We start from the raw sequence: 144,179 nt of genomic DNA, 5'->3' as shown, positions 1-144,179 counted from the left end.
TCTAGCTGCACTCAGCTATAAATTTCTATGATATATGCAACATATCCACTCCCTGCGTGGAAGTTTTGGTTAGAGACCACCTTTGAACAGTATTATTTTAAAAAAAGAAAAAAGAATGATTTGAAGAATTCATCACTGACACTTTTATTACATCCACATGTTCTAACAGATTCCAATAATACCGCATTGTCTAGCTGAAATCAATGAACATTCTTCCTCATGTGTTAGTCTATCCAGAGCTACATATAAGGTAGAATGGAAACCACTTCCGAGATAAAGAGAGTACTGTCAAGGCTATCTGAGCAGCCCCTGCTTGCTGTTCTTTCTCCCCATTTTCCACACATTCACCACTTTAAATATATTGGTTTTATAAGTGAAGGACATTCTTTAAAACACCTGGCTTGTACTCTTCAAAAATAACAAGGCTGATGAGTAAGAAAGGTTGATGAAACTGTTGCAAATTAAAGGAGAGTAAAGAGACAACAATGTAATGAAGTGTATGCCATGGGACTGGGATCCTAGAATAGGTAGAAAATAGCTGTAAAGGATACTATTGAATTAACTACTAAAATTTGAATATGGACTATAGATTAAATAATAGTATAAAATCCATAATAAATTCCCTGAGTTTATGACTGCACTTAAATTATGTAAGAATTCTTTGTGCTTAGCAAAATCACACTGAAGTATTTAATGGTTAAGGGGTGAGGTGCCTCTAACACACTCTCAAATGATTCAGAGAAAAAATATATGAATATATGAATATATATTTTTACACATATATACATATATATGTATGTATGTCTATGTATAAAGATTATATATGTGGGTATATATGTATAAATAAAAATACAGAATATTATAAAAATAAATGGGATATATACAAATATCAAATCATTATGAGAACTAATATAATGTTCTATGTCAATTATACCTCAATTAAAAAAGAAGAGAAAAAATTTAAGAGAAACGGGACAATATGTAAACTATTGGCAAATCGGGGCTATAGGTTTTTGATAGTTCCTCATACTATTCTTGCAATTTTTCTGTAAGTTTGAAATTATTTTAAAACAAAGTTACCCCCAAAAAATTGGTTCAGAACAAATGTTTTATAATACATGCTATTAACTACTTTACGGGTAAAGATATATTGTTTTATATACTAAGCCAAGGCATCATCCCAACAGGTATCCTGTCTTCTATGAGCAGTATCCTCTGCTATCTCAGACTGCTTCTTCTCTCCACTCCCTTCAGCCTTTAGTACTCTGACTACTTTACCCCCTAGTCTACCCACGTGATAGCTACCATGTCCCTGTCCCCATGGCTCCTACTGACCGTCCCATGGGTAAACACTTGACCCAGAATAGGCCAATCTAAGAATTAAATCTATAATTCTTGCACTGGGTTGCAAAGGAAACCTAAATCAGTTACTCTTGGGTGGTTGACTCAGTCTGCATTCCCCCTAAAAAAGATTCTGAAATAAGGATTTGGGTACAAGTAGTCTATTTGGAAAAGTGATCCCAGGAAGCATGGTAAGAGAGTGTGGAAGTGAGACAGGAAAAGGAAGAAAGCAAAATAAAAGGTGTTGAGTCCTACCCTCTAAGAGGCCTATAGAGCAAAACTCAGAATTGTCCCTCCTGAAGAAGGAGGAATGTAAGGTATTTATGCACCAATTCCCATCCCGCTTTGGCTGAAGGTTACTCCTGGGCATACTCACCACCGGGCCCTTTTGGCCTGCCCTACCTGCTGTCACAGCCCACTCCCCCAGCCACCGTCCTCAGGCAGAATGATGCAGATGTTCGAGCTAGGAAGGCTGGGACAGGTAGGGAGCACTTCCCCAACTGTAGATGACCTCACAGATGGGCCAGGGAGACATGGCCCAGACAGCAACAGAGTCTGCTACAGAGGTTAATGGTGGAAATTTTAGGGAGCTGTCAGTGCGCTGTGCTTCCTGCCACTTGGAGGAGTCTGTCTGCAGGGAAAGAGAGAGAAACGGACTTTCAGAGAAAGAGACAGAGTTACGGCAGCCGTGGAAGCCCTGATTCCAGCTGGTTTTTAAGGCCCAGGCTCCAGCTTTGTCTGTTCAACCCTGTCTAGGATTCGGTGAGCAATTAAAATGATGTTTATTTCTCAACAAATTTGAGCTGGGTTTCTCTCACTAGCCCAAAGAAGCCTGACTATTAACCTTATTACAATATTATCACCTACATCCCTATGATGAGATACCAATACTTTCACCCTAAAATCCTTTCATATAAATGTGATCGAAGTAGAGTAACAATCATGAAATCGTCAGCTCTAATCTCTGCATTTCTCTCTGTAGTAGGATATTGCTGTACTTGTTTTTAAATGGAGGCCATTTTTTAATTTTCTCAAATATTTACTTCTCTACTGTGGCGTATATCATTGTACAACCCAAACTCGTTGGACTTAGTAAAATATTCTCCATCTATCTTGAGGATAACTTTGTGAAAAACGTATTCAAGGATTCAAAGTATCTCTAGAAAGGACTTTGCATTTTTTTAAAGAAATGTTTGCTAGGTATAAATTTTACAGTAACTAAAAAAATGTCTGGTGGTAAAAAAAAAATCTAAAAGAAGTGAAATACAATTTAGTTTAGAAAAACAACTCAAATAATTTCTTTTGGAGGGCAGGAAATAAAACATATTTATTTCCTGATCCTGAGAATACAGCAGTGTTTTGATCCCTAAAGAAGATGGATAATTTTAATGTGCAGCTAAGTTGAAAAAAATGAAAAAGGAAAAATATCAATATATATGCAATACACCCCCACATACACTTTATAGACAACTCATTAAAAAAAATTCCCCAGAACATATGTGTACATTTCTCATGAGCTTTTGGAATTTATACTGCAAAAGTATATAGGGAATATATGTAAGTAAGTTAAGACATCATCAAACCAATGACACAGGAATGCAGACCATGGGATGACTCCATCACCAGTTTTTCCCTACCCCACACTGCCTGTTTAACTACGAAAAGTCTAGTGTTCAGGCTCATTTTTCCTTCCTAGAGTAATATTTCAAATTATTATACAGGATATTTTAGTATAAGATAAAACTTAAAAGTGATGCTTATTGATATTAACACTTTAAACGAGGAGCCGTTTTAAGAGATTTTCACAGATCAGTTGTCCCTTTTCCTTTTAAATTTTCATCATATCTATCTCATTATGGCTGTGTTTATACAGACAGGAAATTGAGAGCTTGTTTAATTTTGTAAAAAAGAAATAGCCTTACTAGATTATTCATATCAAAGCAATTATCTGACTAATTGGATGGACAACTCAAAAGCAGGATGTTTTCCTGAATTATCTGGATAGCTCTCAACTTTCTAAGATATTCTATTGGAATAGAAATAACCTGAATATTATTTTTACTGTATTGTTCTTGGAATATGATGAATAATAAAAATTAATGCCTGCTTCTTACTTTATAAATAGCCAATACAAATGTAGTATTTATTTCTATTTTCTATTTCTTGGTGCAAGGTACCTAGATGTCTCTTTTGAAAAACAGTATAGTGGGAAATTAAACATGAGAGTTCTAGAATTTCCACTACTTAGCTATTTACTCAGCCTCTATGTGCCTCAGTTTTCACATTAGTAAGACTGGGATATTAATAATACTTGATTGATAAAGTTGTAGTAAGGATTAAATAATATAAACCTAGTAAAACACTTGAAAGCAATTGAATATAGGATAAACAACAAGGTCCTACTGTATAGCACAGGGAACTATATTCAATATCCTGTGATAAACCATAATGGAAAAGGATATGAAAAGAATATATGTATGTATAACTGAATCACTTTGCTGTACAGCAGAAATTAACACAACATTGTAAATCAACTATACTTCAATAGCATTTTTTTAAAAAAGAAAGTAATTGAAAGCCTGTGTCTCACAGAGAAATGTGTACACCCATGTTCATAGCAGCATTGTTCACAATAGCCAAAAAGTAGAAGCAATCCAGATGTCATCAATGGAAGAATGGATAAACAAAATATGATATATACATGCAGTGGTACACTATTCTGTCGTAAAAAGGAAGGAGAGGACTACCCTGGGAGTCCAGTGGTTAAGACTCTGCGTTTTCACCGCTGCGGGGGACATGGGTTTGATCCCTGGTCAGGGAACTAAGATCCCGCGTGCCCCAGGGTGTGGCACAAAAAAAAAAGGGGCGGTGGGGGAGATTCTGACACATGCTACAACACAGATGAACCTTGAGGACATTCTGCTACATGAAATAAGCCAGTTCCAGGAAGACAAATACTGTCTGGTTTCATTTACATGAGCTATCAAGCGTAGTCAGATTCAGAGGAACAAAGTAGAATGGTGGTTGCCAGGGGCTGGGGGGAAGGGGAAAGTGGGTAGCTGTTGTCTAATGGGTATAGAGTTTCAGTTTTGCGAGATGAAAAGTTCTGGGGATCGGTTGCACAGCAACATGCATGTACGTAGCTCTATTGAACTGTACACTTTAAAATGTTTCAGATGGTAAATTTTGTTATGTGATTTTACCACAATTCTTTAATGGAAAAAATGGAAAATAAAATTTTTTACATAAAAGATTTGATGTTACCTTAAAAAAAAAAAAAAAACACTTGGAAAGTGCATGGTATAGAGAGCTTCAATAGAAAAGGGCTATTGTCTTTGTTTTTCTCTCTCTTTCTAAAATTTTCTGATTGAGGACCAGGCTCATTTGTATGTTCTGTGATCCCGAATAGTGATTTAATCGATATAGGAGCAATTCTATGGGGTCAAATGGAAACAAGCAATTGACTTTCTTCTAGGGTTGTTCAGGGGGCCCTGGGTGGGGATAAGCCCTGTGAGGAAGGAAGTGCCTGGAATCAGATATCCAAGCAGGGATCAGAAGCACAAGTGGTGAGCTCTCTGTGGGGTGGCACGAAAAAGCTGGCAGCCAACCAGTTAGCTGTTTATGTACATGAAGGAGCGCGACTGCACATCCTGGTTCTTGTTCCAGCAGAGGGTCGGTGTAAACTATCTACAGGCCATAAAAGGAGACTAAGAGGTGGTCAGTTCAAGCCCAAGGAGAATAAATAATATTCATCAGAACTATGGCATTTGAACTTCCCATCAACTACTCTAACGGCAGGGGAACTGAGAGATGCTGAGTGATATAGTATGACACAAAGTTGAAAGAGCATCATAAAGTAATCTAATCACTGGGAAAGGGGCTATAAATTCCAAATACCTTGGAGTAAACTTAACAAGAAATATGCAGTGCCAACCTAAAGAAAAATACAAAAATTTACTGGGGAATATAAAAGCAGCGGTAAAGGAATGGAGTAAAATACCTTGATCTTGGACGAGATGAATTAATGTTGTAAAATTTCAAATCTCCTAAATTTCATTTATAGATTTAAATGTGCAATTCCAGAATTATGCAGCAAAAGAGTAGAGGGTGGATTTACAACTCTTAAGCAAAAATCACTAGGCAATGTATTTCCGGCCTGATACTAGACAGGTTAATGAAACAGATTCTAAATTATGTGACATATCGGAGAATTTGGAATTAGTGAAGCACGTTTGTAATCAATACAGAAAGAGTAGAATTTTTACAAATGGCAGCTTAAAAAATTTGTTGACTATGGAAAAATACAGTTAGATTCTTTACTTAATACCATATACTAACATATATTTGTATATTTCCATATAGTTTGTGTCACATATTGTGAAAATGAAATCAATGAATAATTATGTAATTTAAAAAGCAAAAAAGATTAAAAAAAAGAATTCAAATGACCAATATAACTTTGAAAAAGTGTTCAAACTCATTGCAATTTAGAATATGAAAATTAAAATAATGAAATGAGTGTGGCCTATTAAATTGGAATTTAGAAAATGATTGCACAAGTGCCAATGAGAGTTCAAGAAAAGGGGCACATCCATTAACTGCAGGTGAGAATGTAAATTAGTGTGATCTTTCAAGGAGCAATTTGGCAATATTCTTCCAAAGTGTTCAAAAAGAAAGAAGTTCAGACTTTTTCACCCAGCTTCCACCTCTAGAAAAATGGTAAGAAATGAGGGCTTCGATATCTAGAAATATCATGAACTATGTAACCTGAAAATATGAAATAAGTTTCTGTTACAAAACACCTAGAAATGCTGGATTAAAAATAAACTTACTTTTCAAATGCTGGGGGGAAAACAAAATGAATTTGTTTATGAGTGAAAACTTTGGCAGCCCCAGAGGGGCTTATTAGTATCAACAATTAAGGGTTTTTTTTTTATGTAGGAAATATATTCAAATAATCCAAAATTCAAGTCTTATAACAGAGAAGTAGGGAAAAGACTTATTCCCAAACCTTTCTTCAAACCACTCCCTATACGCACTTGCACAGCCTTATGCATATTGTGGCAAATACGCATCTGTAGACTTATTTTTAATCCATACAGCAGTACACTGTACACACTGTTCTGCACCTTGTCTTTTCACTTCAGATAACATTTTCTCATTCAAACATATAAAGAGCTTTCTCATTCTTTTTTTGCCAGTACACATATTCCATTCATCAGATGAACTATAATTATTTAACCAATCTCCTATGCACAGGCATTTAAATTATTGTCAGTCTTTAACAGCAATAAATAAACTCTTTTTTTTTTTTCGGTCCAGGCCACCACGTGGCTTGTGGGATCTTAGTTCCCTGATGAGGGATCAAACCTGGGCCCTCTACAGTAAAAGCGCGCAGTCCTAACAACTGGACCACCAGGGAATTCCTGACAACAAATAAAATGAATGGATAACATTGAACATAGGTCATTTTGTACTTACACAAGCACATCTGTAGGAAAGATTCCAAGAAGTGGAATTACTACATGGAAGGATACAGCAGTTAAATACATATGATCAAAGTATCTTTCTTCGACCTCACAACAGTCCATATACTTACAGTCTATGTAGGAGACTACCTGTTTCCCCAAACTCATATCAATAGAGTGTTTTATGAAATTTGTGGCTATCTGCCCATTTAAGAATGGAAAAACAGTGTCAGTGGTGCTTTAATTTGATTTTTCATTTTTATGAGTGAGGTTGAGTATTGCCTAGGTTTAAGGACCAATTATATTTTCTTTTTCGTGATCTGCTCATATCATTTACTCACTTTTCAGTTGTGTTTTTTGGATTTTTTTTATTGATTTGGTGGAGATTTTATATTAAGGAAATTAGCCCTTTGCTTATGATTTTAAAGTATTTTTTCCATTTTCATTTGTTTTCTGATGCTTTTAACATCTTTCCTGAGATATGATTGACTTACAATAAATTGCTTATATTTAAAGTGTACAACTTGGGGACTCCCTAGGTGGTGCAGTGGTTAAGAATCCGCCTGCCAATGCAGGTAACACGGGTTCAATCCCTGCCCCAGGAAGATACCCCACACCGTGGAGCAACTAAGCCTGTGCGCCACAACTATTGAGCCTGTGCTCTAGAGCCCATGAGCCACAACTACTGAGCCCATGTGCCGCAACTACTGAAGCCCACACGCCCAGGGCCTGTGCCCTGCAACAAGAGAGGCCACCACAATGAAAAGCCTGCGCACCACAATGAAGAGTAGCCCCTGCTCGCCACAACTAGAGAAAGCCCGTGTGCAGAAGCGAAGACCCAACACAGCCAATTAAATAAATAAATAAATAAATTTATTTATTTATTTATTTATTTTAAAAAAAAGAAAAAAAAAGAATCCGCCTGTCAATGCAGGGGACATGGGTTTGATCCCTGCTCCGGGAGGATCCCACATGACGCAGAGCAGCTAATCCCATGCACCACAACTATTGAGCCTGTGCTCTAGAGCCTGTGAGCCACAACTATTGAGCCTGTGTACTGTAACTCCTGAAACCCTCGAGGTGCACAACAAGAGAAGCCACCACAATGAAAAGCACATGCACCACAATGAAGAGCAGCCCCCACTTGCCACAACTAGAGAAAGCCTGTGTGCAGCAACAAAGACCCAACGCAGCCAATAAATAAATAAATAAATTTATAAAAAAATAAAGTGTACAACTTGAAAAGTTTCGAACAGCTTTATTGAGGTACAGTTGACATGCAATAAACTGTACATATTTAAAGTGTACAGTGTGATAAATTTTTACCTATTTATACACTCTTGAAATTATCACCACAATCAAGATAACAATTTATAATCCCTCTCTCCTGTTCCTCTCAGCTTCCCATTCCATCCCTCAGACAACAACAGCTCTTTTCTCTGCCCCTGTTTGCCGGGGTCCAGCCCAGGCAGGATCCAGGGAGTCCCTTGGGAGGGGTAGAGTCGGCGAGAAAAAAAAGAGAGAGAGACAGGAGAGAGAGAGAGAGAGTGAGAGTGTGAGAGAGTGAGAGAGTAACTTTAATTTTTGCTCGGGTCTTATATATCTTACATCTTGCTTTGTGGATTTTTCCATTAGGGGCCCCATATCCCTCCCCCACATGTCCCATTGATTCCGCCGGGGGCCAGTCCTTAGTCAGGTGATGAGTCTTCTATGTAATCATTAGTTCTTATCAGTTCTTCGTGTTCTTGTTTTGTCCTTCCAGTGGTTACAAGGGGGAGGGGAACACAGGATAACAATCTCTAAGGGCAGGCCTCTCAGGCGCCCAGGCTTGACGTGACAGACACATTGTTAGCAGGTTAAGCTTAATTAGTGAGCTACATTCTCTATGCTACGTGACAGCAGACATACAGGACATGGACATAACATGGATACCCATAATATTCTGTTCTTATAAGGGAAGAGTGCATGGGATATTCTATAGGCAACTTTAGTTTGACGGACCCTCACTTCAGAGGTTTGGGATAATTGTGATTGGGTGAGGCAGCATTCCTGATCACAATGCATGGCCCATGACGGCCGAATTGCCAGCAGGGCCCAAGGGTGGGGACAATAAGTTTAAACATTCCTCCATTACCCGGGCCCCCTAAGGGTCTAAATGTGATTTGTTTGTGGCCCATAGAATTTCCACAACACCAAGAAAGCGGGGGGTAGCCACCATTCTTGAAGGCAGCGTTGGCGCCCCTCACCCAGAGAGCTCATCATTCCTAGAAAGAAAAAGTACACAAAGGAGACTCATAGTGAAACTAAATCTCGGAGAACTCCGGTACTTCCAAGATGCCTGCTTTGCAGCTCTCCCGAACCGAAGATGCCTTCATCGGAATTCCCGCCTTGCAGGCCATTCCCGAAGTGCTCGGCCTTGCCTGAGCCTTTAGGCAATCCCCGGACGGCTCCCGGCACCTGTTGATTTGCATTTTCCATAGTTTTATGTAAATGGAAACATCCAGTATATGCTCTTTTTTGTCCAGCTTCTTTCACTCTGCATAATTATTATGAGATTCATGTATGTTACTTTTTTTTTTTTAATTTATTTCTTGGCTGCATTGGGTCTTCTCTGCTGTGCGCAGGCTTTTCTCTAGTTGCGACAAACAGGGGCTACTCTTCATTGTGGTGCACGGGCTTCTCATTGTGGCAGCTTCTCTTGTTGCAGGGCACAGGCTCTAGGTACATGGGCTTCAATAGTTGCAGCACATGGGCTCAGTAGTTGTGGCACATGGGCTTAGTTGCTCTGAGGCATGTGGGATCTTCCTGGACCAGGGATTGAAACCATGTCCCCTGCACTGGTAGGCGGATTCTTAACCACTGCACCAGGAATGTCCTGTATGTTACTTTTATATTGCTGAGTAGTATTCTGCAATCATCCCAAATGGTTTTCAAATGGTTTCAGAAAAGGTATACATAGAGAGAAAGAATATGAAAAAGTAAATGGAGCAAAATGTAAACAATTGATAAAACTGGGTAAAGAATACATGGGAGCTCATTGAACTATTCTTTAAAAGAAAAATGCTTTATTGAGATCAAATTCATATACTGTATAATTTACACTTTTAGAGTGTACCAGTCAACATTGTTTAGTGTATTTACAGGTTCCGGGAATTAGGACATGAGCATGTTTGGGAAGGCCGTCGTTTTGCATAACACAATGTCTATTCATTGCACATTTTTAAATTGTTATTTGTCTTTTTATTATTGAGTTGTTCTTTATATATTCTGAATACAAATCTCTTATCAGATATATGTTTTGGATGTATTTGCTACCATTCCATAGGGTGTCTTTTCACTTTCTTGATGGTGTCCTTTGAAGCACAAAAGTTTTAAATTTTAGTAAAGTCCAATTTATCTACTTTTTCTTTTGTTATTTGTGTGCTGTTTAACCCAAGGCCATAAAAGTTTATTCTGTTTTCTTCTAAGAATTTTATCATTTAAGCTCTTACATCTCACTATTCCATTCTTAATTACTTTTTATTTATGATGACAGACAGAGGTCTAATTTTATTCTTCATGTGGATATCTAGTTGCCTTAACAGCATTTTTTGAAAATACTATTCTTTTCCCATTGAATGGTCTTGGTAACATAGGCAAAAATCAAATGACCATAAATGTCAGGGTTTATTTCCAGACCCTCAATTCTATTCCATTGACATTATGTCTACCCTTATGCCAGTACCATACCATCTTGATTACTGAGGTTTCATAGTTAAGTTTTGAAATCAGGAAATGTGAGTCCTCCAACATCATTCTTCTTTGCAGGGTTGTTTTGGCTATTCAGGATCCCTTGCATTTCCATAGGAATTTTAAGATTAGCATATCAATTTTTGTAAAAAAAAAGAAAAGAAAAGAAAACAGCTAGGATTCTCATTGGATTTAGGATTTTCTTAACTTTGTATGAATTTAAGAACAATTTGGGGAATAATAATATCATAAAAATACTGTCTTTCAACCCATGAACATGAACATGGAATGTGTTTCTATTTATTTTAAACCTTCTTTCTTGGACTTCCTTGATGGTCCAGTGGTTAAGAATCAGCCTTCCAACGCAGGGGACGCTAGTTCGATATCTGGTTGGGGAATTAAGATCCCACATGCCTCAGGGCAACTAAGCTTGTGTGCCGCAGCTACTGAGCCTTCACGCCACTGCTAGAGAGAAACCCTCAAACCGCAATGAGGAGCCTGAGCACCGCAGTGAAGGATCCCACAAGCCGCAACGAAGATCCCACGTGCTGCAACCAAGACCCAACACAGCCAAGACTTAAAAAAAATTAAAAATTAATTAAAGAAAAATAAATCTTCTTTTTTCAATAAAGTTTAGTGGTTTTCAGGGTACATGACTTGTACTTCTTTTCTTAAAAGTATACCTAAGTATTTTATTCTTTTGCATGCTATCATAAATGGAATTGTTTCCTTAGTATCACTTTCAGAATATTTATTTCTAGGATATAGAAATATAATTGATTTTTGTATATCGATATTATATCCTAAAAACTTCCTGAAATTAATTATTTAGCACTTTGATTATAATTAAACATATTTATATATTTATATATTTACACAGTTAGATTTCATTAAAGATGTTCCTTGCCTCCTCCAGCTTCTGGTGACTGTCGGCGTTCCTTGGCATTCCCCGACTGGTAGTCACATCACTCTAGTCTCTGACTCCATCTTCACGTTGCTTCTTCCTCTGTGTCTATCATCTCCTCTGTGTGTCTCTTATAAGGATACTTGCCATTGGATTTAGGTTCTATATGGCTAATCCAGGATGATCTCCTCATTGCAACATCTTTAATTAAATCCACAAAGACTCTTTTTCCAAATAAGATAGCAGTCATAGATTCTAAGGATCAAAAATAAACATAGGGCTTCCTAGGTGGCGCAGTGGTTAAGAATCTGCCTGCCAATGCAGAGGTCACGGGTTCAATCCCAGCTCCAGGAAGATCCCACATGCCGCGGAGCAACTAAGCCCGTGTGCCAAAAAAAAAATAAAATAAAATAAACATAGCTTTTGCGGGGCCACCATTCAGCCCACTACAGATATTAAGCGATAATGTAGATAGGCAGTGGTATATGAGATCTGGAGTTCTTATTTTATAGGTGTTTTTAAAGCCATGGAATTGAATGGCATAACTTAGGAAGAAGAAGAACAACAACAAAAATCTAAGGACAAAACCTTGGGGCTCTACATAATTTAGAGGTCAGAAAAAGGATAAGAGCCCAGCAAAGAAAAAAGGAAATACATGCTTTGTGAGGACAGAAAGTTGTCTGTTTTGTTCCTTAATTGTTTGCCATTATCTTAGTTCCTGGCATTTAGAAAACACTCCAAAACAAAACAAAACAAAAAACAAACAAACAAAAACACTCCAAACATTCCAAATGATTGTTTTTGATTGGGTGGTCAGTGAAGTAAAGAAAAAACAAAAACATGCCAATGTGGTATGGCAGAATTCCGGTGAAAAGGGTATTTTCAGGAAGAGATGCTTCATTTTCCAGCTGTGAAGCTGCAGGTGGAGGAGCTCTTATCTATGCCAGCAGCCACGCTGCCCAAGGGTCTGCTGCAGTCTGTGCAGGTCTTGGGAAGCAAGAAGGTGATCACGACCTTGTCACAGTGCAAAGAGCCAACTGTTTCAACAAGGTGAACAGTGGCTCCTGGAGATGATTGAGCTGCTTGCCCTACAATGTATGCTCCTGGAACCCATTCTGTTCCTGTGCAAAGAGCAGTTCCCCTTGGTGGACATCCATGCCCACGTGAAGGATGGCCCACATTTATGCAACCCACTAGCCCATCTCCAAAACCCTGGTGGCCAATTACCAGAAATACATGGATGGGGCTTCAAGAAGGAGATCAAGGACATCCTCATTCAGCAGGACCAGACACTCACTGCTAGTAGCTGACCCCATCACTGAAAATCCAAAAAGTCCAGAGGCCCTGGGGCATGAAGTGGCTACTAGAAGTCTTAGGGAGAAGCCAGTCACAAGGAACAAGGTTCACCTTTATATTGAACAATGGTTGGGGGATTTTAGGTTTTAAAAGAAAGGGGTGGGAGACTCTTCCAGGTTAGGATGATGTGAACCCAGACATCTATTTATTTTCCCTCCCCAAACCCTTGAAAGTATAATATATTAATGAGTTTTGTTCTAAACCTGCAAGTGTGGGGAAAGCAGTAGAAGAAACAACAGCAACAAAATTTTGAAAGTTGGAAATCAGATGGATGTGTGGTAACTGACTTAGCACCCCCAAGAAACTCACATCTCAAGCTGGCAGCAAGGAAAGTTCAAAATCCACAAAATTTGCACCACAGCCACAAAAGGATCAGAAATTGGCAATGTTAGAAAAATCTGGAGCAGAGTGTGAAGAAGTGTTCCTAAATAAGGAGGTGTAGGTAAAAGCTGTTTGAGAAACAGTAAAAATCCCAGGTCCCTTACTCCAACCTAGGAAAAACAGAGGAGAGATGCCATGAGACCATATGGCAAGTGAACTGCTGAATGCAGACACCTCTAGTCCTCTTCCCCAAAACAACTCCCAACATGCTGGCATCCAGACATTTACCCTCCGGAAAAGAAATTAAAACACTTTTCCACAGACTTTGACCTGCCTAAGAGCAAGACCCAAAGTCACTGACCCCAGAGCTTCCCCTATAAATGACCCACCCAGATTCTGATTCACTGAAGCTCAGAGCTGAAAATCCTTCCCACAGGCTCAGTGTGTGAATCAGTTTTTTAGTCTCACACTTTCTTGATCATGAGCAGAGAGCCAAGGGATTATAAACCCAGAGAAGAAAGACTCTGCCGCAGAAAATGGAAACCAAAATAAGTAAAGAGATAAAAAGAGAAAACAAGCCAACATGATCAGCTATGAATTGATAGTTGTGGATGAGGAATAATAGTTTGTAGGGATTCATTATATCATTTGTGGTAACTGTAAATACTAAAATTTTCTGTAATATGACATTTTTAAAAAAAGAAGGAATGGTAGGAAAGGTTTGGATTTCTCAGTAATACTGAAAGCAAAAAGACAATGAAGCAATGCCCTCAAAGTTTCTAATAATTGAAAATTATTTCCAAACTAGAATTCTAGAACTAGACACACTATAAATCAAAGGCAAAGGAAGTGCCCGCGTAGATGGACTGGCCGTAATGAATCAATGGTGGTCCACTCATTCTACTAGGAAGTAACACAGAGTATTTGGGTGCACATATAGGTTAGCTGGTATATTTGATAATGGAATTAAGAGCCATTTATCTTCTAATTGCTTTATTTTGAGGAACACACAGTCTAGTGGGGTGTATGAATAGATAAACAGATAATGTTTATGTATACGAAAACAAAATGGCTGAGTTCTGTTACAGAACTATGCATAGTCTTGGACTTCCCTGGTGGCACAGTGGTTAAGAATCTGCCAGCCAATGCAGAGGACATGGGTTCGATCCCTGGTATGGGAAGATCCCACATGCCACAGAGCAACTAAGTCCGTATGCCACAACTATTGAGCCCATGCACTGCAACTACGGAAGCCCATGTGCTCTAGGTCTCAAGTGCCACAACTACTGAGCCCATGTGCTGCGAGTACTGAAAATTGTGAGCCTAGAGCCCATGCTCCACAACAAGAGAAGCCACCGCACTTAGAAGCCCATGCACCACAGCAAGGAGTAGTCTTTGCTTGCCACAACTAGAGAAAGTCCACACGTAGCAACAAAGACCCAATGCAGCCAAAAAAACAAAAAGAACTGTGCATAGTCTTATGGGACCCCAGCCTTCAGCCTTTTGGCTCAGGAAAGACTTTACGGGGTAGGCAATGCCTGAGATGAATCTTAAGGAACGAACAGTGGTTACCAAGAGAAGAAGAAAGGGAAAAGCATTCAAAGTAGAAAGACTGCCAATAACAAAGGGATAAAGGAATAAAGCATCATGGTGTGTATAGAATATAGCACAGAACCAAGTGCAAGAAAGTGTCTAGTAAATACTTACTGGCATCAATTAAATCACTTGGTATTTTCATGGACTTGGCATGTCTAGTATTATTCGAGGCTAGAAATGAAACCAGAAAGTATTCTGCAGGTGTCTGTTATCCAAGTATTAGGTTAATCATTTTGAAACAGCAGAGTCAAGAAACAAGGTGCTGAAAACTATATTCTGGAAGAGGTATTAAGGAGCTGGAAAATAAGAAGCAACCAAGATGCTGAGGCTTCATCTGCTGATGGACTGCAGCACTTATTTTTAAGAGTATTCTGGTAGAGTCACAGTTCAAAAATTATTTTTGAACTAAGATTGAATTTAGCCTTGGCTGATATTGCATTTGTTTAATTCAACAATGTTTATCTTTACCTATTCTTTTGCTAGTTCATTCTACAGAAATTTTTAAGTACCCACTTGTATAGACACTTTATATAAAAGAGTTCTTGGGGCATCTGTAGTCTGGAGGGAAAGGCAGATGCTAGAGAAATTATGCACCATCAAATATACAAATGGTATTTTTATATGGCACAAGGTTCCTGCCGTATGATACAACCAGAATGTTCAAATATTTCAATAACAGGTTTCCCTGGCGGTCCAGTGGTTAAGACTCTGCGCTTCCAAGACTATGCAGAGGGCGAGGCTTTTATCCCTGGTCGGGGAACTAAGATCCCACGTGCCACATGGCACTGCCAAAAAGCTTTTAAAAGTGGGGAGGGTTGGAGTGGGATGAACTGGGAGATTGGGATTGCCATATATACATTACTAATAAGAAAAAAATTATCAAATTGTATACTATAAATATATGCAGTTTATTATACATAAATTATATCTCAACAAAAGTTCTTGAAAAAAAAGAGTGTATTTATCAGGACAACAATCAGCTCATTAAGACTTGCTTTAAGGCTCTTGCCTTGCTGTGTCCACCAATACAAAACTACCCTGTCACAAACTTTGCCCAGTTCTAACAAGCAACGTCTTGAAAGACTATCTTAAATCACTTGAGTCAAGATCCCCAAATCTTACGAAAACCCTCCAATTTCTTTCCTGTTTGGGGATTCTATTTGGACTCTACCAAAATAGTGATTCTCCATGCTACAATGTTTAATAAACTCATCTTTGCTTGAAAAAAAAAAAGAAAAAAGAAGAAAAAATATTTCAATACCAACAGGTCAGCTTCAATCTTAAAAATACTTCCTAAGTACAATAGTAATTTTTAGTGCACATTATAAACAAGGGCCAGGAAAAAGACAAAACAAATTTGGTCGTTTCTTTTTTTATGTGTTCATTTTTAATGAAAACACTAACCACTATTTACCTATTTATGTGAAACTCTATAAATTTTTATTCAAGATCAGTCCGAGCCTGTTGGATAGACTTTGAGTAACTGTAAAATGACAGAACACACTACAGGGAAAGAGTAAGAACATATAGACTCATTTTCTTTTAAGTTTGAAAAAAGGAGTCTTTGACTCCAATAGAGCTTCTGTTTGGTGAATTAATGGGTCACCATAACCAAATGATTGTAAGTTACAATTTAACTGAAAACCAGGAGGATAAAAATAGCAAAGACTAAACATATAATATCCTTCTTTCTTCATCTTTGCTTCTGGAAGGTGTGTCTTTCCTGAACTATGAATCACGGCCCCAGACCTTGCAAATTTGTTCCATGAGAGGCAAGTACCAGAGAGCAGTAATACCCTCACTGTGGGCGTCCCTGCTCAGGAGCAAAAAGGTGCACAGTCTGTAGCTGGGATAACTCTCCCTCCCCACAGGTTGCATAAAATGGAAACTAATGTTAAAAGAAAAATAGTTCAAGTAGTTTCCACCGTACCTTTCTACAACAACTGTAGTGACTATACCAACAGAAGGAAAACCTTAGTGCATCCTAACCTTTTTCAACTAGTCTGGGGTATTGTCATAAACAGCCACTCCATAGAACTTCCAACAGCTCAGTCCTAAAAGGTAAATGAAAGTGTAGTTCATTAAATGTACAATTTGTGCTTGATATTTTGGCAACTGTTGCTACTCTGTAAGTCTAGAAATAAAATGAATAGGGCTTGAATTTTGAACCAGAATCAAAATTGAGGTTTTCTTTCTTTCAAGACTTAGCTTGATTGCTGCAGAATTTTACCAAATTTCCAGATTAATAATTGTTATATTAATGAAAAAAATTTCAATACTGTTAAAAGTACATGGGGCTTTCTAGGTGGCCCAATGGTTGAGAGTCTGCCTGCCAACGCAAGGGACACGGGTTCGATCCCTGCTCCTGGAGGATCCCACATGCTGCGGAGCAACTGGGCCCGTGAGCCACAACTGCTGAGCCCATGTGCTGCAACTACTGAAGCCCATGCGCCTGAAGCCCGTGCTCCACAACGGGAGAGGCCACGGCAGTGAGGAGCCCGCACACCACCACAGAGAGTGGCCCCTGCTCACCACAACTAAAAAGCAAGCCCGCCCACAGCAGAGAAGACCCAACACAGCCAATAAAATGGGTAAATAAGTAAATAAATTTATTTTTAAAAAGTACAGTATCTAGAGTCTGTGTATTTAGTTTATTTCTCTCTCTCTCTTTTTTTTCGCATTCCCTATAAATTTATTTTTATATATTCCTTTTGCTTATTTTATTAAAAAAAAAAATTAGGATTGACTTTTTAGCTTTTCTCTGAAGACATTTTTCTTTCCGTATGTGAAACAAAATTGCAAATGACAACATCTTCAAAATGACATAGAAAAAAGTTAGGTACCATCTATTCTCTTATTTGTCTTCCCAGTACTAGTTGCTTAAACAATTAAGGTAACAAATTTGTGGGCGGAATTATTATTACTTTGTATGTCTTTAAGCGCTCCTGGCTAATTCAGTGTACAACAGCAACATCTACTGGACGTCCTTGTACTTCTCCGATAAGAATCATTTCACTACCTTTCAAAGTATGAAGTTGGCCAAGGAAGGCAATTTATATGGGCATTACTGATGATTCCATTTCTTAACACTGCTCTAATGAGCAAACGTGTGAATGTATAGAGTTCACCTAACATAAAGCATGATAATCAGCCTCACAATTATTGAGTATTTAAAGATAAGAGAGACGTATTTAAAATGTGTGAGGATACACACATAGTCTGTGCTTCAAGTTTAGTATGTCACATCAATTATTTTCTAAAACTACTTTATATGGGAAGCAGAGCCAACGCCTGAATTGTTGGTAATAAAAATTCTCAGAATTAAGCCATTCATTCTCACTCGCATTCCCGTGTATCTCTGGAAAGGTGCTTAATAGAGCTAATTGATGCTGTTGTAATAAAATCAAGGCACAATGGAGAAAATAATGTATGCTATCCCGGGAGTTGATATGTAAATGCAGTTAACATGGGGGGAAAGCTAGGCTAATACCAACATTCTCATTTTCTCTTGCCACAGTAAAGTTGGATTTGTCTGAATTCAATTAAAATCAGCGTGGGAGAGAGGATTTTACACATTCATGGAGAAACATAAATAACTGCCATCCAAATGCAGTATAACACAGTATTTAATATGGTTCTAATACTCTCACCACTTTCCTCCCTGGAATAATTGAACCTCGCTAACTCTGTACACAGATCCCCTGCTGGATTGGATCAGAGACTCAGAAATGCCTAGTTGTGCAGAAGTAACTCATCCCTGACTTCACGCTTTGGGGACTTCATTCAGCTTGTTCCTAGGATCAGACACACTGGAAAAATTTGGGACTTAGATTCTGGTGCAGGGTGGGAGGGAGCAAACTGGAGTCATTTGCAAAAGGTAAAAAAGAACAGAGGAGGGACTTCCCTGGTGGCACAGTAGATAAGACTCTGTTCTCCCAATGCAGGGACCCAGGTTCAATCCCTGGTCAGGGAGCTAGGTCCTACATGCATGCCGCAACTAAGAATTTGAATGCCACATCTAAGGAGCCTGTGTACCACAACTAAGATGCAGCACAGATAAATATATAAATATTTTTTAAAAAAGAAAGAAAGAAAGGAGGCACTCTTAGAGAGCTCAGTCATGTCATCACTCCTTTAACTAATCAGACATTCCTCAGTTAATTTCCATATCCACAGAGCACTGATCTGGGTACTGTGAAATGGGGTCAGCCAGCTCCTGCCAGCCTGGGACCTGATTTTGCACGGCCTGTGAACTAGGGATGAATTTTGCATTGCCAAAGGTTATTTGAAAAAGAAACGAAGGTGTATATTAGAAAGAACTCAGTTTTTTCCTGCTATGAGTCTCCTTTACTCTCATGCTACTACCACACTCACAGCACTTCTGACACCAGATGTGGGGGATTTTCCCCACCAAACACTTCTTTGACACCATCTGGGTGTCCTACGATTTAACTCCATCTTGACACTGCCTACCTGGAGACAGCATCCGATGCCGCAGGTAAGGGCTCAGTCCCCTGAGACTGTCTGTCCCTCACTTCAGATGCAAATCACACGTAAAGGGCCCCAAGTTACCCACAACTTCTGCCCAAGTTGGCTAAAATCAGAGGTTCTCACAACCCCCTCCTCGGGTTTAGTTATTTTGCTAGAGCGATCCCGGAACGCAGGGAAACACTTAAGCTGACAAGTTTATTAAAGGATATGATAATGGATACAGAGAAGCAGCCAGGTAAAGTGCTCTGGGTGGGTCTGGGAGGGTCCCGAGCTCAGGAGCTTCCGTCTCCTTGCAGTTGGGGTGTGTCACTGTCCCAGTATGTGGACGTGTTCACCAGCCTAAAAGCAATCTTGACCCCATACCGTTGGGATTGTATGGAGGTTTCCTCACCTAGGCGTGATCAATTATTAACTCTATTTCCAGCCCCTCTCCTCTCTCTGCAGAAGGGGGTGGGGGACTGAAAATTCTAAGCTTCTTATCATGGCTTGGCCTTTTGGGTGACCAGTCCCCATCCAAGAACCATCCAGGAGCTCACCTAGAATCACCTCGTTAGAACAAAAGACATTTCCATCACCAGGAAATTATAAGGGTTTCAGGAGCCCTATGTCAGCAACTGGGGTCAAAGACTAAATATCAGAACAAAAGATGCTTCTGGTGCTCTTGTCACATGGGAAACTACAGCATTATGCCAGGAACTAAGAGCAGACACCAATATATACATTTTTTCTATTATTTAACAATTTGTGACAGAGATATATGTTGCTTGCAAAGCCTAAAATACTGACTTTCTGACCTCTTACAGAAGAAGTTTGCTGATGCCTGCTGTATAGAGAGATTTAACTCTCATGAAGTTAGAGTCTAGAAAGGAAATTAAAACAACAATAATAACGGACTTGAGGACATGGGGAGGGTGGGAAGCTGGGACAAAGTGAGAGAGTAGCATTGACATTTATACGCTACCAAATGTAAGGTGGATGGCTAGTGGGAAGATGCTACATAACACAGGGAGATCAATTTGATGATTGTGATGACCTGAAGGGGTGGGATAGGGAGGGTGGGAGGGAGGCTCCAGAGGGAGGGGATATTGGGATATATGTATAAATATAGCTAATTCACTTTGTTGCACAGCAGAAAGTAACACAACACTGTAAAGCAATTATACTCCAATAAAGATGTGAAAAAAATAAAAAATAAAACAATAATAACAAACACAATAACATAACAATAACATAATTTTTTGATCTTTTACTATCTTTCAAGCACTGAGTTAAGTGTATTACATTTATTATCTCATTTAATCTTTATGAACAAACCTATGAAATAGTTATTATTATCAACTTACCAATGAAAAACCCACGACTAAAAAAAGTCAATAACAAAGATCACATAAATGACCAGACCTGGGAATTAAAATCTAGGCTGTCTGACCCAGAGCACGTAGCCACTCCGTTCAGGTACACAAATAAGAGTGACAAAAGGTAGAAAGTGAAACAGAAAAACACAACGCACTGTGGGAAAACAGAGGTGGCAGCTAACACTTCTGGAGGGGAGGTTCAGGGAAGATTTCAGGGACAAGGCAGCTTTTAAAGGTGTTGAAAGATGGGAAAGATTTGGGTACGGGACATTGTGGTGAAGGGCAAGGAGCCGTGGAGCAGCCTAGAGGTATTGGGGTGTGGGGGGAACAGGCAGTCCCATGTAGCGAGAAATCAGCCTGATGTGCTGGGGAGATTAACCTGAGAAAGGTGTATTGGACGGTCTAGAGGAAGGAGAACAGAGGCAGAAACATACCTTAGGGGACCGCTAGCAATAATCGAGATCTGAGATGGTAAGGATCCGAATTAGAGGGAACAGAGCAGCGTGGCAGACACAGATGTAAAGGGTATTGTTGTCTCCACCTACACGCCTTCCAGAATCACAAAGCCACCCTCGCAAGAGGGGAGGCAAATGGCCTGGCAACCACAAGCCCCCCCTGTTCCACAGGCCTCTCAGGATACATATTGCCTTTTCATGACATCCTCACTCTAATTTTTTCCCAGCCTCATGCCAGCACACAACACACACACACACACACACACGCGCATCGTTTTACTGTTTGACTGACTAAACTCCCAATTTCACACATAAAGAACAGACTTGTGGTTGTCAGGGAGGCCGGGCTGGGAGAGGGAAGGACTGGGAGTTTGAGATTAGCAGATGCCAACTATTACACAGAGGATGGATAAACAACAAGGTCCTACTGTATAGCACAGGGGACTATATTCAACATCCTGGGATAAACCATAATGGAAGAAAATATGAAAAAGCATATATATATATATATATATGCATAACTGAATCACTTTGCTCTGCATCGGAAATTAACACAATACTGTAAATCAAATATACTTCAATAAAATAAATTATTTTAAATATTTATTTATGTACAGCTGCGTCGGGTCTTAGCTGTGGCTCGCGGGCTCCATAGCTGCGGCGCACAGACTTAGTTGCCCCACGGCATATAGGATCTTAGTTCCCTGGCCAGGGATTGAACCCGTGTCCCCTGTATTGGAAGGCGGATTCTTAACCACTGGACCACCAGGGAAGTCCCAATAAAATAAATTTCCAAAAAATAAAAATAAAGGTCCCGGTTTTGGTCCTCTTGATAAAGTCATTATTTGATCTTTGTTTTAATGGAATTTCATCTGAATAAACATGTCAACGTTTGGGGGCTGAGTGGGGCGGTGGAGGGAACGATTCCCACGCAGTGTGATTTACCAGGTCCAAAATCCACGGGAACTGTCCTCTAAACGGGTAGCGACATCTGTACACAGATCCACAGCTCACACTTCCTGACACACAGGCCTTGGTTTGGTGGATCTGTCAGTTCATTCACTTAAAAAATTAAGTGGGGGACTTCCCTGGTGGTCCAGTGGTTAAGACTCCGTGCTTCCACTGCAGGGGACATGGGTTCGAACCCTGGTGGAGGAACTAAGGTCCCACATGCCTCAGAACGCAGGAAAAAAAAAAAATGAGTGGCGATTCAGGAAGGGAAAAAAGAGAGATGAAAATTCCGTCTCTGCTGTTAAGAAGTTGAGTTTAATAGGTAAACGAACTATACATACCCAATGAATACAGAATATTTTAATATAAATGCATATTAATATCATCAAATTAAATTCATTTGAAACACTTGAGGAATAGATTTTTTTTGAATAGCTAAATAATATAAACAGGCGAGGTTTAGTCACCTGCTCACTCTCCACTTCCACAGCCAAATTCTCTTTACTTCGACTATCTTGAATAGAAAACTTCTTTGAAAATACACTCATCACTACCACTACTTCTTAAACACCCAGACCTCAGTGGAATGAGTCTGACTCCCAGGGCAGGATATGGTTTGGTAAATTTTGAGGATGAAGCCAAGCAGGGAAGGACATTCTTACCCTGAGATGGCCTGTGAATGCTTCAAGACAAAGGAGAAAGAAGAAAATGTGGCTGGGAAGGAAAACAAACTCAAACCCCAAGAAAGGCTGTATTAAGCACTGAGCTGAAAGAGTAGGGTGAGGACTCAAACCCCAGGGAGGCATCAACATTGAAAGCCAAGAGGGGTTTTCCTGGTGGCACAGTGGTTAAGAATCTGCCTGCTGAGGCAGGGGACACGGGTTCGATCCCTGGCCCAGAAAGATCCCACATGCGGCAGAGCAACTAAGCCAGTGCGCCACAACTACGGAGCTTGCGGTCTAGAGCCCATGCGCCACAACAAGAGAAACCACCGCAATGAGAAGCCCTCGCACCACAACAAAGAGTAGCCCCCACTCGCCACCGCTAGAGGAAGCCCGTCGGTAGCAACCAAGACCCAACGCAGCCAATAAATAAATTAAAAAAAAAAAAGAGTAGACTAAAGATTAAAAAAAAAAAACCCTGTGGAGGGGGTGGAGCTTGTGAGTCAGACATGTGGAAAGGACGTCCTTGCACAGAAGAGGTCCTTGTACATAAGAGCACAGGACTCTGGCCTGGCCGCCGGGCGAGAGGAGCCCTTTAAAGGTGATGCCAGACTGGACAGCCATAGTCTACTGTAGACCCTAAATGTGTTCTGGATTGGTGCCCGATTGGTGGCCGTTACAGGACAATGGCATTAACACATCTAAATACACACATGCTGAAAGGATGGCAAACAGTAAAAGAGCTCACAGAACCCAGTAAGATTCATCAGGTCTGTTTTCTTCGGGGTGAGTTTTGACTTAGAGTTTGAAGCTCATATTCCAGGCCTTCTTTGCTATTGTTGACTCATCTGGTGCAGTTCCCAACAGCAAGTTATGGCCTCCTTTGTTTTGCACCTTTGAATCGCAAGTCCCACCGCCCTCGATCTATGAATCATTGTGCAGCGCACAAGGAAGGAGGCCAGTAAAGGAAGCAAGCAGTCTCGTAAGAGGAGCGATTCTGGGGCCTTGGTATTCACTGGACACTGCTTATTTCACTTTGTGGGTTTACAGTGCAGCAGCTGTGTTTCAATGTCTCCTGTAAAGCTAGCTGCAGAGAAATATCACAAATGAAAACAGACCAAAAAAGACCGCAAATTACTTTACCAGTTACCCCCAAGTTGACAGTCTATAGATTACAACCAAATCTTAAAGTGTTTTGCTGGTCAACTGTATTTTTCTGTAGCTCTTAAGTGTCTATTTGAAGACCTAAAGCAGGTGATGTTTTCGGCCCAGATCCAGAGTTTAAAACTTCTGTCATAGAATGTAAGCCTACCTACAGTTTTATGAGAATTTCTGTTAAGCTTTCGGGGGTTTGGACTGCATGCTATCATCCTTCATTTTCAAAGGAGACATTTTTCGATGATGGTGTTTCGCGTGTACACCTCCCATTGTCGACGACATCTACCCTGCATTATTTATAAACTGCTCTCAAACTCTCAAAACTTGTCTGCCTCACGGCATCCTGAACGTAATTCCCTCTCTCTCTCTCTCTCACGATGCCGGGAGAAACAGAGGATCGTAAAGCTTTCAGAGGCCCTTGGCGGGTTTGTGTGGTAGGGGAGAGCCTGTGAGGAGAAAGGGGGAATTGGAGAGCAGAGAAACAGGAACCATTCTTGGCAAAACAGCTTTGCACGGGAGTCGTTTCATCTGTGTGATACCTCGGTGCCAGCCTGTAAGAGCGGGCTGACGGTGGGGACACTCAGGGTGCTCACTGGGGAAGAGCGATGGTTCCTTGTAGACTGGCACCAAGCGTTTGACCTGTTTTTTCAAAATGCTGTCAAGAGACTTCTTTGCCAATGAATGCATCCTTGGGCTGCTGAGAGGGACAAGCAAATGTACACATATGTCTCCAGGTGAAAAGCATAGAAGAAACGTTTCTTCTCCTCTGTACCTAGGAGACCTGGGTTCTAGTTCTGATTTTACTAACAACCAGTTTTGTGGCCCAGGGTAAAATCATTTAGCATCTGTGAGTTCTAGCTATGTTTTGTGAATAAAGAGAAGATCAGAGTAAATAATCTCCCTGGCCCTAAAATTCCCTGGGCCTATAATCTATTATGTATCTGGTAGCCTCGATAGAAGTGAAGGTCTGGTGCAGCGGCTCCTCTAAAGCTTCTATTGTCTAGTCCTGCCTGTAATCGGGCCAAGTCCTGTAGTTTGTGAGATTAACACGAGGCACAAAATAACTGTGTGTCATCGGAAACAGTTTGGAAAAGACATTTCCCCTAACGAAATTAAATATCACTGCTCAAAAATTAAAAAAGGCTATAGAAAGAAAATATCAACACCACCACAAATCAACATCTGAGGAAAAGCTCTAGAAAACATCTGGAAAATAGCATTAAGTTACCAAACCACTAAATAAAATGTTTGATTTCCCAGTCCCTGATGTTACTAACAGCAAAAGCAGTTAAAAGCTCTTACGAGGAATAATATCTTGGCACTGGGTGAACAGCAAGAGACCCAGCTGTCCGCACTTGCTGTATAACAAGTGCCAATGTACACTCTGCAAGCCACACAGTCTGTGGTGGATGGAACGGCCAACCCCACCACGCGACGGAGAGTCCTGACTGGGCAGGGGTGATCAGGCCACGGGGACGAAGTGACAGGCATTGGCCTCTTTTCACTACAACAGCCCACTGCCAGGGCAACTTCCTTGTGAACTGTTGTTTCTTGCTATATAGTCATTCATTTGCTTTTACTAGAAATTTTTATCATGACCTGGAAAGAACTTCTATTTTCAGACGAGAGTCCCCTCTAAACCATCACAGGTGTTGGAAACACTACTGAGACTGGTCAGAAAGGAAAAGGAGGAGGGGATATCAGCAAGGAACATATCAGTGACAGAACAAGAAGAGGCTCTTAGGTGAGTGGACCTGAAGAGAGAGAAGCTGAGAAGCGCTTGAAAGCAAGATACTGAGAATCCTTCCACTGCCTCCACTCGAAGGACCAGAGGATCAAACCCATTCTGCTAATGAGACTTTGACAGAGACTAAGGTAAAATCGCGAGACAAAGGAAAAAGGAGGGAGCGTTCGGACAGCAAGACAATACGTGTATTTGCAAAGCTTCTTTGGCACTCCTTGAAATCAGCAACTCTTTGGAATTTAAAAGCTAAAGTCGGGTCAACTTTGCTATCAATCATTCAATGATTAGTTGTTAAGCTCCTCAATATATATAAGGAAAGCTTCAATGTGTGTGTGGGGTGGGGGGGGGGGGGGCCGGTAATAATAGGAAACAAACCAGAAGTGGTCTGTGTGGAAGACACATTATTCTGATAATCTCATTATTCTGCTTAACAATCAATCACCACCTGCAGGAAGTGTTATGAAAAAAAAAACAAAGACACGTGGGAAGGGATTTCTCCTCTTTCCTTTATTTATATGCTAGAAAAGATAGAGAACAAAATAAATATAACCACCAAAATAAATATAAAATTGCAACTGTTATGAGTGCAGCAAAGGAGAGGTATATGATCCTATGAGAGAATGATTAGAAGATCTGAATTTGGCAGAAGTGAGAGATAGCTTCCTTGAGGAAGGGATATTTGAACTTCAACGTGAAGGATGAGTGGAGTTTAATTTGATGAGGCTGGGATGGAGGTAGAGAAGAGTTCTCTGGAAAAAGGTCAGAAGAAATTGATCAAAGAGCTATGAGGCCCATGTTCAGGAACGGAAGGCACTCGCGGAGCAGGCTGCAAACTGAAACTGGAGAAACTGTAAGAGCAAAATTTGCAGAAGTCTATATAGGTCATGTTTGTTTTTATTCTCAAAGCACTGAAGGGTTTTTAGGGGATGGGGATAACATCAAATTGGGTGTTGAGATCACTCTGGTTGCAGTGTCTGCAGTTGATTATAGGAACAAGAATGGATGCAGACAGACTAGTCAGTAGATCTTTCCAGTAGTCCACAGTCCAAATGATAGAAGAAGGTGCTGGTGATGATGGAGGAGGGGGAGTTTCGTGAGACTCAAAGCCGGTTGGAGGTAAGCATGTTAGTTCTATGATTGGTCTGTGATTGGGTGGGGTGAGGTGCCAACAGTCCCAAGAAGTTACACTTCATTCAAATAAGAACTTGCTTTGAGTGCAGAATGCAGAAAGAAGGCAATGGTATTCTAAAAAAAACATGAACAATCGAAGAACCCTACTGGGACTTCCCTGGTGGTACAGTGGTTAAGAATCCACCTGCCAAAGATGTAGAGAACAGACGTGAGGACACAGGGCAGGGGGTGGGGAGGGTGGGCGAAGGGGAAGCTGGAAGAAAGTGAGAGAGTAGCATTGACATATATACACTACCAAATGTAAAATAGATAGCTAGTGGTAAGTTGCTGCATAACACAGGGAGATCAACTTGATGATGGGTGATAACATAGAGGGCTGGGACAGGGAGGGTGGGAGGGAGTCACGGGAGGGAGGGGATATGGGGATGTATGTATAAATACAGCTGATTCACTTTGGTGTACAGCAAAAACTGGCACAACAGTGTAAAGCAATTGTATTCCAATAAAGCTTAAAAAAATAAAATAAAATAGCAAAAAGGAAAAAAAAAAAAAGAATCCTCCTGCCAATTCAGGGGACACAGTTTCGATCCCTGGTCCGGGAAGATCCCACATGCCTCGGAGAAACTAAGCCCGTGCGCCACAACTACTGAGCCCACAGGTCACAACTTCTGAAGCCCGCACACCCTAGAGCCCATGCTCCATAACAAGAGAAGCCACAGCAATAAGAAGCCCACGCACTGCAGTGAAGAGCAGCCCTGCTTGCTGCAGCTAGAGAAAGCCCACGTGCAGCAATGAAGACCCAACACAGCCAAAAAAAAAAAACCCAAAACAAAACAAAACAAAAAACAAACAAAACAAAGAACTCTACTATATCTTTTCTTATTTACGTAATTTCCTGGTAATAGCCAACCATTTCCACTGAAAAGGATGATGTAGGAGAGGGAAATATAGGGGAATCCATAGTTCCCTTTCCTTTGGCCCATCCTTATCAGGAAGCTACAGTATTGTAGAGCATATTGGTTGGACGTGCATATATAAATAAATGAAAAAAAGAGTGAGAAATGAGAGAGTTTTGTGGAGCTTTTCCACTCTTCTATTAAGAACAAAATGCATGTGCACGCACCAGCTAAGAAGCATGAATTGTGTCATTTTGGTGATTCCACAAGTTTAATGCTCTTATATTTTCATTTAAACTGGTATTGCACAATATAGAGAGGAAAGGTAAAATTCACGCTCATAACTAAATATTCAATTTTTTCTTTATTTAGGATGACATTAAATAAAAAGTAAAAGACACAAGAACAAGTTGAAAGAGACCATGGAAGAAAAGCAAAAACACATTTTCGTACATTTAATAGCATTTTTCCCCTATTCTTTTTTTTTAATATTTATTTTATTTTACTTATTCACTTGGTTGCACTGGATCTTAGTTGCAGCAGGCAAGCTCCTTAGTTGCAGCATTCGGGCTCCTTAGTTGTGGCATGTGAACTTTAAGTTGTGACATGTGAACTTTTAGTTGTGGCATGCGAACTTTTAGTTGTGGCATGCATGTGGGATCTAGTTCCCTGACCAGGGATTGAACCTGGGCCCCCTACATTGGGAGCATGGAGTCTTAACAACTGCGCCACCAGGGAAGTCCCTCCCCTACTCTTTTGAACAACACATCCTGCATTTTCATTTTGCACTGGGTCCCTAAAATTATGTAGCAAGCCCTGCATAATACATTCCTTACTAGCATGTAATTGGCTACTTACTTGCTTAATTTCCACTCGATTGGCCCACTGCTGAACACATGGTAGGCAGGAAGGAAATGTCAAACAAACAAATCTGGACATAGGTAAGAAGAGATCTTATTGAAAAGGACTATTGCAACTGGAGAAAAGGGACTACTGCAATAGAGAAAGCTCTGACCATAGGATCTGCGAGCATCTCAACGGTCTTTCTAAGACGAGGACAGAGACTTATGCACTCACAGGGAAAAGACCCTGTGAGGACAGAGAGAAGGCGGCTGTCCGCAGGCCGAGGAGAGAGGCCTCGGAAGACACCAAACCTACAAAAACATCTTGATCTTGGATTTCTCGTCTCTAGAACTGTGGGAAAATAAATTTCTATTGTTTGAGCCGCCGAGACTGTGCTATGTTGTAATGGCAGTTCCAGCAAACTAATACAATCTTCTTATTTCTGAGATACTTTATATATTCTGTTTACATCCCTTCTCAGATACGCATATTACAAATATTCGCTACTTTTCACTTTTTTAACGATGACGATCAAAAACAGAAGTCTCTAACTTCCAGGAAGTCAAATCACGAAATTCTTTTATGTTGCGGTTAGTGCTATTTGCAATCATTCCCAGCTACGGCCTCTGCCTCATTCTGTCATCCAGGGTCCCATCAGGAGACAAAAACCACATCCGTTACTTACATGGAGAAGTTTAATATAAACGATTGTTAAGTGGTAAAATGTAGTGAGCTACTAAAGGAGGTAAAAGAGGATTCTAGGAGGTACAGAAATGGCAACTGCAGAGAGCAGCTACCAACCTTTAAAGTCCATGCAAAGTGAACAAAGAAGGAAATCTCAAAACTCAGAGGCCTCCCACACCAAGGGTGAGACGTGTGGCTGCCACGGGAACCTTCAACCTGCTGGTGGCAATGGAACTGCTGGAAGTCACGAGCCACAGCAGCCCCGCTACCCGGTGACAGAGAACCTGATGGAGGGCACAGACCTCAGCTGGCCCACAGGACTCCCAGACCACAGCTCAGGTCTCAAGATATGGACTCGTTAGTTACAACACTCCTAGCAAGGCAGTGAGGAAAGAGAAGGGAAGGGAACTCAGGACCAGGAAGGGTGAGAAAGAGCCAGACAGTTAAGAGGAAAATGTCTTATGGAGGGTATTATGCTAAGCAAAATAAGTCAGAGAAAGACAAATACTCTATGATATCGCTTATACGTGGAACCTAAAAAAATAGAACAAACTAGTGAATAGAACAAAAAGGAAATGCACTCACAGATACAAAACAAAGTGGCTACCATTGGGGAGGGAAGAGGGTGGGACAAGAGAGGGGAATGGGATTAAGAGGTACAAACTATTATGTATAAAATACATAAGCTACAAGGATATACATATTGTACAATAATAATATACAATTATTGTACAATAATATATATATTGTACAACACAGGGAATATAGCCAATATTTTAAAATAACTATAAATGGAGTATAACTTTTAAAAACTGTGAATCACTAGGTTGTACTCCGGTAACTTATATGATACGGTACATCAACTATAACTCAAAATAAAAAGCACAATAAAAAAAAAAAAAAAGAAAGCGTCAGACAGGTAAGAGGAAAAACAGTAAAGTGGAAAGTAACAGAGTCTGAGACTTAATGTCTAATGCTGCTAAAAGAACTGTCTCAATACCAGTGTTTTGTATTCGCAAGTTTCCTCTATGAGATTTTTTTTTTCGTCTAACCCATCTTCATCCAGCTAATCCTACTTAACCGTTATACCTTTCAACATTGATTTAGATATCTCCTCTTCTGGGTGCCTTCTCAAATTCACCCCACAAACACGTGGTTAGGTCTCCCTTTGGCTGCTAAATGCATTTGCACTCATCCTTGTGATAAAACTTAAGCTCCTTAACCTATGAGAGTACGTTTTACTCTGCACTGTATCTCTAGATCATAACACACTTCTCAGCGTATTGTTAGCATTTCAGCATGCGATAAGGTTTTTTTTTTTAATGTGAATAAGTTGCGCTTTTCTCTGTCCCAAATCACTGTACTTATACTTGTGTCATGGAACTGATTACCTATTATTATTTTTCTATGTAATTTCCTCTCCCCAAGAAACTATTAGCTCCTGCTAGTCTGCCTTGCACAGAGTAAGCATTTTCTAAATATTTGCTGTATGAAATGTCACCAAACTCATAAAAGATGATGAAAATGTAGTAAAACTGTTTGGGGACTGGCTTTTGACCTGGGTCTGAAGACATTTCTTTTTATAACTTTATCAGCAGGCATGCTAGAACCTGGGAGGGCGTAAGGGGGTAGTATTGGTTTAAACTCATTTGACTACAAGAAACAAATTAGCTTAAATGGAAAGGAGGGGAGTTTCTTCCTATAAGGAGCAGGACTGCTGTGGAAACTGTGAAATGAGCCAGAATCCAGCCCTTCGTTGCGGGCAGGAGGCTTCTCCGTCCCCACCCTCTGCACATCCTCTGCTTCCATCCCCCTGCTCACAGTGGCCTTTCATTCCCTCCGTCCTTTTCTCCCCTGATAACAGTGATGGAATCACAAGGCAAGGGAGGGAAATGCTGTTGAAAAGCATTCTCGGAAATTCCCCAGCGGTCCAGCGGGGACTGCCGCGGGCGCGGGTCTGATCCCTGGTGGGGGAGCTAAGGTGGCAATAGCCTCCTATAGCCCCAGAATTACAGCTCCTCCGCTCAAAAGCGGTTGCAAAACTGGATCATTTTATTCAGCCCCACACTGAGAGTTAAGGGACTCTGATTTACCCAGTTTGTGTCAAATGCCTGCTCCTGGTCCACTCAACTGTAGGGTCTTGTAGCAAAAGCATGGCTAAGAGTTATCCCTGTAACTATGGGGACGGATGAGTAGCAGATAGAGGTTAGGAAGGAAAGGAAACTAAAAAAACAGACAGAAGGAAATTACTACATTATCCACCATATGTGCCACCCAGGTCAGAGTTTACGAGGAGGAAACCGTGTCTTGGGGGGATGGAGGAGCCTATTCAACTATAGGGTTGGCTCTAGAGTTAATAGTTAGCAGTCCAATGTAGGTAGGGTAGGGGCAGGTTTGATGTGACTTAGTGGACACGTAGGGCCTAATCACATCAGACACGGCCATTTATGGGGCGGAGGTCCCTTCAGCAGCTCCTTCAGCAGCTCCCATCTTGCTCAGTTGTGTCTGACCAATTGTGAAGGCTGGCCCACGGGTGAAGGCACTGGGGCTGGGGACAAACGGAGGCTTGGAATTTCCAGTGTGTTTTGCATCTAGCAGCATATCATTACCCACACGGACCACTTTGAAAGGCAGCATTTATTTATGTAGCTAAACATGTTCTCATAAGTATGAAAAGAGTTATTTTCATTATAGTTTATCACATCTCATACCACTTGTCCTATATTTATTATAGGAGAGGATGACATTGAGCAAGCAGTATATTTCATGTGTCCTTTGTTTTATTACTGGAAAAATGACAAAGGAAATTAACCAAAAAAAAAAAAACCCCATCGAATTTTATGGATTTGATCATCGACTCTGCTGCCTAATGTCAACAGCTAACTGCTTTCCTTTTTAAAATCTTAACTCATAACTCATTGACCAGAAAGGGCCCCTTGGCCAACATACCACCAAGTGAAATCTGACCATGTGTTTAAAGGCAGAGCTGGAGCTGCTCAGGCACCAGCACGACCCATTGCTTTTCCTCTGTGACACACATTCCCCAACCACATCTCTGCCCCAGCCCTTCACAGATGCATTACACATGTAAGGATTATCTGAATTTTTCAATTAAAAGAAATAAAACAATCATCAGAAATTTTAGGTGTAAAAGAAGAGAGGTTGTAGAAACAGAAATGGATATAGATACAGAACTTCCAATCCTCTCAAATGAGATTGCTGGATAAACATCTTTATTTAAGTTGGTTCATGGTGCTGGAATTGTTTATGAAGCATTTTAGACTATGGAGTGTGGAGTTGAAGGATTCCAGCAGAATTAAAAAACATTTTAATTACTTTGGTTCCATATCATCCTAGTTTGTAATCCAACAGCTAAAAATTGCTCCCCTTTATACTAAGGAATAAGCCATTTTTTATCCATTTAGTTTTTATATTTCCACGCATTCTTTTCAGATCAACTGCACAGAAATACAAAACTCTTCTTGTTCATCACATTCCTCTCCAGTACCACCCACCCCAGTCTTTTCAAATCAGAGCACATCTACAAGTTGTCCAGCAGATGGCGATGGAAGCCCACCAACAGTTCATAGCACAAAGAAGAAAATTAATCAAGACCGGCTGGAGGGATGTTGCTTTCTGATCTTTGTAAACCTAATTGTTAAATGGAGGAGGGTTGTTGCGTTTTAGAGCCTTAAATATTGGGCTTTTTTGAAAGCCCAATGAAAAACAACACTTTGGAAAGATACTAAATGACAGCATTTTTAGTAATCTAACTAGATTACATTGTCTGGTGATTTTTTTCAATGAAACAAGATGGTACTGAACATCACTGCCTGGGTAAAGTTTGCTAAGATACATTTTTAAAGTTCTCAGTAATCTCAGTAATCTCATTGAAGTGCTTGGCTGGAGGAGGCGTAGCAAGTGGCGCTCCTCTATATGCTTGAAATCTCTTATGCTTTTTCTCACCTAACTAAGGCACACACCAGAAAATCCTCTTAACAGACATCTTCAGCTGCTGGAAACTGGGTCAGCTACTTTTGCACTTGGTTTCCTGGAGTCTTTCAGGCAACAATCCCTTCTTCCTCTATGACTTCCCTCATTTCTCTCCCACTCACTGAATTACTGGCATAATTGCGAGCTTGGGGGGAGTTTCTTATTTTGAGTTTCATATTTCTCATCCTTAGACTTCCTTTTTAGATGTCTACTATTTTGTGGAAATAATATTTTAATGAACATAAAACAATGCCTGGCTCTTGGTAGGTGCTCAAAAAATAGCAACAATGATTATTTTTGCCTCCACCTTCTACCTTATTTTGATAGTGAACATGTGACTTACTAATCATAGTGATTTGTATCCTGGTCTTATTTTTGCCTCATGATCTTGTAACAGAATTATGACTGGCCTGGGGTCTATGTGTGCAGATTAACTATCAAAATTTACATATTTTATGTCTACAAAGAACTCAAGAATTCATGTATTTGCAAGCCATGACAATTTTTGGTTTCTTTAGCCTGGTAGGCTGAATGCAGCAACGTATCACACACACATGCACACAGAAGACGTGTTACCTCAGCTCAGAGTGTGTCTCAAAGCACATATCTTCCACACTTCAGTTGAGGGGGGAGAAGGTAATAGACATCAGAGCTACTGACTTCCCCAGCTCTTAGTTATGGAGAAAGTACACGGATTATATGCTTCAGCTGTGCAATTTACAGCTCCACCACAGTTTCAATGAAAACAAAGAACTTTTTTTGTCTTGGAAAAGACAGGAAATCCCCATTTTACTCGTATATCATAAATCTCCCAGATTCAGGAAATAAGAACAGCTGGGCCAAGAGATCCTTTTTGGATTAAGTTTGTTCAGTCTGCAACTGGGTACCACGTGATCCAGTGTCTGTGGGGAATCTCATTCAAAGATAATGGGACTAATTTCGATAAATAATAAAGATCTTTGTTATTACAAGTTTCCTTAGAGATGTAATACAGAGGCCTTGCAAATGAAAAAGCAGAAAGGAAACCGTCCTACAATACCTCTGTATACCTTTCCTCTCTCCAAAGTTCCTTCCTCATGACAGCTAAAATCTCCTCCTGTTCTTTCAACCCCCCAGTGTCTCAGAGTTTTGCTTCTACTTTGTTCACTACCTTCTTCCCACATGATGCAAAAGTGAGAAGCCATGGGCTCCGGTGTCCCTGTGCACCAGCCATACCTAGAGGACAGCTGGAGGCCTCCTGGTTATTCTTCTCTTCTTGGTAAGAAGCATGTGGCGTCCCCTAGAATGTGTATTTCTCTTTTCCTGAATGTTTGCCTACATTCCCTACTTTGTTATACTTAAAAGGAGAAAATCTCATGGGAGAAATTTTTGTTTAAAATAACTCTCTATTGTACCAAGTTTCCTGTAGCTTAAGCACTATAATATGATATGTTTGGAGCGTGATAAGGACTACTATTATATAGCAACTGTGCATTGGAATCTACTTGATTTCTACTTTTCATTAGTGAAGAAGGAAGCTATTATAAGGGGGATAAAACCTTTTTGAAAGAGATTGTGAACCAAGAAAGTAAAGAAACTCTACTTCAATACTTGAATATAATATAGAGGAAAAGAAGGACCCCACAGGAAGGACATTGTTTAGTTTACTAGGGCTGTCATGACAAAATACCATAGACTGGGTAACTTAAAACAATAAAAATTTATTTTCTCATAGTCCTGGAGACTAGATGTCCAAGATCAAGGTTTCAGCAGGGTGGGTTTCTTCTGAGGCCTCTCTTCTTGGCTTGCAGGTGGTGCCTTCTCTCTTGTGTGTCCTCACATGGTCTTTCCTCTTCTTATAAGGACCCCAGCCATACTGGATCAGGACCCATTCATATGATCTCATTTTACCTTAATTACCTCCTTAAAGGTCCTACCTCCAAATACAGTCATGTTCTGCATTATCAGCGGTTAGGACTTCAACATATGAATTATGAAGGGATGCAATTTAGCCCATGACAGAGATTTAAATTTTACTGGAATTAGAGTTGAATACGCCTTTGAAGACTTTAAGGATATTAATAATGCTTTTTAATTACTGAAAATATCAAACTAAATGAAAGCCAAATGACAAACAGAATGACAGGCTATGGAGTTTGGAATTGGGAGAAAGCTAAGCTTCCCTCCTGATATGGGGATACCTTCTCCAGGATTCCCAGGATCTGTGCTTGAAAGTATTTCACGTATCAAAATTCAACTCATAAAGCAACAGACTTACCATCCTTCAGAAGAAAGCTTTCAAATATTTTAGGAAGTTTATCATTTTGCCTAGTCTTGTCTTCTCTAGTCCAAGCCCCCAAATTCCACATTTTTTATATGGCAAGCTTTTTAGACATCTTGACATCATAGTGTTTTTTTAAAGGTATGTCTCTCTAAATGAATTGGTATCTTCGACTTTTTTTCAGTCTGGCATATTTTGAATAGGGAATTGTTTCACACAACTGTTTTTTTTTTTTTCAGGTAATTGAAGTTTATCCTTTCAAGCAGTAAAAAAAAAAAATCTTCTGTAATACAGAAACACTCCTTTATGCTATTTTAACTTATATAGCTTCATTTAAAAAAAAATCAGCCTTTTGGAGCAACAGTGCATCAACTTTACCTCCTTCCAGCAGATGGCACTGAAGATTGTACAAAGTAATTTTCCTCTAGGGTAGAGCTTCCCAACCCCTTCCTGTGATAGCAGAGCTGGAAAATAAGAGTATTTTTTGCTGGATAAGTAAACAAGTGTGTTGCAGCCAAAGGAGACTAGCATTGGGATCACCTAAAGGCCCCCTCTGGTTCTAAACTGTGTTGCTTCTACATTCACATGTTGAAGCCCTAATGGAAACAGGGCCCTTGAGGAGGTGATTAAGGTTAAATGAGGTCAGAAGGGTGGAACTGATCTGTTAGAACTGGTGCCCTTATAAGAAGAGACACCAGAGAGATCTCTCTCCCCTTGCTGTGTGAGAACACAATGAGAAGGTGGAGTCTGCAAGCCAGGAAGAGAGCGCTCACCAGGACGTGACCATGCTGGCACCCTGACCTCAGACTTCCAGCCTCTAGAACTGTGAGAAAATAAATTTCTGTTGTTTAAGCCACCCAGGCTACGGTATTTTGTTATGGCAGCCTGAGCTAATACATTAATACAACATTTTTCTACAACAAACAATAACCAGCAAGAGGAAACATAACTGGCAAAATGGAAACAATGTTGAATGGATGGCAAGATGATCAGTGTGAACATCCCTATTAACCCATTGGGAGGTGTTTCCGTATCTTAAAGGCCTAAGAAGTACTGCTGGTGTAGAAAGCCAAGGAAATTCCAGACCCATCTCAATCACTACCTCATCAACTGAAATGGTGGGAATACACAACAGCTGCTAAGAGGTTCCCTTTGGATTGCAAGGAGGGGCATTCCTTTCCTCAATGGGCCTTCAAATGTAAATGAAAAGATGCCCTTTGGAGCCTTCCTGCTCAAAGTGTGGTCCGTGGACCAGAAGCATCAGCATCACCTGGGAGGTGGACAGAAACTCAGAATCTTAGGACTTCCTAAACCGACCAAATCCAAACTTGCATTTTAACAAGATCCTCAATGATTCATAGGCACATTAAAGTTTGAGAGGCACCACTTTACATCTTATATCAGCAAGAAAAGAGAGAGAGAGAGGAGTAAGCTTGGTTCTAAAGCTTCAAAGAAGCTCACTTCTGGGAATTCCCTGGCAGTCCAAGTTTCTACTGCTGGGGGCCTGGGTTCAGTCCCTGGTCGGGGAACTAAGATCCTGCAAGCTGTGTGGCGCTGCCAGAAAAAAAAGAAAAAAAAAAAGCTCACTTTTCTGTTTGGTGGAAATACATTTGTGACCCAGGACAGTTTACCCTGGATTTGTGAATATTGGGACTTATGAACAATGGAGCTTTGGGAACCTAACCTATTCATATGTAAGAGTTTCTAAGATTCTAAAAATGGATTGTATATCCCTGCTGTTTTCTGAAACAGAGTATAGAGCATAATTTAGTTTTTCTTAGTAGTTGAGAAAAAGCTATGAATATCTCTATATATGTCTAGTGATATTCTAAAGAGCTTTCAAGTTATATAGTAGGTGCTCAGTAAATGAGAGTCGCCTCTATTCAGTTCCCTTTGGAATACCAGGTTAGAAATTCTCAGGTGGTAGAGACCTGTGGGGTATGTTTATCATATTCTCAGTGGAACATATAGGGTTATTCAATTTAACTAATTGCCTCAGACTGCCGTGCATTTTCAGTTCTTCCATTTTTTCAATTTTCTTGTCTCTCTTGTATTTATTCTACCAACTAATGGTGACTGCTGCTCTCACTGTGCCTAGGTCAACAGTGTTTCCTTCTCCTGTCTCGTGATTCATTGTTTCTAACCTGCTGGGGGTTGGATCAGTGGATAACTACAGAAATTATGGTATAGCTGAAATAAGAGCCAAATATTCTAAGTGAGAACTTGAGAGAATTTTCTGTAAGTGCACTTTTGCACATAGATTATATGGCAATTATTTTCCTAAAAAGTCCATCTTTTTTCTTTCTTTCTTTTAGGATCTTAGTTGTCTTAGCTGAGACTTAAATGATAAATTACATCAACATAATCAAATGATATGAACATCAGTGAAATTATTTTGGAACGCAACATAGAATGCCCCAATGAAAAGAAGAATCAAAAATTCACAAGGAACATGAGAAAAAAATAACAGAAGTTTGTAGGGAAAAAAAATCAAGAAATCCAAATATAAGAAAGCAGGATTACATGTTAAAGATCCTGTACAGGATCTTTGGGGACACATTATATCCTATCAATCTTTGTATCCCTAATACCTGGCCTACTAAAAATGCAATTAATGTGTAAATAGATCAGAAAAAGGAGAGGAAAGAAGAAAATTGTGTCTTCATATTGGGAGAGGGACATCGAATAAGGAATGCCACTAAAAGAGGAAAGGTATTCTACAAAGTCACATGTGATTTAAAAACTAGAGTTTAAACAAACAAGCAAACAAAAAAGCTGAGGAAGATGGGAAGCCAGGTACAACAGAAAAGGAACTGGATTAGCATTTTTTGAGAGAAAGATAGGTGTTCAGTTGTCCAAGGCTCCCACAACTTCTGTTACAGAGAATGTGAGTCCTAAATTGGCGGTGACAATAGTGGCACATGTGTCAGAATTTGACATTCAGCAAAAATGTCCCTCCTGCATCTGTGGCAGGGCTTACTTTCAATTATAGCACTCTTCCCCATTGAACCAAACTTGGCCACAGCATTTATCTCCACATTGCCTGTCAAAACAATCAGGATTGACGTTACCATAATTGATACTCCTGGCACAAAGTATCACTTTTAATGATTGGCAAAAGATTGGAGAAATGTCCTGACAAAAAAGGACCATCAATGTTAAAAAGAATGAACCAATTAAAGAATGAACCAATTCAGCTTAACTTTGCTATTCAAAGCAGTGGTTCTCAAATTTTCCTGTGCATCAGAAACACCAGGAAAGCTTGCTGTTGGGTGGCATCTCCAGGGTTCAGTAGGTCTCTGGAGGGACCTGAGAATTTGCATTTCAAACACTTAGAGATTCACCGCTCTAAAGATTACTAGAACAAATTCTAAATATGTAAAACTGAAAATCCTTTGACAAGCAAAATAGTACATCGTAATTAGCATAGCTTTATAAAGAAAAAAATGTAAATTACTCAAGTATAGTTTATAGTGAATAGAGCCAAGATTTTGTAGCTAAACAGACTTTGGTTTGAGCTCTGGTTCTGCTATTTACAGGTTCATGATTTTTACTAAGATTATCTGAATTCTATACAAGCCTTAGTTTCCTCTGGTAAAATAGGGATACGAAAAATATCCCATACAGTTATTTTGAGGCCTAAGCGGGGGTGAGGAGAAGCGGAATACATCTAAAATGACCAGCATAAAGCCTGGTACATGGTAAGCATTCATTCAATCCTTCATCCTTTTCCTCATTTTCTCCACTGATAGCATTCGTGGCACTTAAAGCAGTAAAGTGAAATAACATACTTTCATAAAGGTTTTAGGATCTGTCATGCAAAAGATTCCTATAAACATGCTAGAAAATACTATGGTGAATCAGTGGACAGGACAAGATGTGTTAAAACATAGAGTCCCAGTCCTCCTCTTTAGGAGTCTCTAAGAGACAGGGTTCACCTTCATGCCATATACCTGTGATTAAAATGGGCTTCCTGCATCCAAGAGGATACATTCCAACGACAGAAAGCCAATTGGCTAGTTATTCCCTTACCCTCATAATAGAAGCCCTTAACACCGGGCTTCTTTCTGAGCCATGTTTCAAAGGACTGCCAGGCAGCACTGGAACCTGTAATTGCGTAATCTTTTTGATGACTGAGATATTTTGCTTATGCGGGGGCTTAGGCTTTTGTGGGAAAGCTGGAAACACTGTGGAAAAGTGCTTGGCCATTTTCTGTAGATGGAGTATGATGTATTGTTGAAAATCCTGAAATTCAAAAGTACAAACTATTATAAAAAACGATTGTGGACTGTATATTTGATGATACTAATGAATTATTTTTAATAATTTTGGGTATGATAATGGTACTGTGTTTATATTATACATTTAGAGATACATGTTGAATACTTGCCAATAAAATTATGTGTCTGAAATTCATTTCAAAATAATGTCATGAGGGACTTCCCTGCTGGTCCAGTGGTTAAGACTCCACACTTCTACTGCAGCAGGCAGTGGAACTAATCCCTGGTCCAGGAACTAAGATCCCACATGCTGTGCAGCGCAACCAAAAAAAAAAAAAAAGGAAAAAAAAATTAATCTCAGGAGGGTGGAGGGTGGTGCCAGTACAGATAAGCAATATTAGTCCTGAACTGACAAATGTGTAGGCTGGTTGATGAGTAATGTGATGGTCCATCATACTACCTTCTCTTACTTTGTATTTCTTTGAAATTATTTACCTAAAATGTTAAAAAACTCAAATAGTTTTTATTAATGCAATATTGCTTTCTAGGACAGGACTGTCTTATTTGTACAGCATAATTTTCTCTAAAGAGTCTGAAAATTTACATTTAACAAAATTATTGGCTTTTAAACCTAAGAATTTGGCTTAATGTATCTTTCACACGCAGGAATAGTATATTTTAGCTTCTGGATATAGTAATGTAAAAGTATTGTGTGGATTGCTTATTAGTGTATAAAATGGAAAGGTAACATTAATTAGAATTATGGAAGTAAGAATAAATTCCAAAATCGAAAGTACAAACCCAACTACTGAAATCCTGTTTGTAATTCATTTGGTGCACTAAAGCACCAAGCATCACTAATTCATAGCAACAACTAAACGGAAGTTTTGCATTATTCTAGGACTACACACTTTCTGTTTGGCATAATCATTCAGTAATTAGACTTATCGCTCCAGAAACACAATCTCGCTAGATCCCACTCGGAATTCGACGCTTTTGAACAATTTCGTTTCTAACACAGAATGACTGTGGCAACCTCAGGATTCCCAGATGGCAAAACGACTTGGGTGATGCAGTTCCAGGACTTGTTTACCAGGTAGCACGATGGCACAGGCCAGAGATTCAAAGATTTCACTAACGCAGACAAACCAAGCTGAGTTCTTGCTTTGGGTGGTACAGCTTCTCTTCTGTACATAACAGGATGAGTCCACCCTTGGCAAAAATCATGAGGGTTAAGATAAAGTTTGCCTTTCGGTTTCCCTTTACTCCATTTCCCCCTCTCCCTTCCCCTTAAATCAGTCAATGGGAAAAGTTCTCGATTCTTAACTGAGAGTCTGTGTTTTATCAGAGAGACATGTTTCCTCTTCTTTTGCCCAGGATTGTAATTCCCTACGGATAGGGAGCGTGAATGCCTATTTCTTTTAGAACGCAATATTAAGGAGGATTAAAAAAAAACAAAAAAACAAAGCCAAACTCAGGGTTCCTCTTAGGAGGAAGGGTGAGTGGGGTCAGTTCGGCCAGGCGCTGCCCTGGGCTCCGGAGGTCAGCCCACAGCTCTGGACCCCCCTCCCTGCGCCGCCCGGCCGGGCCCGCCGCGCTCCAGCCTCTCCCCACGTGGGAGCCCGCCCGGCGCCCCCTTCGACCGCGGTCCTCTCCTCTCGCCCCGCGGCGACAGCGGCCCGCCCCCGCCTCCGCCTCCTCCCGAGGTCGCGAGGCCCGCAAGGAGGCCGCCGCCCGGGACCCCGCCTCCGGCCTGGGCGCGCCTGCCTCCGCCTGCAGGGGGCGCTGTGGCGCGGCCCAGCCCGCGCCTGCGGGGAGCGACCCCGGGTGGGAGTCCCGCGTCTCGGGGCTCCGGGCGCCGGCGGCGCGGGTTAGGGCCGGGCCGGGCCGGGCCGGGCCGGGCTGGGCTGGGCTGGGCGGGGGTCGAGCTAGGCTGCGGGGTGGAGCGCGAGCACTTCCAGCCACCCTCCCGGGGGACTCCCTCGGTGACGCCGGGCGCGTTCCTTCCTCTTCCTCTCGCCGCTCCCGCCCCGCCTTCCCTTCCCTCCGCCCACCTCCCCGAAGCGGAGCCGCCGCCGCCGCCACCAGCCGCGCTGTCATGTCGGCCCCCGCCGGGTCCCCTCATGCGGCCGCCAGCGCCCGGATGCCGCCCAAGCTTGGCGGAGCCGCCGCCTCAGGAGCCGCGGCGCCTGCGGGCCCGGGCCCGGCGCCGCACAAGCAGAACGGTGAGGAGGGCGGCCCGGGCGGAGCGCAGGGCCTAGTGCCGGCGGGGCAGCCTGTGCGGCCGGATCCGGTGGGGCGGGCGGGCGGGCGGTGGGAGTGGGGAGTTGCCGGGGTGGGGGCGGGGGGCACGCGGCGGGGGGAATGGTGGGGGAGGGGAGCCCCGGCGCGGGGCCCGGCCCGGGGAACCGGGGACCAGCGCTGTTTCTGTAGTGTGATCCCGGGCCGCGAAACCGCCGGGGCGAGTAGCGGCCGTAGCAAAGGCGGGGTGGGGGGGTGGCCAGACACCGCGGGAAGCGCCAGTTATCCGGCCTGGGCGCGGAGGGGGGGGTGGGGGGTTGCCCCGAGCGACCCCTTCGCCGAGAGACCCGGCGGGAAAGCCGAGGCCGCGGGGTGCGGGGTCCCGGGAAGGCTGGCGTGGCCGCGGAGCTGGGAGGGCTGTGCCCCTTCCTGGCTCGGGAAAACCGCTCTGATTTCTGAGGCCCGGCGAGCACGCTGCCTGGAAGGGAACTGAAGTTGGTGCTCAAGTTTGCAGACAAAGGGTGTAAATAGGCGACGCGAGTGGAACTGCAACCCTGACCCAGTTCGGCCTCAGGATCTGTCATTGCCGCTGCGGCTGCGACTCGAGCGTTCGGAGTTTGCAGGTCGTGCTGGAAAGGGAGCAGGTGTCAAACGGATTTGAACCAATACTTTTAGATCTGGGTGGTTCCCCCCCCCCCCCCCCCCCAAGCTTCCCTTTCAGAAACACAAGAGCGTGCAGGAGTTGGCCCTGCTTGAGGCAAGGCCTCCATACCGGCAGCAGCCAGTGCGACGTGAAAGCCACTTTCATACTAAGGTCGTGGGCTTTGCGGATGTGGGAGTTTCAGCTGAAAAATGATGGGCTCTAGGATGCCCGTTCCCTCCTGCTGAGATTTGGAATGTTCGTGGCTGAGGCCGGGGGAGAGGGGGCCTCTGTTTATAGACGACGGTATTTCAGAGGAGAACTCTCGAAAGTAATTGAATACTTCAGAAGAATATGTCTGGTTCTGTGTGTGCACAAGAGAACAAAGTCTGCTGGTACTCCTCAAAAATGATTGTTGGTCTAACCTATTTTATCTAGTCTGTTAGTGAAAATTTACCGGACTTAATCAGTTCGGCCAACATCTGATTTTTATAACTAATGCTTTTCAGGCTTGCAGTTTATCGTTTATCCTGAGAACCAGAAGTTGAATTTTTTTCATAAGTCAAACGCGATGGCTTTAGCCTTCATATCCTTTGGATCAGCCATACTTGTCCGTGTTACATGCTTTGCTTTCACTGGTCATTGTTTACTGTATAGGTTTTCAATGTGAACAGTGTAGTAGGTTTTGTACTTCTGTCCTGAACATACAATTAAGGTATTATTTGTGAGCAGTTTTTGTTCTTGTAAACTTAATATAAATTCTTGTTTTTGTTTTGTTTTTAAAATAGCTTTGGTGGGGGGGGGAACTAGAACATGATAATTTAGGAAACGATCCCAAGTCTTTTAGAATATTGTAAATCCATGTTTATTGTGATCCAAGGATTGTGTCTTCTTGATTTTCTGAGTATGCATTATTGTTTTAGTGTACAGTTTTTAAAGTCACAGGTATTTACCTTAGCTTTACAAATTTTGTGAACACTCAAGGAGTGACAGGATATCGATTGTAATCAGAGTGTTACGTATGTAAAAACAAATCAGTTAAGACATTTAGAAGCCAAATGTAGATGAAGCTTGATTTCTACTGTTTATAAACATTACTATACTTTGACATAATTCATTTCAACGTTTGTTGCATGCCTGCCATTTGGGGCTCAAGATTAGCCTAGTAGATTCAACAGAATCTCTGCCTTTCTCCTAAATTGACATGTATTTTGGTGTCATTTGAGTTGGTTATGACCTTGAGGGATTTCACAGGTAGGGATCGGAAGGGAGGGCTGTCTCAAGGGCATGAACAGAAGTCTCAAAATTTAGAAACTAAGAAGCAAAAAGGGTGTTGGGTGAGAGGGAAAACCCAAGGCATTAAAGCTGAAAAGAATACTTAAAAAGGGCCAAGTTACAGAATGGCCTTAAATGCTAAGGAATTTGGAAATTAAGATAAAGAACTAGAGTTTATTTTTGTTTGTTTTTGTGAAAGTAAGTAGTTTAAGTAGATGAGTAAGATCAAATCTGTTTTTGTTTGTTAATCTTAGAAAAAAGTGATTTTGCTACATGGTATTTGGCACCCATAGATACATGGTATTTGGCAGTCATTCGGGTTTGTGATTGATTCCTTAGCCATACATACGCTAGTTTGCCTTCTAATGTATCTCTGTGGAATTCCAGACATGGTGAAAAAGAAATAGGTCAGAAGTATGAGTTTGAAGCATCACAGAAAACAGAGTTGTAAAACTGGAATGGTACCTAAAGATCACTTACTTTAACAGTTATCAAACATTTTTAAAAACAGATTTGTTTTCCCACAGGAAATTGTATAGAGCCCTGCTATAGAAATCAGAAAAAAGCAGAAGCTGTTGTGGTTAAAGTAGAGGTGGAGGTCCAGGTGTATTGGGAACACAGTCTGTAAGACACCTAGTTCACTTCCCTGATTAAACAGATGAAATCAAGATTCAGAAAGGTTTGGATGGGTGTTTTTGACCAACGGATATGTAAGCTTTTTGAGGGTAGCAGCCTGTCTCCTGTTCACTGCTATATATTCAGGGCCTAGAAGAAGCTATAGTCTCATTAAACATTTGTTAAATGAAATCTAATAGTTTTCTTAGTTCCAAGTCCAGATCTCTTTCTATTAACAGACTCTAAGAAGTCTCTTGTTAGAAACTTTGACATTGCAAAGGGTAGGGAGGCAGAAACCGAGACGTCATTATTATTTTTCCTTGTTTTCTGTGTTTAATTGTTAACATGTTTTCCCCCATTTATTTGAAGATAGAATTTGACTTCTTTGAGTATGTGAAATATTTCTTTTTAAACTTCCTTCCTTGGAGTTATATTCTATACTTAAGTTTTTCACTGAGCAGCACATGGGTGGTTTAGAATTATTTGTATTTTCATATATAGTATTAGTTGAATATTTTTCAACTTTTACTCTGCCTTTTGAGAGTCCTTCCAAAACTGGGTCCTCAAACAAGGAAAGATTGAGTGAATAATATCCTGGTAATGATGGCATAACCCCATAATTTCTCCCAGTTGACTTAAATTGGAAGAGGTCTTTTCAATGTTTTTTTTTGGGGGGTCACCCAAATTTACCAATAAAACACTGCTTTTTAATTCTACTTTTAGAAAGCAAATGGTGCTCATTTTCAAATGAAAATGTGTTTTCTTCCTTCCATGTGCCTTTTCCAAGAATGATACATACTACCAGCAGTTTTATCATTTTAATTGTCAGTAATGGAAGGAAGATGAGCTAGTAATGGGAATTATTAGAATTCATTATGGAAGCTATAAATATACCATTCACTCAGCAATACTGTCTTGTGGGTTATAGGAAACCCTTCAACCTTGAGAGCACATGCAAAATTTAAAATGATGCCAATCTCCCTAGTGTGTCTGAAGCTGGGACAAAGTGAAAGAGTAGTATTGACATTTATACACTACCAAATGTAAAATAGATAGCTAGTGAAGTAAGTTTCTTTTGATCAGAGCAGGTGTCTCAGGTTTCTAGTCTTCCTTTATAACTAACCAGAAGCATCAGGTCCTCTCATGAAAATACTGCCATGGTATAATATAGCTTTCTGTACACATAATTTACTCCTAAGCTGATTAATAGATACCTCAAGGATCTTAAAAAATATATAAACAAGTGTCTCTCATCTGGGTTTGGTTTTTTTGTTCTTGTTGCTGTATTGCTTTAGTTATTTTTATTGTATTTTCATTCCCACCCCCTCCCTCCCCCTCAGTTTCTGAGATTATATCTGTAATAATTTTTGTAAATCACATTCATTGCCACTGATCCTAGTATTTCAGCTAAATTCCATCTGTCTGATTCATCTGTAAACCCTGAAGTATTAGATGCTAAGGACGTTGAAATAGAACAGATTTTGAGCCAGTCTTCAATGGACTTTCTTGGAAATGAGAGCATCTTCACAGTCAGCACTGCATGTTAGAGCAGATCATGTTATATTCAGCCCTGGGGAAGCCACTATTATTTCCAGTAGGCTAAGCATACTCAGAATTATTAGAAAGTGTGGGCTAGTGAAGAGGCTGTAGGCTCTGTTACAGCTCAGGGTTTTGTGGAGAAAATTACTTAACATCTCTGGACTTCAGGGGATAATAATACCTTCCTCATAGTATTGTTGAGAAGATTACATTAAATGAGGTATCTTTTTTTAAGGTACCTGGGGCTTAGCAAAATGAGACGCTTAGCAAATGAAGGTCCCCTTCATTTCATTTCCTTCAAAACACCAGGATATCAATTCTTCAGGTGGCAGAGACCATGTGAGTTTTCCTCATCCTAGTCCCAGGGGCAACATGCAGTAGGCTCTCAATGGAGTAAGTGAACTTGGTTATTATTTTCTCACATTCCCTCCCATGCATCTGCTCTTGGAAGGTTTCCTCTGAGAAGCCACTACCTCCAGCTAGCTGGTTTGTGGGAAGAGGGGTTTAATCGGTTTTAAGTTTTCTAAAATTGTGTGCTGAAAGCTGCCTGTAAGAGGAACTGAGGAAAAGAGGGACAAAGTAGGGAAGGGAGAGGGAGTAGTAAAATGCCTTGCCAAGCCAGTGGCCAAGTCCTGACTCGCTTGTTTTTCCTAGTATTTCTGAGAAACAGATATTGTGAAATGGACTTTGGAAGCTGCAGTCCTGGCTCCATCACTACTTCCCAACTATTTGAAATTGTATGAGTTAGTGACCTTTCATGTCCCTCTTTGTTTGTAAAATGATGATAGTGGTACTTCACAGGATTGTTGTAAGAATTGTATAAGATTATATATAGAAAAGCAAAGTACCCAGCACGTAGTAGGTTTTCAACCAATATTGGTTTTCTTTTGGCCCCTTCACTCTTAGCATTCATTATGATGGCATCCAAAGAGGACAGCTGATGTAGTCGCAGGAATAATCTATACTTAGTGCAGTGAGATTTCATCCAAATGGTTGCATAGGCTGTGTCTGCCAGCAGTGACTAGAACAGCTACCTTTGTAGCTATCAGCCTTCCATCAGGAAGAATAATCCGGGGTAATCAGATTTGATTGGGACTCCCATTTTTTTAAATCACTGGGGTTTCTAATTGCAGATTTCTTTAGAGATGTATGTGTGTGTGTACATTTTATGCTCATTAAAAATGTATTTTAGCAATATTATTGGTACTTTATTCATAGGGGTAATATATTCAAAATATTTAGTAATTAGTATTGTATGTACTGACCACTGGATGGAAACCAGCCTTGACACTGGAGCAGAATTCTGACAGACTGCAATGCGCCAGGTGTTGGTCCTTTAGCTGCTGGATGGAGAGCGGGTCTGGGGAGAGGGGCCAGCATAGTGGGGTGTAACAGGGAAGCAGGATCAGGACTGTGACTGTTTACCACCTGATTCAGGAATATTTTAACTTTTTTTTTTTAAGCTCTTTATTGGAATATAATTGCTTTACACTCTTGTACCAGCTTTTGAGGTACACCAAAGTGAATCAGCTATATTTATACATATATCCCCATATCCCCTCCCTCCTTTGTTAACGTTTTAGTAAGGATGATTGTTAAAGTGCATACTGGCTGAATATTGACTTCTTGGTAGCTCAGTGATGAATGAGTTACATTCTTAAATCTGAGTCTCCTTCTTCAAATTAGTATAAATTGTTTTTCAGTAGGATAAAGGAGCTTGTACTTTGCTGACCTTGATGTTCTTTTAAAAGATAATGAAAACTTTTAATCTGAACTTTTTTAAAAGGTTGAAATTCAATTCAGGAAAAGACTAATGAAACAAAAATACTTTATATTTAAAATGTTGCTTCTCTGTGGGATAAGGGAACAGAATGAGAAAACATTAAGAGTCTGTGGTTTTTTTGTATAGTGACTAGACTTTCCATAAAATACTTGCTTTGTAAGTTTTGATTTTCATGTGGAGTTTGCTTAAAGCAGGAATAGAATCGGTTCTCCTTTGGTGAGAATCTTCTCTCTGGAAGGAGATTATGTTACTAAGACAGATCTATCCTTTGGCTAGATCTTATGATAATTTACTCTTGCTAAGGAGGGCATAGATGCTTATAGAAAATAAAAGGCTGTATCTACCTTGTATATGATAATATCAGTTAGGCTGTCCAGCTGAAGCCTTTGCAGCTGTGGTTAGAGCTGGGGAGGTTATCCTGGGTATGGGTGGACCTAATGTAATTACAACCATCCTTATTAGAAACTGGAGGAGTCAGCCTGAAGGGAAAGCAATGTGACCATAGGAGCAGAGGTTAGAATGGGTGCTTTGAAGGTGGAGGAAGGGGCCATAAGCCAAGGAATGCAGGTGACCACTAGAGGCTGAAAAAGGTAAGGAAATGGGTTCTCTCATAAGGCCTTGAAGGAACCAGCTTTGTCCATGATACCCCAGCATTAGCCCAGTGAAACTGATTTTGGATTTCTGACTTCCAGAACTGTAAAAGAATAAATGTGTGTTATTTTAAACCACTGAATTTGTGTAATTTGTTACACTTGCAGGAGGAAACTTGTATGTCTGGTAAGCAGGGGGGAAAAGTGGCAGGCAAAACACTTTAGATGTAACAAAATATGGTAGATTTTTTACTTTTGTTTTGAATGTTCTTATACTTGAACTACAGAGTAAAAAGTGTAGAATGCCAAGATAAAAAAAAGTCAGACTTGTGTATTTGTTCTTGTAGTAGAGTATAAATGACTTTACATAGTGGAAGCTAGTAAGTTTTTTGAATGCTTTCTCTTTAAATATCATGTAGTCCTTGTTGATAATCGTGATGAGGTAAACGCCTGATACAGAAATATTTGAGGATTATTTATTTACTGGGCTTAATTTTTTTCAAGATACAGTAATGGATTCCATGAGCCAGTCACTGTCCTAAGCCTTAAGGATATGGTAGAGCTGAGAGCAAGCTAGGCCCAAGTTTTGCACTTACAGAGTGTCCACTGAGACAGCTACAGTTCCGTGTGGAAAGTGCTGTGCAAAATACCGTAGGACAACATTAAGCAGGCATCCACTTGTAGGGTTAGAGGATGTTTTCTAGAGGAAGAGCTGAGTGCTGAAGAATGAGTAAGAGTTGGTCAGATGGAGGGGGTAGAGGGGGCTTTTGAAGTCTCCAGGTAGAGGGGAGAGACTGTGTGAACAGAGGTGAACAAGCATGACTGGAGAAAAATCCTCTGTGGTAAGAGTGTGGAATAGCGATTTTCGGCCTTTTCACACTCATGGCTACATTAGTGCCAGAGTTTTTGGTGGCATTCTTGAAGGAATTAAACTTTGAATACCTGTATTTTTAAAAAGCAAGTTTCAGAAAAACATCACATAATTTATTGGAGCCTCCTCAGAAGTCTTTACAAGGCAACTTAACTGTATTCTGCCCTAATTAACCTCTTCGATGGCCTTTTGGGGCAAAGCTCCAGCATACAACCTTACCTGATGTTGTGCTGTGGCGCCTTTGCTTTTCTTGTGGCAAGTTATACCTCTGCCTCCCAGGTCAGCATTCTGTCCCTGCATCGTAACAGCAGGCATTCTTAGTTGTAGCAGAATGACATTTTATTTATTGATCCAACTTTGGGAGACCCATGTGAAGACTTACAGTATACCCAGGTGTACCTGTAGGAAATCATTGTGAGAAGGAGGAATTGTGAGCACGGAGTTGGGAGAGATAAGCAGAGGACAGATCATGAAGGGTCTTTGCACTGCTCTTCTCTCTGCTGCTGTAACAAATTGCCACAAATTAGTGGCTTAAAACAACATGAATTCATCTTCTGCAGGTTAGAAGTCTAACTGGGCCAAAATCCAGGTGTCGTTAGGGCTGCGCTCACTTCTAGAGGCTTTAGGCAAAGGCCTTTTGCAGCTTCAGGAGAGGCTGCCCATATTCCTTGGCTCTTGGCCCACTCTTTCTGTCTTCAAAGCCAGCAACATTGTATCTCTCAGCGGAGTCTTCTGTAGTCACATCTCCCTCTGACTCTTCTGCCTCCCTCTGCCACTTTTAAGGACGCCCATGATTACATTGAGCTCACCTGGGTTATCGAGGATATGCTCCCTCTTCTGAGGTCAGCTGAGTAACAGTCCTAATGCTGTCTGTAACCTTACCTCCCCTTTGCCATGTAACCTAGCATATGCATGGGCTCCAGGGATTAGGACATGGCCATAGAGGGTGAAGGCGGGATTATTCTGACTTCCACTATTTTACAGGCCATGTTAAAGAATTTGAATTTTTTCTTGATGGCAAGAAAAACCGTTAGAAAGCTTGAAACAAGGAGGTAACAATCCGATTTGCTTTTTAGGAAAAATCACTCTGGTGGCTATGTTTGATGTAGTCATTTGTTTAAAAAATTGTGTCATACAATCAATTTAGTAAGTCATTTCCAGCACTTTTTTCGTTTGATGTTTTAATAACTTATTTTGCAATAATTTTAGATTTGCAGAAGTGATACAAAGTACAGAAAACGCAGTACCCTGCACTTAGCTTCCTCTAAAGTCTTAACATCTTCCTTTCATAAGTTACCATGTTATAAAACTATAGTACCTTTATCAAAACTAGGAAGTTTACATTGGTGAAATATAGTTAACTAAACTACAGATTTTATTTACATTTCACCAGTTTTTTCAGCTCTTTTTTTTTTTTTTTTTTTTTTTCTTCCCTGTTCCTGGATCCAATTTCTGGTATCATGCATTTAGTTGTCATGTTGCCTTAGTCTCCTCTGGTGCATAACAATTTCTTAATCTTGTTTTGTTTTTAGGACCTTGGCAGCACTGACAAATTACTTTGTAGACAGCGCCTCACTTTGGGTTTGCTGATGCTTTCTCAGGACTAAACTGGGGTTATGATTTTTTTAGCAAGAATACCCAGAGGTTGAAGTGCCCTTATCACATCATATCAGGGGTTACATGATATTACTTGCTTTTTTACTGGTCATGTTAACCTTGGGCACTTGATTGAAGGGATATCTGAGTTTGGGCTACTATGACAAAATACCATAGACTAGGAGGCTCAAATCACAGACATTTATTTTCTCCAGTTTTAGGGGCTGGAAGTTCAAGATCAGGGCACCAGCATAGCTGGATTCTGGTGAAACCCTCTTCTTGGCTTGTAGGCCTCCCATCGTCTTGCTGTGAGCTCAAATGGTTTTCCTCTTCTTATAAGGATACTGATTCCTCATGAAGGTCTTACCCTCATGACCTAATCTAAACCTAATTACTCCCCCAAAGCTCCACCTCTTAATACCATCCAGTTGGGGATTAGGGCTTCATATAGATTTGGTGGGGGACACATTCAGTCCCTAGCAGGGGCTGCCAGATTCCTCCACTATAAAATTACTGTTTTTTATTTTTTCATACTCTGTCAGGAGTAACTCATTTAACTCTAGCCTACATTCAACACAAAGGGGATTATATTCCATCTCCCAGAGTGTGTTGTATCAAATAATTTGTGGGCATATGTTAAAATCACCACAGTAATTAATAAACATTCTTAGGGAGATACATTGAAGTTACTATCCTGTTTCTGCTTAAAATTTCATCTACTAGTTTTGGCATTGCTCAGTCGCTTTTGCCTGTGGTTATTACTATGGAATTCTAATAGTGATTTTTCTCTTTCCCTCATTCCTTCTACATATATTATTTGGAATTTTTCTGTATGGAAGACTTGCCCCCTTTTCTCCCATCTTAAAATTTATTCAGTCATTTATTTATATTATTGTGGGCTCAAGAATATTTTGTTCTTTGGATTATAAATCAATACTCTCAGTATTTAAAATTTTTGCTCAAATTGTTACAGCTTTGGCCATTGGGAGCTCTTTCAGTTTGGCTCCTGTGTCCTTTGGCCACCATCCTTTTGTTTTTTCAGCACTTCCTTACTTTCTGGCACTAGCAGATGCTCCATCTTTTACTTGCCCTGTGCCAGCACCAGAGTCTGCTCTTTATCCAAGGAGCCCTGGTTCCTTCTGTTGGGGCATGGTGTTAAGAAACCAGAAACTGGGCCCTGGATGTGCTCACTGCTACTGGGGTGTCAACTGCTTCTAGGCTCTCTCAGCAGACAGAGCTAGGGGATATATATGTATACTAACCCAAGTGTGTAAATATATTTATATCTGTTGCGTATTTATCTGTATATGTATTACCTAAATAGCCTTCTGTTAGGTTGTCATACACTTGTAATAAAGTTAGACTGATTGGTCAGTCTGCATTCCATCCTATATCTTCTCAACATCTGGTTGATTTCTTACAAAAATTTGCATGTAGTAAATTCCATGCATTCTTTGTAGTGTACAGCTCTATGGGTTTTGACAAATGCGTATATGTAATCAAGTGTCCACCACCATAATACCATTCAGAACACTTCCATCACCATAAAAAATGTCTGCATGCAATCCCGTTGTAGTTAACAGCTCTCCCTTCCACAAACCCTGGCAACCATTGCTGTTCTCCTTTGTCTTTTCCAGAGTGTTATTATATAAATGCAACCATAAAATATATCATCTTTGGGGTCTGGTTTCTTTCACCACATTCATCCATGCTGTTGCGTGAATCAATGGTTGTTCCTTTTTATTGCTGCATGGTATTCTGTTATATGTATGAACAGGATTGTTTATCCATGCCCCTTTTGTTGAATATCTTGGTTGTTTCCAGTTTTTGGTGATTGTGAATAAAGCTGCTGTAAACATTCAGGCACTGGGTTTGTGTGAATACACGTTTTCAGGTAACTTAGGTAAATATGTAGAAGTGGGACTGCTGGGTCAAATGGCAAGTGTATGTTTGATCTTTTGTAAGAATAAAACAGCCAAACCATTTTCCAAGGTGGGTGAATTAGAGTTTCTATGCAACTACATCTTTGCCAGTGTTTGATATTTTCAGGGTTTTTGTTTTAGTCATTCTAATGAGTGTATAGAGGTATCTCATTGGGGTTTTAGTTTGCATTTTTCTGACTAATTATGAGCATATTTGCATACATTTGCCATCCGTGTATTTTCTTTGGTGATTATCTTTTCAGATCTTTCACCAGTGTTTGGTTGGGTTGTCTGTTTTCTTGTTGAATACAAGGACTTCTGAATACAAGTCCTTTATTGGGCATGTGATTTGCAAATATTATCTCATAGTCTATGACTTGTCTTTTAATCCTCTTAGTGCTTTTGCAGAGCAAAGATTTTTAATTTAAGTTCACTTTATCAATACTTTCTGTTGCTGATCATGCTTTTAGTGTCATAAGTAAGAGCTTATCGTTAAACTCGTAATCACCTAGATATTCTTCTGTATTTTCTCCTGTAAGTTTTAAAAATTTCCATTAAACCTGTGATTCATTTTGATTTAATATTTGTTTAAGATATGACATAGGTGTTGCGAATTTTTTTGTTTTTCTTTCTCTTTTTTTTTTTTGCATATGGACTATTCCAGTACCACTGGTCAGAAAGACTGTCTTTCCTCCATTGAATTGGCTGTGGCACCTTTGTCAAAAATCAGTTGACTGTGTTTTTGTGGCTCTATTTTTATGTTCTATATGTCTATCCTTTCGTCTGTACCAAACTTTCTTGATTATTGTTGTATATAAAGTCTTGAGAACGGGTAACATGAATCCTCCAACTCTTTTTTTTTGTTGTTATAAATTTATTTACTTTATTTATTTATTGGCTGCATTGGGTCTTCGTTGCTGCACACAGGCTTTCTCTAGTTGCTGCGAGCAGGGGCTACTCTTCATTGTGGTGCACAGGCTCCTCATTGTAGTGGCTTCTCTTGTTGTGGAGCACAGGCCCTAGGCACGTGGGTTTCAATAGTTGTGGTACATGGGCTTAATAGTTGTGGCTCACGGGCTCTAGAGCACAGGCTCAATAGTTGTGGTGCACAGGCTTAGCTGCTCCGTGGCATGTGGAATCTTCCCAGGGCAGGGCTCGAACCCGTGCTCTGGGAAGATTCCACGTGGCAGGCAGATTCTTAACCATTGCGCCACCTAGGAGGTCCCCTCCAACTCTTCTTTTTCAAAGTTTTTTGTTTGTTTTTTGCTATTTTAGTATCTTTGCCTTCCCTTAGAAATTTTAGAATCTGCTTGTTGATATCTATAAAAAAAGCCTTCATGTATTTTTATTGGGATTGTATTGAATCTGAAGATCAAAATTGAGGGATAATTTTCACCTAATGTCAAGTCTTCCAGTCCACAAGCATGGCATATCATTCCATTTATTTAAATCCTTGATTTCTTTCATCAGTGTTTTGTAGTTTTCTACATATAGATCCTTCACATTTCATTAGATTTGTATTTTAAATACTACCTTATGTGTGGGCACTATTATAAATAGTATTTTAGTTTTGGAATCTGAATTCTGAATTTTTAAAAACAGTAATTGCTGTTCTAGTTGCTATTACTACATAATAAATTACAACAAAACTTAGTGGTTAAGCAACTATTTTATTATGCTCACAGATTGTGTTGAACTAAGAATTTGAACAGGGCACAGCAGAGATGGCTTTTCTCTGCTCTGGGATGTCTAGGGCCTCAGCTGGGAAGACTTAAAGGTTATTTTGATGGCTGGAGATTGGGATGATCTTGAAGGCTCGTTTATTCACACGTGTGGCACTTAGATTGGAATAACACAAAGACTCAGACGTCAAGCCAGAGTGCCTAGTGGTGACCTCTCTATGTGATTTGGTTCCCTCAGACCGTGGCAGCTGTGGAATAATGGACTTCTTACAGGGTTGCTCAGGAATCCACGTGCAGATATTCCATCAAAGAATAAAGATGCTGAATTGTCTATGACCAGGCGAGGGAAGTCACACAGCTTTGCTTCTGCCATTCTTTTTTGGTGGAAGCTGTTGCGAGCCTGCTCAAATTCAAGGGGAGTAGACAGAGCCTACCGTTTAATCAGCAGAGTATCAAAGTTTGGGGACTGTGTTTTAAAACTGCCACAGTTGCTGAGGAAATTATAATAAGCTGTAAATTATAGGAAATATAAGCAAATGAAAATGCTAATACTAGTAAAATTCCCATAATTTACAGTGTGTGTGTTTTTTTTTTTAAAGAGTATGGGTGTATATAAATGATTTATTTGTGATATTTGCAAGGCTCAGTTTTTAGTTTATGTGGAAGAAATAAAACTTTAATATTAGTATACCCTAAGAGAAAGTTGAGAGTTATCTAATACATTTTAAAGTTGAAGAAAAGAAAATGCATGCTTTGTTAGGTCACAATAAGACAAAATTTTTAAAAATAGTTGCTTGTCCTAGATATCAGGTTTTTTTCAATTTAAACTGATCTTTATGGTTTGTTTTGTTTTCTCAGTGCAGGCTTTAAAAATTGATTTAAAATATTCAAAAAATCATTTGCTTTCACAGGAGTCTTGATTCATGTATTATTTTGATTAAATTATATTAGAAATTTGGGAGGGGCTACACTTGGAACATTTAGATCTTGACATAGTGTAAGGAATGGTAAGCATCAATATATAATTAACTATTCCTACCTTTGCATCCCCCTCTCCCCGCACAAAGTAAGTACCTTCCTGATGGACTGAAAAGCAAATAGGCTTTTTTGGGTGGGTAATTCACTTCTGATCAATTTTAGCAGATACAACATTCTTGTTACTTTTAGAAGAATGGCATTTGAGTAGCTTGGACGTGATGATTATTTTCCTCTTTTCAGGTCATGTGGCATAAATGAGCCAAATCATGAAGTGAATAGATACTTAAACAGATTTTTCTAACTCTGATGTGGCTTTTCTCTTGATTGATAAGTTTGTACCAGTGTTGGGTTTTCTGGGACTGTAATGAAGAGTAGCGAATCCTTTTTTAATTTTTATTGGCATATAGTTGATTTACAGTGTTGTGTTAGTTTCAGGTGTACAGCAGAGTGAATCAGTTATCTGTATATCCAGCAAATCCATTTTTTAAAATATATTTAAGTAAGAGAAGGAAGAGAACATTTTACACCGTTTTTAGGCATGTTAAATTCTTCTAAGTGAACTATGATCATGTAAAATATCCTGTAAGAAAAGTCAATTATATACATTGTAAAACTGTGTTACCTGAGTCTTGGTTCTCTGTATACTTCTTGGAATTATAGAAGTGTGGATGTTATTTTTTCTTTACAGCTTGATTATGTAAGTTATCTTTGTATCTACCATGGAGTATATTTAAATGACTGAAGATTAAGATTCAACTGCATTATTTAGTAGGAATTGAAAACATAAGGAAATTATTCATGTATCTTTTATAAACACTTTTTATTTTCTGTTTTTATACATTATTCTAGCAAGGAATACAGTGGCACTTTCTTTGTGTCAGTGAACTTGAAACAGCTTGAAATATATATATTTTTTGATTATCCTTTCATTTGAGGTATGATACAGATATCTGTTTCATTCCACAAGACAAGAAAATTAGATTCTGGGTAATTAAAGTTGACCTTGTAACCAAAATTAGAATTCCATTGTTTGAGATAATTGACCTTCTTCTGGGCTAAAGAAAGCTAGCAGGATTTTAGTGTAGCGAGGGGTAGCAGATCATTGTCTAAAAGCATGGACTTGAGCCAGATTATTTGAATCAAATCCCAGCCCCGTTACTTCCTAAGTGTGTGATTGTATTAAACGGCTTAGCTTTTGTGCCTCGTTTATTTTATTTATAAAGTGGTTATAATGATACAGTTTACTTCAGAGGGCTGTGAGGGTTAAAGGAGTGAGTATATGTAATACATTTACAACAATGAGCGGCACAGAATGTAATGTTTAGTAAAATTTAGACTATTAATAAAATTAATGTTAAGATTATTGTCAGCTTTAATGGTATTGATAAAATAAATACATTCTGTAGTGATCAAAGATAAAAATAGAATATTAAAAGCACTACCAGAAAACATGGGTATATGGTTTTATAATATTGGAATGAGGAAGGCTCTAAGTATGATTTTTAAATTTATCAAGTGTGAAAGACTTTACTATATAATAATTGAAAAACTGTAACAAGACATAGCATGAACAAAGTTAAAAGGTAAACTAACCTGAGGGAAAATATAGACAGCACATAATAATAACATACGGTTAAATTTCTTAACATACGAGAACATTTATAAATTATTAAGGAAAGCACAATCTGTGGGAAAAGGGCAAATAACAAAGAAAGATACCCAAATGGCTAAGACACATTTGAAAGGATTCTCAGCATCAGAGTTTAGTCCTGCAGACTAAAATGTTTCTCTCTTCTTAGATTGGCAAAGATGAAAATGGTACTCAGATGAGGCATTCTTAAGCATTACTGATGAGAGGTGTAAGTTGATAGACATTTTTGGAGAGATGCTTGGCAATAATGGTCAATTTTAATAGCCTCAAAACCCTTTGAACCTCCAGTTTCACTTCTAGGAGCTTATCCTGCAGATTCATCACAGAAGTTGACTTTATAAATTAGTTTACTCCCTGTAATAAATATTCATCAGTGGGGATTTGGTAACTAATGCTATGTTTTTACAATGAAATACTATATAGATTCTTTTAGAAGAACAATGAAGATTTATATATGCTAACACAGAAGGATATCCAGGATATATTAGGTAAAAAAAAGGCAAGTTGTCAAACTGATCTTTGTGTGTTAAATATACATACGCTTATGTATACATTACATATGCATATATAGGTATACAAAAGATACACAAGAAACCATTAACTGTAGCTCCATCGGTGACATACCAGCTACCAGGGAGAGAAGGAGGCTTGTACTTTCATTTTACATTCTTCATTGGTTGGATTTTTTTAAACAGTGGGTATATTGTTACTTTTATAATTAAAAAAAGCCCATAAGAAAGGTTTGGATTTCTTTCCTGGTAGGTATATTGTTATCTATTGCTGCATAATAAAATACCCCAAAATTTACCAACTTAAAACAACTATTTAATCTCATAGTTTCTGAGGAACATGAAGCAGCTTAGCTGGGTGGTTCTGACTTAGGGTCTCATGAGATTGTAAGCAGGATATTATCTGGGACTCGAGCTGTCTCAAGACTCTACTTGGTACGAAGGACCTGCTTCCAGGCTCACTCCTGTGGTTGTTGGCCGACCTCAGTTTCTCTCCAGCTGTTGGTCAGGAGAATTCAGTTCCTCAATGCATGGGTTTCTCCAGAGGGCTGTTCGCAACTTGGCAGCTTTGTTCTTCCACACTGAGTGGGTGATCTGAGAGAGTGGCAGTGCTCGGGCAGATCTTAGGAGGGGTATATCGTTACCTCTGCTACATGCTGTTGGTTGCGCAGTCCAGTCCTGGTATATTGTGGGAGGTATCAACACCAGGGGATGGGGGTCAGTGGGGTCCACTTTGGAGGCTAACTACCACAGTGGGTCTGTCAGAGTATAATCTCTTACAACAGTTTGGGATTATGAAGAAGTAAATTAGGGCAACATTTAGATGGGACCTATGCTTAACAATTAGTCGCCTTCTTCCTAATTCCTGTAAATATTTGCTTTTCTGTTTCAGGTCCAGCACAGAATCAAATGCAAGTTCCATCGGGGTATGGGTTGCATCCTCAAAACTACAGTGCTCCCTCAGGATATTATTCTCAAGGACCTGGGAAAATGACCTCATTGCCACTGGAAAGCCAGTGTGGTGATTACTACTCTGGTCTCTATACAGTACCAGCACAAAATGTGGTGACTCCTAACCCAGCAAGCCAACAACCAGGAGCACAGCAGATGTATGGCAGGGTTCCTCCTGCCCCTCCTGTCGTGGGATCCAGTCCGGGATCCTTCCAAGGTGCCGCGTCATCAGCATCACATTTGCATACGAGTGCCTCCCAGCCATACTCCTCTTTTGTGAATCATTACAGTAGCCCAGCCATGTACTCTGCCAGTTCTTCTGTTGCTTCTCAGGGATTTCCCTCTACTTGTGGTCACTATGCTTCGTCAACTGTTTCTAATGCTGCGTACCCTAGTGTGTCGTATCCCTCTCTACCTGCTGGTGATCCGTATGGGCAACAAATGTTTACCTCACAGAATGCTCCACCTGTCAGGCCAATTAGAGATAATTCTTTTTCTGGTCAAAATACAGCTATCAGCCATCCATCACCGCTTCCACCTCCACCATCACAACAGTACCACCAGCAGCAGAGTCTTTCAGGATACAATACTTTCTCGTGGACAGCTTCAGGCCTTCCGTCAACCCAAGACAATCTGATCCGAAACCACACCTCCCTGGCTACAGCCAACAACCCAACAAATACCAGTAAGTTGAATGAAAAGTTCACCAAAGCATGGTCGAAAATTTGTGCATTTCCAGTCTGATTTTTATTGCATGAAGGTTAAAGATAATATTGCCTAATAGAAAAATTGGAGATTAGCTCACCTTTGCAATTTATGTGCTTTATTTATTGTAGAATTTTGCATCATCTCCGTGAACCCTTCCCCTTCATTTATTCACAATTAGCCACCCAACCATCTGCCTCGTATAACATGGTTCCTTGCCATGATTGGGATCTCAGTTGGTATTTATTGCTATGTTTTCATGCCTCTGCAGCGGTTGTCTTTAATGTGAGTTAGGAATAGGGCAAAATGAAAGAGTCCATTTGGGGATTGCTTTGTTAGCTAGTACTTTCTTTTTTATATTAGTTCAACTTTGGGCCAGTTAATGTTCCAGCCATAGCCCAATTCACTGTAGAAAAAATGATGGCCACACTGGTTTCTCTAGGTGAACCCCTATTAGCGACTTTCACAGAAGATATATTTCCTATACATTAAAGCTGATGTTTTCTCAGCCCCAGATTGGTAAGTTAGGATAAAGGACCAGAGAAAGATACATGAAGAGTACCCTTCTAATTAGTTCTTCTTACCTTCCTCAACCAAGATATGGTTAAATTTATTTGTTTAAAAATTATGTTTGCAAGGTGTGTAGTTTTTTAGTGTGGGGTTTACATAGGATATACTCACTTTAATTCAACTTGTGAACTTGAACTTAACAAAATCTGCTCTTAAACTGAATGAAAAGGTATGTGAAGAATGGGAATTGTTAAAGCTGTGATAGTTTTCTGAATGTTGTCTTTAGATTGTATATCAGAGTCTAGATAGCCATATGTCAAGGATGTCGTAGAAAAGTATCCTTCCCTGAACAATTAGATTATTTAAAGTTAGAACTTTAGAATATTAGATCTGAACTGTGCATTTGAGGTCATCTATTCTTTCATTGCTATGTTGTTTAGAAACACTTTGGGCTACAAGCAACTAATAATGGTTTAAACAAAAGTGGTATTTTTCTCACATAACAAGAAGTCTAGGCAGATGCAGTAGATCCAGATGTCCTCAGTGTCTTTTCTGTCTTTCCACTCTGCCATCCTTAGTATGTTGGTTTATAGAAACAAGATAACTTCTCTACCTGTAAGACAGCAAGTCAAAGTTAAAAGCACAAAGAAGGGAGAGGAAAGAAGATGGGGTTATGGCATTGACAGATTTCATTTTACGTATCATTTGCCATAGCTGTTTTAAAAGACTGTCTCTAAGGGAAGGCTAGAAAATGAGTATTTAGCTTTGTAGCCTCCATGGTAGAGGCAGACAAGAAAGAAGGGGTTTGGCCTCTTTCTTGGGTCTTAGGTAAGTCTACTTGAAGCATCTTTCACAATTCCCAGGTCTGGCTGTGCTCCAGAATCCCTTGCGCAGATTGTGATCTTGAAACCCAGCTTACTGAGCTAGACTAGATCCCAGGGGTAGTCTTGGCGCGTGACTTGTGGAATCTTAGTTCCCTGACCGTGGATCGAACCCGGGCCCTTGGAGGTGAAAGGGCAGAGTCCTAACCACTAGACCACCAGGGAATTCCCTTGGGAATCTGTATTTCTAACTTGATTGTGAGTGATGTCTGGTAAGAGATCCAAATTCTACTATAGTCCTTTTGTTTTACAAACGAGGAATGCCTGTACTCATTAATGCTAGAAACAGAGCTTGTCCTGAAGCTCAGTTTCTTCTGACTCTCAGTCTGCCCTTCTCAGAACCAGGGCGCTCTGTCCCCTAGAAATTCTGTTTTCTTTCTCTCTTCTTTCAGCAGTCCTTTTACAGATCAGCTTATCCTAAGGTCCCTCTGACTTAAGGATTTTGTGACTTTCGTGACAAAAAAAGAAGAAATTCAGGTAATTCCTATCTTATTTTTGAGATGGGACCGAATAGAACTAATTTATGCTAACATGTAGGATCAGGGAAATGTGGGGCCACTTGGCTAATGATAGAATACCTGTTGGGAAGGGCCTGTCATTGAAAAAAATATTGAATAAAGGGTAAGAATAATTGCAAAATTACCCTCTATTTGAATAACTAGTAATTAGTCCGTTAGGCAGAGAAGAGGGGGTATATTTCCATTCTTTTAATCGTGATACTATACTGTGAAAGCCATAGTAAATATAATTTTAGAAGTTAATTTAAGAAGTGGGTTTCTTTTTTTTCTCTCTTTAGATTAGTAAATGACTTTTTAATTGCAGTTCAGAAGTTGACAAATTAAGTATATCCCAGGTTAATGTGACCCATGCTTGTCACTATTTCAAAAGAAATAAAGAAGTTACTTTTAAAACCTAAATTTTTAAAAAATATTTTAAAATTAAATGTTACAGAAGTTCCTAAACTTTCTCAGTTGAAGTTTCTCCGTATTTTTTCCAGCACCTCAAGCTACTTAGTAATACTAGTTCATAAGAGTTTTTGACAGATGTCACTCTTTCTCCTGAAAATTTAAAAGATCCCTTTGAACTCTGTGAGTTTGTTGCAAGGGCAGCTTGGGTGCCTCATTACAAGGTTTGGGAACCGTGGGTATATTGATTTTAATTTTCTAGAAAGACAAGCAGTTTAATTGCTTTGGACACTCTTAAATTATATTGTCATATTAAAATGAGAATCTTAGGTATTAATCAAATTTTTGTATGAAAATCAATCTTTGAGTAATCGACAAGAATGACTGCATTTTTATTACCTGGTTACATTAGTCTCATTTTCAGATAGTGTAGTAAAAATTCTTAAGCAATTTGTAAACGGTTGAGATCCAAAAGCATAAAACTGAATTAAGTGATTATCAAAAACATGGTGATTGACACATGCTGTTACTTTTAGGCATGTGAACTTTGATGAGTTCATATTCAGAAACATGAAATAAAAGAGACATTTAAATGTTATCTCATTTGCCTTTATTTTAGAGCAGCACATTAGTATAATTTGGCACTAGAATTTCAGATTATTTTATTAAAAACACAGTGACGTATGTTTTAGGTGCTATGTTTAGTTGTTAACTTAGAGTGAAATTTTAGCTAGTGTTTACAAGGTGTCATTTACTCCATTAAAATTTTTTAAACTGTCACTGTAGGTAAATTTCTCAAGGTTTGGAAGCTCTTTCTTAATTTGAGGTGAAGTTGGTTGAGTAATACAACTTCAATAAGGATCACATCTTGAAACATATTGTAAAATAGTACTGTCTGATTAATGCTGTTTTACTATGTACAATTTTATTTAGAAAAAACATTGAAGATCTACTTATAAAAATTATAATAATAAACATTTATATAATCCTTATATAAAAATCCACAACATACATGACAATAGGATATAATCACTGATAAGTTAATATATGTCTGTCATCTTGGGGTGGTGATGTGCCTGAGGAAAAGGAAAGCAAAATAGACCCCTATAGGAGGTGACTATCTGGATAAAGAAATACAAGTTAGAAGTAAGTTAGAAAGCTACATTGGAGGTACAAATAGTGCAGTTAAACGAGATTACTTTCAGCTTCGGAAACTTGTGATGAGATCGCAGAGTTGTGAGATAGTAATAATTTTACTTCCTCACACTCGTACTCCTTCAGTTTTTCCAAAGCTACTCTTGAATCTTATCATCTTTTCTCAGCTGTATACCTTCCACCTGTAAATTTTTCTATATTTACTCCTTCTTTAAGCTCAGAAGATGAGATGTCCATCTTCCTTCAAAACTTTATCAGTTGTCCCTTTTCTGCGTCTCAGTTTCCCAGTTTCTAGTGGGCTATGGCATTGGAAAGGTGAGAGGAAAGGACTTCAAGGAAAAGCATAAGCTTGTTCCTATATGTAAGCAGCAGCCATCAGAAATTTTTAAGCAAGGTGGTGACTATCAGATTTGTATTTCATATCTTTCTTCTGTGAGCAATGTGGTAGGTGAACTAAAGGAGGAAGAACTTGGAGACAGGAAGACCAGCTAGGAAGGAATTACTACAGTTACCTAGATGAGGGATGCTGACAGAGGTTGGGATTTATTTAGACAGTAGACAGATGGCAAGAGATGATTTCAAGAATTCATTGATAAAGTTAATGAAGGAAAAGGAATAATAAGATGGACTTAAATTTTCTAGTTTGAACTACTTGAATGGATAATGGCGCTGTTAGTCAAGAATTTGCTTAATCTTTCTAGCTCCAAAACAGTTTATCTGCAGTTATTAAGGAGCTACTAAAAACTAACACTGAAACTACCTTAATGCCAATACATAAATAGATAAACGATTTATTTTTGGATTGTGGGTTCTGCCTCTAAATATACCATATTTCTTCTGTCAAATTCTCTTTGTGAAAGGGGTAGTTTTGTTGTTGGTGGCATTTTTCTGTGGTCCTTAATATTTGTGGGACTCGTCTCCGTTTATTTGACAAATATTTGAAAGCCAGCTATGTGAGAGTTATTTGTTTTAGTGCTGGGAAATAAAATAGCAAGTAAAAAGACTTGATCCTTGTCTTCACAAACTTTGTAATCTTGGAGAGGCAAACATTATCCAAATAAACACAAATAAATGTAAAATTTCTATTATTAAGTATCATGAAACAGAGATTTACGATACTTGGCAAGAGTACTATAGGTACATCTGGTCTGTTATGAAGCTTAGGGAGGTTTTCCCTGATCTCTGATACGTGAGCTGCAATCTGGAGAATGAATTCTCTATGTATAAAATAAATTACAGATGAAATAAATATTTATATGCAAAAAGACAAAACTTTAAAACTTTTCGGAGAAAACACGGAAGAACCTTGCAGTTGGGAAAGACTTCTTAAGGACATCACACACAGTGCTAGCTTGCCATAAAGAATAAGCATGATAAGCTTTACTATTTTCTAATTAAGAACTTTTCTTCATTGAAAGGCAACATAAAGAAAACAAAGAACAAGCCATGAACTGGGAGAAAAAAAATTTTTATAGTATTTTATCCAGAATACACAAATAACACATAAGATCAATAAGGAAAAGACCAACAACCCAAGAAAAAAGATACATGAACAGGCATTTCACAGAGGAAATGAAAACATACTCAGTCTCATTAATAATCAGGGAAAAGCAGCCTCAAAATGGGATGTCTACTTATACAAAGCAGCAGGATGGTAAACCTCTGAAAGACTGTGCCAAGGGATGGCGAGGATGTGGAATAACAGGAAAATCTTAGACACTGAGTAGGAATACCTACTGGTTCAGTATTTTAGAGAAATGTGGCATTAGTGGGATTGAAGGTAACCACATCCTGAAGCACAGCTGTCCCACTTCTTTGTGCTCTAGAGAAGTCCTTCTCGTATGCTGTGCGTGTGAATCACCTGGGGCCTTGTCAAAATGTGAGTTCTGACCACCAGGTCTAGTATGGCCTGGCCTAAGGATTTTATCAAGTTTCTGCATAAGATGTTGCCAGCCCATAGAGTACACTTTGAATAAGAAGGCCCTACAGCACCACTTCTTGTTTAGATGTGTAGTACTTGTAGGAAACGACATTTTGGGGGGGGATTCTGACCTAAAAGGTCTAGTCTGGTCCCTAGGCCAAAGAACTCACTTCCCACAGGCTGCCCCTGGGGCTGAGGGGGTCCTCATCCCTTTTGGAACAACTGCGTACGCACTTTTGAGCCGCGGTGCACGCGTTGAGAAGCTCTGCCCCTGAGAAACTTGCCGGTGTGTACCAGGGACATGTTTGTGAATATCCCTGTAGTACTGTATGTGGAAACAAAAAATGAGGACCCAAAAGTCCATTTATAATAGAATGGATAAAGTATATCCTTCCAGTGGGCTACTGAAAACGATGAAATAAAGCTATACTATGCAATACAAGTGAATCCTAGAAATGTAACATAGGATTCATGGAAGAATGTATGCAGTGTGCTATTGTTATAAAGTTAAAAAACAAGCAAAAATAATGCATAGGGATACTTATTTTGTGTGGTAAACTATTTAATAACAAAAGCAAGGGAATAATGAACACAGTTCAGGAGGGAGGCAAGGGAATGCCTTCTTGTGGGGAGTACACCAAGAGCCTCAACAGTATTGGAAATGTTTTATTTTCACAGCTGGATGCTGAGTTCTTGGGTATTTCTTTTTTATTATGATTTTATAAATACACGTATATGTAGTGCATAAACTTTTATTTGTAACAATTATTTTATTGAAGAAAAAAGTTTGTTACATCTAAGTGGGAGTAAGTGCATTCCCCTTTAATGGGATAGAACGTGGCAAGTTCGGGGGACTGAAAGACCAGTGAAGCTAGAGGAGAACCACGGGCCAGGAGGAGACTGGGAACTTAGGATCATTCAGGGCCTCGTTGACCACGTTAAGAACTTTTCAGGATAAGATGTTTTGTCTTCACCCTTAAGCACTGGCAGAATATTGAAGGACTGTAAGGGGGATGATACCATGTATCAGGCTGGAGGCTGGAGAACACAGAGGGCCCTGTTCAAACCTGAACTACTTATCTTCAACTTTGTGTTTGGAATTGTTTTTGAAAATTACTTGGAATAATTTGAGGCATAGGATGATGGAATCGTTCTCCAGAGAGAATTTATATTTCCTTCTGCCAGTTTCCTCCAGGTACTCCCAGCTTGTGATCACATTCATCCAAGTCCAAGTGTCTAGATGTACTGGACTGTGCAGATGTTCTGAATCAAAGCTGCTGGCTTTTGTAAGGCTTAGTTTCCTGGTTTATCCTTATCCTGAGATTATAACCCTTCAGATACTGTCCTGAAAGTGGAGGTATGTGGTGCTGTATCAGGTGCCTCATCTTGCGTGTGCTGTGGGAGATGTCTTGTTCCCCTTGCTCTGTGAGGCCACAGAAGATAGCAGATCAGGTTTGCAACAGATAGCCACTGGGTGAAAGCAGCTCTGAGTGTTGGGCTTGTTTCTCTGAAGTTTCAGTTTCTTGTAGATTTTCACCCAGAGATTCATTAATAATATGTGAGATCTTTGATTATTTTAAGATCTTTTTAAACATAGTTTTTAAAGTTACCTTTAGTAGAAGGTTTGGTCCTGATTACCTAGATCATCATTACCAGAGGGAGAAATATCTTCTATATTTTTAGGCAGTGTCTTTTAGTTTCTTATTATGAGCAAAGGTAAAATTAGTATATTTAACTCTGTCTTCCACACAGCTTTCCTTTTCTTTGTCACTCAATTTTAGGTAATTAATCTTAATTTTTACTTTGTACTATTAAATATATTCATCGCTCTATTACTTTAGCATTTTTAGTGATTTTATCAGTTATCTAATGCTGGTTTAAAACAAAAATTATGTATTATTTTTCATAGTTCTGTGGGTTGTTTGGGCAGTTCCTCTGCTGGTTTTCCTGGACTCATGTGACTTCATTTAGCTGGAGAGTTGGCTGGGCTGCAGGATCCTAGGACTTCATTCACATGTCTAGCAGTTGGTACACACTGTTCGCTGGGGTACCTAGGTTTTTCTCCACGTGACTAGATTAACTTCCTTATGTCGGGGGTCCCCAACCCCCAGGCCGCAGACTGGTACCTGTTAGCAGCCGGGCCACACAGCAGGAGGTGAGTGGCGGGCCAGTGAGCCAAACTTTGCTTGCCGCTCCCCACCACTCGCATTACCTCCCAAACTGTATCCACCCCCACCACCATCCGCTGAAAAATTGTCTTCCACAAAACCAGTCCCTGGTGCCAAAAAGGTTGGGGACCGCTGCCTTACGTGATGGTCTCAGGGCAGCATTTCAAGAGCAGAAGGGCATAAGCTGCAGTGCCTCTTGAGACTTGAGGTCTTAGACTTGTACACCATTACTTCTGTCACATTCTGTTGATTAAAGCTATTTGAAAGTTTAGCTTCAATTCAGGGAGTGGGAATATAGATTCCACTTCTCAATGAGAGGAACTGCAAAATCCTGTGACTGTGTTTTCAGTCTTTCACAATGACATTTGTCCTTCCTAAAAATGATGTGGCAATCAACTTATTTAGGCTACCTTCCGCCTTCTTTCTCCATCCCTTGTATTTATATCACTTGTACGCTATTGAGAAATATATCACATTTTCTTCTGTCACTATATTCTTGCTTTTGCTTCAGTCTTAGACCTAAGTTTGTTTATATATATATATATACATACACACATCATACACATATACACATACATGTCTGTATGTGTATATATACTATTGTGTAAGTTTAAGATGTGCAGCATGATGATTTGATGTACATGTTTATTGCAAAATGATTACCTCAGTAGGGTTAGTTAATACATCCATCATCTCTCATAATTACCTTTTTATATGTATGATGAGAATATTTAAGACCTGCTGTCTTAACAACTTTCAAGTATGTAAGAGCAGTATTGATGACTCTAGTCACCGTGCTGGATATTAGAGCTTCAGAACCTACTCATCTTGTAACTGAGAGTTGGTACCCTTTGGCTAGTATCTCCCTATTTCCCCCACCTCCCTGCTTCTGGCAACCAAAACTTTCTATTTCTGTGAGTTTGGCTTTTTTAGATTCCATATATAAATTAGACCATACATTGTTTGTCTGATTTATCTCAGTTAGCATAACCTCAAAGTCCATTCATGTTGTCATATGGCAGGATTTCCTTTTTTATGGCTGAATGATATTCTATTTCATGTGTGTGTGTATTTCCAGATTTTCTTTATCCATTCATCCATTGTATGTATGTCTGTATATACACACATACACATGCATGTATTAATATATGCATACGCATACACACATACCTGTATATGTATGTATATACACCACATTTTTTAAGTCCGTTCATCCATTAATGGACACTTAGGTTGTCATCATAGGTTTTTCAGTAATCTCTTGGTGGCTAAAGATGATCCTATAGGTCAGGCAGTTTGAGCTATCAAAAAGACCGTCTGTGAATCACATGTACTTTATTCCAGAAGTCTAACCTAATGTTACTGCCAGGCGCTTACTTAGTTACCTGTGAAATATGACATCTGATTAGAAACAGCAGATGAGAAGTGGCAGTTTACAACACAAAGTGGGAACTGAGCTAATACTAGAAACATCTGTATAATTCATGAATCACATTACTACAGAAGGAAATAACCTCTGTTCATCTTATCCGAGGTACCATTGCATAGTACAATAACCAGTGTTAATAACAGTGATCATTAGTTAGTAAAGAAAAGCTGTTTGGGCTTCATTTTGTTTAAGAAGGTATGGAAGCTTATGAAATGTTTTAGGAAAATTGCCGTTAAAGATTATTAAAACATTTAGTGAGTAGTTGTTAGTTTTTTTGAAAATCATTTCTTTGGACCCCTTATTTTCTAGATACAGATATCTGCTGAAGTTTCTACAAGAATTTCAGATAAACTATTTTATTAGTATTTTAATATGTTTCAAGCTTAGTGCAGTGGATGAAATAGTTTCTTGTCTTCAGTTGCAGATTCTTTACCCTGTTCTGTAATGCAAAATGTTCAGCCTCCCAAGTCCAGCCCAGTGCTGTCCACTGTTTTGTCAGGAGCCTCGTCAACAAGGACACCTCCTGCTGCAAATCGCCCAGGTGAACCTGTGGCCTCAGCTGCACAGCCATCAGAGCTGTTACAGCAGAAAGGTATTTGAGAAATTTGTTATATTATATACATAGTACATATATACACACACACACTAATTCAAATAGCTGATTTTAAAAAGTCAAACTGAATAACCATAATTTATGGAAAATACGAGAAAAAGTAATTTAAAATTTCAATTCAAACACGACTATTTTTTAATGTATTCCAGTCTCTGTTTATGATTTTATATAATTGTGTTATAGAATTTTGTTAAATCTGTTATGTATTTTGCATAATTGCAGTCAGAGTTTACATACCGTTTTGTATTTTGCTTTTACATTTACTAAATTATGCAGTTCTTCATATATCTCTGTACAGTTTTATAGTCATGGTTAATAATTCATTGTGGCAATGTATTATAATTTACTAATTCATCCCTCTATTATGGGCCATTTAGTTTCTATTTTTGAAGGTTATTATAGTTTCTTTTAGAATGAAACAACCAAGATTTCCTTGTTTTGTGAATTTCCATATCCTATTTGATGATTTCTTTGCTTGTCATTATTATTAGTGGAAAGTAACTTTTGACCCAGTTTTGAGAATAAGATGATGAAAATGAAGTTGTAGGCCACATTCTTGCATCATTGACAAACAATATGGTTTATTTGTTTGCTTGTTTAATATTCTCAGCATGTTAAATAAGTGACAGGTGACTAAAATATGTTCTTTTGACCCTGTTTCCCCACATTGCCTTTTCTTTTGGCAGTATTCTTGATTGTTTTCTGTCTAGCTAAAATTCCAAATCTATTGATGTTTCAGGTTAATATACTATATTTTTCATTTGATGAGAGAGAACTGCTTTTAGGAATATGTGGTTTATATTTCCAGCACAATCATTAGTAATATTTTAGGGACTACAGTCACTATGCAATGACAGCCCCTCACCTTGAGTATGAAGTATCGGACTCAAGGTGTTTTATGTCCTTGAGTCTCTTATGTTCTGAGACTCAGAAAAAAACAACATAAGTCCTTAGGCGGATCTCACTGCTTGTATCTGTTGAGTGTTCCTTTGGTCAACAGGGGCTTTTCTATCCTTTGATCAGATTATACATTCTAGATTTTCTTATACGGTCTTGTGTTTTAGGAAAACCAACTGCAGCACCAAGGAGTATCCATTGATTCCCAACAAGCCAGTGGGTGTATTAGGAATAGAATCTAGTTATTATAAGTGCTTACCTTCAAAGTGAGGGGCTGGTGGGAAACTTTTACTTATCATGAGTAGAAGAAACTTATGGTAGCTAGGAGCCCTAACTAAATCAGTGGTGCCTTTCTGCTACATTGATGACTGTCTTCCAGATGTTTAGATATATATCCTGCTTGTTTTGGCCCTTTACATTGCTAATTTATTTTTTCCTATCATATTTTCCTTTTGACCATTTTACTTTAAATACCATCCTATCATCTTACTGTAAGTATCATTTTGTAAACCACTTTCCCACTAAATAATTGTTTCCTTTTTCTTACTAGTAAGATAGATTTGAAAAGAGAAGGAACTACCATCTATCGGACACTTACAATGTGCCGGATACTTTATATTTAATATCTCATGTAATCCCCCTATCAATTCTACTAGGTAGACGTTATCCTGGTTTTACAGATGAGAAAAGTGACATTCACAAAGATCAGGTAACTTGCCCAAGATTATAGATTAGTAAGCATCAGAGTGAAAGATTTTTCTTTTTTTTTTGGCCACACCATAGAGTATGTGGGATCTTAGTTCCCTGACCAGGGATCCAACCTGTGCCCCCTGCAGTGGAAGCGGAGTCTTAACCACTGGACTGCCAGGGAAGTCCCAGAGTGAAAGATTTTTAACTCAAACCTTTCTATCCTGTGCTCTTTCTATAAACGGGGCTCGATTATTGTTTTCGTTGGCTGTTAAACTCTTGATTTACCTAAGATAAGCTCCTTGAATAAGTAACAGGAAAGATAATGCTGGAGACATTTGAATTGCAGCTTTTATTGTTTTGTTTTCTGAAGTGGGAGATTGGCTACTTGGTGAGCTTGTTGCCTTTGGATAGCTCTGGGGGACGCACATAGATCTTTGGGAGTTACGGTGCCACGTACGTTGTGCAAATTTTAGTTTATGGGACTGATGCCTCTTGTGTGCAGGGTACAGCTGTGTAGGGTACTCTGTGGATCTGATATGACTAAAATGTTGATACTTAAAAGAGATTAGTCTTTTTCTCCTGTGAATGAAAAATGTCGCCTGCCATATAACAAAGAATGTTGCAGCCACCCAGCTGCTACAAAGCTACCACCAGCAGTGAGCCCTGAGGGAACTCAGGATAGAGACAGACTGCCAGCCCTGAGCCACTGCAGTCACCCCACAGTGCTGCACCTGAGGGACTCAGGGTGAGAAAGAACAGGATGCTGGCCCTAGATACAGCTATGGTACATAGGACAGGAATAATTTCAGTGAGCCCAGATTCTTGCATCTTCCCATACATGGAAAAGTGCTGAATTCATTAACTTAAGATACCCGGTTTTCTTTAATTAATGGTAATCTTCTGATGTTTTGACTACCTGGTCTTTATTGCAAAAACCTCTATATATCCTGGCTTCTCCCTTACTTTGGAGCAGTCCCTCAGAGCTGTCTGAGATGCTCTCTTCCGGGCTTGAAGTCTTTAGAAAGCCTGCCAAATAAAACATAGTTCTCAACTTGTAGGTTGTGCCTTTTTTTCAGTTGACACTCCCAGCTTCGAAAACACCCTTTCCTAGTTATTCTCTCAGCATTTCTTACTGGTTTTTAGAGAGGAGGCTTCAAATTTTTGCTTGCATGTCTCCTAAGAATTTTTTGAAAAGAAGTGTAACTACTTGAACATTTTTAGATTGACTTCTAAAATTTTGCACCAAAAAGTGTAAATACTTGCAGTTATGTAATTTTCAACATACTGCATATGTTTATTTTTAGAACAAAGATGTTATGTTTTTCTGTGTATTCCTGGAATGAAGCCTATCATCCTTTAAAAAATAGTAAAGGGACTTTCCTGGTGGGCCAGTGGTTAAGACTCTGCGCTTCCAGTGCAGGGGGTGCAGATTTGATCTCTGATTGTGGAACTAAGATCCCACGGGCCGTGGAACTAAGGCCAAAAGATTAAAAAAAAAAATGAAATTAGCCCTTTTTAACAAAGTTTACATTTTTCCTTTTTCTTCTTAACGTCATACCCCCTCCCTTGAATGTAGTAGTAACATAATATAATCTTAAGCTAGAAACTCTCTTATCACTCTGTCATGCTTCTCTGCTTCAAGAGTATTATATATAATTGAAATTTCAAAATTTGTTTTATTGTCTATAACTGTAAGTGTCTAAGCATTAACATTTTTTCTTCTGGATTATTCTATCAATACAATTAATGTCAGTATCTACGTGGTCAAAACAACATAAACATCATGAATATTGGTATTTTTTTTTTATGGAAAGTACATTTTTATTGGAAATACATCTTTCATTGAGATAAATGGCTTTCCCTCTTTCCCACCATAGCTCTTTGTACCTGAGTTGTTGTTTGATTCATTATTAGAATAAGATAAACTTTAGAAAATTTTCATTCATAATTTTTATTTTCATATGTATAATTACTGAGAAACTTCGTTCATGTAAAGTAGATAGGAATGGTATCGGAAGGGTTTTATTAAGGCAATATTATTCTATAAAGTTTTTTAACCTTCTGAATTAAATGTGAGAAATTTTTATTGTTGTTTGTTGAATTTTATTTTTCAAGTTGTATACAGTTGGTAGCGTTATTATTTCATGTTGTAGTTTACAATTTTATGTAGTAGTTTACAGTTTTATCATCTCACTTGATCGTCATGTGAAACAGACATATATTTCACCTTTCTCTTATAGATGAGGAAACTGAGGTTTGGAGAAGTTAGATGTTTTGTCCAAAGACATACAGGTTCCCTAAAGGGATGCCAAGACCCAATGCAGATCTTCTGCCTCCAAACCCAGTGCTTGTTTTACTGAGTTAGAAATTATTCAAAATATTATGAATTTTATTATATCATTGCCAGTATAATATCACATACTTTAATGTATTTTTATAAATACAGACACTTCAAGCCATGATGTAGGCCATTTATCTCACGGATGGTTTCTCCATATAACTAATTGGCAAAGGCAGTCCTCATTTTCAAACCAGTGAGACACATTTTATTCTTTGTCCAAAAGTCTGATTTAATTTCTTAATCCAAGGAAATGTGTTCCTGAAGTCTCAAGGGGTATCGTTTGTTTGTTTTTTTGGCACACGGGCTTAGTTGCTCCGTGGCATGTGGGATCTTCCTGGAGCAGGGATGGAACCTGTGTCCCCTGCATTGGCAGGCGGATTCTTAACCACTGCGCCACCTAGGAAGCCCTCAAGGGGTATCGTAAACTCCAATGAGAAATAAATTACATCCTATATCTCCTAAGCCAAATTACTAAGAACGGTCAAATTTGAATGTCAAAGATTATTCTTTTTTATAGTATAGGTTATAAAAACTAGGCAGTGAGTCAATATGCTGTTTCTCATTGCCAAATTTGAAATAAAGCATTGTAATATGTGCCAAATATTAGGCTGTTTGTGCAGCAAGGATTATCTTAAAAAGCAGTGTATTCCTATGGTAAATATATGCACAGTGTGTATCAAACTCTGTTATTTGATTTTTTTTTTTTTTAGTATTTAAATAGGACTCAAGCATAAAAATTAGAAATAACTATTAATTTCATCATACATCATGATAAAAATGTTCCCATATATTTATTATACACACACACACACACACACACACACACACACACACTAATAGGTTTACCTGCTGGTAAATTTTTGGTTGTTGTTGTTAAAAGGAGGTAGAGAATTATATAGTATATAAAGTATAAGGGGATATGAAATGATTATAACCATTATAAATATTTCATGATAAAATAGGTTGTAAAGTACTTTATTGAGCATCGCATAGCCTCTGAAAGAAATCATGTAGAATCTGTACCTATGAGTTTTATCCAATGTATCTTGAAAAAGACTGCTAGTCCTAGAAAATGTTCTGCTTGTTTTGAAAGGAACTAGCATTACTAAGAACATTATTCAGGTTGGTGGAAGATTCTTTTTCTAACTAATGACTTGCCCTAGGGATAAGTATTTTAAGAATAGTTGAAAATAATTGTTTTTAATTAAATATACACAGAAACATGTTTTCAAAATTCAATAGTAATAGTAGTGAATACTTTATAGTATTTACTATATTTCAGGCACCATTCTAAGAAGATTTAAAATATATTAATTCATTTAATCCTCCCAGTAACCATTTGAGGTAGTTGTTACCCTACCTTACAGATGATATAAATGAAGAACAGAGAGGTTAGTAATTTTGCCCAAGGATACACAGCTAGTAAGTGGTATTACCTGGAATTGAACCCAGAGACCCCATCTTTATCCATAATGTTCTGCTCTTTGCTGTTCAATATTTTTTTACTGTTCTTGCTTTGTTCCCACAGAATTCTTTCAAAAGCAATGGATTCTTTTGCAGTTATGGTCGGGGCCTGCATACATGCAGAATCGTTAAATAAATTATCATTTCTCCTGTCACCCTACTTTTCAATATTTTGGAATTAAGAAAGCCAACCCTATTTCTAATATGTTTCATTTTTAACTGAAACATGTATGGCAAGGTAAAAGATAGTCTGTAGGTTTAGGGTACCTCGATTAATCATTTAAAGAAGGAGGAAGCTTTCCTACTAAGATTTAGGATAAGTTAAGGGAATGTGTTTCCTTTGTAAAGTGAGAAAAAGTCTGTTCTTAACGCAGGTACTTTCTTAGGTGGATAAGATGTGGGAAAGAGAGTACTATGGAAAGTGAATCCCTTAAAACCATTCTTTTGTAGGAACCCTTGCAAAGTCTTCTAGTGTGTGTACCTAGATGGAAGACCAGATTAGGAAAAGTTGCTCAAAAGTCTGAACTCTTGAATTTAAAAAAGCTAACCTCCACAAGGGATTTGTTTTCTCCTAAAACTAGTTTTATTTATTCCCAGTGTAACTGTATCTAGGAAACAGTAAAGATGCCTTTTGTTAAGCAACTCCAACTCTTCTGGAGAATTTGGCCTGAAGGTGCTTTAATGATAGGTAGTTTAAACAGAATCTTTTTTTTTTTTAAATATTGGGGCCCTGTCAATAACAGGCTCTTCGTCATGTCGTTCAGTCTGTGAAATATTGTCCCACCCCTTGGTGTTCTAGATTCATACCTTGGAAGTTCTGATGAAGACAGAGTAAATTAGGGATGTGGCATTCCTTCCTTGTTTGATGGCGTGGGTGGTGGTGGTTGGGGTGGGAGGTGCCCCATGTGCATTTCTGCCGTGTACTGTATACAGCCTAGAGCAGGGCATTTCAACATGGATTGACAGTTATTCTGGATTTTTGTGGATTAACCTTACCTTTCTCCTGTGGATTAACTAAATGTCATATTCTTGTGCCATTAGTGTTCCCAAGCTTTTAACAAAGTTTACTTAAACGAACAAAGGAAGGCTAAATTCTGAGTGTATTGAGTCACAGTTGGAGAAGAGCTTAAATCTTGACCATCTCCAGCACTTCCCAAAAAGGACTGCATCTTTTTTTAGGACAGCATCTTTTTTTAGGACAGCAAAATTAAGTATGGTGTGTCACATTCTGTTAATACAGTACTTTGGCAACCATTGTATAATCTAAAATGATATTCTAATAAATAATATTACTCTCTTCTGTCTTATTTATAGGTTTGTTCTAGAGCATTAAATAGTTGCTCTGTAAATTTTTTTTTTATCATTGGATAGCCATCTCGTTTGCTTTCAGTTAAGCATTGGATATTTTTCCAGTAATATGTGAAATCTGTTTTTATTTAGTAAATCTGGAAAAAGGAAAATGTTTATCTTATAATACGTATAGGTTTGCCCTGTGCTTTGGCTCCTTTGATTAGCTGTAGTCAACAGTCTACAGAATGATTCAGTCATGAAAAGAATGGATTTTCTTCATGCTTTTTGGTCTCTGTTAGCTTAGCACAGTAAATGGAATTTCTTGTTTTCTTTCTCTTGTTTCTTACTATATACATACACGTGTACTTTTTAAAGTGCAGTGCTAATTGGCATTTTGAGAAAGTACTTTGTTTTTAAAGAAGTCCTTAAATTGAAGAATTTCTTTTCTATAAAATCTTTTTATTGTTAACTTCTAATTATAAACTTCTTAGTATATTTAACCCAAGATCTAATGTTAGTCAAATTTTCATTTTAACTAGACCTTTATTAGAGAGACATGCCAGTCTGAATTTGGTCTTTCAAGGTATCAAGTTTATTTTTTGTGTTCCCTGAACTTATTTTACATTTATTTTTACTTTCTCAGATGAATTTGTGATAAAACTGCCATTTTATCTATATTTAAAACATGTTTTAGCAAAGCTAGCAGATTTTTCCGTGGTTTCTTTAGTTATGAGGATCAAAGCTTCAGTCATACACAGTTTAACCTTTGCTCTCCTGTAAGTTCAGGTTTTACTCTTTAATAGCTTTTTTCTTACTATAGACAATGAGTTATGTTTCTCCATGCTAATTAAAAAGGTCGCCTGAAGAAAACAATGAGGAGAGCGTCAGAGGTGTTCCACATGATTTTTTTGGTGAGGCAGGGCTTCATTGTGCTTCCAATATTGTGAAATGTTCTTGAAAATCCACACTATGTTACTGGTGTTTTGTGTGTGTGTGTGTGTGTGTGTGTGTTTCTTTTTTCTTTTTTTTCAAATTGAGCTTTAAGATTTTTCTTTGTAAGGATGTTTATTCTTATTTATGAAGCATTTGCACTTTAAATTTTAAAAATTTTCCCTCTTAAAAATTTTGTGGATATTAATTTTTTGTCTTGGTTTTGCTAGATTAATTAAATAATAAAAATATGCAATCAACTTTTTTTTTTAAAGGGAGGTATTACACAGTTACCGGTTGTTGTGCCTTTTCCACAGACTCTGCCTTCTCGCTGTATCTCACATCGAGGCCTAGTCTCCTTCACCTACTTCAGACTCACATGTAGGCAGTAGGCTGATGCTGCCATTGGCCATCTCAGAAAATTCACTTTTCTGTGATTGTCTCACTTGTAGGGCCACAGTTAATAAGCCTCCCCCCCCGCCCCCTTTTGAGCATCTACTCTGAGCAGAGAACTGTGCTGAATACAGTTCTTTAACTGTCATTCTTTTTCCGTTATGAGATACCATCAGGGTGGCATTAGCAGAAGGAAGGTACCAAGTATCTGTATGTGTGTTGTGTGCTGTATGACTTCATTTCAGTAGAAATGATCACTGCTCACCAAGAATACACAGTCCCAAAGGAAGTATACCACAAGGGTCCCAAGGTCAAAGAAGGTAAACGTGTATAGAGCTCAGTAAAATGTTCAGAGAATATCAGTGCAGTTTCCTAAATATTATCAGTGTCAGACACGGTACTTATTTTTTTATATATACACTTAAACTAATTAGTTCATATTAAAGCTGCTTTTACTAAACTGCTTTGCAGAGATTTTCTAACGGTTTCAGTTTTGATAATAAATTAGCTAACATTAATATGCATGCTGGGATGTTCTTTGGAATGTCAGAGTTCTTTCTCACTTTTTATGCAATGTCAGAATTTTATTTCCCATCTTTCCTGTGGTTTGACTCTTGTGTTTGTGCTTTCCACTTACAGGCATGCAGTATGGTGACTATGTTAATAATCAAGCTAGCTCCGCACCAACTCCCTTGTCATCAGCTTCCGATGATGAGGAAGAGGAGGAGGAGGATGAGGAAGCAGGTCTGCTTTAGCTTTACACCAGTTCTCGATCTTTTCCTACTCAAGCTTTCTTTTTACATCCACAGTCTTACTTACTAGTCCTTAAAAAATGTGTCTTTGCAGATTTAGCTCAATAGCTTGGTTTGAGTTATAGAAGGTTGGGTCACTCAAAATGAGGTGTTTTGCTTGTTTATTTGTTTTGTGTTTTCTCCTTTGGACATCTCTACCATTTTGTAAGTAACCATACATTTTTCATGATGATAGAGTGCTTGCTTCTTTCAGAAATGCATTTTCTCTCATGCCGCATGCAAAGGAATGAGTCCTGACTGAAGCTTTTGGCTGATGGTTGCTGTAGCACCCTTTTAGGATTCCTTTCAGGAATGTTTTATTTTCTTCTTTGCATGCTACTTTAGTCTAATCAAAATGAATCATACGGATTTTATAAAAGCGAAAGAGAAATAGGACAGTGTTTCTCTGAGGTCCTTGTGGCCTTCCTCGTCACATGTTTAGAAGACTCCAAATTTGTAGTTATTTTCCTGCTTCATGGAGTAGCAGTTGACACTGTGCTAGTTGAAGAAAATTGTGCATGCGATTATGTGAGGTAGGCTGTTTAAAATATTTTTCTGCCTTTGATAAGTATAACTATTGAATATTAAGTAGTTCAGTTCCTCCATTAATTCTAATAGTTTTAAGACTGAACCAATAAGTGATGATCTTTCAAGTTATTATGCATGACCATGATTCTCTTTCTGTTATCTTCATAACTGAATGGAAGGATTTGCTCTGTAAACAATCCGTTTAAGTAAAAGTTTCCATTTCCTTTGCTTTTTTTAAATATTCAAATCCTTATGCATGATTTGAGGTGGTGGGTTGAAAATAGAGTGTTCCAGATGGAGAGTAATTTTTCTTACCTTAAAAATCTAAATACCCATTTATCTTTCTAAATTTTGGGTAATTTTTTATTTCATATGATTTTAGTCTTATAGAAAGAGTGAAAGAAACTGCCATGTACACTTTTACCATTTTTGCTGCATTTGCTTCTCTCTATATTCATTTTTCCTATGTCATCTGAATGTAAGGTAGAGATATTATGAACCTGTACCTCTAAATACTTCAGTATGTATTTCCTGACTGTAAGGACAATGTCTTATACAACATAAGTACAGTACAGTTACCAAGAAATTGAACACTGATGCAATAATATCTGTTACACAGTCAATAGTCAAATCTCAACAGTTATCTCAATGAGATCTTTCCCTTTTTTTTCAGCTCTTTATTGGAGTATAATTGCTTTACGTTGTAGTGCCAGTTTCTGCTGTACAACACAGTGAATCAGCTGTATGCATACATGTACTCAACAAGGTCTCTTATAGCTGTTTCCATGGCGCAGGATCCAGTCCAGGGTCATGCATTGAATTTAATTGTCATTTCTGTTTAGACTCCTTCAACCTAGAACAGTCCCTTAACCTTTCTTTCTCTTTCTTGACTTTGACATTTTGCCAGTCATTTTGTAGAATGTGCCTCAGTTTGGGTTTATCTGGTGTGTACTTGTGATTAGATTCAAATCATGCATTTTTGGCAAGATTACCACTGAAGTAATGTTGTGTTCTCAGTACATTCTCTCCAAGGCCAATATGTGTCCCTATATTGATGATGTTAACTTTGATTACTTGATTAAGATGGTGTCTGCCAGGTTTCTCAACTGTAAAGTTACTTCTCTTCTCCTTTGAAATTAATAAGTAATTTGTGGGGAAATTCTTTGATACTATGTAAATATCCTGTTCTTTATTAAACCATCACGCATTAGTTTCAACATTTATTGGTGATTTTCTGGTTTCAGCATTCCTTCTATATTTATGAGTTGAGGTATCACTGTGAAGAAGAGCTTTCCCTTCTCCCTCGTTGATTTCTTTTGGTTCATATTGACTGATGGATTCTTATTTTATTCAGTGGGTAATAATCCATTACTGTCATTAGTTATTTTGATAGCAGCTTGTCCTAAACCTGGCCAGTAGCAGCTCCTTCAAATTGTCTTTTAAAAATGTTCCCATGAATCTTTAAGCACTTATTTTAAGTACCTTAAGTCCTTGATAAGACATTCCCAGCTCATCTTGTATTTGGGCTTCTGCAAGCCGGGGACAAACCATTTCCTTTAGTCCTGGTACCTATAGTGGAGAAAGGGATTTTAGAAACCAAGATCTGATTGTAATGTATGCTCATTGCTTCCAGGCCCTGAATTATTATTATTATTTAATGTATATATTATTCAGATCCTACATATGTCTCACTTTTTAATCTCATGATCCTTATTTTACACATTTCAAAAATGTGTTATTTTGTGTAATGTTGTTAGCCTAAATTATCCCTGTTTTTGTTCTGCTTACAGTTAGGTGCAGTGGTTGAAAATCCCATTTCCTTAAACAGAAAAAAAATTGGAAAATCACAAAGATTTAGCATTAATGGCTTTTCTCCTGTCACCTTATCTTATTTAACTACCTTTTTCTTGGATATATTACAGATTAAAAATCCCAAAGTTCTTAACTCACAGCATTTAGAATCTAATAATACCTAACATCTTTGAATACTTACAGTATGCCAGACGCAGCACTAAAGCGCTGAAACGCTGTGGGGTTTTGTGTCATTTCTTCTCTGTTCAAATCCTGGCTTTGTCACTTACTAGCTTTGTGACCTTAGACAAATTTCTTAAACTCATTGAGTCTCAATTTGCTCGTCTTGTAAAATGGGGAATAGTAATAGTAACAATTACATGTGGCTGTTTTGAGGATTGAAGGTATTCTTTGTAAAGAGCTTAGAACAGTGTCAGGCAAATGGTAAAATCTCTCGAAAAAAAGATTAGCTGCCATTACTAACATTGAGAACATGCTCTTATCTCAGTTTATTCTTCTCAACCATCCTGCAAGGCAGAGATAATTGGCTCCATTTTGCAGATGAGTTGACTGATGTGAACAAGTATAGTAACATTTGTCTCTGGTCACACAGCTTCTAATTAGCAGAGTAGAGTTTCAAACTGAGGTCTCTCTGTCTGCAGAGAGGTGTGAAGAGGATAGTCTTTATCTCCTAGTGAGAACTCAAAGTTCCGGAATAGGGGGGACCGAAAGCACACATGGCAGTGGTCACCATGGTATTACTTACTTGTTGTCTTCCTCCTTTGCCTTTTTTATTAAACAGCAAAATAATGACTGGACTCTGGACATTTTTACTAGGATTCTGGTGTTATCTCTTCATGGTTTGTTAAAAAAAAAAAATCCTGTTTTTGTTGATTGCAAATTAAAGGGACATTCTGAGTGAGGGGAAAGAAAATCTAGCTTTAAAATGAATTATTTTTTTTTTTAGATCCTGCTCAGTTACAATATTTTTTTTTCATATATAAAAAGGTAAAATTGCCTTAAATTGGTGTGGAGGTTACATATACGTGTGTCTGTCAAGTAGAGATTTTGTAGTGCTCTGTGTTTCAAGCATTTCAGTGGTTTTCATTTCCCTATAATCATGAGATTTTTGTGTGTTTAGTTTATGTGGAATTCTCCAGTTTCAGAAAAATTTATTAAGCAGTAATGAAATATCAACTAGCAGCTTTGGACATCAGTAATATTCTTCTTTATAGTTATAGTTAAGGTAACTATCCACTTATTTTAGCTTTTCATTTATTAAAGCTTAGGGTTTCCTTGATAGTGGGTCTATCCAGGAGTCAAGTACAGGGATATTTATTTAAAACTTTCAGTTTTAAAAGAAAATTTTGATTTCAGTTCTGATTTTACATTAAGCCATCTAATTATATTTTTTAAATTATGTGCTACAAATAGGCTTCCTTTTTAAAGTTTCCTCATTAAATGCACACTTGCAAACTAAAATAGGATTTTGTACTAGAGACAGTCTTACTTTTTTTGGAAGCTTCTAAAAGTTCGGAATTGTTGGAGAATAAACTTAAATTTAAAGAAAGCTTGAGCATATAGCAAGCTATCAGGTTCCCATAATGGTTATATCTTAAATTCTTCACTAAGTTTATTCAGTCACGGGTATTCACTCCTTAAGTTGTTAGTGCTAGAGTGGACCTTTCATTAGTTTTAGGTACAGTACTGAAGAAGGTACTGTCATACCTGTACTAGTAAGGGTTACTAACTTGAAAATAGGGGTGAAAGGGAATAAGCAGTGAAATAAAAACTGAGAAGTGAAATAAAATGAAAGAGGGGAGTAAGAAACCAAAGGCCAGAATCAGCCCTAGTCCCTGGGAGACATTGTCAGCTAATGTTCTGTCACCTGCTATGTGTACTCCCAGTCGCCTTTCCTCTAGGGAATTTTCAGCTTGGGAAGAGGCCAGAGGACAGCAGGAAGCTGTCTCCCATGGCCCTGGTAATGTGACAGCTTGAGGTTACATTTTGTAAATGATGTGAGGAAAAAAAACTTCCGATTTTTTTCATAATGAGTTTTAAGGTGCTAGTCAGTTTTTATTTGACTTTCACACAGGCTAATAGTAATTCAGTGCCAGGCACTATGTCAGAGATAATAATATGTTTATGGTTTGCTTGGGTGTTTTAGAAGGTCATGTTGTATTTTGACACAGAACAAGCTAAGTCAACTCCTGTAGATAACAGGACAGTATTGGCCTTATCTCTGACTTCCACAGAAAATTCTTTTTTTTTTTAAATTCAGGTATATAATACGGTATTGTTATAGCTATAGTCGTTATGCTATACATTAGATCCCCAGATCCCTAGAACATATAAATAGCTGCAAGATTGTACTCTTTGATCAGCATCTTCCCTTTCCCTCCACCACCCCCCTACCTCCCACCAAAGAAAATCCCTAAAAGCGTTCAAATCCATCTTTCTCTTTAACTGATGTACCATTTGATTATTTTAACAGATAAATATCTTTCAACTAAATTCAATACATATTTAGTATATTTTTAAAATTTTAGGAATTGAACACATGTCGGGTCTGTGAAGGATGTAAAAAAGATATCCATGCCACTAAGAACAGTATTAGTTTGAGGGTTTTCAGTGTCCATATACATTGAAAAGAAAATGTGGTCGTGTTTACAGGTGGTACCTGTTACCTGTATATGATTGCTATAGCCGGAAGCTCCAACTTTCTGTACAGTGAAAGAGGGCAGAGTATTAGGGCTATAGCAGAAGGAGATTTGGTACCAGTGTTCAGAGTTAGAATTCAAAAGGCACTTTCTAATAGAAATAGTGATTGGATGGTGATTGGATGTCTAGGCTAGCCCCAAAACTAATTAACTGAAATACTGAACATTTGCAAGTGCTTTATTTTTTCCAGCCTGTCACAAATGAGTGGTATTTAATCCATAACATGGATTATGGGTTTTAAGAGTGCCTATGAAATAACTTGGGATAATATATACCAGTTATTTCATTATTTCTCTGAAAAAGTGTGTTCTGAGTTCTGAACAACCAGTTTATAAACAGATTAATGATGCCCTATTTGTGAGCTTGATTAAAAACCATGAAGCTCACAATCTGATTTGGAATATAGAACAAAATTACAGTAAGTACTATGTTAATCACAGTTTCACAGGAATCCATGGGAGAATCTGGAACCAGATGTAGGATGGGATGACAGGATGATTCCCCTGGAGGGCGGGCAGGGGAACCGAACTGAATCTGAAAGAAGAACTTGAAATTGGGCAGGGGAGGGATCTAGGGAGAGGCAGGAGACACTTAGCTTGAGAGAAGATGGCATATTTGGGGAACTTTAGTGAGTTTGGTACCTATGGTTTGCAGAGAGCAATGGCAAGAAGAATTGAATGGGGGTGAGTAGGATGGCTGGGTAGGATCTTTAAGAATCTTGCATTTCCTAGTAAGCAATTTGGGTTTTATCTTGAAGGTAGTGAGATATCACTGAAGGAGTTTACATGGGAAAATAACATAACCAAACTTGCAGTTTAGAAATGCAAATTGATTTTACACTTACAGAAGAAATTGATTAGAGCTTGAGGCTTTTGGAATAAGCCAATGAGAAATAAGAGTTCTTAGACTAAGGTAGCAGGAAGATTGGAGAGGGGGAGAGAATTCACAGAGTATTACTGAAAGAAGGGAACCATTATTACAAATCAAAAGTAACTTGGTTAGCAGTGATAAATGTTAAGGAAAGTTTGGTTGAAGTCTGCGAACAAACGATTGGCTTTGTAATCAGGAGGTTCTTGTCTTGGTCTTTCTTTCCCCCTCTTGTAGCACTGTTTTAGGATAGGAAGAGGGAAGAGAAAAAAATGAAAAACATTTCCCGAGTCTCTGGCTAGTATCTGGCTAGTTTAATTTATATCTGTTATAGGTGTTTAATCTTAAGTAGGTGTTACAAAATATGTTGTTACAAATAAGGAATGACTCAGAAATGTTAGGATTCTTATCCATTTTCTCTCAGCTGGTGAGTGGTAGAGATGGAATTTGACTTACACTTTTTCCATGTTTTATACATGTTATAAGGAAATGAAATCTCAAATTACCTGGTCAATTTCAAGTTGAACAATACTGGTAAGTGCGTTAGACTTTGTTTACCCATGGAGAGAGAATGGTTTAAGTCTTTTTTAGAAGGCTTCAGTGCATCCTGGTTTTTTCCCCCAACTTCACAGATTCTGAGCTATACATTTGACCTTACTCCTTACTTCCTCCGATTCAGCTCCCCCTCTTTTCTGACTTCCCCTTTTCTTCTCTCAGCCTGTGATATAGAGCCAGTAAAAGAATGAGGGAAAATGTTTCCCAAGTATTACATTCATACTCACCCTCTATTTGATATCAGAATATTTATTATCACTAATTGTAGTGTGAAGAGACTAAGGCAGAATGGACCTGTCAAAGGTTTAAGAGTGGCGACAAGTGCCAAAGCTTTGCATTCAACTAAAACTAGCTTGTATTTAGAAAACGGTATTTTGCTTGGTATTGTGGTTCCAAATATCAATACAGTAGTACAGCTGCCTCATATATATATATATGTATATATATATATACACACACACACTCGTGATAGGGAAGCAGATATCATATATGATTACAGTACAGCTTGAAAAGTGCAGTAGTTCAGGGTTGAGAAAATGTCCCTACATAGGAGAAGAAGTGATTTTCCATAGGTATGTCAGAAAGGTTTTAGGAAAGGTTTGAAATTTGAAGGATGAGTAGGAATTTGTCATGTGGAAAAAGGAAATCTAGGCTAATGTACCAATACGTACAGTGCATAACACAAAAAAATGGTATATTGGGATCAAGAGTGAGAAGTTTGGTGTGACTGTGTCATAAGGTAAAGGAGGGAAGATGGTAGAAGAACAGGTGGGAGATGGAAGTGACAAGGAAAGAGGAAGACAAATTTTGATGCTTCTTTTATGGTAATACAAAAGCATTTAGACATTATTCTGCAAAATGGTAGGGGAACTAGTGAAGGTGTTTTTAAGCATGTTCAGAATAGTGACATGTTTCATAATGTACCTTTTTAAAAAATACCATTTTGATTTGTGTTGGTGATAGCATAACCTAATTAGAATTAATCTGAACAATAAGTTTAGCAGAGTTTGAGTCTGTTTAGTTTAGTGGTTCACCTGGATGTATAACTTTTATTGTTGCTTTGATATTTTAACAAATTCAAATAGATTTGCGTTTGTTCTTTTCTTCTGAAAGTGAATTTTTAAAAAAATTTATTTATTTATTTATTTATTTATTTGGCTGCATGGGATCTTCGCTGTGGCACACCTAATCTTTCATTGCGGCATGCAGGCTCCTCGTTGCTGCGTGCAGGCGTCTCTCTAGTTGTGACGCGCGGAGGCTCTAGAGCGCGCAGGCTTAGTTGGCCCGTGGCATGTGGGATCTTAGCTCCCCGACCAGGAAACCAACCCATGTCCCCTGCAATGGAAGTCAGATTCTTAACCACTGGACCATCAGGGAAGTCCCTGAAAGTGATATTTAAACTAGCAGGTTTCAAATTATCCGGTAAATAAAATAGAATATTTCTATCAAATTAATACTTTAAAGTTTGTTACTATAGCATTATTATTAAAGTGGGCAATATTTTAAGCATTAATATTTGATTTGACATGAAAGAAGCTAAGCAGCATAATTACGTAGTAGTATGTTATTATGTATCTGTTAATCCTATACTCCTAATTTGTCCTACCCCCCTGCTCCCCTTTAGTGACCGTAAGTTTGTTTTCTATGTCTGTGGGTCTGTTTGTGTTTTGTATATAGAGTCATTTATATTATTTTTTTAGATTTTAAATATAAGTGATATCATAGAGTATTTGCCCTTCTCTATCTGACTTCACCAAGTATAATTTTCTCTAGGTCCATCCAGGTTGCCGTAAATGGTGATAGTTCATTCTTTTTTTTATGGCTTAAGCCAGTTGTCTGTTGATGGGCACTTGGGTTGTTTCCATGTCTTGGCTATGTAAATAGTGCTTCTGTGAACATTGGGGTGCATGTATCTTTTCAAATTACAGTTTTTATTTTTTCCGGATGTGTACCCCCAGCAGTGAGATTGCTGGATCATATGATAGCTCTATTTTTACTTTTTTAAGGAACCCCCATACTGTTTTCCATAGTGGTTGCACCAATTTACGTTCCCACCAACAGTACACGAGGCTTCTCTTTTCTCCACACCCTCCCCAGCATTTCTTATTTGTAGACTTTATGATGATGGCCTGTCTGACCAGTGTGAGATGATACCTCATTGTGGTTTTGATTTGCTTTTCTCTAATAATTAGTAATATTGAACATATTTTCATGTGCCTGCTGACCATCTGTATGCCTTCTTTGGTGAAATGTCTGTTTAGGTCTTCTGCCCATTTTTTTGATTGAGTTGTTTGTTCTCTTTGATATTGAGTTGTGTGAGCTGTTTGTATATTTTGGATATTTAACTGTGTGTCAGTCTCATCGTTTGCAAATTTTTTTCTCCCGTTCTGTAGATTGTCTTTTCATTTTGTTGGTGGTTTTCTTTGCTATGCAAAAGCGTTTAAGTTTGATTAGGTCCTTTTGTTTATTTTTGTTTCTGTGGTATTTTTGTAATAACTGCTTTGTTGAGACATAATTCACATACCATAAAATTCACTCATTTAAATTTAAACAAAGTTCTGCAACCATCACTGTGTAATTCTAGAACATTTTCATCACCTCAAAATAGAAACTCCATGTTTTAGCAGTCACTTCCTATTCTTGCCCAGGGCTACATACACATACACACATACACATGCACAGTCTTGGCACCACTGATCTACTTTTTGTCTTTATAGATTTGTCTCTTTTGAACCTTTCATATAAATAGATCATATACTATTTGGTTTTTATGACTGGCTTCTTTTTCAGCATGTTTTCAAGCTTTATCCACGTTATAGCATGTGTCAGTCCTTTGTTCCTTTTTATTGCCAAATAATATCTTATTGTGTGGATATATATATCACATTTTATTTACCTATTCATAAGTTTTGGGACATTTGGGTTATTTCCACTTTTGAACCATTATGAATAATGCTTCTAATATTGTTCACGTACAACTGTTTGGGGGGGATGTATGTTTTCACTTCTCTTGAGTGGAATTGCCAGATCATATGATAACTCTATGCCAATCCTTTTGAGAAACTATCAGACTATTTTTCAGCATGGCTGCAACATTTCACAATCTCATGAAGGCTTCAGTTTCTCCACATCCTTGCCAAAACTTTCTATTATCTGTCTTTTTAATTACAGACATCCTAGTGGGTGTGAAATGGTATCTCATTGTGGTTTTGATTTTCATTCCCAGAATGGCTGGTGATGTTGAGCATCTTTTCATGTGCTTATTGGCCATTTGTTTATCTTTTTTGGAGAAACGTCTGTTTAGATCCTTTGCTTTGCTCATTTTAATTTGGTTATTTGTCTTTTTTTTTTTTTTTTTACTTTATTTTTGGCTGCATTGGGTCTTTGTTGCTGAGCACAGGCTTTCTCTAGTTGTGGTGAGTAGGGGCTACTCTTTGTTGCAGTGCTCTGACGTCTCAGTGTGGTGGCTTCTCTTGTTGCACAGCATGGGCTCTAGAGGTGCGGGCTTCTGTAGTTGCAGCACGTGGGCTCAGTAGTTGTGACACACGGGTTTAGTTGCTCTGCGGTATGTGGGATCTTCCTGGGCCAGGGCCCGAACCCATGTCACCTGTATTGGCAAGTGGATTCTTAACCACTGCGCCACCAAGGAAGTCCCTGGTTATTTGTCTTTTTATTGTTGAGTCATAAGAGTCCTGTAAATACTTTGGATATTAGACCTTTATTAATTAGATAAATGATTTGCAAATATATTCTCTCATTCTGTGGGTTGTCTCTCTACTTTCTTGATGATATCATTTGGAACACAAAAGTTTTTAATTTGATAAAATCAACTGGGTCTATTTTCCTTCTTTTGTTGCTTGTGCCTTTGATGTCATATCTAAAAATCCATTGCCTAATTGAAGGTCATGAAGATTTACTCCCATATTTTAAGAATTTTAGCACTTATATTTAGGTCTGTGATCCATTTTGAGTTAATTTTAGCATAAGGTGTAAGTAAGGGGTCTAGTTTCATTCTCCTGCATGTGGATATCTAGTTCAGCACAGTTTGTTGAAGAGAATATTCTTTCCCCACTGAAATGCCTTGGCATATTGGCTTGTTTTGTTTTGAGGTGAAATCTACATAACATAAAATCAACCATTTTATTTTTTTATTTTTATTTATTTATTTATTTATTTATTTATTTATTTTCTGGGGGGGTACACCAGGTTCAATCATCCGTTTTTATACACATATCCCCATCTTCCCTCCCTTCCTTGACTTCCCCCCCCCAAGCCCCCCCCACCCTCCCCGCCCCAGTCCTCAAAGGCATCTTCCATCCTCGAGTTGGACTCCCTTTGTTATACAACAACTTCCCACTGACTATTTTACAGTTGGTAGTATATATATGTCTGTGTTACTCTCTCGCTTCGTCTCAGTTTCCCCTTCACCCCCCGCCCCCTCCCATACCTCGAGTTCTCCAGTCCATTCTCTGTATCTGCATCCTTGTTCTGGTCACTGAGTCCAACAGTACCATTTTTAGATTCCGTATATGTGAGTTAGCATACAATATTTGTCCTTCTCTTTCTGACTTACTTCACTCTGTATGACAGACTGTAGTTCTATCCACCTGATTACATATAGCTCCATCTCATCCCTTTTTATAGCTGAGTAATATTCCATTGTATATATATGCCACATCTTCTGTATCCATTCATTTGTTGATGGGCATTTAGGTTGCTTCCATGTCCTGGCTATTGTAAATAGTGCTGCAATAAACATTATGGTACAAGTTTCTTTTGGGATTATGGTTTTCTTTGGGTATATGCCCAGTAGTGGGATTACTGGATCATATGGTAGTTCTATTTGTAGTTTTTGAAGGAACCTCCAAATTGTTTTCCATAGTGGCTGTACCAATTTACAGTCCCACCAACAGTGCAGGAGAGTTCCCTTTTCTCCACACCCTCTCCAACATTTGTTGTTTCCAGACTTTGTGATGATGGCCATTCTGACTGGTGTGAGGTGATACCTCATTGTGGCTTTGACTTGCATTTCTCTGATGATGAGTGATGTGGAGCATCTTTTCATGTGTTTGTTGGCCATCTGTATGTCTTCTTTGGAGAAATGTCTATTTAGGTCTTCTGCCCATTTGTGGATTGGGTTATTTGCTTTTTTGGTATGAAGCTGCATGAGCTGCTTGTATATTTTGGAGGTTAATCCTTTGTCCGTTGTTTCATAGGCAATTATTTTTTCCCACTCTGAGGGTTGCCTTTTAGTCTTGTTTATGGTTTCTTTTGCTATGCAAAAGCTTTTAAGTTTCATGAGGTCCCATTCATTTATTCTTGATTTTATTTCCATGATTCTAGGAGGTGGGTCAAAAAGGATGGCGCTTTGATGGATGTCATATAGTGTTCTGCCTATGTTTTCCTCTAGGAGTTTGATAGTGTCTGGCCTTACATGTAGGTCTTTAATCCATTTGGAGTTTACTTTTGTATATGGTGTTAGGAAGTGTTCTAATTTCATTCTTTTGCATGTTGCTGCCCAGTTCTCCCAGCACCGCTTATGGAAGAGGCTGTCTTTTTTCCATTGTATATTCGTGCCTCCTTTGTCAAAGATAAGGTGCCCATATGTGTTTGGGCTTACTTCTGAGTTCTCTATTCTATTCCATTGATCTTCCTTTCTATTTTTGTGCCAGTACCATACTGTCTTGATCACTATGGCCTTGGAGTATAGTTTGAAGTCAGGAAGCCTGATTCCACCAACTCCATTTTTCCTTCTCAAGATTGCTTTGGCTATTTGGGGTCTTTTGCGTTTCCATACAAATCGTAAGATTTCTTGCTCTAGTTCTGTGAAAAATGCCATTGGTAATTTGATCGGGATTGCATTGAATCTGTAAATTGCTTTGGGTAGTACAGACATTTTCACGATGTTGATTCTTCCAATCCAGGAACATGGTATGTCCCTCCATCTGTTTGTGTCGTCTTTGATTTCTTTCATCAATGTCTTAAAGTTTTCTGCATACAGATCTTTTGCCTCCTTAGGCAGGTTTATTCCTAGGTATTTGATTCTTTTTGTTGCAATGGTGAATGGGAGAGTTTCCTTAATTTCTCTTTCTGCTCTTCCGTTGTTCGTGTATAGGAATGCAAGAGATTTCTGTGCATTAATTTTGTATCCTGCTACTTTACTAAACTCATCAATTAGTGCTAGCAGTTTTCTGGTAGAGTCCTTAGGGTTTTCTATATATAATATCATGTCATCTGCAAAGAGTGACAGTTTTACTTCTTCTTTTCCAATTTGGATTCCTTTTATTTCTTTTTCTTCTCTGATTGCTGTGGCTAAAACTTCCAAAACTATGTTGAATAATAGTGGTGAGAGTGGACACCCTTGTCTTGTTCCTGTTTTAAGGGGGAATTCTTCCAGTTTTTCTCCATTGAGAACAATGTTGGCTGTTGGTTTTGCATATATGGCTTTAATTATGTTGAGGTAATTTCCTTCTATGCCCATTTTCTGGAGAGCTTTTATCATAAATGGATGTTGAACTTTGTCAAAAGCTTTTTCTGCATCTATTGAAATGATCATATGGTTTTTATCCTTCAATTTGTTGATATGATGTATCACATTGATTGATTTGCGTATATTGAAGAATCCTTGCATCCCAGGGATAAACCCCACTTGATCATGGTGTATGATCTTTTTAATGTGCTGTAGCAGTCTGTTAGCTAGTATTTTGTTGAGGATTTTTGCATCTATATTCATCAGTGATATTGGTCTATAGTTTTCTTTTTTTGTGACATCTTTGCCTGGTTTTGGTATCAGGGTGATGGTAGCCTCGTAGAATGAGTATGGGAGTGCTCCGCCTTCTGCAATATTTTGGAAGAGTTTGAGAAGGATAGGTGTTAACTCTTCTCGAAATGTTTGATAGAATTCGCCTGTGAACCCATCTGGTCCTGGGCTTTTGTGTGTTGGGAGATTTTTAATCACTGCCTCAATTTCTGTACTTGTGATTGGTCTGTTCATGGTTTCTATTTCTTCCTGGTTCAGTCTTGGAAGATTGTATTTTTCTAAGAGTGTATCCATTTCTTCCAGGTTATCCAATTGATTGGCATATAGTTGCTTGTAGTAGTCTCTCATGATCTTTTGTATTTCTGAGGTGTCCGTTGTGACTTCTCCTTTTTCATTTCTAGTTCTGTTGATTTGCATCTTCTCCCTTTTTTTCTTGATGAGTCTGGCTAACGGTTTATCAATTTTGTTAATCTTCTCAAAGAACCAGCTTTTAGTTTCATTTATTTTTCTTATGGTTTCTTTCCTTTCTTTTTCATTTATTTCTGCTCTGATCTTTATGATTTCTTTCCTTCTGCTCACTTTAGGGTTTCTTTGTTCTTCTTTCTCTAGTTGTTTGAGGTGTAAGGTTAGGTTGTTTATTCGATCATTTTCTTGTTTCTTAAGGTAGGACTGTATTGCTATAAACTTCCCCATTAGAACTGCTTTTGCTGCATCCCATAGGTTTTGGGTTGTTGTGTTTTCATTGTCATTTGTTTCTAGATATTTTTTGATTTCCTCTTTGATTTCTTTAGTGATTCCTTGGTTGTTTAAGAGTGAATTGTTTAGCCTCCATGTGTTTGTCTTTTTTGCAGTTTTTTTCCTGTAATTGATATCTAGTCTCATGGCGTTGTGGTCTGAGAAGATGCTTGATATGATTTCAATTTTCTTGAATTTGCTGAGGTTTGATTTGTGACCCAAGATGTGATCTATCCTGGAAAATGTTCCGTGTGCACTTGAGAAGAACGTGTATTCTGTCGTTTTTGGATGGAATGTCCTATAAATATCAATTAAGTCGAGATGGTCTCATGTGTCATTTAAAGCTTGTGTGTCTTTATTTATTTTCTGTTTGGATGATCTGTCCATTGATGTAAGTGGGGTGTTCAGGTCTCCCACTATTATTGTGTTCCTGTCGATGTCCCCTTTTATAGCTGTTAGCATTTGCCTTATGTATTGAGGTGCTCCTATATTGGGGGCATAGATATTTACCATTGTGATATGTTCTTCTTGGATGGATCCCTTGATCATTATGTAGTGTCCTTCCTTGTCTCTTTTAATAGTCTTTACTTTCAAGTCTAATTTGTCTGATATGAGTATTGCTACTCCAGCTTTCTTTTGACTTCCATTTGCATGGAATATCTTTTTCCATCCCTTTACTTTCAGTCTATATGTATCCCTTGGTCTGAAGTGGGTTTCTTGTAGGCAGCATATAGAAGGGTCTTGTTTTTGTATCCATTCAGCCAGTCTGTGTCTTTTGGTTGGAGCATTTAATCCATTTACATTTAAGGTGATTATTGACATGTGTGTTCCAATGACCATTTTCTGAATTGTTTTGGGTTTGTATTTGTAGGTGTTTTCCTTTTCTTGTGTTTCCTACTTAGAGAAGTTCCTTTAGCACTTGTTGTAAGGCTGGTTTGGTGGTGCTGAATTCTCTTAACTTTTGCTTGTCTGGAAAGCTTTGGATTTCTCCCTCAAATCTGAATGAGATTCTTGCTGGGTAGAGTATTCTTGGCTGTAGGTTTCTCTCTTTCAGGACTTTCAGGATATCCTGCCATTCCCTTCTGGCCTGCAGAGTTTCTGTAGAAAGGTCAGCTGTTATCCTGATGGGTTTTCCCTTATATGTTGTTTGTTGCTTTTCTCTTGCTGCTTTTAATATTTTTTCTTTGTGTTTAATTGTCGTTAGTTTGATTAATATGTGTCTCGGTGTATTTCTCCTTGGGTTTATTCTGTATGGGACTCTCTGTGCTTCTTGGACTTGGTGAATTATTTCCTTTCCCATGTTGGGGAAGTTTTCCACTAGAACCTCTTCAAATATTTTCTCAGACCCTTTCTTGTTTTCTTCTTCTTCTGGGATGCCTATAATTCGAATGTTGGTACGCTTAATGTTATCAGTGAGGTCTCTGAGACTGTCTTCTAATCTTTTTATTATTTTTTCTTTTTCCTGCTCTGTGGCAGTTATTTCCCCCATTCTATCTTCCAGCTCACTTATTCGTTCTTCTGCCTCAGTCATTCTGCTGGTTATAGCATCTAGAGTATTTTTAATTTCAGTTATTTTGTTATCCATTGCTGTTTGTTTTTCTGAGTTCTTATGAACTGTTTCTTGTACTTTCTCTATTTTGTTATCGAGATTTTGTATCATTTTTACTATCATTACTCTAAATTCCTTTTCAGGCATTTTTCCTATTTCCTCCTCATTTATTTGGTCTTGTGGGTTTTTTTCCTGCTCCTTTGCCTGCATGGTGTTTCTTTGTTTCCTCATGGTTGTCCAAACTTTTGGGGTTGCTTGTCCTTGGGTTTTTTTGCGTTATTCTGTGACCAGCAGAGGTTCCTTTATTGTTCGTCTGTAAGCGTCGGTGTGTGGGGAGGGAGAGGGTACAATAGTGGCTCCTTCTCCTGGGAGGGAGTGAGCAGTGGCGCACTGATGTCTCAGTCAGGCTTGGAGGTGCCTGTTGCAGAGGGTGCCAGTGGCTCAGGTGTAAACAGAAAGTCTTAGAGTTGGGCCTCTCTCGGGGGTTTTTTTCTTTTCTTTTTTCTTTTTTTTCCTCTCGGCAACCTCCCTGCTGCTGGCGTTGCAAGGGGTTTTAATCTAGCCCCACCCGAGTGCCTGAGGGTACTTGTTATCCCTGAGCGCCTTAGGTGGCCCGCAGGGGGTCTCTCCACTGCCTGTTGCAGAGGTGCTGAAAGAGAGAGAGAGGCTATGCGCGTGGCTCCTCCCAGCCGCCAGTGAGCCTGCAGCCTCCAGCCGCCATCATGGCCGGGCAGCTCTCAGGAACGGGCACTCCTCTCCGCGGGCCTCCTCCCTCCTGTCCTCTCGGTCCGTCACCCTACCGGCAACAATGTTTCCCACACTGAACCAGCTCTCCTGCTCCCACACTCCCGCTCCTGGACCCTCCGTTCAGCCGCGGATCGATGTCTCGGTCCGGGAACGCTGAGCTGCGCTGCGGACCCTCCGAATGTTTCTCACTCCCTCCCGTCTGCCACAGCTCCGCCGCTTCACCCTCTTTGAGCCCTCGTAGATGCCTCCCTACCGGCTATGTCGGGCTCCCCGCAGTCCCATCCGGTGTCCGAGGCCGTCTGCTGGTGTTCAGCTGGTTCTCTGTGAGAATTACTGCGTCCTTCCGTGCATTCCCAATTCATCTGTGGGGAGGGATGCACTCCACGTCTCTCTACTTCGCCGCCATCTTTTCCTCCTCCAAAATCAACCATTTTAAAGTGTACAGTGGCACTTAGTATATTCACAGTGTTGTGCAACCACCACCTCTATGTAATTCTATCATTTTGGTTGTCTTGCAGTCAATTCTATTTACAAGGGTGAGTCAAAAAGTATCCATACTCTGTTTGTAGAATTTATTTTATTAACTTTTAGAAAAGACAAATACATCATTTTTTGACATAATCCTCTTGCTTTTCAGTACACTTTGTCCATCTGTCAACAAGCTTTCGTATTCCCTCATTAAAAAATGTTTTAGGCTGAGCTGTGAGCCACGAATGCACCACTGTCTTCACTTCTTCATCAGAAGTGAGTCTTTGTTCTCGTAGGGCTGCTTTCAGGGCACCAAACAGGTGAAAGTCTGATGGAGCAAGATCAGGACTATAGGGAGGATGCTTTAACACTTCAAAACGAAGTTTTTGCAGAATGTCGACAGTGTGGGCAGAAGTGTGCATTGTCATGCAAGATCACGGTGCCCTTGGATAGCAGTCCTCTGCATTTAATCCGAAGTTTAGGCTTCAGCACAAACTTTTCAAAACCTAAGTCAGTCGTGGATTATTTCATAGGCAGAGCCATGGCTAATTTGCAAATGATTTGCCACATAATCCATTGTCGCTCATCTATTCGACAGAATCATTTCACGTGTACTTGTCATCGGCCATGGACTTGGACTGGCATCCAGCTCCTTCTTGATGGCTGACACTTGTGCGACCTTCCTTGAACTTCTGTAACCATTCATACACATTTCTTCGTGACAAAACACTTTCTGCATCCTGCGCACAAAGTCTTTGATAAATAACGGCACCAGGTACACCCTCAGACCACAAAAAACAAATCACTGCCTGCTGCTCTTCTTTTGTGCAGATCACAAGTGGGGCATCCATTTTTGCTCACACTGCAGTTGCAAATGAACTGATGTAACACAGTTCACACCTGCACAGCAGTGACTGGGGAGACAGTAGCCTTGAATGGAAAGTGCTAAGACAGTGAGGCCAACAGAAGTTTCAATATAAGCGGAGTGCAGATAATTTTTGACTCACCCTCGTAGTTCTAACTTTGTAAATGTAGTGTACTTGATAGAACAAAACATTTTCATCATCTCCAAAAGAACTCTACTCATTAAGCAGTAACTTCTCATTTTCCCCCTCCTCTCAACCCCTGGCAACCACCAATCTACTTTCTATCTTTATAGATTTATCTACTATGGATATTTCATATAAATAAAATCTTTCAGTGTGTGACCTTTTGTGTCTGGCTTCTTTTGCTTAGCATGTTTTCAAGGGTCATTCATATTGTAGCCTGTATCAGTACTTAATTCCTTTTTATAGCTGAATAATATCCCATTATATAGATATACCACATTTTGTTTATCTGTCCATCTCTTGATGAATATTTGGGTTTTGGCGTATTATTTTCAGTGCTGTTACTTCAGGACTTTTGACCTTATGTATCAGCATTCTTCTTTAGTTATAAATTCACAAATACAAGAAATGAAAAGGAAGAGCCAAGCATAATGACATATATATGCAACAATATTCTATTTACCACAAAGAAAGCACTTTGTACATATTAGTGTCTCTCACCTATTATTTATTTTATAGCCTTCATGTTTCATAAGTTGCTTCATAACCACTGTCTTATGTAAGCATCACAAGAGCATTAAAAGGCACACATAGGGCATTTTAAAATTTGTTCCCATTTTGCAAGAGAGAGTATTATTGATGATTGTCACTTACCCAAAGTTACTTAGCAATTAAATGACAGAGTCTAACATAACTAGTCTCCTGCCTCCAAATCATGTTCTTTACTGACAACAGAATGTTCCTACACAAACAATTTTAGCTATTATGCCCTGAGTCAATATGCCGAGTTCTTGCAGTTAATCAAAATTATTCAATCAAACATAATTATGCATACCTATTCTCTTTATATCACAGTTAAAAATTAATCTAAAGTGTGGTTTAAACCCTGGTTATAATATTGGTATTAAGAGCCAGGGATCACCTGTGTATTTCAGAATCTTTTCTTAAGGTGAAAAAGGCCAAGATCTTTAACACAAGAGGGGGGCTGTATGTGTTTTCAGTTTTATTCATTAGTATTTACTCTAGCGTATCTACCTGTGATAACTGTAGGCTCTCAATAAAATATTTGTTGAGTGAATGAATAAGAGAAATATATTGTTTGTTCTACTATCTGTGTGACATCACTAAATTTTATCATAAATGGTCACTGAACATTCCCATTAATCTTTCAGGTTTTGAACAAACACACAGCCTAACACATTTATTAGAGTACCTTTTATTTTTGTTACTTTATTGCTATGGCAGGTACTGTTTAATCTTTATTGAGCAAATGAATAAACTGAGGCATAGAAAAGCTTAGTAACAGTGCTAGGTAGCAACCCAAACCATAGATTCCTCTCTTATGAAGGTTTCATACAGCCGTGCTGAGTTATAAAAGTCATTAAATTTAATTATCTTAAAATAGCCTGATGTTGATAAAAGATATTTAATAGCTTGCGGTTTGGTAGATCCAGTCTTTGAGGTGTGATTATATTCTATCAATCTAAAATTGGTGTTTGTGTGTTTGACTACTTTTAAAGTTATGTATCTTTTCTTTAAGATGCCTTAATGTGTGTCTGATTAAATTTTATTCCACTCATCAGCTCCGTATTCTTCCCACTTTCACCCCCTGTTCTTATTATCAGAAATTTATGTATGTTTTTTTTTTAAAAGTCACTAAACATCAGTCATTTCATGTTTTTAGGATCAGGAATTTTCCTAGATCAGCATAACATCTTTTTCAAAATTGCCACAGGTTGCTTTAAGATACGCTGTCATTTTAAACTTAGTAGATATTTTGGCTTTCCTTTTAGGTGTTGACAGCTCTTCTACCACAAGCAGTGCTTCTCCAATGCCCAACAGTTACGATGCCCTAGAAGGAGGCAGCTATCCAGGTAATTTGTTTTGTGCATATTTGATGTTTATTTGAAAAGCTACTGACCATCAGTTACTTTCAAATGTGAACATACACTACACGTAATTAGCAGACTATATTTTTAACAGGAAAAAAGGGACATTTTCCTGGTATTTTCAGCCTTAATATTATGGTATAATTGTTATTTAACAGCTATGGATGCTCTTTTTGGGAAGCCTGAGGAAATTTGATTTTTTTTTACCATGTTCTTTATCTTTTTCCTCTTTCTAAAAGACTTAATACTGCATAATTTTTCTCTTCTTTTCCCCTCTTTTTTATGTTAATAATTCCTTAAATAAAATTTATATTTCTGTTCTCGTGCTTAGGTCCTTGAATTTCTTCCAACTAGCCTCTGAATATAAATAGTCTTTGACTCTTTACTCCCCCTATGGCTCCTGGCTGCCTCCACCAGGTAAATAGATTAACCAATTGGGAGTAGGTTTTGGAGGCATTACTTTTAACCATGTCTGGAAATAACTTTGATCATATGTAGGAACAGGAGTGGTAGATAGTGTTAAAAAAAAATTACAAACTTCTGTAATAAATAGTTATTTCATTATAGCATCTTGTGCTGTGATCTTCCTTCTTTGCCTGTGTCCTGTCACTGACAACCACACCTGACATCCTTCTTTGTCTTTTCTTTCTAATGACTCCAAACTTTAGGGTTAACAGAACAAGTAATTTTGCCCTTCTCTTTATTTCCTGTCACATTGTTATTTATCCAGGATGAAGCTTAATTGAAGTTGGAATGTGCTGGACTTCACACACTGTCTTGCTATCACTGTTCTATGAGTCAGTAGAAAACTTTAATCATCTCAGCTTAGTATAGAGTTTCCTTTTAATATTTGAAGAATACTTAAATAAGCTACTCAGTCTTTTGTGGTTAAGGATTCTTTCCCTAGGAATCTGAGAGGGAGAGAGAGAGCGCGAGCAAGCATGTATGTGTGTGTGTGTGTGTGTGTAAGAAGTTGTGGACCATTCTGAAAGCAATTACCATTGTCAAGATATTCTGGAAGATTTACTTCATTCACTAAAAGATGAATACTATGTATTCAACTACAGTATTTCATGAGCTTCATATTAACCTGAAGTAAAACATCCAGCGCAGTGTAATTAAAAGATGATGGCCTTGGAGTTAGACCTTGCTGTGTTTTTCTGTATTCATTTAATCAACAAATCTTAATCTTATTACGAACTGTGCTTTTACAGTAAGTGAATGACCTTGGGCAAGTTTTCTATCTATATTGCACCAAAATTAAGGAAAGATACGAACATCTATCACAGTAAGATTAAGTGAATTAAGTCTGTATGTCAAGTACTAGGTAGATCTTAGGGACTATAAAAATGTACAAAATATTGTCCTTTTCCTAAAAAAGGGGGGGGTTTAGGCCCCCATGTTTAGGACTCCAGTTATTCATTTCTTAAGCTGATGGCTGTTGTCATATTAAGAGACCTTTCTACTTATAGTCCCATCACCATGAGGAAGGACAAGCAGGAAATCTAAGGATATGACACTGATGCTCTTGTCCTTTTAAGAAGTCTGGGAGGTTACCAGGAAGCCAGCGTGTGCCTAATGAGCACAAGAAGGTAGACAGTGGAATGTCTAGGAAGGTCTCTTCAAAATGAGAGCCAGTAGAGTCAGTAGAAAGATGGCACTCTTCAATAAACGTTGAAAAAAATTTAAGTGGGTTTGTAGAATATTTCTTTTTCTTTTTGCAGAGTCTGATTGCTGGTGAAGAATATAATTTTTATATGAAAAATCGATTAAAATCCACATGTATTTTAGATTTGACTTTGTTGTTATTCTTGTATATGATGATTAAATTTTATGCAGTTCACCCCCCCACACACAGTTTTAATCAAGTTTTAGTTTCTGTTTTAAATTTAAATAAGGGAAGAACATTCATTCCTTAAATTTTATTTGGTATCTACCATATACCAGACGTTGCTTTAGGAGCTGGATGCTATTCTTGACACTGTCTCTCATAGTTTCACAGTTTTGCCATTGCAAATAAAACAGTCTTCTAGGGAATTGTGGAAATACGCCACTCCTTCTATGGACTTTTTTTTTTTTAATATCAAGGTCAGATAAAAAGGCAAGTTGGAGAAAAGAGTAGTTGACACTCTTCATTGCTTTGCTTTGTCTTCTGCTTCTTAGCCCCATTTCTGCTGAGGGAATAAAAGGAAAAATAACTGTATTTTTATATACATAAATATCTATATTATAATATATGCTATATTGTATTTATTATATATATTTAATATGTATAAATATAAAGGTCTTATCTGTTAGAAATACCAATTGAAGTATTTGTCAGTGAAAGGGTACAAAATGGGGTTTCTTGTAAATGCATCTGTAAGAACAAAAAAAACATGGAGTAGGAACATGCGAAATAAGAGTAGCAAAATATTGTTGATTATTACAGCTAAGTAATGAATATATTGGGTTTATTATTCTGTTTTCTCTACTTTTGTGTATGTTCAAAATTTCTCATAATAAAAACTTTTAATGAGAAAAGGGAGATGCCAAAGGTTATGGCTCACCCAGGAGTCTCTGAGGCGTCTGATATTCAGTTGTTAACACCATGATTTTCCCTTTTTTAGATATGCTTTCCTCATCAGCAAGCAGTCCTGCTCCCGATCCCACTTCGGAACCTGACCCAGCTCCAGCTCCAGCTCCAGCTCCAGTGGCTCCTCAGCCTTCGAAACTGGCTAAGCCGTTTGGGTACGGTTATCCAGCTCTGCAGCCCGGGTACCAGAACGCCACAGCACCACTTAATTCTGGAGTACCGCCCAGCAGCCCGGTGTATTCTGGATTCCAGCAGTATGCTCAAGTATGTATTTAGTCATAAGGAAATCATATAAAAGTTGTGAAACTATTATCAGTTCTGACAAATTCCTGGTGATTCAAATGGATCGTAGGTATGAATACAGATAAGCCTAGATGAGACATACATAGAGTTTGGTTCCAGTCTCTTGTGTGTGGGTGTGGGTGTGTGCACGTGCGCACACACACATTCATAGAAGAAGATAAAAGATATTACTGTGATTTTTCTTTTCTGCATTGTCCTTTTATTTTTCATAGTCTCTGCAATGTACAGGTATTAATTTTATCGGAAAATTAAAGTAAATGTTATTTTAAATTCTGTATTACTAAGCTGACTTTCTCTTCAAAAACTGACATGGTATAAATGTGGTTTAGGATTTTGGTCTCAGTTCTTAACTTAAAAGAACTCTCTGTTTCATATAACTGAAATTGATAAAAGCCTCCACACACATAAATGCTCCTTAATACATTTGTTCATAATTACTGCTCTGACCTGTTTTGACATGACCTTTCTTGGAGTTACCTCTTAAATACCATATCAATTTAATAATAAGACAATAAGTATTTTATATTTATATTTATTGGGAAAAGATAAAATAAAAGGAAACAATTTAAATGGTAAAAAGCTTTCTATTTACAATAAAAAAAAAAACTGCTCTTAGTAGACTAACCTTATAGAAATTTCATCTTACGGTGAACTAATGAAAATTAGAGGGCAAATAAGAACACCATTTGTTCCTGGAATTTAATCTTAGAATTAAAGCACAGAAGGAAGCAGGAAACGGGGAGCACAGAAGGAAGCAGGAAACAGGGAGAGGCACTGGAGAAATGTGTGTGTTTAGTACAGGTTTCCCTCCTTCCATTTTGTTAGGTTTTCTTTATGTTTTTATTGGTCCAGGTGGAACACCACTATTTCAGGATAAGTGAGCAATAATGATTTAAGCACAGAGCTAGGATGTGCATTTAAATGCTTACCTGTGTACTAAAAAAAAAGATGATACATTTCAATCTAATATTAACATTAACAAGCTAATTTTAAAAGAAGCCATTTATTTTTGAAGTCCTGGTTAGAGTATTTTTTTTTTTTGGGGGGGGGGTACACCAGGTTCAATCAACTGTTTTTATACACATATCCCCATATTCCCTCCCTTCCTTGACGCCCCCCCCTCGAGTCCCCCCCACCCTCCCTGCCCCAGTCCTCTAAGGCATCTTCCATCCTCGAGTTGGACTCCCTTTGTTATACAACAACTTCCCACTGACTATTTTACAGTTGGTGGTATATATATGTCTGTGCTACTCTCTCGCTTCTTCTCAGTTTCCCCTTCACCCCCCGCCCCCTCCCATACCTCGAGTTCTCCAGTCCATTCTCTGTATCTGCTTCCTTGTTCTTGTCACTGAGTTCATCAGTACCATTTTTAGATTCCGTATATGTGAGTTAGCATACAATATTTGTCCTTCTCTTTCTGACTTACTTCACTATGTATGACAGATTGTAGTTCTATCCACCTCATTACATATAGCTCTCACCCAACCATGCTGGCATCCTGATCTCGGTCTTCCAGTCTCCAGAACTGGAAAAAGATGGCGGCGAAGTAGAGAGACGTGGAGTGCATCCCCCTCCACAGATGCATTGGGAATGCACGGAAGGACGCAGTAATTCCCACAGAGAACCAGCTGAACACCAGCAGACGGCCTTGGACACCAGAAAGGGCTGTGGGGAGCCCGACATAGCCGACTGAATATTCGTTTAATCCAATACTTAGACATTAGTCTGAGGCTTGGACAGTCTTCTATAAACACCTCTATCACCAGGACAAGCAACCCCAAAAGCTTGGACAACCATGAGGAAACAAAGAAACCCCATGCAGGCAAAGGAGCAGGAAAAAAACCCACAAGACCAAATAAATGAGGAGGAAATAGGAAAAATGCCTGAAAAAGAATTTAGAGTAATGATAGTAAAAATGATACAAAATCTCGATAACAAAATAGAGAAAGTACAAGAAACAGTTCATAAGAACTCAGAAAAACAAACAGCAATGGATAACAAAATAACTGAAATTAAAAATACTCTAGATGCTATAACCAGCAGAATGACTGAGGCAGAAGAACGAATAAGTGAGTTGGAAGATAGAATGGGAGAAATAAAAGCCACAGAGCAGGAAAAAGAAAAAAAAATAAAAAGACTAGAAGACAGCCTCAGAGACCTCAGTGATAACCTTAAACGTACCAACATTCGAATTATAGGCATCCCAGAAGAAGAAGAAAACAAGAAAGGGTCTGAGAAAATATTTGAAGAGGTTCTAGTGGAAAACTTCCCCAACATGGGAAAGGAAATAATTCACCAAGTCCAAGAAGCACAGAGAGTCCCATACAGAATAAACCCAAGGAGAAATACACCAAGACACATATTAATCAAACTAACGACAATTAAACACAAAGAAAAAATATTAAAAGCAGCAAGAGAAAAGCAACAAACAACATATAAGGGAAAACCCATCAGGATAACAGCTGACCTTTCTACAGAAACTCTGCAGGCCAGAAGGGAATGGCAGGATATCCTGAAAGTCCTGAAAGAGAGAAACCTACAGCCAAGAATACTCTACCCAGCAAGAATCTCATTCAGATTTGAGGGAGAAATCCAAAGCTTTCCAGACAAGCAAAAGTTAAGAGAATTCAGCACCACCAAACCAGCCTTACAACAAGTGCTAAAGGAACTTCTCTAAGTAGGAAACACAAGAAAAGGAAAACACCTACAAATACAAACCCAAAACAATTCAGAAAATGGTCATTGGAACACACATGTCAATAATCACTTTAAATGTAAATGGATTAAATGCTCCAACCAAAAGACACAGACTGGCTGAATGGATACAAACACAAGACCCTTCTATATGCTGCCTACAAGAAACCCACTTCAGACCAAGGGATACATATAGACTGAAAGGAAAGGGATGGAAAAAGATATTCCATGCAAATGGAAGTCAAAAGAAAGCTGGAGTAGCAATACTCATATCAGACACATTAGACTTGAAAGTAAAGACTATTAAAAGAGACAAGGAAGGGCACTACATAATGATCAAGGGATCCATCCAAGAAGAACATATCACAATGGTAAATATCTATGCCCCCAATATAGGAGCACCTCAATACATAAGGCAAATGCTAACAGCTATAAAAGGGGACATCGACAGTAACACAATAATAGTGGGAGACTTAAACACCCCACTTACATCAATGGACAGATCATCCAAACAGAAAATAAATAAAGACACACAAGCTTTAAATGACACATGAGACCATCTCGACTTAATTGATATTTATAGGACATTCCATCCAAAAACGACAGACTACACTTTCTTCTCAAGTGCACACGGAACATTTTCCAGGATAGATCACATCTTGGGTCACAAATCAAACCTCAGCAAATTCAAGAAAATTGAAATCATATCAAGCATCTTCTCAGACCACAACGCCATGAGACTAGACATCAATTACAGGAAAAAAACTGCAAAAACTACAAACACATGGAGGCTAAACAATTCACTCTTAAACAACCAAGGAATCACTACAGAAATCAAAGAGGAAATCAAAAAATATCTAGAAACAAATGACAACGAAAACACAACAACCCAAAACCTATGGGACATAGCAAAAGCAGTTCTAAGAGGGAAGTTTATAGCAATACAGTCCTACCTTAAGAAACAAGAAAATGATCGAATAAACAACCTAACCTTACACCTCAAACAACTAGAGAAAGAAGAACAAAGAAAGCCCAAAGTGAGCAGAAGGAAAGAAATCATAAAGATCAGAGCAGAAATAAATGAAAAAGAAAGGAAAGAAACCATAAGAAAAATAAATGAAACTAAAAGCTGGTTCTTTGAGAAGATTAACAAAATTGATAAACCGTTAGCCAGACTCATCAAGAAAAAAAGGGAGAAGATGCAAATCAACAGAATTAGAAATGAAAAAGGAGAAGTCACAACGGACACCTCAGAAATACAAAACATCATGAGAGACTACTACAAGCAACTATATGCCAATCAATTGGATAACCTGGAAGAAATGGATACGTTCTTAGAAAAATACAATCTTCCAAGACTGAACCAGGAAGAAATAGAAACCATGAACAGACCAATCACAAGTACAGAAATTGAGGCAGTGATTAAAAATCTCCCAACACACAAAAGCCCAGGACCAGATGGGTTCACAGGCGAATTCTATCAAACATTTCGAGAAGAGTTAACACCTATCCTTCTCAAACTCTTCCAAAATATTGCAGAAGGCGGAGCACTCCCAAACTCATTCTACGAGGCTACCATCACCCTGATACCAAAACCAGGCAAAGATGTCACAAAAAAAGAAAACTACAGACCAATATCACTGATGAATATAGATGCAAAAATCCTCAACAAAATACTAGCTAACAGACTGCAACAGCACATTAAAAAGATCATACACCATGATCAAGTGGGGTTTATCCCTGGGATGCAAGGATTCTTCAATATACGCAAATCAATCAACGTGATACATCATATCAACACATTGAAGGATAAAAACCATATGATCATTTCAATAGATGCAGAAAAAGCTTTTGACAAAGTTCAACATCCATTTATGATAAAAGCTCTCCAGAAAATGGGCATAGAAGGAAATTACCTCAACATAATTAAAGCCATATATGACAAACCAAGAGCCAACATTGTTCTCAATGGAGAAAAACTGGAAGAATTCCCTCTAAGAACAGGAACAAGACAAGGGTGTCCACTCTCACCACTGTTATTCAACATAGTTTTGGAAGTTTTAGCCACAGCAATCAGAGAAGAAAAAGAAATTAAAGTAATCCAAATTGGAAAAGAAGAAGTAAAATTGTCACTCTTTGCAAATGACATGACATTATATATAGAAAACCCTAAAGACTCTACCAGAAAACTGCTAGCACTCATTGATGAGTTTAGTAAAGTAGCAGGATACAAAATTAATGCACAGAAATCTCTTGCATTCCTATACACGAACAACGGAAGAGCAGAAAGAGAAATTAAGGAAACTCTCCCATTCACCATTGCAACAAAAAGAATCAAATACCTAGGAATAAACCTGCCTAAGGAGGCAAAAGATCTGTATGCAGAAAACTTTAAGACATTGATGAAAGAAATCAAAGATGACACAAACAGATGGAGGGACATACCATGTTCCTGGATTGGAAGAATCAACATCGTGAAAATGTCTGTACTACCCAAAGCAATTTACAGATTCAATGCAATCCCGATCAAATTACCAATGGCATTTTTCACAGAACTAGAGCAAGAAATCTTACGATTTGTATGGAAACGCAAAAGACCCCGAATAGCCAAAGCAATCTTGAGAAGGAAAAATGGAGTTGGTGGAATCAGGCTTCCTGACTTCAAACTATACTCCAAGGCCATAGTGATCAAGACAGTATGGTACTGGCACAAAAATAGAAAGGAAGATCAATGGAATAGAATAGAGAACTCAGAAGTAAGCCCAAACACATATGGGCACCTTATCTTTGACAAAGGAGGCACGAGTATACAATGGACAAAAGACAGCCTCTTCAATAAGTGGTGCTGGGAAAATTGGACAGCAACATGTAAAAGAATGAAATTAGAACACTTCCTAACACCATACACAAAAACAAACTCCAAATGGATTAAAGACCTACATGGAAGGCCAGACACTATCAAACTCCTAGAGGAAAACATAGGCAGAACACTCTATGACATACATCAAAGCAACATCCTTTTTGACCCACCTCCTAGAATCATGGAAATAAAATCAAGAATCAACGAATGGGACCTCATGAAACTTAAAAGCTTTTGCACAGCAAAAGAAACCATAAACAAGACTAAAAGGCAACCCTCAGAGTGGGAAAAAATAATTGCCTATGAAACAACGGACAAAGGATTAACCTCCAAAATATACAAGCAGCTCATGCAGCTTCATACCAAAAAAGCAAATAACCCAATCCACAAATGGGCAGAAGACCTAAATAGACATTTCTCCAAAGAAGACATACAGATGGCCAACAAACACATGAAAAGATGCTCAACATCACTCATCATCAGAGAAATGCAAGTCAAAGCCACAATGAGGTATCACCTCACACCAGTCAGAATGGCCATCATCACAAAGTCTGGAAACAACAAATGTTGGAGAGGGTGTGGAGAAAAGGGAACTCTCCTGCACTGTTGGTGGGACTGTAAGTTGGTACAGCCACTATGGAAAACAATTTGGAGGTTCCTTCAAAAACTACAAATAGAACTACCATATGATCCAGTCATCCCACTACTGGGCATATACCCAAAGAAAACCATAATCCCAAAAGAAACTTGTACCATAATGTTTATTGCAGCACTCTTTACAATAGCCAGGACATGGAAGCAACCTAAATGCCCATCAACAAATGAATGGATACAGAAGATGTGGCATATATATACAATGGAATATTACTCAGCTATAAAAAGGGATGAGATAGAGTATTTTAATTTAGCTTTAAGCAGCTCTTCATAGTAAAATTGAAATGCCTTTAAATGTTGCATTTAGTATAACTCCTTTGGGAGGGTTCAGAAATCTTAGGGCTTTCTTTGTATTCATTTACTTGAGATGACCTTTATTAAGTAGTGGGAAACCCCAATGGTTGCCCTTTGAGGAAGAAAAAATATTAGTTTTTCAGGGTTGAAAAACAGAGAAAAAAGTAGTTGTTTAAAAATTAAAACTAAAAAAATTGTTAGTGAATGTGTAAAAAACCAGATACAGATACTGTATGGCTTTTTTTTTTTTTAACCAAAAAAAATGTGCATAAGTTGTAGAAAAATGCAGATAAGCAAAAAAGAAGAAAATAAACATCAATCAGTACTCCCACCATCAAGATACAAACAATAACCCTTGGAGTCTGTCCTTCCAGGTTTCTTGCTATATGGCCAGTAAAGAAGCTGGTCATCTAAATGATTTATTTACACAAAGAAGTTGATAAATATGGTCATTGTTTTACATTTTTCAAAAAAATTGCCTTGAACAACACAAGAGGAAACCTTTCTATATTATTATATATCCGTCTAATAGCTGCATAACATTTTATAATCACCCAGTCTACCGCTATTGAGCATAACTGAGTGTCAAAATCAACATACATATGTGTTGTGCATTCGTCTCATTATTTCCTTAGATGAAATCTCTTCAGGTGAAATTAGTGAATCACAGCACCTAATTTTACCAGTCTTTAGAATTTCTCTCTACTTATTCATTCAGTGAAAACTTAACTGAGTTTCTACTGTGTGGCAGCCCTACTGTAGGCACTGAGTTTACAAGAGGAAGCTAAATGAACAAAACAGAGTTCCTCTCTCAAGAAACTTTAGGGGAGGGTAGGGCCAATGGGACAATAAATAAGTAAATGAGTAAATTAACAAGCTGATTTCAGGGACTTCCCTGGTGGTCTAGTGGTTAAGACTTCGCCTTCCAATGCAGGGAGTGCACCTTCCAGTGCAGGGAATGCGCCTTCCAATGCAGGGAGTGCGGGTTTGATCCCTGGTGGGAGAGCTAGGATTCCTGTGCCTCAAGGCCAAAAAACCAAACATAAAACAGAAGCAATATTGCAATAAATTCAATAGACTTTAAAAACAAAACAAAAACAAGCTAGTTTCAAATAGTTACAAGTGTTGTGAAACAAGGAGTTGAAGAAATTGCAAGGGTTGGGTATATAAACAGTCAGCAAAGCCCTTATTGTAGAAGTTATGTTTGAGTTAATATTTGAATGACAGGAAAGGCCAGACATGGAAAAATCTGGGGGTACATGATTTCAGGCTGAGGAGACATATATACAGAAACGTAAGGCAGGAGCAACTTTAACATGTTCCAGGACCAAAGCCCCAGTGTGACTGGAGCTCGGTTAACAATGGAAAGAATAATAGGAATGAGATCAGAGGGCCAGGGAAGGACCATAGTCAGAAGCTTGGATTTTACATCAAGTGCAAAGGGGAAACAGGAGATTTTATGCAATGGAATGAAATCTGATTTACGTATTTAGAGATTCATCTGGCTACTGTGTGAAGAATGGATTAGGGTTGGGAGTATTTGAAAAGATAAAAATGGAAACAGAGACAAGTGGAAGCTCTGCCATCATCCCAGAAATAGATGATTGTGCTTTGTTCTAAGGTGGTATTGGCAGAGGTAGTGAAGAGTGGATGGAGAAGGGATATCTTTTGACTTATTGATGGATTGGATGTGATGGGTGAGAGAAAGGAAGCATCAAGGATAACTCTTAGGTTTTTGAAGGGCAACTGGGTAGAGGATAGTGTATTTACTTAGAAGGTGAAGACAGCGGAATAGTTCTGGGAATAGGAATTGAGTTGGCCAAATTAAGTTAGAGTGCCTAACAGACATCCAAGTGGAGATGTACAGTAGACAGTAGTTGATCAGTGCTCAGTGTTCAGGTATGTAGAAATAATATACCAATTTATATTCCTAGCAAAACTGTCTTTGACTGTCCACCTCTGAATATTACTAAGTATGCCAAATGTTATTTTTCATAAGGAAAAATATTAAATTATTTTCATTGTTAGTTATTTGTGTTTCTTTACTGAAATCCCTATTCATGGTTCACCATTACTCTGTTCAGGTCCTTCTGGTTTGTAACAGTTACCTGTAATAAAGACATTAACATTTTTGTCTAATAATATATTGCAGTTTTTTCCCCCAGCTTGACATTTGTTTTTAATTTTAATGGGTTTTTTTTTTATTGGAGAAATGTTTAATTTTATATAGTCATAATTTCTTTTGTTTTTACCTTTGTATTCTTTAAAAGTCTTTTCAACCTTAGGTTTCGGGGGAAATTCCCTCTATATATTTTTTTTACTTTGGTGATTTCATTTCATTTACATTTGGTGATTTCTTTTTTGCATCTTTTAAGGTTTTGTTTTGGTACTTAATGTAAATAATAAATCTCGCCCTCCCCCTCCCCCAGATATATTCAGTACTTAGCTCTGATTTCACTGATATGTAATAATCTATTTTTTCTCATTGATTAAATATTGCACCCTTATTTTATATCCTAAATTCTTAAATTTAAATCCTTAAATTCTAAATTCTTATCTTAAACTTGGGTCTGCTTGAGGTTTTCTTTTTTTCTTCTTCCCTTTTTTTTAATTTATTTACTTATTTTATTGGCTGTGTTGGGTCTTTTTTGCTGTGCGCAGGCTTTCTTTTTAGTTGCAGTGAGTGGGGGCTACTCTTCATTGTGGTGCATGGGCTCCTCATTGCCATGGCTTCTCTTGTTGCGGAGCACAGGCTCTAGGCATGTGGGCTTCAGTAGTTGCAGCACATGGGCTCAATAGTTGTGGCTCACGGGTTCTAAAGCGCAGGCTCAATAATTGTGGTACACGGGCTTAGTCGTGTCCTGCTTAGTTGCTCCGCGGCATGTGGTATCTTCCTGGAGCAGGGATCGAACCCATGTCCCCTGCATTGACAGGCAGATTCTCAACCACTGCGTCACCAAGGAAGCCCCTGCCTGAGTTTTTCTATTGTACTCTATTACTGATCCATGTAATCATCTTTCTCTCCTTCTTTACAGCTCTACTGAGTCCCTTGTAGTATCCAGTTTTGGCTTTTTTTACTTTAGCATTACCAGCTTCAGTTACTGTCAGCAGTTTTTTATACTTGTTTCACCTATCCCCCCCCTCCCACACACACACCCTAACTTTTCTTGCTGGTTTTTTATTTAATATTCATTTATTTTATTATTTACTTATTTGGTTGCACTGGGTCTTAGTTGTAGCACGCAGACTCCTTAGCTGTGGAATGCAAACTCTTAGTTGTGGCATGCAGTTGGGATCCAGTTCCCTAATCAGGGAACAAACCCGGCCCCTGCATTGGGAGCTCAGAGTCTTAATCACTGCACCACCAGGGAAGTCCTGTTGTTAAGGGTTTTAAAGCTAATCCTGGGCAAGGGGAGGCAGGGAGATGGAAAAGATAATTTCTTGCAAACCACAATAGCACTATCATATCCAACAAAATTAACAATAATTTCTAAATGTTGTTTAAAATTCAGTCTATATTCAGAGTTGCCCAGTTGTTTTCAGAATTGCTCTTCTATAGTTGGTTTGTTCAAATCAGGAACTTAACAAGACTTACTAATTGTATTTGCTTATGTCTCTTAATTCTCTTTTTTATTTTAAAACAAAGCTCCACCCCCATTTTTCATGCCTTTGATCTTTTGGAAAAACTGGGTGTCTTGTCCTGTAGAATGTTCTGTATTCTGAATTTGACTGATTGCTTCTTGTGGTGTCATTTAACTTGTTCCTCTGTTCCATTTTCTATGGACTAGAAATTAGATCTAATGGCTCGATTATATTCAGGTATATTACTTCATTTATTTATTTCCATAAGCCAAAATACAATATATTTTGGTAGTGTACATGATAATACCTGGTTGTCTCACTTTTAGTGGTGCTGGAATTGATTAGTGGGTTCATGTGGTGACAACCTGATCTTTTCACTGTGAGGTCCCTCATTAAGCTTTCACCCAGTGGCTTATTGTCTTTTGGTATCTGTTTATCATCTATTTCAGATGACCATTACATGTATCATTTATTTCCATATGGCTTGTAAAATAGTGATTTTCCTGACTTGATCATTTTGCACTGATTAGCTGGAATTCTGTAGTACATTCACATTAGTGGAGTGCTCGATAAATATAAAAAAGAATGTGGAAAGTCTCTGTATACAGACATAGAGTTATTGCCAGGACTTTTGTTTTTAGGTGAAAAAGGGGGTCATATTTAGAGCAGTGTATATATTAGTTTACATTTGTAAGTAGAGACAATGGAAGATTAAACCAAAAGCTAATTAAAATAGTTATTAAGGGGGAGGGGTCAAGAGTGAAAAAAGATATTTCTTAATTATTGTAAAGTTTTGACATTAGAATGATGTAAATTTTGTTTACTCAAAAAAACATTATTAAGTGGAAAAAAGAGGAAAAGCAATCATTAAAAATTAAAATCAAAAATAAGTGAACCAGTTCACCAAGTTGGATACATTCCGATACAGAAAAAAAAGTATTGTTCTAACTAATCTTAAAAGTCAGTATGTACATTATCAGTGGGAAATAATCTTAAGAACAGAAAGAACTACAAAGAAATCTTTAATAACCTTACATTTATAATGTTAGTGTTGTTATTTTACAGCTATTTAGTATATTGTAGGATAAAACAAATAAGTTAGGCTGTTACCATTAGGAATCAAGATATTCAGCATCAGAGAAGAGAGATGCAGGCATAAAATGAAAAAAGTTAAATTAAAACACCATCATCTTAAATTTGAATTGGAAATATCAATGTGAAATCATTATTTTTTTTCTTCTATTTAAAAATGTGTTATGTTTTCTATCTCTACCTATTGTAGAAGTCTGGAAGTAATAATAGCACACTAGCAATGAGCACCCTTATTATCCAGATTACAGTCTCTAGATACCATCCCTACTTTAAAGGAACCAAGATTGGATAAATGACTAATTTGAAGTCTCAAGGAGGAATGGTACAAAATGTCATGCCAGAAAGCAAGGAAACTAACAAAGACAATGGGTTCATATCAAAAGCATCCTGGGGTCAGTTTTAAGGAGCTCTCACTGGCCAGAGATTGGGTAGTTTGGGCATCAAAGTGAATAGTAACTGTAATTCGTTAAGTTACTTTGAGTTAATAAAAGGCATGAATTCATAATAATACTAAAAATATAAGAGGAAACAGAAAAAATAAGCCAAGTAGAACTCGTTGAACATCATTGTCATTTCTATGGCATCAGCTCATTCTGAAAATTGAAAAAACTTTAAAAACAAGCATTTATCCTGCCTTTCCAGTATGAAAGATATTCAGAGAGACCAAATTCTTGGTGTTGAAATTTTGTTGTGAAATTTAACCATGCAAATAAGGTTTAAATTTATTCAGCATTTTTGCTTTGAGTTTTTTCAAGAGTGCTTTAAACTGAGCTGTCTTGTTAAATTATTCTCCTGTTACAAAGCCAAATTAAAATTGTTTCTATCTTTTTGCTTTTCTATATGTTAACATCCTACATGTAGTGTAGTAAATTTTATTCCTGTTTGTTACATTGTTCTTTTGTTTTGTTTTGTTTTGAATTGCCTTTTCAGCCGTATCCTGGTATGAACCAGCTGTCCTCCAGTCTGGGAGGACTGAGTCTTCAGAGTTCTTCACAACCAGAAAGCTTGAGACCTGTAAACCTTACTCAAGAGAGGAATATTTTACCCATGACTCCTGTTTGGGCTCCTGTACCTAACTTGAATTTAGACCTCAGAAAATTAAACTGTAGCCCAGAGTAAGTATTTAATTTTTAATCTTTAGTAAGTAAAACTTTGTCAGAAACGTTGTATGACTTTCAAAGATAGTGAAAGTACTATGGTATTAATTCCTTGATTGGAAGTTTTGTTAATGTGAACTCTTGTAAATTCGTTTGTATGGAAATTCTAGATGTAAAATTCAGTTTAGGTCATCGGATCCTATCACCATCTAATCTCGTTCCCTATCATCTAATGCTAGGAAAATTTTTTTCTATTTTAGTGAAGGATTTTAGGAGCCCAAATGGAACTATATTTTTCTTTTCTTAAGTTTCTTTTTCCTCACTTTTCACCAGTAGTAACTTCTGATCTTTTTTTTTTCAATAAATTTATGTATTTATTTATTTATTGGCTGTGTTGGGTCTTCATTGCTGCACACAGGCTTTGTCTAGTTGCGGCGAGTGAGGGCTGCTCTTCATTGTGGTGCATGGGCTTCTCATTGCTGTGGTTCCTCTTGTTGCAGAGCACAGGCTTTAGGTGCGTGGCCTTCAGTAGTCGCAGCACACGGGCTCGATAGTTGTGGCACGCGGGCTTAGTTGCTCCGTAGCATGTGGGATCTTCCCAGACCAGGGACCGAACCTGTGTCCCCTGCATTGGCAAGCGGATTCTTAATCACTGCGCCACCTAGGAAGTCCCTGATGTCTTTTAAATAAGGTGAAATCTTTAAAGTTTTATGCACTTCAGTCTCTGCGTGAAAGGGATACAAACTTCATTTGTGTAATCCCAAGAACAGGTTTAGATAAATAGTTTTTCTCTGAATTTTCTTTCCCCACTCTGTGTAGAATGAGGAAACCATTGCCCCCAGACATGCTTTTGCAGCCTGAATTTTAGATTTGGATTTTCTTTATTGACTATTTCCTCACCTTACGGAGAAGTTTAGCTGGCAGCCTCCATCTGGTGGCCACAAGCCTCTGGTTATCCTGTGGGTGGATGAGCTCTGTTACTCACCTCACAGTGCCCTCAAAACCAGATGTTCTCTGTTACTACCTGCTTTCCATACTTCTGTCTCCTAAGAATAGGATATTCCTCTGCACCCAGACATCCTCCTGCTTCTGGAATCTCTCCTCATAAAGTAAACTCTGATTCAGGACAACATTGTCTTCTTCCTTGCATTAGAATTAGTGTTCTTTAGAGGCAGTGTATATATTGTATATATTTTTATATGTATATATATTTTTTAAGGCGATAGTTTTCTAGCTTTTAAAAACATGTAAGTTTTCCTGAAGAGTTAACATTTGAATAGAGATCTGAATGAAACGAGAGAGCAAGATGTGACTCTGGAAAAAGCATGCCAAGCTGCAAGCACAGCAAATGCAGAAGTCCTGGAGTCGGAACCAACCTGGCGTGTTCAAGAAACATCACCAGCATGGAGTCAACCCGTATCTGGATATCTCTGCACACTGTCAACCACTCCTTAAAATTCCTGTCATGATTTCCAGTTCCTATGCTTCTTACCTCTTTGACTGCTGCCTTATTGGTTCTGTGTCTACTGACCTTAAGTTGAAGCACTTACTCTATGAGAGTAAGGACACAGGGACAAAATGATCTCTGGTCTCAAATGGAGAAGATAAACCAAGTACACAACCAACTAAAGCAGATCAGACTGATTGATACCATAGAAGCATAAATACATCTCAGAGCACAGAGAAAGAAGTCTTTCCTTCTGACTTGTGATCAAGGGTGAGGATGGTTTCACAAGAAGCTGTGACTTTGATGAGTCTCACAGAAAGATTAGGAGTTCAGCAGATGAAGAAGGGGCAGCAAAGCAGGAACAGCACCACTAAAGCTGTACCTCTTCACTCATGTTTTCTGCTGCCTCCTGTTCATGCCCTGATAGTTATAATAGAGTTACTGTTTTTTCCTGATGTGTTATACTCGTTCACGATGAAAATGTTGAGTCCTTAATTTAGGTCTTTTGTCATATAAATTACATATGTGCCTGTTTAAAGTAATCAGGACCCTCCTGGTTACAGTTATATAATATACCCAGATGATTTTCATGTATGCCCTTAAATGTTTAGTTATCTACAACTATCTATGTCAGTATTTTTCTTCTTTTTTCTGATAGCTGACATAGTCCATGTTGTTTATGTCTCTGCAGCTCATTTCGGTGTACTTTGACAAATATTCCACAGACCCAAGCTCTGCTGAATAAAGCGAAGCTTCCTTTAGGATTGTTGTTACATCCCTTTAGAGACTTAACGGTAAAGTAAAATATTTTAAAATATTTGTGGGTACCGCCCTGTGTACTTACATGCAAGGTATTTAGATTGTATATTTTCTTAGAATTTTTTTAATTTTCTTTTATTTGAAGTTAGAATTAATCATTTCTATCAACTTCAGTACAGCAAAAGTTTTCTGTCACCTTCTTTGTGACAGGCCCTAAACTAAGCACTGGTAAATACAAAGATAATTAAGTCACTGATGTTGCCCCTAAGAAAGTCTTGTCTAACAGGGGACAAAGATGTAAAAACAGATAATTACAGTGCAGGATAACTAATACATGTAACTAATCAACTTCTATGAAGTACTTAGGTAGTGAATACAGTATTGGAAGGGATTGCCTCTGGGTACAGTAGCAGACTTTTCTACAGGTAATGAGATCTGAGCTGGGTTTTGAAAGATTAGTAGTTTTAGAAGTTGGAAAGGCCATAGAGGATAGATAAACTTTATGACGTTTATCTAGATACATTTTATTTATACCTTATAAGTTGCAGTTCTCCCTCACACTTTGTTTATGGCTTTCTACACTCTCATTGCTACTGAGTTTCTTTTGCTCTCATTCAACCAAAAACTATTTATTGAGTACCTGTCATGCTGGATGCTGAGGATACAAAGGTCATTAAGCTTCCTCATGGAGCTTTCTTTCCTGCAAGGATGTGTAGAAAGGAGCAAAGTGAATAGAAAATAAAATAATTATAATATGCAATAAATACCTTGAATTTATTCATTCAGTACATACTATTTGATCACCTGTAATAAAATTGCAACCTTTATCTTTAAACCAAGATAATTTCCTGTGTACGTAGGTGAAAACTTTTGTCTAAATGCATATTCCATATACAATATCTTCTGGAAGTACATACACTAAATTGGCAGCAGTGACTTCCTCTGGAATGTAGAATTCTGGATAATTTTTTATTTTCTCATTTTTAGTTAAATGTATTTCCTGATTTTTTTCACAATGATATGTAGTTATGTAATAAAAATTATTTTTGTGAAAAAAATTAAAGACGAAGCTAGGAGGAAATATACTGAAATATTATCAGGGGTTAATTCGGGGAGATAGAATAATATGTGTCATATTTTCTACATTTCTTATATTGAATATAAAGTTCCTTTCCCAAACTAAGCATAAAGAGATAAATGGTGTTTAAGGCACATTGTATTTGGTTTCTCGTGGCCACGGTCCCCATCAGGACTGTGTGGCTGTCTAATAGGCAGGGTCTTAGAGTCTATTACTGGGTGCAGTCAGACAGCAAAGATAAAGGCATTTTTATATGGTATGTGTTTCTTTCTCACTCTATTTTCTTGAGTTTAGCTAATAAACTGAGATTATTATATTTTCTTGGTCAACCAGGCTTTTCTGGTCTGCCAATAACTTTCATTACATTTGATTTGACTTTTAGTGTTATTTTGTAGTTAGGAACAGATGAGGGAGAAAACTTGATAGCTGCTTATGTTGCTTAGTGCATCACTGGATCTTTTTAAAATGCTTCAACTTCAAAACACAAGTATGGTTTCTGTTCTGTATATGGAGCAGAACAATACGTGGTCCATGTTTCTCCGGGGTGCTTTTTCTGCTACAACATCTTCATTTTATTTCCTAGCAATTACCAGTGATAACATCCAATACCATTGTGAGGTGCCGATCTTGTCGAACATATATCAACCCTTTTGTATCCTTCATTGATCAGCGTAGATGGAAGTGCAATTTGTGCTATAGAGTTAATGATGGTGAGTTTCACATTCTTAAAATAAGGGTGTCTTATATTACTTTAAACATTTTGCGATTTTTGCCATTATCTGGTCTCTCCTCATTGCTTTAAAAACTTTCATGCCACTTTTAATGGAGAGAATACAGGCTAGGGAGCCTTCATTTTGGCTGGCCAGGGGGATAATTGATGATGAGGACGGTGACAGGGAGGGGAAAGTAGAATGAATTCATAAAACCAGCAGTGAAGGTCATGCAGTGAAATCATGCAGACTAATTGTGCTTGACCCTGACAAGTTGAGATTGTCTTAGTACATTCGATTCATTCAGCTCAGTGCACATCTTTGCCCAGTATGTGTGGACACGTGTGCGTGTGTGTCTGTGGCCCCTTTCGTCATTTCTTAGGTCCTCTTAGTATAATTGCTTTTGAATCTGTGTTTTTGTCTGATTTCCTTTCTATGTCGTGTGATATAAGAAATAGGACACAAGCGTAAGAAGCAAGGTCTCCTGTGTCCTGGTTTTCTCATCTGATTTCAGAAAATAAGTTTTTTTTATCCTTCTGATTTATTAAGGGATTTGTTTTTATCATTAGATCTTTACAGAACTGTTGTAAACCTCATAAATATTGATGATGGAGGTGTTTATTTCTAGGCATTTATATGTGTTTAGTTACAAATTGTGTTACTAAATTTGTGCTGATTCCTAATCTTATCTAGTTCCTGAAGAATTTATGTATAATCCCCTTACCCGATCTTACGGAGAGCCTCACAAACGGCCAGAAGTTCAGAATTCAACAGTGGAGTTCATTGCTTCTTCAGATTATATGGTAACTATTCCATGTTAAAATTAATATGGGATGCAGTTGTAGCGGTCATTTGTAATTTGCTCTTAGGTGAATTCTTGTGTAAATTTTGAAATTGTCCATAGTATGAATTTTTTGAAATTGTGCTGAAAGATTATACTTAACAAATAGAAAGCTCTTTGTAAAGATTACTTGATCTCCCAGAAGAATGCAGTTATATCATTAAGAAACGTTGGTAATGTTTCACAGCATCTACAATTTGTTGCCATTTTGATTTGATTACTTGCAAGGAATGAATATAAATATTCTTTTTACCATTTTCCTTAACAGAAGAACTCATGTTTTTGCCAAAAACTGCCCTTTTCAGGCTTTTAAAGATAGCTCCTTTTTACTGGTTCACCCAGTACAAATAAAATCAAGATAAGTGGATGTTAACTTCACTTTGACTTTTCTTTCCACTTCATCATAAAATTCTACTTGTTCTTTAATTATACTGGTTCTTCAAATCTCATTCTTCTTTTCCACTTACAAAAACAAACTCTTGACCTGAGTGGTGCTCATCGTCTTTGTTATTTCTACTCGTTTAAAATATATGTATAACGACTTGTGTTTCTTCTGTATCCTCACCTCTAGCCTTTGTTGTCTGCACAAATGTAAAGTGTTGCTAGTGGGAAAGGTGAATAGAGGCAACTAATGTGTATGAAATTCCTGCTACTTGGCCCATTTCTTTATTTTTGTGATTTTTTAATGATCCTTTGTGTGCACTTTAGCACTGAACTAAATACTATTTTCTTATTTGTTTCCATATTAACTATATTTTCCATATTAACCCATGGTCAGTTTTACTCTCAGCTTTTTCTTCACAACTTATGTTCCCAACTTTGTTCTGGCTCCTTAGAAGTCAATTTAACTGAAGTGGTGAAGCAAGAAGTAACCTTTAATTTTTACCATATGAGCTATATGATTCTTCGTTGGCATATCTTTTTTTTAAAAGACTTTATATATTCCCTTATTTTCACTTGTGTAACCGTAATTTTCAAGCATATTTCAAAGAAGAGAAAATAGTATAATGAGCCACCACCGTTAACCCATCACCAAGCTTCAAAAAGTATCAACATTTCACTAAATATATTTCATCTATCCCCAGTCTACCTCAGTCCTTCCCCGCCCCCCACCCCCCACCCCCACCCCTGGAGTTTATTACAAGTAAAAAAAAAAAAGTGTTTTTAGGAGCAGGGAAGGGATATAAAAGTTAGTATTAAATACTAAATAAGCTTAACTTTTCTCTCAGCCATCACTCTGTCAGGAAGACATTTAGCCCATCTGTTTAACCATTGCTGTGTAATTACTGCCTAATTGTGCTTAATCCACAACCAACTTTAAAAGAAAAAAGTTAAAGGAATGTCATTCTCATTAAGACCTAAGATGTCACAAAACATGGATCCTATCTGTATATATATATTTTTTACAATACACTCAGTAAATATCCAGAAGTAATTGTGATATAAAAAGAATAAATTATACCTACTAAATACATTATTTCTGTTCCTTTCAGCTTCGTCCTCCTCAGCCCGCAGTTTACTTGTTTGTTTTAGATGTGTCTCATAATGCAGTAGAAGCTGGATATTTGACAATTTTGTGCCAGTCACTGTCAGAAAATCTAGACAAGTAAGATTTTTTTTTACTCATAATGTGTGTGCATGTGTGTGTGTGTGTGTGTGTGTGTGTGTGTGTGTGTGTATGAAGTGTTTCTTAGCAATTTATGGGGGCTGGTTTTCATTAAATTTGATTTCTTTTGTTTATCGCTAAAAGAGTATGTCCTGTCTACTTTAGAATAAAGATCCCGCTACTTAGATTATTATGATTTATGACTTGATATCTGAATCTTAAAACCATAAAAGTTTTAATACTTAATAAGGAATTTAGATCTCATCTAACTATCCCTCTGACTTAGCAAATCTGAGCACTGGGACCCAGAAGATTCATCTAAGCCAGGGTGTCCCACGATCTGAATGAGAGGAATCTAGCTATAATTTATGCCTGAGCAAGGAGTTTTTCATAAGATAGCTCCAGATGTGCTAATGAGAGAATGAGCCAGATAAAGAGAAGGAGGGAATTGATTTCGTGTTGAATATTTCAGGAAGCCAGAAGCTGAACTGGCGCATTAGTAAGGAGCTTATTGTGGAAGTGGAAACAGAGTATAGGATAGGGTGCTTATACCTGGCTTTGATTCCTGCCTGCGTGTCTGCCAATGTTAGTCTTGAAGGAGCCCCTTAACTTAAAAAATGAACGTTCCAAAGCTCTGGAAAACAAAGTTGTTCGTACATTTCGTTTTCTACTTCCAACACCCATGAGAAATATGACTTAAGATTGTAGTAAGAGTAGTTTCCTATTGCAGTGATTCTTGACATGTGTAGGGGTGATTATATATGAATATTTTGTCAGAAGTACTTGGGGATTCCAAAAGGTTCTTCTCCCCCACGGTCCATTTGAGTTTGAGAGTCCTTGCTCTATTGAGTGCCATCTCTAGCCACCATAATTACATCACTGATCTTGGCCTGTGAATAAGCTGATAACATTGAGACATTCAAGATTAAAAACATCCAGAGATACTAAATGATTCGCTTTTAGTTTCTGTTAGTAACTTAGAGTTTTCATATTTTTATCCTTGATTGAAGCACTTGCCCTTTTTTAAATCAGAAGCACTTAATTCGGACATAACTTTAGCAGTGAGTGGCAATGGAAGACGCTCTGCAAAGAAATAGTTTTTAAGACTGAAGGGTTAGCTTGCTGGAAAAGTATATGAGGATATAGCCCTAGAAATAGGAGCCAGTCCAACAAAGATGAGTGGCTGTTTGCAAATTAAATGGACCATGCAAAGCGGGAAAGATAAAATTGGGAATGAAAAATAGTTTTCAAAATACATGTATTTGGTTACAGTGGAAAATAAAAGTATCAGGAAAGTAAAAAAAAAAATGGTGAAGGTGGTAGAAGCAGTAAGATAGTATGTTTTTGGAAAGGGCTATGGATGTAACTTTGAGAAAGAGGAGTTGGATGCTGGAGCAGTTCTAGCTCAACTCTGTGTATTTTGGCCTTGGGGTAGAATACATAAGTCATCTCCATTGTCATTGGGAACAAATGACCCTCATACGCAATGACATTAGAAATCTCAAAGAAGTGAAGACATTAGTCTGTAAAAACAACATAAATCTTGACCAGTACTGGTAAGCTACATACCCACAGAACTTGTTGCAATGTGTTCTCTGAAATACTTTTTGACCCAGCTTGCAGGTTCTGAGTAGCCTGATTGATCATTCATAATAGTAACAATGCTTCTTGCTTTGATGCACGCTCTTTTGGCATCCTATGATATTCAAAAATATTTTAAAGACATTGCTAAAACAATAAATTATATAACAAGCAGTTAACATAGTTGGTGGTACTTAGAAATACATTTTTGCAAGATGGGGCATCTATCTTATTAATAAGGATAGCTCGACATGCTTTTAAATGGTAATTATTCTTTGCTGTGTCACTGACTTTTTTCTTTTTTTGAAGCTGTAAGAGATTTTATTTAACTTAAAGCATAGATACTTTATTGCTTCTGAGTGGCCCTTTTTTCCCATATACTGTTGTTTTTAATTTTAATTTTTATTGGAGAATAGTTATTTACAACGTTGTGTTAGTTTCAGGTGTACAGCAAAGTAAATCAGTTATACATATATCCACTCTTTTAGGCTCTTTTTCCATATAGGCCATTACATGTATCATTGAATTTTTGTTTTTGTTTTGTTTTGGGGTTTTTTGGTCACAGCTTGCAGCATGCGGGATCTTAGTTCCCTGACCAGGGATTTGAACCTGTGCCCCCTGCAGTGGGAGCACACAGTCTTAACCACTGGACCACCAGGGAAGTCCCTGTATCATTGACTTTTGAATACTGAGTTCTAGCAGAAAACTTTTAAAAGATTGATGATAGATTAAATGTCTTGATGTTCCTAAATGTGGTTTTTATTTAAAATTTTACACGTCAAAATCTTTTCTTGGAAAGGACTCATTTTGTCAATCTACCATTAAAATACTTAAACAGTATGCATTATTTTTGCAATATTAGAGCTGGAAATATGAGCAATTTTTACTTAAAGGAATGTGTTTCAGAAGAAAGTTAGCAAGAAATCCTTTTTTTTAAGCAAATCATTTTAAGTTTTGGTTTATTATTTGAATATAGTTCAGTTTCCTGAAGTATGAACTCTGAACATGTCAGTGGTTCCATCTGAAAATGGAATGTTTTATACTTGCTCTTCTCTGATATGCATTGATTTAGAGAGGGGTAACTTTTCTGTCCTCTATAAAAAAAAGTATATGTAATTATTCTTAGTTTACTATTTTATTATTTTTTTAAATAAAATATGTCCCTTAGCAGTTTGAATTTAAAATTATCATTTCTTTCTTTAGGCTTCCTGGAGATTCACGAACAAGAATAGGATTCATGACCTTTGATAGCACTATTCATTTCTACAATTTACAAGAAGGATTATCACAGCCTCAAATGTTGATTGTGTCTGACATAGATGGTAAGCAGTGAATAAAATAAAACTGTTTATTAATAAAAGAATTTTGGAATTAAGCCTACTTTATTTTGCAGGACATCCTGTCATAATGCTGTACAGATAATTTGGCTCACTTTGATATTGTTTTCCTGGAAAATGTATGATTCTAAGTTTTTTACACCTGTGTGTGTGTACTTACACATGCTGGAGCACACACACATATGATGCATACAGAGTATATGTATATATTCAGTAAAGCAGTATTATGGTACACGTTATGTATATGGCCTTAGAAAAACTAGGATTTTTTAAATTCAAAATTCTTTTGACTTGATTTATATTTTGGTTAAAATATATGTTTTCCCTATAGATGTTTTTCTACCTACACCGGATAGCTTACTTGTGAATCTGTATGAAAGTAAAGAGGTGAGATTGATTTTTTTCTTAAAGTATTAAAGTATTTCTGTTACTTCAACTGATTACTGAAATGCTGAACATGTGTTTACTTGGTATATATTAACATTGCAGTAAACAATGCAGGTAGCATATCTGTAGTCCTCCAAAGTCTAGTGGCACATACTGTACTCTGGAATATTTTAAGGAAGAATATTGCTTTGCCTTCTCAGTAATTCAATTTTTAACCTTTGTTTTCCCAGCTTATAAAAGACTTATTGAATGCATTACCAAATATGTTCATCAATACAAGAGAAACACACAGTGCCCTGGGTCCTGCGCTCCAGGCTGCCTTTAAATTAATGTCTCCAACAGGTGGCCGTGTGTCTGTATTTCAGACACAGTTACCTTCCTTGGGGGCAGGACTTCTGCAGTCCAGAGAAGATCCTAATCAGAGATCAAGCACAAAGGTATTTTATGTTAGTTTCTCTGTCATATTTAAGATCGTGTCTTCTGCCTCTATAGACTATGTAATTACTTGTTATTCTATTTCTCTGCTTCATTGAGAGTTAAAAAAAAAAAAGCTGGTAAGAGAGTTTAATTCAAATTATTCTTTTATGTTTGTGTTGCAGTGTGTTCTTTTTATTGCTTTGTTTACAAGTCATAGAAATTTAGAAATTATCTGCTCTAACCCTTTTATTTTACAACAGAGGAAACAGAGTAAACAGTCTTGCCAAAAAGTGATTAAGTATTTAATGGTAAAGATATGACTTGATTTTCTGACCCCAGTGTTCTGTTTCACAAGTGATAATACTTACTAAATCTGAGATATTATAATTTAACAAGCACATGCTAATAAACTTTTTTATTGTAATATAAATCATTGTATAAAACTTGGAAAGTGGAAACAAATATAAATCAGTTATCTCACTGTCAAGATAGTAGCATTTAGTTATAAAAATACAAATAAGCATAACTGGGCATCATACATGTATATTATATTTTTTAATTGACTTTTTTCATTGAAGAGTACATAGTGAGCATTTTCTGAGGTCCCTAAAAATTCGCCTTAAAAAATTGTATTATACTAAATGTGAAAAAGTCAATTTAATTAATTGCCTCCTACCTGTTAAATAGTTGTCACCATTGTTTTCACTATTAAAAAAAAAAGAAAAAAAGAGTATGAGGCTGAATTACTTGTATTTTACATGAAGATTTGGTCATGGTGTTTTAATCCCTATTTCAAATAATAAATGAAGTAGAACAATCATTTTTTTTCTGTACATGTTTTGTCTGACCTCAACTTTTATTTATATATATATATATATATATATATGAAAGTGCCATCGCAACTAGTTATGATTGTGAATTAAACAGTTTTCATAGTATTATAAATCTTCAGCCACAGTCAGATTTTCCTTAAGATAAATTCCTAGAAGTGAAATTATTGGATCAATGAATATAAACTGTACTTAAATTATTTTTGTATTCTACTTGTTGGGGTTTTTATCAACCTATACTCTTAAGGACTCATCTTCTGGCCACCATTAAGTGTTGTTGCTTTTTTATTCTTTACCAATTTGCTAAAGAAGAATAGCACCATATTTTCCTTTTTATAGAAATTCTATTTTTAAATTCTTTTGAGAAAGAAGCTAATTTCAAATTAAATTGGGAGCAAGCATATTTTTTAACCCATGCATTTAGTTCATCAATCCATTGTAATCTGTTACAAAATACAGAGGTGTTTTGAACAGGGGAAAGTCTTTACTGATTCTTTGAGACAGTTTTGGGGGTTTTTTCTCATTTAACTTCCAGAAATATTTGCTATCTGCCTGAGACTCAAAAGCTTAAGTATCTGTCCTGTTTTAAACTCTAATATAATAATCATGCACAATAATTAAGATTGAAACACTTTGTTGTGCAATGCCGCATAGTAATTAAGAACTTGGACCCTGGCTGTGGCATTCTTAACTATTCTCTGGTGCCACCTCCTCAGCTCAAGTGTCCTCATGCCAACAGGAGAAACTTTCCTTAATCTGTTACTCTCTCATGCTCTTGTGTAACAAACAGTATACGTGTAATAATGAGTAACAGCACTCACTCTGGAGCCAGACTTGGGTTTATTATATTCCAGCATCCGCCACTCAATAACTATGTAATTGGTTGAGTTACATAATCCTTTTTTTTGCCTCAGTTCCCTCATCTGTAAAATGTTGGTCACTCTATGAGATATATGTTATTATTAGGGTTAAATAATTTACTTTATATAAAACATTTGTGCTGGCATGTAAGTGCTTTATAAATGTTAGCAATTATTATTATTCTTATAGGAAATCTGTGCCAACTACCTAGACATTTTGTAAAAACTCCTTAGTTTGATAGGGGGCAGAGGATAGCCTCTTCCTTACTGTAACAGACTGACATATATGCATAGTTCAAGGTTTCTAGCTCTTACTTTATGACCTATTGACTTAGGTTGTACAGCATCTTGGCCCTGCAACCGATTTTTATAAGAAACTCGCTTTAGATTGCTCAGGGCAGCAGACTGCAGTGGATCTGTTCCTTCTGAGTTCACAGTATTCTGATCTCGCCTCTCTAGGTAAGGAGATGCCATTGTGTTTATCTGTTTATGTAAAGATTCTTAGCATATAATTAAATCTAAACTCTACTAAGAGTTCTCAGTAGTTGGAGGAGAAAGACATGTGAATTAGATAATGTCAATGAAAATTACCCTAAAACTTTAAAGCACTATACAAATATAAAATGCTGTTACAGGTGGGTGGTGGTGGTGTTTTTCAAATACAGTGCCCTTGCCATTCTGCCCAACGGTAAACTTATCATATATTTCACAAATGCTTGTGTTTCTCAGATTTACATATTATCCCCATGTAGACTGCTTTGGGTTTTTTTCACTATGACTTAGATGTCTTCATAATACAGAATCTGCACTGCTGTTGGACAAGTAGAATATTATTGTGTCTGTAGCTAATACTTTTTATATTTCTCTCTCAAGCGTGCATGTCCAAGTATTCTGCAGGGTGCATCTATTATTACCCATCTTTCCACTGTACTCACAACCCTTCACAAGCAGAGAAGTTACAAAAAGATCTAAAACGATATCTCACAAGAAAAATTGGATTTGAAGCTGTTATGAGAATAAGGTGTACTAAAGGTATGAAATTATATAAATTATGCTTTACATTATGTACTTTTGTCAAAATTAATAGGCATTCATACGTTGACGACCTCTGACTACCTATAACCATCATAAAGGATTTCCTGCTTGATTCAGTTAGCTGTACCCTGTTTTAAATATCATTATTAAATAACCATTGCCCAATTTTTTAAGTAATTTGAATAAGTGGGCAAAGATAATGTTTTGCTTATTAGGAAGGACCCAAGAGAAAGCCCATATTGGCGGTGATTTCAGAAGAATTTGAGAAATAGGGAGAATCTTAAGTGAAAATTGTCAAATTAATGATCTTTGCCTTCCTAATCATTCAAATGGTTTTCAGTTTACATTATCTCTGTTTTATGTGAATGTTTGCCAGAGGGATTCTCATCCCTTATTCTAATTCTTAAGTTGTACGGTAACCTTCAGTTGTTTAATTGTGTACGTTAGGTCTTTGTCTGACTTCAAATTACCTGTAGGAAAATCTCCTTTTATATAACCCGCATTGGTGTTTTTGAATTGATATTTTAGGACCTCCACCGACAATCCAGTACTCCTCCGCAGCTATCCTTTTGATTCAAAATGAGAGATACTTTTTTATTTTAAAAAGTGGCTTTAGCTTGAGGTGAAGATACTCGTGTTACCTCATCTTTTATAACGAGTTTTCTCTTCCATAGGTCTTTCCATGCACACTTTTCATGGAAACTTCTTTGTCCGTTCCACTGATCTGTTATCCCTTGCCAACATCAATCCTGATGCTGGATTTGCAGTGCAGCTGTCCATTGAAGAAAGTTTGACGGATACTTCCTTGGTGTGCTTTCAAACAGCCCTGTTATATACATCAAGCAAAGGTAATGTTAACAGAAGTGGAATGTAACCTGCAGCAGTAATTCTCCCCTCCTTTCACATGCTGGGAAATGGGAAGAAATAATGAACACCAGTGGGAAGTAATGAGATTTGAATTAGTTAATCAAATATATGTTCCCTTTTTTTTTTTAATATTCATTTTTGAATCTAAAGAATATCTTTTTCAACTTGTGGAAGACTTGAATTCCCAGGACCCTACTACCATAATACTCACACTAAATCCAATGATGTCATCCTTAGCATTCTTTGTTTGCCTACAACATAAGAAATTCTGCGTGGCACTTAAGGCCTGCATTTGTTATTTCATAGTGTAAGTTTTCTGACAGTTTTACTATGTTGCATATAATTTAGAATGAGTGATATTAAGATAAAACCAGAACCTAATGTTCAGCTATAAACAAAATATATGTTCATAGTCTATGTTCAGATTTGGAGAATGTTTAATTTTCTTTAAAATATGTTCATTGTGAAACTTTTTTTGTGTTTCAAAATGCTGTTGGTGATTTAATACAATCAAAACAATAGCTTGACCTGTTTGCTTTCTTTCTTGGTCTAATGTATTTTGCAATGACATGGATTCATCCTTTCATCAGGTGAGCGGAGAATTAGAGTGCACACACTTTGCTTGCCAGTGGTCACTTCACTAGCAGATGTATATGCAGGAGTGGATGTACAAGCTGCCATCTGCCTCCTGGCAAATATGGGTGAGTAAAAAAGTAAAGCAACAGGTGGAATACACTTTTCTGTCCTAAAAACTGAAGCCTGGGCATTTTTTTACCCTAGAAATCCCTTATTTAAAAAGTATATATGGGGACTTCCTAGGTGGTGCAGTGGTTAAGAATCTGCCTGCCAATGTAGCAGACACGGGTTCGATCTCTGGTCTGGGAAGATCCCGCATGCCACAGAGCAACTAAGCCCGTGTGCCACAACTATTGAGCCTGTACTCTAGAGCCCATGAACCAAAACTGTTGAGCCCACGTGCTGCAGGTACTGAAGCCCAAGTGCCTAGAGCCTGTGCTCCACAACAAGAGAAGCCACCACAATAAGAAGCCCGCACATTGCAGTGAAGAGTAGCCTCTGCTCTCCGCAACTACAGAAAGCCTGCACGCAGCAATGAAAACCCAATGCAGCGAATTAATTAATTAATTAAAAAAATAAAAAGTCTATACATTTTACATTTTCATTTGGAACAGTGTGAATTGAACTATTCTTATATTTCTTATTAATTCTTTAGTTTAAAAATTATGTGTGGGGTTCATAATCACTAATAACTGGGAATAACTCAGATGTCTTTCAAATGGTGAATGCATGAGCAAATTATGGTACATCCGTATGATGGAATACAAGTCAGCAATAAAAAGGAATGAACTGTCAGGGACTTCCTAGGTGGCACAGTGGTTAAGAATCCACCTGCCAGTGCAGGGGACACGGGTTCAATCCCTGCTCCAGGAAGATCCCACATGCCGCGGAGCAACTAAGCCCGTGTGCTACAACTGCTGAGCCTGTGCTCTAGAGCCCGTGAGCCACAACTACTGAGCCCATGTGCCGCAGCTACTGAAGCCCACGCGCCTAGAGCCCGTGCTCCACAACAAGAGAAGCCACTGCAGTGAGGAGCCCACATACCACAAAGAAGAGTAGCCCCCACTCTCAGCAACTAGAGAAAGCCTGTGTGCAGCAACAAAGACCCAATGCAGCCAATAAATAAGTAAAATAAATAAATTTTTTTTTAAAAAGGGATGAACTGTTAATATGTGAATGGACGTGGTTGACTCAGGCACTATGCTAAGTGAAACAAGTTAAACTCAAAAGACTACATACATACTTCGTTTATATGACATTCTGGAAAAGTGAAAATTATAGGAATGAAGAACAGATCAGTGATTATCAGGGTTGGTGACGGGGGAGGAATTTACTGTGAAGGGCCAGCCACGGGGATACTTCTGGAATGATGGATCTTGATGGTGGTGACTACATGGCTGCACATTTGACATTTTTGTGTGACATATAAAATGAGACTCAACAAAGTAAATGTTACTATATGTAAGTTTTTAAAAAATCCTTTGGAGAATTAATATAACAGAGTGTTGTTTTTAATGAATTTACGATTTAGATGTAAAATGAACCTTGTTGTTTTCTGTGTAGTCCTGGAGAAAAATAACCATTATTACTCATTTTGGGAAAAAGTTTAATAACATTTACTGAAGGATCCCAAAATTTTAATTATCATTTTTTATCTTATATTTCAAATTAATTATACTATAACGTTTTTCAATAATTTGCTTATTTTTAATACTTGGACATTTGTATCTCTTTTTAATAAAATATGTACCAGGAGGAAAATAAGTTCCACACTGATATCTGGCTCTTCATTGTCTATATACGGAGAACCTGTGTTTAATTTGCCCTCTTTTCTTGTTGACCAAGGAATGCTTTGACAGAGAAGATATTAAAGGATCATAAGAGATAAGAGAACTTACGTTGTTTGTGCAGAAAAGAATGTGCTTTATACATGTGACTTCTGTTTGAGTGATGCAAAACATCCCCAGAGCTTTCTCAGAAGTAGATGGATGATACCCATTCTCTATATCAATAGCAATTAAGTGTTTTTAGACTTAAAAAAGGTTAAAACAAAAAGGTCTACAACAATCTAGATTTGTTCTGATTGTCAGATTTATTCAGATTTAGTTCCAAAATTGTGTAATGAGCAGATACTTTTTTTTTTTAATATGGGATCTTAGTTCCCCAACCCGGGATTGAACCCGCACCCCCTGCAGAGGAAGCACAGAGTCAACCACTGAACTGCCAGGGAAGTTCCCAGATACTTTTAAATTGAGAGAGCAAGTGAAATGTATTTTTCTAACCTAAAAATGGAATTTTTGTTGGTTTCTTAAATATTGCATGTGAATTTTTTCTCTTATAGTATTCATTGGCATCTAATGGTTAAATACTTTTTGATTTTGGTTGCTTTATAGCTGTGGATCGATCAATTTCATCAAGTCTATCAGATGCAAGAGATGCCTTAGTGAACGCTGTGGTGGATTCATTGTCTGCATACGGCTCAACCGTCTCAAATTTACAGCACTCTGGGCTGATAGCACCCAGCTCCCTCAAGTTGTTTCCTCTGTATGTTTTGGCCCTTCTCAAACAGGTAGTTCTCTATATGCTGTTAGATTTAATAAAGTCTTTTGAAATTCTCAATACATAGGTGAAAAATGAAACCTAGGTTTTCTGGGGGGTTTTAAATATTTGATTAGGCAGTTATGCATCTTAGCATTGGAAGAGTTTTGAACAGGAAAGATGAGTGGAAAATGAAGGTATACAAATACATGATGACTCTGTATGTGGGAGCAGCTTGAATAATGGTGTGCGTTTAGCACACTCCACTCTTAGCATGTGCTCCTGGAAAGAGACTCTAAGGAAAGGATCTACTGTTCACTGAACATCTTCCCAAGTCTCAGGCACCGTAATAGATGTTATGTATACATCATCTTATTTAATCTTTACAGCAGCCCAGAGAGGTATTATTTTCCCTGTTTTTCTTATGATGACAGTATAGCTTTGAGAAGCTAAGTAACTTGCTCACATACCTAGCTATTAAATGTCAGAGCTGAAAATTGAATCCAGACCTGTCTGGTTTGAAGGCTGTGCTTTTTCCATAACTGATGGTATATATTTGTTTTAATATTTGCCCACTGTATTTATGTCTTATTGAAAAATGTATATCGTTTTTCCATGTAGAAAGCATTTAGAACTGGTACAAGCACACGCCTGGATGACCGAGTATATGCCATGTGTCAGATAAAGTGTCAGCCACTTGTTCATCTAATGAAAATGATTCATCCCAACCTATACAGGATAGACAGATTGACAGATGAGGTATGATTTTTTTTTCACTGTGTTTGAAGTTTTTTAATTTAAATGTATTTGGGTGTCTTGGTTCTACAGCTAAGGTGGTAATGTATTATTAACAATTTCTTCCATCTGTTTTTCTTTGTGGTAATAATACATTAAATAAGGACACTAACTATGGATTTGATGGGACAATAGGACCATTAGATACTATCATGGTTATGGAGTTCTCTAAAATAGTTTCATATGGGAAGTAATTCACCTTGTGGGTTTGGTTACATTTACTACAAAGCTATATTATAGAGTGGGCATTTCCATTTATATTTGGAAGATACTGACCATTTCTAATGTGATCAGAGTGCAAGTTTGATTATATTATTGTAAACCAAATCTGGTATCCAACAGTATTTTGAATATGCAAATATGTAATGTCTATTTTATTCCTTGTTAAAACTCTACTCTTTGGAATCCTCTCTGTATTTTGTTACTAGAGAAATGTAAAATATCCTTTGCAGCAGATTTAGTAATCATGCTTTTAATATATCCTGATCCGAGAAGACAAGGAAATGGACAGATCATTTTACATATTCGCGTTTTTATCTTTTAAATTTAAATGCATTTGAACATCTTTTAATTTAAATACATTTGAGTGTCTTGATTCTACAGCCAAAGTGGGAATGTATTATCACTATAGCTGGCCAACGTGAGGGTGAGGGGCACCAACCGCTGTGCAGTTGAGAATCCGTGTGTAACTTTATAGTCAGCCCTCTGTGTCCTCTGTTCTTTATCCATGGATTCAGCCAACTGCAGAGCATGTAGTACTGTAGTATTTGTTGGAAAGATCTGCATATAGGTGAACCCATGTAGTTCAAACCCATGTTGTTCAAAGATCAACTGTGATTTTTTTGCATCCTACAAAATTCTCAAGTATCCTTTTTCAGTATTTCATAAAGAGCTAGTGTCCATTAGCTTCTAGCCTGTGATAATAGTAATATAAGAACATTCACATTCCATCTTTTTCTTTTCAGGGTGCAATACACGTTAATGACAGAGTTGTACCTCAGCCACCTCTTCAAAAATTGTCTGCAGAGAAACTGACACGAGAAGGTGCCTTCCTTATGGACTGTGGCTCTGTAAGCACCCTCTACTGACAAAAGCTTAATACTTTCAGCTGGCAAAAGGAGAAACACTTTCAGGGTCCAGCTCTGTTATCACAGATCAGGCAATGAAAGGTGGATTAGGAACTCAGAGGCAAGAAATTGGTAACTGGCACAGGAAGTCAATTTATTTAAGAGAATTAAAGAGATAAATTCCTGTCTTCAAGGATTTTTACCATCTAGAATCATAAAATTCAAAGGGACCTCAAGAATTTACCTAGTTCAACTTGATCCATTGTCTGAAATGCCATTAATAATTAGGAGTTCAGGAGAGGTCATTGGACAGGGTGCTGGTGAAGGGTGTCAGAATGGGCAAAATGGCTTCATAAATGATACCTTGTGAGCAGGAAAAGGATTCTGGGTGGGGCAGGGGTGGGGGCTTTAGTTAAAGTACAGAGACAGTAATTGAAATAATGGAAATAGTGGGGCAGGAAATATAGAAAGTTAGTTATCCTGGTTGAAGCATTACATTCCTATTGGGAAAAAAGTAAGGAAAGTGGAAATATATATTTTATGAGAAGCCTTGAAATTTAGGCAGAGAAGATATGAACCACTCTAAATTCCTGAATGTAGATTCCAAATGTGCCAGTTACAAGTTTCCTTTTTTACTTTCATGTTTGTTCCTACTTGATTGAGTTGGTATACATTGCCTCCTTTATGCTTGGTAATTTTGGAAAATTAGCTATACTGGGTTTCTGATTAGGAAGTTTTAATATTTTGCTGTTATTTTTAGGTTTTTTACATTTGGATTGGAAAAGGCTGTGACAATAACTTTATAGAGGATGTGCTCGGGTATCCTAATTTTGCATCAATACCACAGAAAATGGTCAGTGGATTTTATACAGCTTTAACTTTCTGTGTACTGTATTTGTTTAAAAATTTTTTGTGAGAGAAAATTCACGCGTCACCATTGTAACCATTTTAAAGTGTACAGTAGATTCGTTTTTAGTATATTCACAATGTTTACAACCATTTCCAGTATCTAATTTCAGAGCATTCACCTCAAAAAGAAACCTGTATCCCCCAGTTCTTCCTTTCTATTTTCCCTTGGCAACCACTAATCTATCTCTACGGACTTGCCTGTTCTGGACAATTCATATACAGTATATGGAATCACACAATACGTGGCTTTTTGTGTTTGATTTCTTGTACTTCTCACAGTGTTTTCAGGGTTCATCTGTGCTGTAGTATGTATCAGTACTTCATTCTCCTTTATGACTAAAAAACAGTCCATTGTGTGAATAGACAACATTTTGTTTATCCAGTCATCTGTTCACAGGCATTTGGGTTATTTCCACTCTGGGGCTGTTGTGAATAGTGAAGTTTTCTTGGGTATGTAACTAGGAGTGGAATTGCTGGATCATATGGTAAATTCTAAGTTTAACTTTTTGAGTAACTGCCAAACTGTTTTCCAGCAACTTTAACTTCTCAAATTGAAATTATTTTGCTGATAATAAACATAGTTTTTTCAGTAGGCCTTTACTATATGTGTGTTAATACCAAAGAAATGTGATTCTGAAAGCAGTTCTCTATACTTAATGGAAAAGGCCTACCTTATTGTAAATATGTCCTTTCTCCTAAATTAATGTAAAGTCAGTGTAATTCTTACCACTGTTTGATTTATTTTTTAAAATTTGACACATTAATCCCAGAGTTCATTTCTAAGACTCAGCAAATGAGGATGATAAAGGAAAGTTTGAAAAGAGAGAATAATATCAGCCAAGTGGAAAGCGTATGAAAAATAGGCCCTCCTAAATAAAATAGTAAACTTTATTTTAAAGCTGTAGCTATTTAAGCACTGTGATGCTGGCACAATAAGCATATCGGTGGAACACAACAGAATTCAGAAATGGATCTGATTCATGAAAAATAGAATGTGGTAAAGACTGCATTTCAAATCACTATGGAAAAATGGAATATTAGAAGTATTTATTATATTTATAATATATATTATAAAATATTATGTTAAAATGGGTAAGGCCTTTGTAAGTCAGTGGTAGAAAAGGTTAAAGAATCTGAGAACCTAAAAATAAAACATTTCTATCTGGTAAAATAAATAAAGCCAAAGACAACAAAATCAGAAGATTATAATTCATGTGACTGGAAGGGGGCTTCTTTCTCTAGGATAAGAAGTTCTCTTACAAGTCTTTAAGAAAAAAACAGCCCCCACTCCCTCAAATAAGAAAAGAGAAATGAGAGTAGTGGCCATATGAAACAATGTTCAGCTTCGTTTATAATTAAGAAAACAAAATAACAGTGTAGCATTTCTTTCATTTATCAGATTTTTGCCAGCGGGTAAAGTTTTTTTACATTTGATAATAGGCAGTAATGCAGAGGGACTGGGTCAGCAGGCCTGTCAGATACTGTTGATTGGACTCTACTTTTACAGTCTCTTGGAGGGTCCTTTGACAGTATCTGTTAAAATCACACAGTGTATGAAATAGTAAATTATTTACTCCTAAGAATATATCCTATAAGTATATTCATAGACGTATTTATGTGTACACATATACTTGTAGCATTAAATAAGTAATATCTGGGCACCCATTAAAAAGAATACAACCTGGAGAGAATAATGTACATAATATCCACTTGTATTTTCGAAAATGTATTTGTATATATAATAATAGTAGCTCTGTATACTTAGAAAATATCTGAAAGACTATGTATTAAAATAGAAATGGTTTTCTTTTACTTTTTAAATATTGATATAAATTATAATTAATCCAAACTTTTCTATTTAAATTTTTGCATACTGTGTACTTTGAAAAAAACTCGTCAGATATATAGAAGAATGTACTTTTTCATATATATACGTATATATAAAAGAATAGACTTTTTAGGTCTTTTTAAAATAGTCTTGCATATAGTTTTTAAAAATATTTACATATTCACACTATTCTTTTAAAATTCCTTGCCCTTAAATTTTAAGGACTAAAGGAAACATAAAATTCCCTAAGAATGGCTATTATTAGAATAGGGTATAATATCTAATTGTTTACAAGTGAAATCGGAACGTAGTGGTAGCCCCCTTCACTTGAATACTTCCTTTAGGAGAAACATACATAAAAAGTGTAACACTGTATGTGTGACATCCTAATCATTGTGTATGTTTTATTGACTTGTCTGGAAAAAAATATAATATTCAGGTAAAATATCAGTGACATACTTATTAAATATATCTTATGACTTAGGAAAATATCAACAGATTTATCAACAGTGTAAATTTCACGTTTGGGTACTGCTGTGGGGCTGGGATCGAGTGCTGGCAGTTGGTTGGTGGTAGTGGCGACCGTGTTTGAGCTCTAATACTGCCTAACTCTGTGAGAAAGGAAATAACCTCCTAATTACATATTTTTACCAGACGCATCTTCCAGAGTTAGACACGCTTTCATCAGAAAGAGCCAGATCCTTTATAACCTGGCTTAGAGACAACAGACCATTAAGCCCAGTTCTTCACGTGGTAAAGTAAGTACTCTGTAACCTAATTATGAAATTGTCTTACCCAGTCCGATCTATGTGACATTGTTTTTCTTCAAAGCAAATTTTAAATAATAATGTCAAGACACAGTTGAGTGGTAGAATGCTGTTACTTAACATCTCCCATCCATTTTCAGGTCCGTATGAATTAGTAATGTTTTTAATGTATAAGTATTTTTTTTAATAATATGCATTTTAGATAAATACCCCTTTTTCTTTTTCAGAGATGAAAGTCCTGCCAAAACAGAATTTTTTCAGCATTTGGTTGAAGACCGGACAGAAGCCGCATTCTCTTACTATGAATTTTTGCTTCACGTTCAGCGGCAGATTTGTAAGTGAAGTGGAATAAAATTGAATAAGAAGAAAAAGATCTATAACCTAGTAAAGCATAATCTGTCAGAGAAGCACATGAAGGCATTTGCTGTTACAAGAGACAATGCGTAGCATGGCACCTTGTCTGAGGCTTTGGCAAAAGGTAAAGAGGAAGAAAGAACTTGACAGATTTTCTTTACCCTCAATTAATGGTAATTTAATGATGATGCTGTTTCACCAAGTATATTTTGAACTGGTTTCCACACATTTCCAGTAGTGCAACAGTACAGTGCTCTGTTTATTGCAAGCTGGCAAACTTAGGTAGCTATGTGGGATGATATGTCATAATGCAAAATTAGGTAAATTCCCTTTTCTTATAATTAATATAACATTTCTGGACTTGAACTCTGACAAGAGATGCCAAAAGGCAGTGGTACCGTGTTATTTGTTTATATGAATTACTTTTTAACAAGGAATGATTCATATTCATTAAATGAATTCAATATTTTCCCTGTAAAAACAATAGAGTTTCAGTACATGAACTATAGAAAAAATATATATATAATGTACATAAATGTTACATTTGTAAAGAAAATGTAAAAATGTAACTACAGAATACGAATGGCTTAAGCTGTGCTGCCTTGTTGGATGACAGCTCTTTTTGTCGCAGTTAGAGGATGAGGTTGACTAATGCATATTATGAATTGAGTCCACAAAAGAAACACAAAACTCTTTGTAATTCTGTTAAATCTTTTATGTGGATTTATTTATGATCAGCCTACTAATTAAAAGTATTTTGCTTGACACTATGGTTTGAGGTTTGTGTGTTTTGTGGTGGGGGCAAGTTGGTGTTATTTTTACATATAGGATGTATTGAATTTACTGCTTGGGGAAATGCAATAATACCGCATTTCAGTAGGTAATATATGTGAACATGTTTTCATTAATTTGTGGACATTACCAAGTGCTTTTTGTGTATTATAAAAACAAACACTGCTTTCAGAATACATATAATTATTGACTAATCATAACCTTAATTTGTCTTTCTTGGTTAAATTAGGCATTTTTTTCTACACATTCATAGCAAGAAAATTTTTATAACATACGTGACTATCATGTTTGACTTTAAGATTACCATTTGAACTTTGAGAGTGATTTTATTCTGGTGAAAAAAAACCTTATTTACTATAAAAACTGTTAATGATCCATTAGATTGTAGAATAAAATTTTTATTATAAACACTGTAAAAGTCCCATTGATGAACTTTGGAAGGAAAAAGGTTCTTGATGTGCGTGGTGAGTGATTTTTACTGGTTTTGTGTTTGGTGGGTCTCTTTTTTTGGATAAAAATAAAAGTACTCTCTTGCATTCCCTGCTAGAACTGAGAGGTTAAATGACTCAACCTAAATGACATTGCTAATTAATGACACAGTTAATAGCAAAAGTCAAATGTTCTACCCACCCACCACCTACTCCCACCCCAGCCGGCCCCCGGGACTGTGTGTGTCCCCATACCATGCCGCCTCCAACGGGGGAATCTCATGGGACATTCGGAGAAACTGCAGTACTCTAAGGGCAACTAATTGCTGTAATTTCACAATGCAAAGTATCATGTTTCTTCTTTAAGAAAGATGAAATATTTTGTCTGTGGATAGTTTGTTCCTCATTTATTAGGTATTCATAAGGACTCATACTTGCTAGATATTGTTCTAGGCCCAAAACGCATAAAATGCCTGCTTTCACAGAGGTTGCATTCCAGAGCGAGTATGTGGAGGACTGGGGAAAAGACAACACGTCTACATGTCAGCTGTGCTGAATGTGATGGAGAAAAATAAAGCCAGATAAGGAATCAAGAAGGCTGGTTTTGATAGTAACTAGGGAAGGCCCTTCTGGAAAGGTGACAGTTCAGCAGAGCCCTAAAGCTGTGTGGCTGTCTGGAAGAAGAGCCATGGTGGGGAGTGGGGCGTGTTGTTGTGGGGAGAACCTTGACAGTAAGAGAATGTGGTAGTTTAGCTTCTGATCACTCCAGTTTTCCCTGGAAAAGAAGCAGTTGGAATTATCAGCTGAGAAAGGGGAAAGAGTGTGAGAGGTTCTAAAATACAGTCGCCTAGGAGAGTGAGAGACGGATTGACCAGTGGCTTATAGTAGGATTGTCAGGCGACACTGAAGGCCCCTCTTGCAAATGTGAGCCATGAACTTAAAAGTGAACCCAGTTAGCATGCCTCTTCCTTCTAGCCCCATTCATTGCTTGGTGGAAAGTGGAATCCAAGTTGGAACAGAAGAGCAAGGGAATTGAGGATGAGTGCAAGGAAGTTATTCTGTCATTTAAGCGCAAGGGGTGCAAACTGAGTGATGGATAGAGAAAGGGATGTGGGCTTAGAAGTTTGGAGGTCCTGTTGAGGTCAGAGATCTGTTAGGGTATGGATATCAGAGGGAATGAGCTGGAAAGATAGGAAGTGTGGTGGTCAGGATATGGGATGCCTGAAATTGAGATTGGAGGAAGTTTAATCTGGATGTCTACAAATGAGGAGCAGAGGGATGGCTTCCTGGGGTTTGAGGTTAAAAACAGCTGCCTTGAAAGGCTTTGTCCTTTGAGGACAGCCAGACTTGAGTTAGAGAATGTGGAGTCTGACATCAACGAGAGCACAGGCATGAGGAGATAGAGCCCCACGGGGAGTAGATAGAAAATCAACCTCATTGCCTCCTGTGCAACAAGTCTCTGGCCATTTGTTTTGTGAGGCCGGGAGTGACGAGAGAAGGGGCATTCCTACCAGGAGTTCTCTGAGCCCCTTTTCAATTAATCAAAACTGCTATTAAAGTCAGCAGTTTAAGGGTATCTCAGGTGATGTGAAAACCTCCTAGTCTAGTCCCTTATTAGAACCATTGTTTAATAGGAATATACAATTTGATTCATAGTTTACATACTGCTCTTAAAGAACATATCCATAGCACAAGTCAAGTGCATTCATAGAAAAAGAATTCTATTTTTTATTTATACATTAATATATATTTGTGTGCTAAAAACTATTTGAAAGCTATTTATAGCTATGAATCTGTTGTAATCAACCCATGAGGCTATAAAATGCACATATTAGCAGTGTTGTTAAGAAAACCATGAGTCCTCTATTCAAAGTAACTTTTGAAGATACTAAGAATACTTTTAAAGGCCAAAAAAAGATGAAAACTAACGAAACTGAAAACAACACTGAGGATATCATTTAGGTGGAATCGCTAATTACTTAAAGAAGACAGTTTAAGATTTAAAAAAATAAAAAAACTTAATCCTTGGCACATGAAACAGAGCCCTCCTGAAAAATAAAAATGGTAGGTAGATATGTTATGAATCACTCATCTTTTATCTCTGAATTCAGAGATGGAATCTGTATCAACCAGAAAATTGGGTATCCTCCTCCTGCCTTCTTATAATACCTACGAGAAACAGAGAAGTCAGCGCGATTAGGGACAACAGAGGCTGTTAATGCATTGCCTTCTCATGGGGCAGGAGCTGATCTAAAAATAAAAGCCCTTTCTTTAGTTCCCATTAGTAAACAATGCACAGTTTTGTAGATTTTCATTTCAATTTGGGGGCCAAAAAGCATTGTTTACCAGTAACCCACTAAATCAGTTGCTAAAGATTGCTAAAATTTATAGTCACAAATGAAAATCAGTCTTTTATTAAAGACTGAGTGACACTCTACTTCTGTTCTCCTAAGAAATCTGGTTCCTGTGCAAGTCTGTAATTTTGCAAAAGCTCCCCAAAGCGCATGTATACAGATAATTGGGTTGCAACCTCCTCGAGAGCTTCTTGGGTGAAATGTGAAACATGCCCTGACATGTACAGAGGGCAGGGAGAGGCCAAAGAAAGAGGCAGCCACTCCAGATTGGTAAGGGGCAGGTTTAATAAGCAGGGGATCTTACAAGCTAGGCTTGGGCAGCCACAAAACCAGTAGGTCTCCACACCCACCTGCCAGAATCTTTAGAAGTTTATATAGAGGCCTTAACTGGCTTCCGTGATGTACCCGGTCCAGGTGGCTTCAACACTACATTTCTATTTCAAGACTGGATCCTTGGAGCAGCTTCTGGGAGCGGGGAAAGCAAGCAGAATGCAGAATCCAAGGACAGGGGAGCAGGTGGGGGAGCCTCCAGTTGCCAGGGTCCAGCTCTCAGGTGAGCTGGCAGTCACGTCATTTTGATGGCCTCCTCCAGCAATAGATGCTATGCTGCAGTCTGTCAGATGAGCGACAGAAACTACCCTGCAGTCGGTGATCAGCCAGTTTCTTAGGAGTGCATCATCACTGCTTGGAGATGTTCATGGTTTTTACAACCGTTTTTGTTTTCCAGGTACATATTTTAGCTCAGTAGCCAATTACTGTGATAACTTGATTAGTGTGTAGTGATGTATATGCTTACTTTTACAGTATAATTTTCTAAAACTAGATTTTTTTAAGCTCTTTATTGGAATATAATTGCTCTACACTGTTGTGCCAGTTTTTGCTTTACAACAAAGTGAATCAGCTGTATTTATGCATATATCCCCATATCCCCTCCCTCCCACGACTCCTTCCCACCCTCCCTATCCCAGCCCTCTAAGTCATCACCCATCATCACATTGATCTCCCTGTGCTAAAACTAGATTTTAAAACATATTTTTTGGTAGACATAAAATGATTATACTCTCATTGTTAAAACAGAAATATGTATAACCTACCCTTCTGCCCTGCTTGTAACACTTTACTGATGATGTGGCTGGCACATATGTGCTAATTTAAGTAATTTATAAATAGAATTAAGGTAAGTGCCATGTAATTACCAGCTTCTTTTAAAGTTAATAGGCTATGGCTTTATAATATTAAATCACGTTTAAGCCTATTCTCTTTAGAAACAAATAAAAGGCATTTTCTATATGTTTCTCTCAATTCTTTATTACAGGGGTTTTATTTTGAGTCTTTTTAGTGCTTATCTTCCAACTCACATATCCCCAAGCTCCTCTCCTTAGGTAGTTGCATAATAGAAACACATTAACTTAATTTAATGGAAAACTGATTAGCCTTTCGTACAAGGAGTCATTTCAGAATGACCCTTGGGAAAGCTATAAAACACCATACTAGTTTAGAAAGCCTGTCCCATTTTTAATGGAATTTTTTTTCTATATTCCAATGTCTTTCAAATCCTGCTCCTCTGGGACTTATGTTTTATGACTTACATAGTAACAATAGGAAAGGCCTCTTAATATGTGTGCCCTATTGAAATCTGAGTGGTTTTACTAGAATGAAAGATACTATACCTCTAGACTCTCTCTTATTATCAGAAACTGATACGTAATTACTTGCAGAGTCAAGAATAACAGGGAGATGGAGGGGTGATATTTAAGTAAGAAACGTCAAAGCTTAAAGCTGAGTTATTTATTTAGGACCCTTGAGTACTGTGTCCCCAAGCAATAAGCAGTCTGAAAAGGTGTTTTTCCCCCATATCTAGTGAACCTAAGTTGTCTTCAAAGAACTTACGGGCAGTCTTTTGTGTGATAGTTTGGGAAGGACTGGGAACCAAAGTGGGATAGAGAATGGGTAGGAACCAGGAAGGGTAACTCTGAAAGCAAAAGAAAACTGATTGTGCATCACTATAGGGACCGCCCTTCTTCACATCCAGGGTTTGCTCGTGCTGCCCCCTTACGCGGAAACCCTTCCGACCCCTTCCTGGCTTCACTCACTCACCCACTTATCCTTAGAATTCAGCCTAAAGATCACCTCCTCCTGGCAGCTTTTCCTGACCACTCCCTCTCCTGTGTGTGTTTCCGTAACACTTTCCCCTTATCTCTGCCACAGCCCCTGTCATGGACATTCTCCGTTGAACACAGGGACCACGTTCTCTCTTAAACTAAGGCACGTGCCTCCCACCCCCACGCCTGGCACATAATAGACATTCAGCCAATGTTTGTTGGTTCAGTTTTTTGTTTTTGTTTTTGTTTTATTTTATTGGCTGTGTTGGGTCATTTTTGCTGTGCGCGGGCTTTCTTTAGTTGTGGTGAGTGGGGGCTACTCTTCAGTGTGGTGCGTGGGCTTCTCATTGCCATGCCTTCTCTTGTTGCGGAGCATGGGCTCTAGGCGCATGGGCTTCAGTAGTTACAGCACATGGGCTCAATAGTTGTGGCTCACAGGCTCTAAAGCACAGGCTCAGTAGTTGTGGCGCACGGACCTAGTTGCTCCGCGGCATGTGGGATCTTCCTGGAGCAGGGATCGGACCCGTGTCCCTGCATTGGCAGGTGGATTCTTAACCACTGTGCCACCTAGGAAGCCCCTGTTGGTTCAGTTTTAAATGATTCTAAGAGATAAAATGAGTTGAAGATCTGGAAACAGAAGTAAAGAAACAGTGTCTTTTGGATGAAAGAAGAAACATACTATACCATGCTAGATGGAAATTGAAAGAAAATCGGACAGATGGAATGGGAATAGTGCCAGAAGGTGGATATAAACCCCAAGAAAATTCAGGAGTGTTCCACCTCTCGGGTTTCTGGAGCTTCGGTGGTCTGGAGCACATTGCAAGATCCCTTCCAAAATGAAAGACAAGTCACTTCCCCCAGGTCACCTCCCACAAAACCGCACACAATGCTTGGTGGCTTTTGGGGATCCTAGCAGCTACATAGACCCCATTTCAGTGTGCTCCTCTGACCCATTTACCAAGTAACTGGTAAGTGCAGTGCAACTAGTAATTTGCAGTGCAGTCAGAGCAAGAGAAGGCTCTACATAAAGGGAGGCTGTGGTGCAAACCACTCTGCCCCTTGGACTCTTGACCCAGCAGGTCCAACCCAGTGTCTATGACAAATTCAAATGGCATGTGGGGGCTCAACTGGAAATGACAGACCTCCCTAGGGTTCAGTAGCACAGCCATATCTTCTGCAAAAAAACTTTTCTGTCTTTGATAACAGCTCCTAGACTGCTGCTGTGAACTGTCTACTGCAAGATGTCGTATGCCCTTGTGATGTGAGCCGACCAGCGTGAATCGAGTAAAAAGATTGTGCATGCCCAGAAGCAGTCTATCGCTAAATGTGAATAGGATGTAAGGTACCAGGCTTAGCTGTCCTGAACCAAGTTGCAGGAGCAGGTGGTTCAGAGGCTTACCGCCACTCCTGCTGCATGGCCATCTTCCCTCGGTTCCTATCCATGGCCTCATGAGGTGTTTCCCTATGACTAGTTAAAGAAGGAAGAAAAAAACAGCCTGCTTTTAAGGCAAAATTATGGCACCAACTGGACTGCTGTAGGACTAGTCTAGTGGTGAAGGAAAATCTTTGTGGGCAGAACTTCAAGCCATACATTTGTCTAGAAATGAGACAGCCAAGGGATGTGGACCTATACAGCTTCGTAGGCAAGTAGCTAATGCCCAGTTAAATGGTCAGGGACTTGGGAGGAACAGGATTGGAAATTGGGGACAAAGGTGTAGAGAACAGGTATTTGGATGGATTTCATGGAATGGACACTGTGAAGGTATTTGTATTCCATGTGAATGTACACCACAGGGCGTCTGCAGTGAAAACTGTCCACCTGAATCAGATGGACAAAGGGAGCCATCTGCGAATGTCAGCCTCTTTCCTTAATCACCCCAGCACTTGCTCAATAGCCTGTGTACGAAGTTGCTATAGTTGCAGGGGTAGAAGCTATGCTTGGGCTGAATACTATGGGCATCCCCTCACCGAGGCTGAAATGGCCACAGTACTGAATTCCTAACCTGTCCTCAGCTGAGACCTACTTTGATTTCTCAGTACAGCATTATTCCTTGGGGAAACATGGCGCCACATGATAGCAGGTTAATTACATTGGACCCTTCCATCATGGAGCAGTTTGTCCTCAATGGAACAGATACACAGTCTGGGTATGGATTCACCTGCCCTGCCTGTAGTGTTTCTGCCAACACCACCATCTATGGGTTTACAGAATTATCATGGGATTTCCACATTATTTCTGATCAAATAACTCATTTTATGGCAAAAGAAGTGTGGCAGTGGGAATTCACTGGTCTTACCTCGATCTGTCACTCCGAAAAGCTGCTGGCCTGATAGAAAGGTGACGACTCAGAGTGACTTGTGATGTACTGTCCTACAGGATGCAGTATATGTTTTGATCCGGAGACCAGCATTTTTCTCCCATAGCCAGAACACACGGGCCTGAAAACCAGGATTGGAAATGAGAGCATCCCATCTTACCCTATTCACAGAATTTTAGGGTCTTACTCCCCAAAGGAAGATGCTTCCACCAGGGGACACAATAGTGTTCCTACTGAATTGGAAGTTATGACTACTTTCTGGCTATTTGGGGCTCCTTATGCCAATAGCCAGAAAGGGATTTATCCTGATTGTGAAGAGGAATTAATTTGCTGCTACATAATGGGGAAGGTTGGACTATATCTGGGACCTATAGAATTTTCCAGAGTGCCTCTTAATACTTCTACATTCAAAATTAATAGGGCCTTGCAGACGCTGCCACCCCGGAGCCTCCCGCGCAGTCTAGCCACGGTCAACCCCACCATGTTCTTTGACATCGCCGTTGATGGCGAGCCCTTGGGCTGCATCTCCTTCGAGCTGTTGGCAGACAAAGTTCCAAAGACAGCAGAAAACTTTCGTGCTCTGAGCACTGGGGAGAAAGGCTTTGGTTATAAAGTTTCCTGCTTTCACAGAATAATTCCGGGATTTATGTGCCAGGGTGGTGACTTCACACGCCATAATGGCACTGGTGGCAAGTCCACCTATGGGGGGAAATTTGATGATGAGAATTTCCTCCTGAAGCATACGGGTCCTGGCATCTTGTCCATGGCAAATGCTGGCCCCAACACAAATGGTTTCCAGTTTTTCATTTGCACCACCAAGACTGAGTGGTTGGATGGCAAGCATGTGGTCTTCGGCAAGGTGAAAGAGGGCATGGATATCGTGGAAGCCATGGAGCACTTTGGGTCCAGGAATGGCAAGACCAGCAAGAAGATCACCATTGCTGACTGTGGACAAATCTGATAAATTTGACTTGTGTTTTATCTTAACCGCCAGACCATTCCTTCTGTAGCTCAGGAGAGCACCCCTTCACCCCCATCTGCTCGAAATATCCAATAATCTTTGTGCGCTCACTGCAGTTCTTTGGGTTCCATATTTTCCTTATTCCCCTCCAAGTTTAGCTGAATTGAAAAGTTAAGTTTATGACTATGAAAAAAAAAAACTAAACAACAACAAAACAACAAAAGCAATCAAAAATTAATGGAATACTAGGAATTCCCCAGCCGTCCAGCGGTTAGGACTCTACACTTCCACTGCAGGGGAGCATGGGTTCAATCCCTGGCTGTGGAACTAAGATCCCACAA

General features: G+C 38.3%; 2 protein-coding genes across 7 annotated transcripts; both read left to right on the top strand.

Annotated features, from left to right (window-relative positions):
- The first annotated feature begins 41,484 nt into the window (after nucleotides 1-41,484).
- Nucleotides 41,485-135,668, top strand: SEC24B (SEC24 homolog B, COPII coat complex component). 6 transcript variants are annotated; one of them, XM_057705679.1, is made up of 25 exons: nucleotides 41,488-41,783; nucleotides 58,343-58,618; nucleotides 58,913-59,086; nucleotides 68,494-68,667; nucleotides 77,333-77,437; nucleotides 97,048-97,128; nucleotides 99,753-99,982; nucleotides 112,128-112,312; nucleotides 114,433-114,535; nucleotides 116,162-116,288; nucleotides 116,982-117,091; nucleotides 118,623-118,735; nucleotides 121,520-121,638; nucleotides 121,985-122,040; nucleotides 122,271-122,477; nucleotides 124,483-124,606; nucleotides 125,021-125,179; nucleotides 125,857-126,030; nucleotides 126,640-126,750; nucleotides 129,019-129,194; nucleotides 129,785-129,922; nucleotides 130,924-131,028; nucleotides 131,786-131,878; nucleotides 134,417-134,520; nucleotides 134,757-135,668. In XM_057705679.1, the coding sequence occupies exons 1-25, from the start codon at nucleotides 41,657-41,659 to the stop codon at nucleotides 134,869-134,871; spliced, it is 3,486 nt and encodes a 1,161-aa protein (XP_057561662.1). In that variant the 5' UTR covers nucleotides 41,488-41,656; the 3' UTR covers nucleotides 134,872-135,668. The 6 variants fall into 6 exon arrangements, 5 of the variants coding, with proteins under 5 accessions (XP_057561658.1, XP_057561660.1, XP_057561662.1 ...); XM_057705675.1 differs by having other exon boundaries at nucleotides 41,487-41,783; nucleotides 58,343-59,086; XR_009048779.1 differs by lacking the exon at nucleotides 134,757-135,668 and having other exon boundaries at nucleotides 41,485-41,783; nucleotides 58,343-59,086; nucleotides 130,924-131,030; nucleotides 131,787-131,878.
- Nucleotides 135,669-143,217: 7,549 nt separating this feature from the next.
- LOC130834510 (peptidyl-prolyl cis-trans isomerase A-like) lies at nucleotides 143,218-143,838 on the top strand. The gene has a single exon (XM_057704650.1). It carries the CDS (start codon nucleotides 143,218-143,220, stop codon nucleotides 143,836-143,838), a length of 621 nt encoding a protein of 206 aa, XP_057560633.1.
- Nucleotides 143,839-144,179: the final 341 nt, after the last annotated feature.

Source organism: Hippopotamus amphibius, chromosome 13 (assembly GCF_030028045.1).
Source record: "Hippopotamus amphibius kiboko isolate mHipAmp2 chromosome 13, mHipAmp2.hap2, whole genome shotgun sequence".
NCBI classification, from domain to species: Eukaryota; Metazoa; Chordata; class Mammalia; order Artiodactyla; family Hippopotamidae; genus Hippopotamus; species Hippopotamus amphibius.
The sequence above is the reverse complement of the archived record's forward strand: the minus strand, read 5'-3'. Positions and strand labels throughout refer to the sequence as shown.

Coding starts and splice junctions, on each gene's coding strand:
- SEC24B (XM_057705675.1), top strand. CDS start 41,657: ATGTCGGCCCCCGCCGGGTCCCCTCATGCGGCCGCCAGCGCCCGGATG. Junction 124,607..125,020: donor TTCTGATCTCGCCTCTCTAG/GTAAGGAGATGC, acceptor TTCTCTCTCAAG/CGTGCATGTCCAAGTATTCT. Junction 126,031..126,639: donor GTTATATACATCAAGCAAAG/GTAATGTTAACA, acceptor TCCTTTCATCAG/GTGAGCGGAGAATTAGAGTG.
- LOC130834510 (XM_057704650.1), top strand. CDS start 143,218: ATGGGGAAGGTTGGACTATATCTGGGACCTATAGAATTTTCCAGAGTG.